The sequence below is a fragment of the Miniopterus natalensis genome, chromosome 2 (assembly GCF_054644295.1).
Source record: "Miniopterus natalensis isolate mMinNat1 chromosome 2, mMinNat1.hap1, whole genome shotgun sequence".
NCBI lineage: Eukaryota > Metazoa > Chordata > Mammalia > Chiroptera > Miniopteridae > Miniopterus > Miniopterus natalensis.
The window spans coordinates 136,389,957-136,525,715 of record NC_142082.1 but is presented as its reverse complement, the minus strand read 5'-3'; the positions used below and the strand labels follow the sequence as shown (position 1 = coordinate 136,525,715).

At 49.9% G+C, this 135,759-nt stretch overlaps 11 protein-coding genes and 2 pseudogenes across 15 annotated transcripts; 5 read left to right on the top strand and 8 right to left on the bottom strand.

Moving 5' to 3' along the window:
- The first annotated feature begins 4,284 nt into the window (after window positions 1-4,284).
- Window positions 4,285-18,006, top strand: OS9 (OS9 endoplasmic reticulum lectin). 2 transcript variants are annotated; one of them, XM_016224549.2, is made up of 15 exons: window positions 4,285-4,466; window positions 4,906-5,082; window positions 6,111-6,174; window positions 6,301-6,377; window positions 6,554-6,652; window positions 12,081-12,291; window positions 12,411-12,506; window positions 12,715-12,815; window positions 13,002-13,053; window positions 13,703-13,791; window positions 14,015-14,290; window positions 14,561-14,750; window positions 16,487-16,651; window positions 16,825-16,937; window positions 17,248-18,006. In XM_016224549.2, the coding sequence occupies exons 1-15, from the start codon at window positions 4,305-4,307 to the stop codon at window positions 17,371-17,373; spliced, it is 1,998 nt and encodes a 665-aa protein (XP_016080035.2). In that variant the 5' UTR covers window positions 4,285-4,304; the 3' UTR covers window positions 17,374-18,006. The 2 variants fall into 2 exon arrangements, with proteins under 2 accessions (XP_016080035.2, XP_016080036.2); XM_016224550.2 differs by lacking the exon at window positions 16,487-16,651.
- LOC107546218 (large ribosomal subunit protein eL32 pseudogene) lies at window positions 9,789-10,193 on the bottom strand (annotated as a pseudogene).
- A 3,653-nt stretch (window positions 18,007-21,659) lies between the features above and the next one.
- On the bottom strand, window positions 21,660-37,337 carry AGAP2 (ArfGAP with GTPase domain, ankyrin repeat and PH domain 2). 2 transcript variants are annotated; one of them, XM_016224575.2, is made up of 18 exons: window positions 37,178-37,337; window positions 30,648-30,706; window positions 29,961-30,048; window positions 29,678-29,763; window positions 29,384-29,531; window positions 28,253-28,387; window positions 27,841-27,950; window positions 27,266-27,424; window positions 27,021-27,107; window positions 26,833-26,937; window positions 26,250-26,412; window positions 25,948-26,067; window positions 25,064-25,192; window positions 23,725-23,873; window positions 23,529-23,619; window positions 23,191-23,413; window positions 22,815-23,070; window positions 21,660-22,637 (listed from the first exon to the last, which is right to left on the bottom strand). In XM_016224575.2, exons 1-18 carry the CDS (start codon window positions 37,335-37,337, stop codon window positions 22,395-22,397), a joined length of 2,511 nt encoding a protein of 836 aa, XP_016080061.2. In that variant the 3' UTR covers window positions 21,660-22,394. The 2 variants fall into 2 exon arrangements, with proteins under 2 accessions (XP_016080061.2, XP_016080060.2); XM_016224574.2 differs by lacking the exon at window positions 37,178-37,337 and adding an exon at window positions 32,392-33,582.
- A 2,360-nt stretch (window positions 37,338-39,697) lies between these two features.
- Window positions 39,698-42,475, top strand: TSPAN31 (tetraspanin 31). Its single transcript, XM_016224558.2, has 6 exons — window positions 39,698-39,846; window positions 40,312-40,479; window positions 40,723-40,803; window positions 41,155-41,286; window positions 41,582-41,695; window positions 41,800-42,475. Exons 1-6 carry the CDS (start codon window positions 39,784-39,786, stop codon window positions 41,872-41,874), a joined length of 633 nt encoding a protein of 210 aa, XP_016080044.1. The 5' UTR covers window positions 39,698-39,783; the 3' UTR covers window positions 41,875-42,475.
- A 2-nt stretch (window positions 42,476-42,477) lies between these two features.
- Window positions 42,478-45,393, bottom strand: CDK4 (cyclin dependent kinase 4). The gene is made up of 8 exons (XM_016224557.2): window positions 45,232-45,393; window positions 44,539-44,775; window positions 44,242-44,377; window positions 43,953-44,120; window positions 43,689-43,798; window positions 43,396-43,446; window positions 43,122-43,257; window positions 42,478-42,901 (listed from the first exon to the last, which is right to left on the bottom strand). The coding sequence occupies exons 2-8, from the start codon at window positions 44,754-44,756 to the stop codon at window positions 42,809-42,811; spliced, it is 912 nt and encodes a 303-aa protein (XP_016080043.1). The 5' UTR covers window positions 44,757-44,775; window positions 45,232-45,393; the 3' UTR covers window positions 42,478-42,808.
- Window positions 45,394-49,506: 4,113 nt separating this feature from the next.
- On the top strand, window positions 49,507-53,206 carry MARCHF9 (membrane associated ring-CH-type finger 9). Its single transcript, XM_087813881.1, has 4 exons — window positions 49,507-49,860; window positions 50,856-51,011; window positions 51,683-51,875; window positions 52,348-53,206. Exons 1-4 carry the CDS (start codon window positions 49,507-49,509, stop codon window positions 52,680-52,682), a joined length of 1,038 nt encoding a protein of 345 aa, XP_087670007.1. The 3' UTR covers window positions 52,683-53,206.
- Window positions 53,207-56,054: 2,848 nt separating this feature from the next.
- CYP27B1 (cytochrome P450 family 27 subfamily B member 1) lies at window positions 56,055-60,645 on the bottom strand. Its single transcript, XM_016224451.2, has 9 exons — window positions 60,449-60,645; window positions 59,668-59,858; window positions 58,974-59,176; window positions 58,670-58,870; window positions 58,412-58,584; window positions 58,041-58,213; window positions 57,763-57,841; window positions 57,283-57,480; window positions 56,055-56,951 (listed from the first exon to the last, which is right to left on the bottom strand). Exons 1-9 carry the CDS (start codon window positions 60,641-60,643, stop codon window positions 56,838-56,840), a joined length of 1,527 nt encoding a protein of 508 aa, XP_016079937.2. The 5' UTR covers window positions 60,644-60,645; the 3' UTR covers window positions 56,055-56,837.
- Window positions 60,646-62,147: 1,502 nt separating this feature from the next.
- On the bottom strand, window positions 62,148-65,070 carry METTL1 (methyltransferase 1, tRNA methylguanosine). Its single transcript, XM_016224450.2, has 6 exons — window positions 64,846-65,070; window positions 64,001-64,164; window positions 62,901-63,085; window positions 62,695-62,808; window positions 62,462-62,563; window positions 62,148-62,315 (listed from the first exon to the last, which is right to left on the bottom strand). Exons 1-6 carry the CDS (start codon window positions 64,932-64,934, stop codon window positions 62,160-62,162), a joined length of 810 nt encoding a protein of 269 aa, XP_016079936.2. The 5' UTR covers window positions 64,935-65,070; the 3' UTR covers window positions 62,148-62,159.
- EEF1AKMT3 (EEF1A lysine methyltransferase 3) lies at window positions 65,046-73,555 on the top strand. 2 transcript variants are annotated; one of them, XM_016224452.2, is made up of 4 exons: window positions 65,046-65,218; window positions 65,491-65,715; window positions 65,832-65,943; window positions 71,709-73,555. In XM_016224452.2, exons 2-4 carry the CDS (start codon window positions 65,539-65,541, stop codon window positions 72,098-72,100), a joined length of 681 nt encoding a protein of 226 aa, XP_016079938.1. In that variant the 5' UTR covers window positions 65,046-65,218; window positions 65,491-65,538; the 3' UTR covers window positions 72,101-73,555. The 2 variants fall into 2 exon arrangements, with proteins under 2 accessions (XP_016079938.1, XP_087670703.1); XM_087814577.1 differs by having other exon boundaries at window positions 65,046-65,715.
- Window positions 73,556-73,775: 220 nt separating this feature from the next.
- Window positions 73,776-84,408, top strand: TSFM (Ts translation elongation factor, mitochondrial). Of its 2 annotated transcripts, none has more exons than XM_016224445.2 (6): window positions 73,776-73,866; window positions 74,070-74,240; window positions 74,841-74,969; window positions 75,737-75,859; window positions 81,488-81,575; window positions 83,829-84,408. In XM_016224445.2, exons 1-6 carry the CDS (start codon window positions 73,810-73,812, stop codon window positions 84,233-84,235), a joined length of 975 nt encoding a protein of 324 aa, XP_016079931.1. In that variant the 5' UTR covers window positions 73,776-73,809; the 3' UTR covers window positions 84,236-84,408. The 2 variants fall into 2 exon arrangements, with proteins under 2 accessions (XP_016079931.1, XP_016079930.1); XM_016224444.2 differs by having other exon boundaries at window positions 73,776-73,908.
- Window positions 84,409-85,033: 625 nt separating this feature from the next.
- On the bottom strand, window positions 85,034-101,820 carry AVIL (advillin). Its single transcript, XM_016224447.2, is given in 19 exon segments — window positions 85,034-85,641; window positions 87,724-87,840; window positions 88,756-88,824; window positions 89,438-89,626; window positions 91,162-91,306; window positions 91,414-91,559; window positions 92,958-93,137; window positions 93,909-94,067; window positions 94,167-94,304; window positions 94,784-94,977; window positions 94,980-95,136; window positions 96,022-96,120; window positions 96,220-96,298; window positions 96,760-96,962; window positions 97,567-97,677; window positions 97,764-97,872; window positions 99,259-99,455; window positions 100,155-100,229; window positions 101,624-101,820. Coding segments are annotated over 19 exon segments (2,547 nt in total). The 5' UTR covers window positions 101,690-101,820; the 3' UTR covers window positions 85,034-85,527.
- A 6,355-nt stretch (window positions 101,821-108,175) lies between these two features.
- Window positions 108,176-127,020, bottom strand: CTDSP2 (CTD small phosphatase 2). The gene is made up of 8 exons (XM_016224446.2): window positions 126,918-127,020; window positions 113,790-113,938; window positions 112,234-112,272; window positions 111,699-111,800; window positions 111,090-111,146; window positions 109,094-109,186; window positions 108,768-108,953; window positions 108,176-108,569 (listed from the first exon to the last, which is right to left on the bottom strand). Exons 1-8 carry the CDS (start codon window positions 126,979-126,981, stop codon window positions 108,444-108,446), a joined length of 816 nt encoding a protein of 271 aa, XP_016079932.1. The 5' UTR covers window positions 126,982-127,020; the 3' UTR covers window positions 108,176-108,443.
- A 4,873-nt stretch (window positions 127,021-131,893) lies between these two features.
- On the bottom strand, window positions 131,894-133,087 carry LOC148093829 (cytochrome c oxidase subunit 5B, mitochondrial-like; annotated as a pseudogene).
- Window positions 133,088-135,759: the final 2,672 nt, after the last annotated feature.

The window sequence follows — 135,759 nt, the reverse complement described above, 5'->3', positions numbered from 1 at the left end:
ATTCATATTTATTAACCCCTTCACCTTTTTTTTTATCCAGCTCCCCAACCCCCTTCCCTCTATCAACCATCAGTATGTTTCAACCTGTCTCTATGACTGTTTCTATTTCGTTTCTTTTGTCCTTTAGATTCCACATATAAGTGAAATCAAATAATATTTGTCTTTCTCTGTCTGGCTTATTTCACTTAGCATAATACCGTCTAGGTAAGTCCATCCTAGTAAGCAACTAGTAAGATTCCATTGTTTTCCTGGCGAGTAATATTCCGTTATATATATGTGCCACCACTTTTTTATCCACTAGTCTATTGATGGGCACTATTGGTGGGTTGCTTCCATATCTTGACTATTGTAAATAATGCTGCAGTGAACACTGGGATGTATATATATCTTTTTTAATTAGTGTTTTGGGTTTCTTCAGTCACATACCCAGAAATGGAATTTCTGGGTTCATAAAAGTCTTTTTATAAATAGTTTGATTCAGGATCCAAACAAGACCTATACATTGTATTTGGGAGATGTGCATCTTAGATCTCTTTTGACCTCTAACAGTTCTCAGCCTCCTTTTTTTCTTGCAATGTATTTGCTGAAGAAACTGGGGCGTTAATCCTATTTTATTCCTGATTACATCAGAATCACATTCTGATGATGTCATTTAACATACTCTATTTCTCATATTTCCTATAAACTGATAGTTATATTTAAAGTCCTGTTTGTTTGTTTTCTTAATCCTTACCTGAGGATATTTTTTCCATTGCTTTTCAGAGACAGTGGAAGGGAGAGAGAGAGAAACATCAATGAGAGAGAGAGAGACACACTGATTGGTTGCCTCCCCCACGCACCCCAACCAGGGCGAGGGATCGAGCCTGCGAAGGAGGTACATGCCCTTGGCTGGAATTGAACCCAGGACCCTTCAGTCTGAGGGTCGACACTCTAACCACAGAGCCAAACCGGCTAGGGCAATTCATGTTACCTTATCTTGTTTTGTGTTAGTCATTTTTATTATGAGCTACTAACTTTCCTTGGAAAGTGATTTGTAGGAGTTCTTTGGTGCCTAGGATGAAGGGACATTTTTCCTGGGTGGATTTGTGTTTGCTTCTGCCAAGTGCCTAGGGCATTATAGTCTCCTGCTGGGAACCACTTAAATCTAAATTTACTGCTTGAATTTTTTTAAATCATCAAATGTTGTGACGTTGGACCACACATTTCTTTAAAAGCTTACTTGTGGTCCCAAATTCACCTGTTCCATTTGGCACCAAGCCAAGCTTCTCTGCAGTTTCCTAGAGATGGAGAGCTGGGGACAGCTTCACTACAGGGAGGATTCTCCCTCAGACTCACCACCTTGAGTGAGCCTTCTGTGGCTTCCTTTAGAAAGTAAAAAAAAAAAGAAGCCTGACAGGGCGTGGCTCAGCGGTTGCGCATTGACCTATAGGATCCAGGAGGTCACGGTTCCATTCCCAGGCGGGGCACATGCCTGGGTTGCGGGCTCCATCCCTGGTCGTGGGCGTGCAGGAGGCAGCCAATCAATGACGACTCTCTCATCACTGGTGTTTCTATTCCTCTCTCTCCTCCCTTCCTCTCTCTAATATCAATAAAGATATATTTAAAAATAAGAAGAAAGTAAAAAAAACAAAAACCACCACAACAAAGCTCAATTCTGAAATGTTGTAAACGTCCTCAAAGCAAAGGAAAGTGCAATGTTTCAAATACCTCTCTAGGTTTCTGACTTCATTTAGATTTAGGCCTGTTAATTCTTTACCATGCTTTACCATGCTTGTAAGCTTTTCCAGCCCAACTTTTTTACTTTCATTGGCATTAGCCTTCTCCCCCTCATGATAAGTATCTAGAAAGCCCCTCAGCTTCCTAGATACTTATCATTAATATAGCCCTAAACTCTCCTCTGGTTTTACAAATCTCTTCTCAATAAGTTCCAATGCATTAGGTATTCTATCAATTTTATTTCTTGAAGAAGTCACTCCTAACTCCTCTGATCTTGATGGATTGATTTCTAGCTCTGCCCTACAACTTGGAATCTCCCTTCACCATTGCCCTTGGGATTCCTTTTGTTTCTCTTTTCTGCTGGATCTTCTGTTTCTTGGATTTCATCTTTCTCTTTTTTTTAATCTTTATTTCAGATAGAGGAAAGGAGAGAGAGAGAGAGAGATAGAAACATCAATGATGAGAGAGTCATTGATCAGCTGCAGCCCGCAACCCGGGCATGTGCCCTGACCGGGAATCGAACCTTGATCGCCTGGATCCTAGGTCGATGCTCAACCCCTGAGCCATGCCCGGCTAGGCCGATTTCATCTTTCTCTTTATTGACTTACTGATTTGTCTTGGTGTAACAAATCCTTTCCTATCTTTCTGAAAAACAATGCCTGGAGTATCAATATTTTGAGACCTTACATATCTGAAATTATCTTTATTCTGGACTTAAAATTAAACCAGTTCAGCCAAGTGTAGAATTTTAGTTTGGAAATAATTTCCTTCTAAATTTTGAAGGCATTTCTTCATTGTATTCTACCTTACAGTGTTGATGAATTGATAAACCTAATGCTGCTCTGATTTTTCACCCTTGTATGCAACTTGTTCTATCTCTTCTGAAACTTTTGGAACTGTTTCTGTGTCCAGTGTTCTGATATTCTATAATGATGTGTCTTGGCGTGGCCATGATTAGTTCTGCTGGATACTTACCATGACCTTTTATTTTTAAATTTTTTTAAAAAATATGTTTTTATTGATTTGAGAGCGAGAGGAAGGAGAGGGATAGAGAGAGAGAAACATTGATGAGAGACATGGTTTGGCTGCCTCCTGCACGCCCCCTACTGGGGATCAAGTCTGCAACCTGGGCGTGTGCCCGGACCGGGAATTGAACAGATAGACCTCTTGGTTCCCGGGTGGACGCTCAACCACTGAGTCACAGCGGCCCGGCATTTACTAGCTTCCCCCCTTTTAATATGTTTTTATTGATTTCAGAAAGAGGAAAGGAGAGGGAGAGATAGAAATATCAATGATGAGATACTATGAGATACCAGTGAGATACTGATTGGCTGCCTCGGGCACTGCACGCCCTCTCCTGGGGATGGAGCCCGCAGCCCCCGCAAGCGCCCTGACCAGGAATCCAACCCCATCTCCGGGGTCGTAGGTAGATGCTCACCCGCTGAGCCACTCCCTGTTCTTATTTTATGGATATATTATCTCTCTGAGGATATTAATGATGGATTTTTTTGTTTGTTTTATTTTTAATTCCTTCCCCCCTTACTATTATTTCTGTTTCTTCTAAATTTCTCTTTTCCTGCTTGCTTGTTTTGCTTCCTGTATTGTATGGTAAAGACTTTCCTCAAATGTCTAATGATCCTTGGCTATCTGCTTCTATTTAAGAGTGAGGACATTAAAAGGCTTATTGGAAAGACTGGGAGGGTTCGTCATGTATGCCAAGGGCTTCATTGTAGGATTCCTTCATCTGTTTCATTCAGAGAGCCCTGATGAAAGTATCTTTGGGCTTTCTCTTTGGGGCTGGTCAGATTCCCCAGAGAAGTTTTCCAAGGATATAATCATGCTCTTGTTTACCTTTGTTTAGGAATCAATTTCTCAGGTTTCCTAAATCAATTACTATTCCTTCATTTCCTTTTTAGCTTCTAAAATGTAGCTGCTGTTGTCTCCTTTCCCTCTCTCTTTGTTTTTATATGGCCTGGAGGATAATTTGCGCATCCCCGCCCCATTAGTCTTTAATGGAAACCGTCATTGTTTATTTATAATTTTATTGGAGGGCAACATAGTATACAGACAGAATTGACACAATTACCAGATGGCCCTAAAGTTGTATATATATGAAAAAAGAAATGCTCTTCTGTAATAGTTTGTTTTGCAACAAATAATCTTTCAGGGACGTTGCATTCACCCACTCATTGACGTCAGTCCTCCGCTTGGCGGGGGCAGGATACAATGCAAGAAAGGACTAAAAAGGTAAAAGAAATGCTAGTGACAGCTGTGCAAGGACAGAATAAAACGGCTTTCAGGGGCCCAGGGCAGAGACCGCGCCTCTCTGGAACTGGGAGAGGGTGGGAGGGAGTCTGATCTCGTCGATGATTGGCTAACGTCTAGGACCAATCACGCGTAGCGAGTGGTTTTGCTAATCTTCGTGATCCACCTCCACGTGGGCTTTAGAGGCGCATCTACAAATGGGACCAGAGTACGTGAGAGGGACAGGACAGCTAGCCAATGAGACTTCGGGATGTTAATAGACGTGGTGAGGCTGCTGCCAGGTTGAGGGCGGAAGGAGTTCTGGCTAAGACGGGGAGCGAAAGATGGCGGCAGAACCGCTGCTGTCCAGGCTGTTGGGGTTGCTGCTTTTGGGACTCTTGTTACCCGCAAGCCTGACTGGCGGTGTCGGGAGCCTGAACCTGGAGGAGCTGAGTGAGATGCGTTATGGGATCGAGATCCTGCCGTTGCCTGTCATGGGAGGGCAGGTGAGGAGGCGTAGAGCGGAAGGGTGTCCTGGGCAAGGGGAAGGGGGGAAAGTAAAGGAAAAGAGCAGCTGTGGAGTCTGCGGCGGGAGCCTAAGGAGAATCGGGAAGAGTAGGCAGGAGTTTTACTATGTCTCCTGAGGATCCAACGGATCTCAGGAGGATCAAGCAGACTGAGCCCCATTCCCTTGGAGCCAGGGACTGGGAGGGTGGGGCTTCCCGCTGTCAGCTTGGGTTCCTCATCGAAACCCCCTCGCACTCCGCCCGCTGGAGAAGGGGTAGTGCTCCCTCCGCACACGAGCCGGACACAGCTGGAGGACTTGTGGCCCATTCTGTTTTAACTGGGCTTTACCCCAGGATCCGAAGAGGGATCTCATTGTTCTTCCTGACCCCAGCCTCTCTTTGCCTCCCTGTCCCCGACTCTCCCTCCCTTTTTTCCCAGAGCCAAGCTTCGGACGTGGTGATTGTTTCCTCTAAGTACAAGCAGCGCTATGAATGTCGCCTGCCAGCTGGAGCCATTCATTTCCAGCGTGAAAGGGAGGAGGAGACACCTGCTTACCAAGGGCCTGGGATCCCCGAGTTGCTGAACCCAATGAAAGATGCTCCTTGCCTGCTGAAGGTGAGGGAGACTGGGATGGACGGAATGAGGGCGAGGGAACTATGCGTCTGAGAACCGGAGTGTCAGTGAGAAAGGTGGAGTGGGGAGGACCTGTCAGAGTTAAGAAGGCCATTGGAGGCGTAGACATGTTGTACAGAGAGGAAAGAAGCAAAGAATCTTGCAACCACTGGTGCTGAATATAGAGAAGGGTTAGGATAATCTCAGAATAAGGGTTAAGCCAACATTGAGGTGCCTAAAGAGGGTCAGTGTGGGCTGAGATGGGCTCTCCCCTAGGGAAGCCTTCCTGGTAAAGTCACCCACTGTCCCTATCACCCTGCCCCAGTATCCTATTTTATTTTCATCATGGTGCTTTTCATGATCTGAAATCATCTTATTAACTGAATCATCAGTTTGTTTATTTTTGGTCTGAGTCCCAACATTAGAATGTATGTCCATGAGGTCAGAGACTTTAGCTGTATCCCCAGTGGCTAGAAGAGCACAAGAAGTGTTATAGACGTCCAATTAATATTTTATGTTTTCCTGGTCTGAGTGCTTCAAGAATACCTTGATTTCTTACCTTTATGGAGAGCAAAGAGGGTTTTTTTAAATCTTTTAAAAGGGAGGTGTAGAAAGCCCACAGGTGGAAAACAGGCTTTTTCTAAAAAAAAGATTTTGAGATTTTTTTATTGATTTTTAGAGAGAGGGAGAGAAACATCAATGTAACGAAGCATCAGTTGGCTGTCTCCTGCATGCCCCTTACTGGGGATGTGCCCTGACCAGGAATCGAACCACAACCTTTCCATTCACAACACCCAACCAACTGAGCCACACTGGCCAGGGTGAAAACAGTTAGGCTTTAGAGGTATCTCCCTGAGTCACAGAGTAAAACAACCCTCCCTCCTCTCTGAGAATCTGGCGAATTGAGTGTGGAAGCAGAGGGAGATGAGAAGTAGATGAGAGGTTATGTGTCTTGGAGCCAGGAGAAATTTTGGTTCCAAGAAGAGACATCTGCACTGCATCTCCATGATTTTTTAAATTTTTATTGTCAGACCAAGGACTGGTGGACATACGAATTCTGTTATGGACGCCACATCCAGCAGTACCACATGGAAGGTGACTCACGCCTACATTTTCCCTAAGCCCTCAGCACCCTGTCATGGAAGGTGACCTGCCTCTCCAATCCCCTTCCCTCCTAGTCCTCAGAAGGGAGTAACTGATTCACTGTGGTTTCTCTTGCAGATTCAGAGATCAAAGGTGAAGTCCTCTATCTCGGCTACTACCAATCGGCCTTCGACTGGGATGATGAAACAGCCAAGGTGGCAGGAGTGTGGGATTGGGAGAGAAAGGGTTGCTGGCTGCAAACTAAAAGCCCTGACAAGAAGGGGAGGGTCAGGATTAGCTGATATGTTTCTTGGAGTGTGGTGGTCATTCTTCCCCCTTGCTCTCTTTCTCATGCCCCATCTCTCTCCTGCCTGATGTTCTTACTCCCCAGGCCTCTAAGCAGCATCGCCTGAAACGCTACCACAGCCAGACCTATGGCAACGGGTCCAAGTGTGACCTCAACGGGAGGCCCCGGGAGGCTGAAGTTCGGGTGAGTCTTGAAAGAGGGAAGTTGATACTTCCTCAGTGACAATTCAGATTCTAATGGAAGAAGGCAAAGTTGCATTTACAATCAAGACGTTCTCTCCCAGGCCCTAAAGCCTAACTTTAAGACTCATATTTCCAGCTACCAGCTGGATGTCACTGCCTGGAGATTCAGAAGCAGTTCTAGTCAACATTTCCCAAATCCTCCCCTCTAAACCCCCAAACACGCTTACTCTTTTGTACTTGTGTCTCCTTTCTGTCACCTAAGCTAGAAATCTGAGTGTTATTATTTGACTCTTTTTTTCTCCTTCTCTGTCTTCCTTTCTTCATTTAATGACTCTTCTGTGAAATCATGCTGGTGTAGGTATTAGGCTCTGCTCTGGGGACACATGGTGGGCAAACATGCAGCCCCTGCCCTCACGAAATGCACAGTCTAGAAAGGAAGACAGTGTTAACAAAAGAATCACAGAAATGAGTCTGAGATTACAAACTGAGGAGTGATATGGAGAAAAGGAATTTAGTTTTCTCAGAGTAAATACCAAAGCCCATTTATTCTATTCTAGATTTCTCTCACAGCTCTCCTCTTCTTTCTTGTGCTTGGTACCTTCATCCCTCACCTGCATAACTGCCAATAGCCTCTCTCTCTCTTTTTTAAGGTTTTTTATTAATTTTTAGAGAGAGAGGAAGGGAGAGGGGGTTATAGAGAAAGAGAGAAACATCAATGTGAGAAAGAAACATCAATCAGCTACCTCTTGTACACCCCCTACCAGAGATCAAGCCACAACCCGGGCATGTGGCCTGACCAGGAATCGAACTGGCAACCTTTTGGTGCATGGGATGACGCCCAACCAATTGAGCCAAACCATCCAGGGCCCAACAGCCGCTCTTAACAAGTGTTCCTGATCTAGTTTCCTTAGTGAGTTCAGGCAGGCAGGCAGATGTATGGTGGGAAAAGTTTCTTAGGTGATTCTATTGTGCATTTACAAATACACCTGTAGAGAGCCACGTGACACAAGAATTATCTTTCTGTAATACTGATTTCCACATGCAGTTGTATGCTGGTAAATGTTGAACAGCCAGATTACCAGGGTATAGGGTAAAGGGGGTGAAGAGAGGATCCCTGATATAATGTTTGCCAATATCCCCACCATGGTTCAATTCATGCTATCACCATGATGTCAACTGTATTACAAAATTCTTGAAAATTTCCCAGTTGGCTCTTGTGAACTAGTGTGAGCTGGACCCAACACAGCACTATAAGCATGTGTCACTCCTCTGCCCAGACCAGAAAACCTTTGATGATTCTGCCTTGTTTAAAGGGTAAGTTCCAAATATTTCAACTCAGACCAAGGTGGTAGCAGCAGAGGTGGTGGAGAACAGTTGGATTCTGAATGTATTTTGAAGGTAGAGCCAATAAGATTTGTTGATAGATTGGATGTGGAGTGGAGTCAAGTATGACTCCAGGGTTTTTAGCTTGAGCAACTGGAAGAATGGAACTGTCATTTAGTAAAGTGGGAAGGAACAGTTTTGGAGGAGAAAACTAAGTTGGTGTTGGGCATATGAAAGTCAAATGCCTATTTAGACATTTCAGTGGTGATATCCAGCTGGTAGTTGGCTCTGATATTTTGGAGTTAGGGATGAGGTCTGGCTTGGAGATAAAAATACTCATTGTGCTTCCGTCCCACTGGCCTTTTTTCTGCCCTTTGAACCAGTGGGCCTCTGCCTAGAGCTATCTTCCCACAGCTATTTGAATGGCTGGATCCATCCTCTCATTCCGATTATATATCCCTGTGACACCACAGGGAGATCTGATGTGTGCACGCTTCGACTCCCATCCTGGTAAACATCTGCAGTGTTTTATAGTCTTCAAAGCATTTATCATTTCTTGAAATTGTCTTCTTTCTTTGAGTTTAATCTCTCTCTCTCCCTGTCTACCCCCACTAGAATAAGCTCCAGGAAGGCAAGGACAATGTCTGTCTAATTTTCTGATATATCCTCAAGTAGGTGCCCAGAAATTATTCACTGAATGAAAGGAATGAATGATAAGCCAGTTCAAATGTCATCTATTTTATGTGACCTTTCTTGACTAACTCAGAAAGTTAGTTGTGTTCCTTCAGATCTTCCTATATATACATCCATGTTTTAGTCTGGGCTGCTATAACAAATACCATAGGCTGGGTAGCTTATAAACAACAGGAACTTATTTCTCACAATTCTGGAAGCTGGAAGTTGGAGATCAGGGTACCAGCATGGTCAGGCGAGGGCTTTCTTCCAGGTCAGAAGGGGGTAGTTAGCTCTGTGGGGGTTCTTATAAGAACACTAATCCCATTCCTGAGGGCTCTATACTCATGACCTAATCACCTCCTAAAGGCCCCACCTCCAGATATCATCACATTGGGCATTTTGGATTTCAACATAGGAATTTTAGGGGGACACAAACATTCAGACCAGAGCAGCTCACAAGCATCCACATATATATAATCTATTACAGCACTTCATTGTATTCTCATTATTTCTTAATTTCTTTGTAACTTCAGTAGGCCAAGAACTGAGGGAGAAGACTGCATTTTCCTCATATCTGTTGAACTTATGCCATTTGCCAAGCACTGTTAATAGAAACTGGGGATAAAAGGATGACTGAGAGACCAAGTCCATTAAGTGAATGGCCACAACAAGCAGGATAGATACTCTGACAGGTGAAGTACATACCATAGGGGAGCACAAAATTAGGGAAATAACCGAGTCTAGGTAAAGGAGAGGCCTTTGGAAAAAAGTGACCTTTGAACTGACGATTGAAGGAGAAGGAGTTGGCCCAGCAGCTGTAGAGGAGAGGGAAAGGGGAGCACTAGTGAGAGGGCTGCGGGGTTGAGAAGGATGCTACTGTGTTGTTTTGTGTTGTAAGATGGCTTTTTTTTTTTTTTTACAGCATAGTGGTTAGACATTTTATAACTTAAGAAGTGATCCTTCTGATAAGTCTAGTACCCACCTGACACCATACATAGTTAATATTATTGACGGTATTCCTTATGCTGTACTTTATTTCCATCCCCAGGACTACTTTGTACCTGTTCATTTGTATTTCCTTTTTTTTTAGCAGAATTTTATGGTTTTATTAACACAAAGATAGTGTTCACACAATTTATCTATTCATTTTCGTCGCTGCACAGCCTGGCATTGGGATTGGTGACTCTGATGGCCAGCTGGGCTGCACTTTCCACAGTGGCTTGTGGGTCTTTGAGGAGACACAGAACAATCTCAGCACAGTAAGATTTGCTGCACATCAGCAGCACTTCAAGCTCCTTGACACTGTGGATCAGGAACTTCTGAGAGCCACTGGACAGCGTGTGCTTTGTTTTCTTGTTGCTTCCATAACCAGTGTTGGGCATTAAGATCTGGCCCTTGAATCTTCTGTGCACCCTGTTGTCAATGCCTCTGGGTTTCTGTCAGTTATACTTAACTTTGACATATCTGTATGACTGGTGCCAGATGAACTTCTTGGTCCTCCTTTTGATAATCTTGGGTTTCACGAGGGATCTGAGAGCAGCCATGGTGCCAAGGAGGAGATGGCTGCCACCTGCCAATTTGTACTTCTTACCCCCTTTCCTATTTCACCTATCCCCCCAAACTCCCTCCCGTCCAGCCACCATCAGTTTGTTCTCTGCATCTATGAAACTGTTTCTATTTTGTGTGTTTTTTAGGTTTTAGATATAAGTGGTATTTGGCTTTCTCTGTCTGACTTAGTTCACTTAGCATAATATCCTCTAGGTCCATCCATGGTGTCAAAGATGGTAAGATTTCATTCTTTTTTATGGCTGAGTAATATTCCACTGTATATATGTACCATGTATTTACCCATTTGTCTATCCATGGGCACTTAGGTTTCTTCTATATCTCGGCTATTGTAAATAACGCTGCAATGAACATAGGGTGCATGTATCTTTTCAAATTAATGTTTTGGATTTATTCGGATATATACCCAGAAGTGGAATTGCTGGGACATCAGATAGTTCTATTTTTAGTTTTTTGAGGAACCTCCATGCTGTTTTCCAGAGTGGCCATTCCAATTTGCAGACAAGATAGGAGCATGTTTAAATGCTGTTGGATGGACCTACTAGAAAGAAGGAGAGACTGAGGTACAAGAGAAAGAAGGAGAATAGAATGTGGGCAGGGCAGGGATGCAGAACACAAAAGAGCAGTTACCTTGAGGAGCGGGGCTCCAGGGTTATAACTAAAATGAAAAGGTGATGTTTTTGCTTGAGAGTCTGGAAGTTTTAGTGACAGAAACTTGAGGACGTTCCTGCCTGGTTGCTTCTCTTTTTTAGTTCTCATATCCTAACAAACCACTCAAGTTCCTAGCCTGTGTGATAGAGTAAATCCCTCACTCCAGGGCGGGAACAGTGAAATTCCATCTTTCCCATGCCTCAGTAGGAGCAGTGTAAATAACAGTAGGGAAAAGTACAGTTTTCATGGGGTTTGGGAACAATGAAATAAAATAGTTAGTCATTTGGAATTAAATAAATTTGGGTCCCTATTTCAGTTCTTATGTAAAAGTTCAGAGAGATCTAGGATTTTTTTCCTTTAAATTTTTAATTATGAAACATTTCAAACATAGAGAAAATAACATCATAGAGACCCATAAATCCACTGCCAAGTTAAATAGATGTTAAATTTCACCATATTTGCTTCAGATCTCTGTTTTGTTTTGTTTTTAATTGATTTTTAGAGAGAGAGAAACATCGATGTGAGAAACAGTGATTGGTTGCCTCCCGTTTGTGCCCTCACCAGGAATCTAACCTGCAACCTTTTGGTGTCCCAGATGATGCTCCAAACAACTGAGCCATCCAGCCAGGACCCTTTTCCCATTTTAAAATTGCATTATTTGTCTTTTTATTATTGAGTTATAAAATTTCTTTATATTCTGGATACAAGTCCCTTATCAAAATATGTGTCTTGTAAGTATTTTCTCCCATACTATGGGTTGTCATTTTACATTCTTGATTGAAGCCTTTGCAGCACAGAAGCTTTAATTTTGGTGAATTCCAATTTATCTATTTTTCTTTTTGTACTGTTGATGTCATATCTAATAAATCATTGCCTTATCTAAGGCCTTGCAGACTTACACCTATGTTTCTCTCTAAGAGTTTTATAGCTTTACATTTAGGTCTCTGATCCATTTGGAGTTAATTTTTGTACAAATGGTATGAGGTAGGAGTTCAACTTCATTCTTTTGTATGTAGATATCCAGTTGTTGAAAAGATTATTCCCATTGAATTATCTTGGTAACCTTGTTGCAGATCAAATGACGATAAAAATGAAGGTTATTTTCTGGACTCTCAATTTTACTTCATTGGTCTATATAACTGGGTAGGAATTCCTAAGAACTAAAGGTAATTATTGGTTGTTACTACTATTTATTTGCCTCTCTGTCCTCACAGTTCCTCTGTGACGAGGGAGCTGGTATTTCTGGGGACTACATTGATCGTGTGGATGAGCCCTTGTCCTGCTCCTATGTGCTGACCATTCGGACTCCTCGGCTCTGCCCCCATCCTCTCCTCCGGCCCCCACCCAGTGCTGCTCCCCAAGCCATTCTCTGCCACCCTGCCCTGCAGCCTGAGGAGTACATGGCCTACATTCAGAGGCAAGCTGGTGAGTAATTGAAAGAGCAAGGAGAGGAAAGAGACATGGGAAGGGACATGCAGAAGGTAAAGTGCTGAAGAGCCCAGAGGAATGCGTCCCTGTCTTGCCTGCATGCTTTTTCTCGGTAGACTCCAAGCAGTATGAAGAGAAAATGATAGAGGAGCTGCAAGACCCTCAAATGTGGAGTGAGACCAGATCTGGGGTGGTACCTACAAAGAGAGCAGGTAGGAACTTGCTTCACCTGTACCATGAAACTTGTTTCCATTTCTTCCATTCCTCAGTCTTACTGTCCTGGACTGACTTTTGGGTGTGGGGTGAAAAAGTACTATGGGCCCTTCCCCCTTGGTAATAGAGGAGGGAATGTCTTCATTCTCTTTGTGCCCTTCCATTTCTCCCCTCCTTTCTGATTCCTCCCTGTTCTCTGTATCCCAGGTGCAAGCCCAACCAAGGATGGCAGTAAGGAATCAGATTTCTGGAAGATGATTCATGAACCAGAGGACCAAGTCCAAGGAAGGGACGAAGCACAGGCTGAGGTGAGAGCCAGCCTCCTAGCCATTTCTCTGATGAGGCTGAACCTGGGCTTTGGGATAGAGGGCCACTCAAGCTGAGATCATTATGAAATGACCTGCATCTGTCTAAGGATGCAAGGATATATCCAGAACCATTGCCTTAAGAGTATAAACATGTTTGCATTCTTGTCTCTGCCGTCTTCTTATCAGGAGCAGGAAACAAACATTGAGCCAGCAGATCCAGCTCCAGGCTCTCCCAGTGGTGAGTGAACCCTCCATGTCTCCTTTACTGCTTGAATGTATTTTCCAGTGGGCAGGGGTGGGGGTAAATGTAGAAATAAACACTAGGAGGGAAGTTGGGCAGCCAGGACAGCAGGGAATTCATTTTTACAGGAGTTAGTACTTTTTCTAGACAACAATTCTCTTCTATGGAGGTAGCAGACTTGGTGGTTCCACTACTTGGTGACTTTGTAATCTTGGACGATTTCACTTAACCTCAGTTTCCTCACCCATAACATGTGGGTAATCACTCCTACTTTAGAGGTGATTATGAGATTAAATGTGAATGTCTGGAACTGAGTAAACAATAAATGGAGAACAGGATCCAGGGAAGAGGAGCACCTGGCTCCAGAATCTCTTCTGGAGTCACCAAAACTGGAGTGATTGCCAGAAGGGCCTCGGCCGTACATGAAAGAGCAGGGGCCTTAGCAACTTGTAGGCATCCTTCTCTCTCTTGCCTGAGTCTACCTTAGGCCAGTGCTTTCTGGAGGGCTATATTGGCCCCTATCTTTCTGACCAGACAGATAGCTCCTGGAGACTGGGACCAATCCTTGGTCTCCTGAGCTCCTCTCCCTAGGAAGTCAAAATAGAGTTTAAGACACAATGGGTTCATTACTATTTTTCCATCTCAGATTTTCAGAACAATGTGCAGGTCAAAGTCATCCGGAGTCCTGCAGACTTGATTCGATTGATAGAGGAGCTGAAAGGTGGAGCCAAAAAGGTATGGGCCCTGCTCAAGGGACGGGTGGGACCTGTCCCCTGGTGGGAGCCTTTGGCGAACCACCCTCACCTGGGCCTGAGCTGGGCCCCATAGAGCTCACTTGCTGCCTTTACTTCCCTTCAGCCCCCCCCACCACCACCCAGCTCCCCTTTGTCTGCCCCCACCATGTGTCCCTACTGAAACCCCAACCATCTACCTTTTTCTTTTGGTCCCATCTACCCAGGGGAAGCCACATGCAGGCCAAGAGCAGCCTGAAGACGATGCTGCAGAAGTCCCTCAAAGGGAACCAGAGGTGAAGGAAAAGGGGGACGCAGAACATCCGAATGAGGTGGAAGAAGAAGAGGAGGAGGAGGATGACGATGAAGATGAGGATGAACGGCAGTTACTGGGGGAATTTGAAAAGGAACTGGAAGGGATACTGCTCCCGTCAGACCGAGAGCGGCTCCGTTCGGAGGTGAAGGCTGGCATGGAGCAGGAGCTGGAGAACATTATCCAGGAGGTGAGCACAGCTGTTCCTCCTTTGCCTCTGTAGCTGTCTGCTCCTGTGGGCAAGGCAGGCTGAGGGGCTGGAAGAAAGCAAAGGTCAGCACCTAGCACGGCATGAGGCCTGGCCAGGCTCTCTGAAATGTTAGTTTACTTAATTAAAAGGGGGGATGGCAGGGAAGGGGAATCAGAGAGAGGGATGGTCTTAGACATGACTCTCCTGTGGAGCATGGACCACTAACCTTCACTGCCCCTTGACTCTCCACTCCCCACTTGGACACTCCAGACAGAGAAGGAGCTGAACCCAGATGGGCTGAAGAAGGAGTCAGAGCGGGATCGGGCTATGCTGGCCCTGACATCCACTCTCAACAAACTCATCAAAAGGCTGGAGGAAAAGCAGAGTCCAGAGCTAGTGAAGAAGCACAAGAGAAGGAAGATTGTCCCCAGAAAGCCTCCCCCCTCCCTCCGACCAGCAGGTGAGAGCTGTCATCCGGGAAGCCAAGTCCCTTGTCTTTATCCCTCAGCAGGAGGGTGACATGTTCTTTCCCTTCTGAGGGGGCTCACTCTCTTCCCTGTTTCTGAAACACTGCTCTCACTCTTGCCTTCTTTCCACCACCTCCGTCCCTTTGCCTGGTTGTCTTCTATTCATCCCTTTGGGAAGCAGCTTCTAGAGCATGTCTATCTTGTTTTCTGACTGGCTTCCATACGCCCAGTGCTTAGCACTTTGACAGACACATAGTGGGTGGTCAGTAGATCTTAAATGAGTTACAGTGAGCCTGTGTGCTGAAGACCACACATCTGTGCAGGATGCAGCCCTTCAACAGTTAGGACTTTGCACCAGGAGAGACCCCAGTGGGCAGGCTGTGAATAGGCAGCCAGCTGCTCATAAAGCAATTGCCTGGACAGATTTGAAGTAATCTCTTCTTCTTGCACCCTCTTGTGTCCATTCCGTGCGTGGGGTTCTATGGATGTGGAGATCAGACATTCCAAATGGAATGTTAGTTTCAAACATTCCATCCTACTTTCTCTATAAACAATTGAAGTGTCTTTTGAGCACCAACATGGGGAGTGCCAAACCACAGCTTTTCAGCCTGCTGCTGCTTTCTTTCTTTTTCAAATTATAAGAGAAAGTTTATTAGGAAGTTACAGAGGTAGTAGAAGTGAGCCAGTTGGGCTGTGTAGGCTCATGAAACAAGTTACAGAAGCAGTCCAGCTGGTGTGGCTCAGCCGTTGAGCGTCAACTATGAACCAGGAGGTCACAGCTCCATTCCTGGTCAGGGCACATGCCCAGGTTTTGAGCTCGATCCCCAGTAGGGGGCATGTAGGAGGCAGTGGATCAATGACTCTCTCTCATTATTGATGTTTCTATCTCTCTCTCTCTCCCTTCCTCTCTCTGAAATCATTTAAAAATGAAAGAAAGAAAGAAAGAAAGAGAGAGAGAGAGAGAGAGAGAGAGAGAGAGAGATGGGGGGAGAGAGAGAGGGAGGGAGGGAGGGAAGGAAGGAAGGAAGGGAAGAAAGGAAGAAAAGAAAAAAAAAGGGAAGAGAGAGAGAGAAAGAAAGAAGAAGAGAGAAAGAGAGAGAGAAAGAGAAAGAAAGAAAGAAAGAAAGAAAGAAAGAAAGAAAGAAAGAAAGAAAGAAAGAAAGAAAGAAAGAAAGAAAGAAAGAAAGAAAGAAAGAAAGAAAGAAAGAAAGAAAGAAAGAAAGAAAGAAAGAAAGAAAGAAAGAAAGAAAGAAAGAAAGAAAGAAAGAAAGAGAAAGAGAAAGAAAGAAAGAGAGAGAGAAAGAAAAGAAGGGCCCTCGGAGCTTAGGAGAGGGAAAGACAAAGGTAATGGGCCTGGGGAAGAAGAGGTGGAGGGAAAGGCATAGGTGTGCTGCTGAGAGGGAGAGTGGGCCCCTGCTTCTTAAAACAAAATTTCTTTGTAGGCCCAGGGTGGCCTAATTTTTGCGTCAGAAAACAGTTGTTTTCCTGTAGGTGATGGGTAGAATTATTGGCTCTGGACAGAAGAAGGGAAGCTGCAGTTGGTGGGGGGAGCTTTATAGGCCGGAATGGAATGGAATGGACTGATTTATTTTGGGCCCTGGCTCATATGCATGTTTGAGGTGCAGTAACTGCCACAACCAATAGATGGCTTAGGGAGAAGTGACCACCACAGCCCCTAACCCAGGAGTCACGGCTCTGCTTTGTGTCTCCCTGTGTCTCCCCCTCTAAGAGGAGGATCCTGAGCACAGAGTCCGGGTCCGGGTCACCAAGCTCCGTCACAGAGGCCCCAATCAGGATCTGACAGTCCTCGAGATGAAACGGGAAAACCCACAGCTGAAACAAATCGAGGGGCTGGTGAAAGAGCTGCTGGAGAGGGAGGGACTCACAGCTGAAGGTGGGCCCTGGGGGGCGGGGCTGGATAAGAGCTGTTGGAAGGGCTTGCTGCTGGAAACGGAGGGGCTGGGTCAAGGTGGACTAGAAACCTCAGCTGGGACCTGGGGGACAGAGGATCTGCACTGAAGCTCCCCTGCTTTGTCTCCTCTCATTGCCCATCCCCCTTCTTTCTAGGGAAAATTGAGATCAAAATTGTCCGACCAGGGGCTGAAGGGACTGAGGAGGATGCACGCTGGCTGACTGATGAGGACACGAAAAACCTTAAGGAGATTTTCTTCAATATCTTGGTGAGAGGAGCCCTACCTCCAAGTCCTGGACCTCCAGCCGGCCCCCTCTAGTGTACCGTGGTGTTGAGAGCCTGGTTAAGTGACACAGGCACATCCCAACCTTGCCACTTTCTAAGCTTCATTTTCCTCATCTATAAGAGTGGCTGGTAGTTCTGGCAGCTGGGTGTTTGGGCCCTTGGCAAGAACCCTGTAAGAAGTGGGTGCCCATCCCTGCCTTCTGCATGCTACTAGTTCCTGGATCCTCCAGTACCCAGTGCTTCCCTGGGCTCACCTGCCAGCACTCCAGCTCACCCCGTTTCCCCCTCACCAGGTACAGGGAGCTGAAGAGGCACAGAAGGAACGGCAGCGACAGAAAGAGCTGGAGAGCAATTACCGCAGGGTGTGGGGCTCTGGAGGTGGGGAGGGCACAGGGGACCTGGATGAGTTTGACTTCTGAGACCACTACTACCATCGGTTGGCCAAGGAGTCCAGAGTCTTCCTAGATTGGCCCCACTGCCTCCCCACTCATCTCCCACCCCCTGGGACCCTGAAGGTAAAACAGTAGAGTAAAGCTGAGCTGTGGACTTCTGGGGCCCCAGCCAGGGGTGTAGAAGGGCCATGGGGTGAGTACTGCTGCTACTGCTGAGAGCTGCCCTGAAGACCACCCTAGCCCTGTGAGTTTTGCTCTCCGAGGCTTCTGCCCACATCCCCTGCCTGTTATGTCCCTTAACTTGTTGGTCCCTTTTCCCTCCCTACCTAGAGATCTTTTGAATGGAGTAGAACAGGGGAACAAAAAGTGTGTGCTGTGTAATAGGCCCTAAGAGACTGGCCCTGACCCTGCCCTGCTGCTATTGGGAGTCACCTACCCCCTTCCCTTGGATTGGCTTGGGATTTCCTGCTCCTTTCCCTTCCCATACTGTTCCCTACAATCTGTGCTTCTGAGTTGAGGTGCCTTCCTCTGTTGCTGAGAAAATGGGAGAAAGTTGCCCACCACCTCTGACACAATCCAGCGAAAAGGGTGGGGTACAGACCCACCCATCATGTTGTTGAACAATCAGGTTTCTAAATAAAGAACTGGACCATCACTCCATTAATGTGTTTTTTTCTTCTGTGGTGGAGGGGGGTGGGTAAGTGGGGTGGGGGCTCAAGTAGGGAAGAGGCTTGGTGCTCCCTTCAGGGTGGAGCACACAGTCTCATCCTGTTCTACAATCCTCTCCTCTCAGGTGGTATCAGTGGGGGCCTGGAGTACAGGAATAGACCAGGACAGATAAGCAAGCCAGACCACTGGCCTGGCAAAGACTGAAACACCTACAGTCCTGTCATCCCTCCTTTTCCTCATCTGTCCATTTCTGTTCATTCTCCTCTCCCCATTTACTTCCCTGAAAGCCAATTGCACACCCATGGTGTTAGCCTGCCACCGGCTCTCCCTTCTGCTGAACTCTCTCCCTGTACCATGCTGCAGATCCTACTTGCCAGCCATATCCCATCCACACCTGGCCACACCACTCAACATCTCCCAGGAAAAAACCTCTTCCTTTAGCCATGCCCAGAGAAAGGGCTGCTGCCCACAAGGCTAGCTTCATAATATGCCAAGGCGCCTCCATTTCTTCCTCATCATTGCCAAGTGCAGGTGTGGATTCACCCAACCCCTCCTTTCGCTTTCTCCCAATCCCTGAGGTGTACAGCATTTCTGCTGAAGATGCTCCACTGACTCACAAGGTAAGAAAATAGCTAGAGGGCATGGAACTGCCAGGTCTCCGAAAGTGGAAAGTGGGATTCGTTATTGTTGAAGGAGGTTGTATGAGACTGACCCTCTTCTTGCTGACTGTGTGCCTACTGAGCATGTTACACTTAAATTGTTTTACTTAGAAATGTAATAGGTAGATGTATAAAATCCTGCTTCCCCAGACCCATTTGTGCATCTTGAAGAGAAGGATGCTGCACTTGTGCAAGATCTGAGACATGGCCTCAAGAGCAGCTGTAGTCGGCATGCTGGGTTCAAATCCTCACCCCTCTTACAGTCAGTGGAGCCTTGAACGAGATAACTTTTCAAGTGCTGTTTCCTCATGGGTAGATCATGGGTAATTATACTGGCCTCGTAGGGATAGTATGTGTCATGCTCTTAGCCCAGTCCCTGGCCCACAGTAAGTGCAGAGGAGTTCTGAAGAGACCAAATGGAGGCAGGAGCCTTAGAAGGAATCCCAGAAGTTGATCAGAAGTTACAATAGGATCTTTTAGAATGTGAAGGTGGGGAGAAGCTGGGACAGGAGGGTTATCTTTGATTTGATGTAGATGGAGTCTCATCAGAAAACAGTTCTGGAATCCTCACTAGATTTAATCATTTTGTACTTCTAATAATAAATTTCTTTTTACTTTCCTTTGGCTTTTGGTGAAAATCCCATGGAGGAGGTTGGTTTGCCCCAGCTGTGCTAAGGCAAACAAGGGGAGTGGAGCAGGGTGTGTGGCAGATAGCAACCAAGTGAGGCGGGGTTGGGGAGGGCAGCTGGTAGCAGGAATCAAGGCAAGGACACCCAGGGCAAGCTGGGAGGGTGGCATGGGTAGCAACTCTCCTTCAGCCCCTCAGGGAGTCCCCTTCTAGAGTCCTATCCTGCCACCACCTGGAGTGTATATTTTGTTACCCATCCACTACCACCTTTTACATCTCCAGCCAGGCCAAAGATGCAGCCCATGAAAAAAGAATCCCGTGGATTACTCAGTGTTGGGATTTGCTATGGGGGTTCCTGACGCCTTGACTACATTTCACTGGCTGGATATGAAAGGACCCTCCCCCGGCCTGTGGTTCCCTGTGGTAATTCCATTCTCTCCATGGGCCCTGTCTCCTCCCCATACTCTGTCTCACTGTTGAGCTTCTGAAGAAGGAAGTAAACTTTTGCCACCAAGAAGGAAAGATGAAGGGGGAGAATCCAGGGTCTCTGAGCTGTAAGGGAGAATGGCCAGGTCTTCTAGTTGTCTTCTTTGCTACTTGCCCCTCTTCCTCTCACTTTGCCTTCCCAAACCACACCTGCATCTGCATCTGTCGCTGCACTGCACCCCTTAATCCACCTTTTCCTCTATCAGGCCACTGTGCTGGGTGGTCACCCAGCCTAGGATCCTGCAGAACCAGGGCCTCCGTGTGAATGGGACCTGGCCCCATTGCTGCAACCACACCTAGTTAGCTCAGTGGCTTACCTGCAGCTGAATGTCCATCGTGGGGCTGAGGGCCAGCACCAACTCTACTGGAAGACACTGGGCCACTGACTGGTCCATCAAGGCGGATGACAGCGCGTGCCCAGCCTGCATTGGCTGCTGGCCCAGTGCCACCCCACCTATCCCTTTCCCAGGGCAAACACTTTTCGCTGTACATGAGGAATGAACAGCAGGACTGGCTGTGCTGAAGCAGGAGATGCTGCAGCTGTTGGAGGCAGCACTGGTCACAGGATGCTATGGCCTCAGTGGTCCTGTAGATGACATGGAAGTGGGCAAATGTCCACTGGGCATGAAGTTCATGGACATCAAGGACCTCTGAGGCTGGGAGATCTTGCACCTCTTCCATCTCGGCCAAGAGAAGAACCCCTATTGTAATCTCTACTTCTGGTACCAGGTGCTCAAGGTGAGCAGGCTAGCCTGGGATAGTCTCCCTGGAGCAGGCCCTGGAGCCCTTACCAGGTGCCCAATATATACCACCCAGGTAACCTAACCAAGGCAACCTGGCTATGAAGTGGAGGGCCTAGTTTCAAAATCAGATCTGACTCCAAAGTTCCTGTTCTTAACCAAAACTGCCCCATCTCACTTCTCCAGGCCGCTCCCACTCCCTTCCTCTCCTTTAAACTCCACACCCTAACTCCTTCCCAGAACTGAGGTCATCTTGGGAGTCAGTGACTTCTCTGCTCCCTGGACCCCCACTGTTGCTCTGACCTGCCTGTCTCCTTCTACTATGTGATCCCAGACCTGTTGTACATGATGGAGTATCTGACCTGCCATCTAGGTGCTCTTGGATATCCTGCCACCAGCCACAGCAGGAGGCACCCTCTGGCAGTCGCCCTCTGCCACCTCCAGTTCCCCACCTTGACCAAGGCCGTTCCCTGACCCGCATCTTCAAGAACAGACCAGCAGCTCACCTCCTAGACAAAATCATTTCCTCTTTAATTTCTGTTGAAGAAGATTCACACCACCTGTCTCAGAGGAGATGGGGGCATTCCCCTCTACCCCCTCCCCTCTCCCCTTCCCAATTACCTGATCTTTTGCAAAATATTTTAGCCAGAAAAAAAAAAAAAGAAAAAAAAAGACCGGAAACCACTGACACAGAGACCCAAGGGCTGGGTTGATTGAGGGAGGTGGGCTGGGCCAGGTAAGTCCACCCTACCACCCCCTTTCTGGAGATAGGGCAGGGGGCCTGGAAACCCTCCCAGCCACCTTACACCCTCTTACCCTGGCTGGGAGGGATCATGGGGTTGAGGGATGGGTCTGGAGAAGCTCCAGTGGGAGGGAGGGGCTGGACAGAAAAAATTGTGGGCGAGGGGTCCCATTGTAGGGGCGCCCCTACCCCAGATCACCACGGGTGCTGCACAGTCACAGGTACGCAGTCACGGTCACAGACACTCACAACCCAAGAGCACCCCCACCCCACCCCACCCTCTTCCCACCCTTGGCTTTCCCTACCCTGAAACACCCTCCCCAAGCCCCTGCCCACCCCTGCCCCCTTGTTGGGGAACAAAGCAATAAATTACAAGGCCCCTCCCCAGTCCTCTTAGCCCGCTCCCCGCTCCATCCCTTCTCCCTCCTAAGATAGTAGTGAGGAGGGACCCAGGCTCTTGGCTCCCCCAGCCCTTTAGCTTCCATCCATGGGTGGGTTTGGGGGGACGTCTTGATTTCCACTCCTCATGGTCCCTTTCACGGAAAGGGTTGGGGACCCCCCTACCCCTCGTGGGCAGCAGGGGTCCTGCCCCTCGCTGCCCTTCCCCCTTCACTGGGCAGTGAGATTAGCACGGAAGGGGTGGGTTCCCCGTATTGGCCCCAAGTCCGGGGGCTAGCCCTCCCACGTATTAAGCCCTCCCTCTGGCGTGGCATCGCCCCAGGAGCCAGCCTGGGTAAGTGCTCCCGGCCCTGCGATTGTCGAGCACAGGCAGGACTGGATCTCTTCCCCGCCCTTAGGGGGCGCGAGTGGGCACAGCTGGCCCAGGAGCAGGTAAGCACGGGCGTTCCTTCCTCAAACACCAACCGGGTAGACCCAGAGCAATCCCAGGGTGGAAACAGTGGAGAGAGGGCGTGTCGAGCTGAGGTCCCCATGCCTCGTTGGGGAGAGGGAGGTGAGTTTATGTCTTCTGGGAGGCGTGGGGGCTCTGCCCTCGTGGGGGGAAGAAGTGCTCCCATGGGACGCGGTGCGGCTTGGAGAGGTGAGTGGGTGCATATGTCCAGCGGTCCACCCGGTGCGATCGCGCCCGGCCATGGGGGAGTGGGGGTGTCTCTCCCTCTGGGCCACTATACCAGCGCGACAGGGGCGTCGGCGCGGCCCATGCTGGCCGCGCTGCTCCGGCGGCGGGGGCTGGGCGTGGCGGTGATGCTGGGAGTGGTGGCCGCGCTGGGGGTGGTGGCCGTGCTGCCGCCCTCTCCGGGGCAGCCGTGCTGGAGAAGGATGTCGGCGCACAGCTGGCTCCCAGCCTGGCGGGCGTAGAACAGCGCGGTGCGGCCCTGCGCGTCGCGGGCGGCCACGTCGGCGCCGTACTGCGGGCAGAAACGGCCGCCTGACGCGCAGCGCCCCACCCGAGGCCACCGCGCGCCGCTCCGCAAGGTTCCCAGGCCCACTTCCAAGAGTCCCTTTGAGGATGCCAGGCTCCCCCTGCTTGGCTGTTCCCGACATGGAGCCCTCAGAGACCCCTTTCCCCACCCCCACTCACGTACCCACACCAGCAGCTGCGTGATGACAACGTGGGCGAGCTCGGCAGCCAGGTGAAGTGGGGAGCGAAGCTGCGGGTCCTCTACACTGGTATCGAGCGGCCCGTGTCGCGCATGGGCCAGGAGCAGGAGAACGGTGGCCACGTCCTGGGCCTGCACGGCGGCCCACAGCTGGCGGCCCAGCGGCTCCTCCGGAGTGCCCAGCGGCGCTAGGAACAGCAGCTGCTCGTACTTCGCACGAATCCATGACTCACGCTCCTCCCTGCAGGGCCAGGTATCAGTGGGAAGGCCTCGCGGGACCCCCACTCAGGACCTTTGCCCTCTACCCAGGGGACCCTCTCTGGAGCCCCCCCCCCGCACCAGTCCGTTCCCTCTCGCATACCGCGAGGAGTCCCGCGTGGGTTTGGCTCGGCCCCGCGTGTCGCTCTCCCACACACGGTTGGCCATATCGTTGCCAATGGCCGTCAGCACCAGGGTCAGCTCCCGCGGCCAATCGTCCAAGTCCAGCGAGCGAACGCGGGACAGGTGTGTGCCCAGGTTGCGGTGAATGCCCGAGCACTCGATGCAGATGAGCGCGCCCAGGTTCAAGCTGGCCCACGTGGGGTCTGGGGACAGAGTGAGAAGTCGGCTCCCGGCAGAGCAAACGTGGGCACCCCCAAATTCGCCAACTCCAGCGAACCACACACCCTCCCAGACCCTCCACTGCCCCCTTGCGCTCACTGGGAGCCCCGCAGTCCACGCAGATAGAGTTGCCCTTGGCGTTCCGGATCGCCTGGATAGCCACCGCTTCGCTTTGGCTGTCTGTGCGCAGCTGCAGAAAAGGCTGTCATTATTGACTCTCCCTCTCTCGGAGCCCTCCTCCGGACTCCTCAGACACTCACCTCTGCTTTCCCCCCAAACCCCTCACCCCCATTACCTTGACCTTGCTGCTCTCACAGCATTGCAGACTGGCTAGGATCTGACTCTCGATTGCCTGGACCCAAGCATCCCGCTCCTCAAAACTGGCTGCCTCAAAGTGCCACGTCTGACCAGTGCTGGACACGATCAAGAACTCGAAGTTTTCCTCTGGGTGAGGGGATGGGGTGGGGTCATGAGGGATAGAGTTCAAACAGGGGCTGCCTTCCCCAAACCTTCCTCCCTGATGTCCATCCCAAGCCCCTGGGAGTGGGGCGGAGGGGCTGGGGAAGCAGAGGGTGGGGGAGAGCAGGAAGCCCGAGCACATGCAGGGGAAGGCAGGGGCACCCCCATCCCTCTGCACCCCAGCTGAGCGCCCCTCCCAGCTCCCCGCTTGTTACCTGCTTTATAAATATTTCTTAAACTACCAAAGGATTTTAGTTTCCACATTTTGCGCTTGGCTGGTTTCCCGAAGCGAAGGAGATAGAGATAGAATAGAGAGAACAGAGAAAGAGACCGAGAAAGGAGAAAAGGAGGCAGATGGAGAGATGGAGAGAGATTGACAGAGAGTGCCAGAGACAAAGCAGGACAGACAGATGGGGAGAGAAAGCAGAACTAAAGTCAGTGGCCCCGGAGCAGAGTAGAGCAGAAGCCAGGAGCCATGAGAGCAGGCAGATCTGGAACCTGGGTCTGAGCACCCAGCAGAGAGCAGGGGCGGTGGGGACCAGTTATCATGATCAATGAGGAGCCGGGTCTCTGGGAGGGGAAGGGATGGTCAAGATCTGAGTAAACATGGGGAAAGGGTACAGAAGGTGGGTCACAAGCCTGGGATGAGGGGGGCTGGGGTTCAGAAGTCTTGAGGGTCTGAGGGCTTCACTAGGTGCAGGAATGGGGGATCACTGGTCAAGAGCTGTCAGGGGAGCTTAGAGATCATAGGAAGTTACTGGGAACAGGGCTGGATGGTCAGGAGCTGAGTCAATGGGGAGCATTAAGGTCGTGGGCTGAGTCCCTGGGGGTTCGTGGGGGCTTCTGGGTGCAGGAGCTGCGGTTGTAAGCAGGGTTGAGGGAAGGAACGAGAAGTAGAGGGTCATTAGGAGAGTAAGCGGGAGCTACAGATTTATGGGCATCATTGAGCAGGGATGCTGGGGACTGCTGGCATAAAAGGCATTGACTGGGCAAAGGGAGGAAGGACAAGGGCAGAGGGGTGTCCATTCATTTTTTCTCTAAATTATGTGCAAACTGGTAGTGATAGTCAAGCACTCCGCTCAGGCACTTTTCCTCCTCCTGCAGGACTAGGCCAGGGATCTGGAGTTGGGGGTGAGGGTCCAGAGTGGGAGTGCAACTGCCCACCAAGGCCTCACCTTCAGCCTGCCCGGCCGAGCCTTCAGTCTTAGACGGTGTTGTCAGTTTTTTCCTCCTCTGCTTCTTCACCATGGGAGAAGGAGGGGGTTCCCGACTCAAGAGGCTCAGGTCTCCAGATGGGGTACAGTCTTAGGAAGGGGGACACAGCTGCCTCAGTTGCTCCCTCCACAGATTTCCTGATTTCACCATAGCCTGTCTCCTCCCCTGATCTAGCTTTGGCATTTTGGGGTCTCCCTTCTCAGTTGTCCCTCTCCAGGAGGTCCCCCCTTGATTATTCCTGAGGAGGTGGGCAGATGAGTGGTTTAGAGTCAGACCTGTACTCAGATCCTGGCTCTGCCACTTACTGGCCTTGAGACCTTGAGCAAGTCACTTAATCTTCTGAGCCTCAGTTTCTTCATCCCTAAAATGGGGATAATAATCTTGACCTGACAAGATTGTTGTGAGGATTACTTGTTACGATGTTACTTGTCATTTTAAATAAATTAAGAAAAATAGACATATATTTCCAAACATTCCAAACACTGAATGCTGACTGTATCCTAGGCAATGCTCTCAGTTTGTTTAAGCCTTAAAGCAACCCTCTCAGGTAGAAACTAGCATCTCCATTTTATAGATAAGGAAACTGAGTCATGGAGAGGTCAAGTAACTTGCCCAAGTGGCAAGCCAGGATTCCAGTTCAGGCAGCTTAGCTCTAGAACCTACTTGTCTTAAACATCATGACGAACATGATAACGCTGAGCTTGGTGCCTGGCACCCAGCAGATGCTTGATGTATCCACTCATGCACTGGGTTCCGCCCTCCAAGCTTCCACCGCAATTTCCTTTCCCACCCGCATCCCACTTGGATCTGGAAGACAGTGGATGGAGGATGGGTCCTCACTGACCAGTGCTGAGGGCTCGGGCCAAATTCCGGTCTGGCTTCAGCAGGTGCTTGGATGTCTGGTCTGGTGGTGGCTGCAGGGAACTGGGGCTGGGGCTTGAGCTTGGGGTGGGAGTTGTGGCTTCTGTGGGAAGGGGAAGAAGATAAAACCTCAGTGAGCCACGCAGTCTCTGGGCCCCATGCCTTAGTGGTGTGTCTTTATCACCCACCTTCTCACTTATCCAGGCCCAAGCCCTACTTCCCTACTACCCCTCCTTCCCCTAGCCTTGGCCCCTCTCCTGCCCCTCTGTTATGAGCCCCACTCACCAGGCCCTTCACCCATCTGGACAGTGCTCATGTCCTTGACCAGCCCATTGATGCTGGCTGAGGGGCCAAAAGCAGAGATGGCCCTTGGGGGCCGCTTGCCGGGGACTTTGACTGTTGTTCGTAGCAAGTCCATCTCCTTGCCATGGGTACTATGGATGTAGTCCTGGAGGGGCACAGGGGTTGAAATATAGGGAAGGTTGAGGTCCTTGGTGGTGCTGGGAAGCAACCAATAGTAGGGAATAGAGAGGGACTGGAGAGGGGGCTTGAGCTTCTAGGGGATAAGCCAAACAGACTTGGCCCAGCATTGCCTCCTCCAGAAAGCATTCCCTGAATGGCAGGCCAGGTGAAGGTCCTTTCTCCATGCTCTCCTACTAGACTGAAAGTTCCTAGGGGGATATATTTGTCTTTTCTTCCCCAGCATGGGCACATGGGACTTACCTAACCTTTAACATACTTGCTAAACTTAAAAGAATGGGACGAGCTTCCCAGAAATGATGTTAGTGTTTGTCCGAGGCACAGACTCATTGAACTGGAAGGGCATCTAAGGCCAGCCAATGTGGCCCAGCCAGTCCCTGCCACTCACGTTAATGCTGGGGTGGTAAAGTAGGAAGCCATTACTGGACAGGGTCACATATTTCTTCTTCCATTCTTTGTTCAAGGAATTGCCACTCCGCTTTAGCAGGAAGCTCTGTAGTATGGGAAAGACATGTGGATGAAAAGCCAGTTAGGACCAGCTGCCCCCAGCCTACCCTCAGCCCCTGGACCACCCACCTGTTTAATGGGGATGGCTCGCCCACTCCCTGTTGTCTCTCCCCGACTGTCCAAGCTCCGCTTCTCAGAGTCACTGCCCCGACGATTCTGGAATGGTTATTGGCATCAGTTAGAGCAGGGATGGAGGGATACACTGGTGGAAGGACAGGGAAGACAGACAAATAAGGACCCAACAGAGGGGTCTAGGGACCAGAGAAGATGGGCAGGAGCAAGGGACAGGGGATAGGGGTCAGCATATCCAATACCGCAAAAAGACTAGTCCTGCGCTTGGCTGCCCGGTGCAGGGACCCTGGGGTGCTCAATCCAGCTACTGCAGCTGCCTCAGCTCGGAGCTCGCGGTGACCAACATTGGGTGAGGATGGGAGGGAAGAAGAGTAGTCGCTAGTGTGGCCCCCGTTACTAGCCTGGAGAAGGCAAAAGAGCTGAGATGCTCCCACCCCACCAAGCTGCAGTTACATCTAGTTATGTGGAATCTGAGAAATTCCTTGATCTCATCACCACTTATTTGTATTAGCATTAATAAAATTCCTCACTAGCATCGTCATAGTGCTTTAGTTTTACAAAGTCGACTTCACAAGTTTTTGCCTTATAATTTTCCTGACAACCTTGGGAGGTTTAGGTGACTTGCTCAAGGACATTGCAAATGATGTTTGAAACCTTGTGGTTTTCCAGTCCAATGCACTTGCTACAAATGGTGTCACTACCATTTCCACCTGCCTTCCCCCACAACCTCCTTGGGTACTCTGTACCTGCCCTTGGATCACCAGCCACTCCTCTGATTCTTACCAGCCCCTCTGTGGACCCTGAAACCCCAACTCACCTGCCCAGCTACAGGAGTGGAAGCAGCTGAGTGGCTTGGGGAGCTGGGCAGGGACTTGCAGGCAGCCAGAAGCTGTTGCTGTTTGCGCAAGGTCACCACCTTCTGGGCCACTGAAGGGAGGGTGGGGAGAGGTGTGAGCATGGCAGGTACCCAAGAACATCCTTTGGTGCCCAGCTTTGAAAAATCCCCAAGAGATAACATAAGCCCCAAGTTCCTTGTCACTGTGGCCTTCATGCCACATGTAACCTTGCCAGCTCCTCCGGCCCAGAAATACCTTGTGGCTATTAAACAAAACTTCTCTGACCTCCCTGATCCCCCCTCCCTCCCACACAGGCCTGGATGCACAACCTTTAAGAATATCCCAGGCCTCTAGCTCCCTGTTTTCCACATATGCTGCGATGACAACACTCACCCTCCTGGAAAACCCGATCCACATTGAGCCCATAGGTTGCACAAGTCTCGTAGTAGCAGCAGCGTTTCATATCCGCGCACAGAGCTCTGGCACGAGCATCACCCACAACCCGAGGGGAGGAAGCACTGATCCTGTCTGAGGGGACAGGAAAGTAGGATCAGGGCCCCTTCCCCATTTTTCCTACTTTCCTTTCCCTTGGGCTCCAATCTAAGACTGGCCCCACTAGGGATAGGGTCTGAGAGAATATCTCTCCTGTGACCCAGTAGAATAAGTACATAAGCCTTTTTTGAGTGCTGGGTCCACTTCACATGCCTAGATGGATTATGAGTAGGCTGGGTGCACTCTGTGTATGTCTTCAAAAAATACTCCAGAGTTGAATGGATCTTCCTGACAAGGTTTAAAATGGCTGAGACTCACAAGTGACCTTGTCCTACAAATCCAATGAACCCTGAACTGAGAGGGAGAACACCTGGCATGTCAACTAGGAAAAGGTTGAATATCCATGTGTAACAGGTGGACTGCTCACTCTGCCACAGGAAATCTGGAGGCAAGCGACAGGTGGAAGCAGGCACCTGCTGGATAGGCATCCAGACAAAAACTCCTGCCAGCTCCACACAGGTGGGTAGTGGAAGAAGCTTTTCTTGGCCCTGGTGGAGAGTCTGAGCACCTCGGAATCACTTCTTTGAGAACTAAAATGTTTTCTGCCCTCTGTGTTTTCTCCATCATTTCATTTGTGTTTTCTCTTTGTTCTTATAAGTTCCTTTGAAAGATGTCAGCCTGACCCAGCTGTAGCAAGAGAGACAGAAAAGGCTATTTATCTGCACTAGGTCCTGAGATTTTGTTTCCCATGGTGGTGGCATCGAGAAATAGCAGTGTAAGAACACAAGGCAGGTGACATCTCAGAAAATGGAGACTGCTACTATAGATGTCCCTTCCTCCCTGGAGAGTCTCCTTTTCTCGGCTCAGGTCTTAGAAAGTTTGTGTTGGTTTAATGGCTCCCTTATCTGGAGACCAGGCTCCTTCCAGAGGTAACCAGAATCCACGTGGCCACTTCCATACCTTACCAAGTTCTCTCATATGCTGGGCAATACCCCAGTAGCCATCAGTAGTGCCTTCCCAGCCCCTCCTTACCTTGTGTCCCCACCAGTGCCAGGGCCAGACCTCCTCGACCCTCCCCCCGAAGGGAGCTCAGCTGCCCATGGAGACGGCTCACGGCCTGGAAACTGTTCTCATCCTCCAGGCTGAAGACCAAGATCACAGCATCTGCCCAGCCTGAGAACTTGCGAGGGGTGAGGGAGCAAATAGAGGGTCAAACAAGTCCACTTCTTCGGGTGCTATTCCCAATTAGACCTAGGAAACCAGACCCCACTCCCTTGGCCACTGCTGACCCCAGCAAGCCTGCCTACCCCATGCTTCACCCCTCACCTTGGCATCAGGTGCCCCAGCTTCCTCTCGGATCAACACCAAATGAGTTTGTCCATCCACCAGCATCTCTTTCTTATGCTGCTCACCTGTGCAGAAGGGTTGAAAGTGGTAGGTCAGAGGTCACAAACCACCAGACCACCCCACGACCCCTCCGCTTTAGCTCTCATGGCCTCATTCCTTCCTCCAGTCTCCATACACACCTAGTCATGGATCGCACTGCCTAGTCATTGATCCTGGATCCCTGACCCCAATCCTTAGTTTACTATGGCTCCTGAGAACTCACTCTCTGTCTTCTCCAGCACCTGGTATGAACCGGTCAGGAATCGATGAATCAGCGATGACTTCCCACTCCTGGCGTCGCCCAGTACACCCTGAGGGCAAGGTTGTAGAGCAGAGGTTGTGGAAATTAAGAGGAGGCAGGATGCTTGAGTCTGGAGAACTTAAGAGACTGACAGTGTTAAATCACCCAAGGAAGGTCCTACGGGGCCTGGATGACAGTCAGGAGAGCATTTGGGAGGATCAGATGAGGAATGTGGCAAGAAATATTCCCAAGCTCAAAGCGGTCCATGAGCTGAAGGATGTCAGCAACTCAGTACCATGTGTGTGTGTGTGTGTGTGTGTGTTGTGCTGTTTAGAAAACATACTAGATGGGGGGGGGGAGTATGTCATAGCCCTAGGCACTGGTCGAAAAGTTTTACTCAATTCTAGGTAACAGAACATGAAGGACTATAGGAGAGATGCCAGGAATTAGGAGAAGCCTGGATAAAGAGGGGGGAAGAGACTAAAGAAGAAAAAGTTCTGAGGATTATCAAGCCTCAGGAAGGCACTATGAAGGTAGAATCTCAAGGAAACTAAGAAACAATACCCAGTTCTCACAGAGAGAGGGAAAGGAAGAGGTGAAGAGGGGTGAGTGGAGAGTGCGGTGAGCAGGAGGCCAGCCTGCCTGCGGACAGGGCGCTGGGTTACCTACCAGGCGCAGTTCAGGAATGGAGCGGCTCAGTGTCCATTCCTGGCTATTGACCACAGCTTCTGTAAGGGGAAAGGAGCCGTAAGGAGGGATGCTCCAGGGCCAGGAGGACTCCCAACCCGCTGCCACCCCCTCCTCCTTTTGCAGCTTTCCTTAGCCCTCAGGACCCTGCCTGGGCAAGGGGGCTGTGTGGAAAGGCTGGGTCTGAGAGTGGTCCCCAGTCCTCCCACCCCAGCCAGCTCTCCGCACAGCTGTTGCTGCCGCTCAGTGGTTGCTTAGCAACGGAGTCAGCAAGACGAAAATACTTCGGTTGGCATCTCCCTTAAAACACATCCCCAAACGTAAGTTCCTGCCCCAGACCTTGAGACCAGGGCTCTGACAGTGGTAGGTTCTTCCCTCTGGAAGAGGAATACAACAGGGTCTCCTACCCAAAGGCCTGATCCCCGCCCCCCCTCCCGCAGACCCTGGGAGGCGGGGCTGGGACATAGAAGGGAGTGGGTCGTCCTCAATCTCCATTTCACAGGAGAGAAACTGAGGTGAGGGATATGCCTTCCCTTCTTCAAGGTCAATGGTGCGAAGGCCCTGACCCCTCCCCACAGCCCGAGGAATGCTGCCTGGATTTCCTATGTCTCCTTCTCCAAAACCCTCCCCACAAGCATCCTCCAAAAGAACTAATGGGGAAGGGCTCCACTCCCAGGCGGAGAGAAGCCACAGGCCCCGAGGAGTGGGGGACGATGGATGCTCCTTCCGCCCGCCGGGGCCAGCCCCCGCGCCTGACACTGGCCGGACGTTCCCGGGGTGCCGCAGCTGCGGCGGGAACTCTGGGATCCGGAGCCATCTGCTCCCACCCGCTCCAGAGCCAAACCCCGGGGCCGCCCCCGCTCCCGGACCTGCCTCCCCTCCGGGAGTGTGAGCTAAACCGTGAGTCCCTCGCCTCTCTTCCAGAAAAAGAAAACGAAAAAAAAGGTAAAGATCACCCTCCCAAAGAAACGTTACCTTCTCCATACTCCCTCCCAATTCTCCAGGGGGTAAGAATTTCCTTGCAGCAGTTCCGCCCCCTTGAGTCACTCTGGTCAGCCCCCTGGGGGTTTCAATTAGGCTCTGGGGCCTGGGTGGGCAGTGGGGGAAGTGAGGCTTCCTATCCGCCCCCTCGCACTTCACACTCAAGTATTCAGCACGATCCAGTCCCCACGCACTCCCTTCCTGCCCAGTCCCCTTTACTGCATGGAAAGAAACTGAGCCCCTTGCTGCCCCACCAGCCTGCCCTCAGCCCAAGGGAAGACCTGTCCCTGGCCAAGAGCTGCCTGCAAGGTCACTCTCATGCCACCTGCCCCAAGTGCTCAGGAGAAACTGAGGTTTCCTAAACTCCTTCCCCTTCAGTGTCCCCTCTGGGCAAGGCAAAGTCCTGTTTCCATGCTCCCAGATTCCAACTGCGGCTGGAAGTGAGGTCTGGGGCTCAGCAATTTCCTACAGTCACTCTGACCAAGGGCATTATTTTCCCAGAAAGCTCTGAAGCTTTCTGAATCCCCCTGAAATCAAGTCATTTCTCACGTAGCACAATGTAGCTCCTCACCCTTGTCAGCACCTCTTACCCTTTACCCCAGTCCCTGGCAGAGAAGTCAGCCTGGTTCCCCTGCCCACCCAAGAGAGAAGCTCCCCTAGTTCAGTCCTGCACGTGGCTCCCCCACCCCAAGCTGAGCATTCCAGGTGCCCTCCCCTCCGGTTCTCAGACTCTGATCCTACTCACTAGGGGAGGTGCGGAGCTCTGTGCCCAGCAGCTCCCTGGACCCGCTGCCAGAAGACAGGCCTGAGGGTCCAGGAGGGGGCCCGGAACCAGGAGGCCCCCCTGTGCTCTTGGTGAAGATGCCGCTGATAAACTTGAGCATCTTGCGATCCCGAGTTGATGCTCGGCCCCCCTCCCTGCCCCGTTTCAGCCCGGGAGCTGGAGGCTCCAGAGTCATTGAAGGTGCAGGCCCAGCCGGCTGCGCGGAGGCGGCGGTGAGAGTAGTGGCTGGAGCCGGGGTTGCTGGGATGGTTAGTGGAGGAGGAGAGCCGGAAGGTGGTCCCGGGTGCAAGTCACTGTTGTCCAAGGTCTTACTCTTGCCTTTCCGAGGGGACAGCTTCCCCCGGGCTCCGGGCCCAGCCACGACCCCACCAGAGGTCGTGGCTGTCGTCATCCCTGCCCCCGCGGCGGCAGGGGCAGAAGCTCCCGTCCCGGCGCTGCTCTTTGACCCCTTGACCCTGGGCTTGCCCTCGCTTTCGGGCCATGACAGGCGGCTACCTGCGCCCTTGCCCGCGCCGGCTTTGGCGCCACTCGTGGTCACGGTCTTGCAAGGCTTGGGAGCTGGCGGGGGAGGCGCCACCTTCAGCCTCCGGCTGCCAGTGCCCGGGTGCGGAGAGGAAGAGCCGGGGACGCCGCCTCCCGCCCGGCCTTCAGGTTCCGGGCCCCCCCAGCTCGGGCTGCTGAGCAGGGGGCGCCGGGAGGAGGTGGGGACAGCCCCGGGCTTGGGGTCGGGGCTCAGCCCTCCAGAAAGCGGGGGGCCCGGAGGGGCGGCCCAGAGGGAGAGGCGGCGGCCGGGAGCGGGAGAGACGGGGCGGGCCGGACTGGCCGGAGTCGGGGACAGGGCGGGGGTCTCGGCGCCCTCGGCGCCCCCCGCGCCCGCGCTGCTCGTGCTGATCCACAGCGCATCCTGCCGGTGGAAGAGACGCTCGTGCCGCTTCTTGCCCGGCTCCTCCGCGCCTCGGGGGCTGCCAGGATCCCCGGTCTCCGCACCTCTGATCCCAGGGGCGCCTGCTGCGGCCGCAGACGGAGAAGGCGGCGGCGGGGGCACGGACTCGAGCTTGACCAGGGTCAGCGAGATGAGGTAGGTCGTTGTCCGGCGCTGAAGCGCGCCCGCGCCCCGGCTCATGAGGCCCCGAGACCCCCGAGCTGGGGAGGGGAGGGGACTCCCCTGGACCGCCTCAGGGGGGCCCGGCCATGGGGCCGCCCTGCTCGCTGCCCCCAGCCCCCGGACCCCGCTGAGCCCCCGGCCCGGCTCCGCTGTCGCCGCCGCCTCCGCCGCCTCCGCTTGCGCCCCCCTCCCATCACACGGGGCGCCCCCTCCCCATGCTCCCCGCCCTGCGCCCCCACCCCGTTGGAGCCCCGGGACCTTGGTGCTGCTCCAGGGAGGCGCGCTGGACCGTGCACCCCGGCCTGGGTGGGGGCGCAGAGATGGGCGGGGGAGGGCGGGGAAGACAGTAGTGGGGGCAAATAGGGGAGAGGGAGGGAAAGGGGCAGAAAAGAGGGACCTGAGGCTTGCAGAGAAGAGGAACCGGTGCGGGGGAGGCAGAGGCGGGGAATGGGTATTCAAGGGACAGGGGCTGCGGAGGAGGGTCGGAGAGGAGGTCTTCAGGAGGGTGGGAAGCTAATGGGGCTGGTCGCGCGGGGGATTCGCAGGGGCGCGGGGAGGATGCTGGGGATGGAGATACAGACGCCGGCGGGGGAGGAGGGAGGGAAGCCGGAGGGGGTGGGAACCCACGGGTGTGGGGTCTGCGAGGGGAGGGGCGTGAGATCCAGGCGAAGGGTCCGGGGGCTCGCCGGGGCTCGGCTCGGTCCGGATGCGCGCTGTGTCCGGGCGCTCCCCTCACAGTGAGGAGGAGGCGGCCCCCACCCCCCCATCTCTCCCCCACCTTCTCTCCACCAGCGCGGCTGTCTGCGAAGGAGGCGCAAAATCCAGGACTGGATTTCCCTCCCAAACCCTGGGCTGGATTTCCTGGAACTTGGACTCACCTACTCCAACTACCGAGCCCCCTCCCCTAACACAGCTCGGTAGGGGAGCGCGCGCGACTGTTGGGTGTGGCATTTAAGGACCAGGGTAAAAATCAGTCCATGAATCAACAGTCCGCCGCGAAAACGGAGCACATCCTGGAGAAGCTGATGTGGGAAAGTGGAGCACCCCGAAATCCCTTTCCCAGGACCCCTTGTCTTCCCCAGGTACTTGCACGGGTTCCTTTCCCCATAACCCAGCCCCCTCGCCCACCTCCACCCCCACTCACGCAATACATCAATGGGGCCACGTTTTAAACACAACTGTCCCAAAGTGAACTTGAAAAGTGTTCCCTGGGGACCGGGACAAACATGGAACTTAGCAGGATAGGAAGGAGGGGAGGGTGCATCGTGCAGGGAAAGATCTGGGGGCTCGGAGGAGCCCAGGCCAAAAAGTGAATCAAAGACTCCAGCTGGAGGTGGAAGGAGAAGGAATATGTCTACAGATAGACACCCCCCCATACCAAAATGCATCCAGTCTCCATAGCAACCGTAGCTCCAAGAGTGCCTCAGAAACAGCGGGGATAAGCAGAGAGGAGGGATCGGTGTGCATGGTGGTGTGTGTATGTGGGGGGGAACTGCCATGGGATTTGGGGTTCATGGAGGCACCACCCTCACATCTGATTACCCACATGTGGGTTATTTAGCGCCCCCGAGTATAAGGAGCCCCTCGATTGCAGTGGGAGCAGGTTTCTTTCGGGTTCCTATTCAGTCTCCTGAGGTTTTCGGGGTGGGGCTCTTTTGGAAGGTTAAAGAGGAGATAGAGAGGATGGAAAACGTCTGCTCTGTATCTCCCACCCCTCTAGGGACCCTGGAGTTCAAGGCTCACTGTCCTCGAGCCCGGTAAGACGGATAAAGGGGTTAGGCCTGCGGGGCACAGAGGTCCACACCCAGCAGGGGTGGTGCGGGAGTTCTCCCGCAGCCTTGGAGACCCCACTCCTGGACTCGGGGAGTCTCAGCGTTCCCCTAGTTTGGCGTCCCATCCTCCTGACGCAGCCGAGACTATAATAGCGCTGTCGTGGGCGGCTCTTGGAGGCAGGAGCCAGCGGCGCGCACGGCCTGGTAGGGGTTGAGGGTGGGGGGCGGTACCAGGACGCTAGGTGCCCTTTGTTCCCCCCTAGACCTGTACCCTGTCCCGGGGGCGGGGGGGGGGTCGGCCCGAGGTCAGCAACCTCTCCTCCCCGTGCTCCACCCCACCCCCGCCCCCGCAGTGCCAGGATGACACCATTCCCAGGACTGGAGACCCTTAAATAGTCTTATCTGAAAGATAGTGAAGGAGATTGGTTGATTCTGGCCTAATATTTTCCCCTTGCATCGGTGGCCTCAGTTTTCCCTTATACTCAAAGGGAACAGAATCCTGACTCTTGGGGAAGAGTGGAACAAATTATTTATGAAGAGTGGAGTCTTCTCAGAGATGTCAGCCTCTACCCCTCCTCACTCCTCCTTACCCAGAGCTAAGCAGAGCTCCTCTACCTGGCCCAAACATCTACCCTCTCCCTGCTTTCTCCTCTACAAGGGTGGGCTTGGAGTGCCTCCCTAGGAGGCCCCATAGGTCACTCCCCCTAGGTCTTCCTTTCCAACAATTAATGCTGTAGGGAAGGCGGCAGCTGTAGTTCTTGGCAAAGGGTGGGGGGCAGGAGGCATTGCCTCAGAAGGGCAATGGGAAGGGTATCATCAGACTGTTCCCTTAGCAACCCAAGCCAAACTGTTCCTTCTGCAAGTTATGCTCTCGTGGCCTTTACCATCAGAGAGACCTGGCAGGAGGTCTTCTCAGCTGCCCCCATCTGCCACCCCCAAGTAGGCAGCTAAGAATGGAGAGGCTGGAAGAGACTGTGATACAATGGAGGACACCTTTCATGAGCAAAGGAGCCTGCTTTTGTTAGCTCTCTGCCACCTCAGGGGTAATGAGATGAGAACAATCCAGAGGGACCTCCAGTTCCATCAGTTCTGGGTGGTGGTGCCTCAGGGATGGATAAGCCGTTGCAGTCAGGGCCCCACCACAGGATTGAAGCTGGGGTGAGCAGGAGGATGTGGCGGATGGTGTTGCCATGGCAGCACTTCCTTCCTGTATTGTCATCACTTGCTCTAATGGCACTAAGGAGGTAGAGCGGAAGGTGTGTGGGGGACAAGACAGAAACAGGGACGTGAGGAAGAGGGGACCGAGAGGTGTCCTGGGGACTTCTCTGCATTTCGGCTGTGCAGAGCATGCTGTGTGAATGTTAGTGTGTGCCTGGGAGCCTGAGATTCTCTCTGTGGTGATTTTAATGTGTGTATGTATTTGTGTGTGTTTCTTTCTTTCTACAGCTGGAGAACAAGAGGTCACTGATCCCTCATGGGTCCTGGGAATGAACACATTATCCAGTCCCAGAACCTCCTGCCCCAGACTGCTTCCTGCCCCAGACTCCCCAGGCAGGGTCCAAGTCTACCAAGGATTTGTCACAGCCTGTCTTCCCCATGCTCACCCACTTCTCCATTTCCAAGAAGGTCAGCTCAGCAGTGACCTGTATTTTGATCCCCTGGGAGAAGGATCAGAGTTGAGGAAAGAGGAAGAATGACACCTCCCATGTCTTTTTCCATCCTTTCAAATGTATTCTTTCCCCAGATCCCAGCTCCATTTTGGGGACTACTAGGAAGTGGCTGATTGGGAAATGATGTATGACCCAGCAAACCCTTCTATGCCCCTTCTGGTCCCCGATACACCCAAGTTGGGAGCTAACCCTTCTCTTACCTCGTAAGCTGTTCAGTGAGGCCTGGATGCTCTCCCGAAGTTCCGAGTCACCCACCCTCTCTGCCAGTTTCCTGAGGCGACTTAGAGCCTGCTTGGCTACCTCATGTCGTTTGACTTCTGCTCTCACTGCAGCTATAGCCAACTGCCTTTGGGCATGCATGTTACCCAGACCAGTCTTGCCAGGCTAACAGCAACCTCTGGCCTTGAAGCCCATGGCCCTGCAACCCCCAAACCCTAGAAGGCCCCTCTGCTGTGCCCCAGAACTCTCCGCCCCTGCCCGCCCTTCCGTCTGTCGGCCTCACTTCCTGACTGGTGAGTTTCAAACCCACAGCCTGGGACAGTACTACCTTCTGCACCTCCCACCCCCTCTAGTGTTGGCCCATCAGCTCTGCCAGCCAGCCTCTGCTAAGATTCTCCTGCTAGGTGTATGGAGAGACCTTAATAAGCATCAAGCATCCTAGGGCCTCCTGTGGGAGGTGACTAATTAAGATGGGTGTTGGTGCTGGGAGAATGTGGCAAGCCAGGTCCCAGGGGCAATCCTAAACTCTTGGTGACCTACAGATTTGTTTTCAGCCTCAAACTTTCACAGGAATCCATACGCACTTGGCCTGTTACTCTTAGAGCCCTGCATTCCAGTTTATAGCTGTAATCACCACCCACTCTACACATCCAAAGAGCTTGCCTCTTTACATCTTGCAATGTAACCCTTCCTCGGTCAGCCACCCTGCAGTGACCACCTCCTGGTTAAAAGGGCCAAGCAGTTATGGGGAGAACAGGTTATGGAGAAGGAGTAACCTATAACCAAGCAAAACCACCACGATCCATGTTCAATTACTTTCCTAATAATTAATTTGTCTATAACACAGCAGTTTACAACATACCTTCATATATATCATCCTCATGACAGGTCCAAGGGGTAGGATTATCATCCCTAGTCTGCAGCAAAGAAGACTGAAGCTTAGACAGGCCAGTAAGAGGTGAAACAAAGATATGGCTCTAGATCTTCTGATTATAAGTCTGGTACCCTTTCACCATACTACCCTACTGGTTGGATGCTTGCCAACCATTCCCCCTTAATCCTAGTGCCATTGTCTTGCCCTTGAGTTAGGACCTGAAAGAGAAGAGAGTGGATGAGGAATTGAAGGACAGAAAGAAGATGCAGGGAAGACGAGCAGGGGAAATGGTGGATGGTTTGATCAATTGCTTTGTTTCAAGACTCCAACCTTTCTGGCCCTGCCAAATGTCTCCTGCATCTATTCTTGATATCAATTTATAAAAGGTAGTGGATTATAACTATGTGTATATTTCTGTAGTTGGAGATAGGGGAACTGAGGTTGAAATTACCCACTGGAACCTGTAAAATAATCTACACATATTAACTCATTCAGTTCTCACAACGACCCAAGAGGTAGGTGTGTTGTTATTTACCCCCATTTTACAGATGAGGACACATACAGAAAGCTTAATTAACTGGCCAAAGGTTACAGAGTTAGTGATTGGCAAAGTTGGAACCCATGCAGTCTGACTAGCAATAAGACTATATACTGCTTAGGCAGTCATTGAATCCAAGTGCACACAAACTTAAGTTGTTCTGTGGGGTTGAAGGGAGGCTTTTCATTTGTGTTCCTACTAAGACTGCTTCTTTCTCTTTTGCCATTTCCAGAAAAATGGCAGTGTGTCCAAGCATTTATTCAATAATAAACATACGTTGATCAACCAACCACTATACCCACCCCAGAGCAAAAACTTGTGGAGACTCCTCCTTACTCCCAAATTTATTCATATTCCAGACCCCTCCCTTTGTCATTTTTTGCAAGCCCTGTACCAGGCATGTGTTCTGAAGACACCTGGCACACCCATGTCTGCACCTGTGGCTTTGTCACATACAGTGCTGAGCTCACCAACGCTGCTGTTTTACACGTTTAATATATAGCATATTCTCACGCATTAGGGGGGATATGGAACAGGACATGTGTACTTGTGGACGTGCTTGCAAACGTGTAAGGATTTGCTGGGTGTTGCTCTGCCCAACACGGGGCCTCTGTGGCTGGGCTAAATAGCTCAACATTTTGCTCCTCTGTGTGTTTCCGAGTGTGATGCAATAACAACAAACAGTGGCGTCATCATGAGGTCACTGCAGGCCCAGGGGAAAGGGCACTCCCTCGAAGGGAGGAGCCTTTTCCGCCCGGCCCGCGCAGTCTTCTCTTCTCTTCAGCGGAGTTTCTCCAGAGCCCTCTCCTCAGGATTAGCCTCTTCCAACGGAGACCAGGGAAAGCCTCACTTTTAATCCCGGGTTTCCAAGTTCAGGCTCTGATCTCTTGGAGAACCTTCGCAAGCCTTGCCCCCGGCTCTAAGTTTCACCCTATAAAGAACCTAAAGGAGGGGCCGGGACGCAATGCAGACTGATTGGCGCGCAGGCTGCCGACGTCGCGTTCCAGCCGCGAGTTTCGCCAATCCGGAGGCAGGGGTGGGACGGTGCAGGCGCAGACGATTGGGTTTGGGTGGACTAGATTTAAAGAGACAGACGCTGTCGGGGTCCAAGACGACTGTCCCTGAGACCCTCTCCCTAAGTCCTTGGGACCACTTGGGTCCCCAAAGCTGGGGAGATGGTTTGTGGAGGCTTTGCCTGCTCCAAGAATGCGCTGTGCGCGCTCAACGTGGTCTATATGGTGAGGTTTTGGAGGTGGGGGAAGCCTCAAGGCGGAAAGGCGAGTGGGGAGACTCCAGGGGACTTCCGGTGGGGAGAGGGGTGTATTGGGTGTTCCAGGAAGATTCCTAGGAACTTCCGGCGAAGAGGGAATTCCTGGGGACTTCCGGTGATAAGAGGGTTTGTTTGGGGGTGGGGGAATGAATTGGGGCTGTGGGCACAAAGGCCCATCCCTCCGTTTTATTAACTTCAGTTTCTCCCAAAATAGAGAAGTGATGGACGAAGCCAGAGGTTCGGTTTTTGTTTATAGATTACTACCCCTGCCGCCCCCGACCCCCACCCCAGCCAGTCTGACCTCCGATGGGAGTGCCCAGTGATGCCCCAGGTCCCCGTAGCACCTCCTCCCTTTCGTCCCGGGTGCTGTGAGGCCTTTGGCTGTGCTGCGCGCTGGAGCTCTGAGGTGTGTCCTGCTTTCTGTTTCCCGTAGCTGGTAGGTTTGTTGCTCATTGGAGTGGCCGCTTGGGGTAAGGGCCTGGGTCTGGTGTCCAGCATCCACATCATCGGAGGAGTCATTGCTGTGGGAGTCTTCCTTCTTCTCATCGCGGTGGCAGGACTGGTGGGTGCTGTCAACCACCACCAAGTACTGCTGTTCTTTGTATCCTGACCTGAAGTGATGGGGCAGTATAGGGCTCTTGGGAGGGCTGAATGGGCTAGGAAGAAATTTAGACCTCAGGGACCTTAGGGACGTGTCTTTACCCTGCTTTATGAAACCAGAGCTGATTTTATTGCTTTCAGCTGACATGGTTGTCTAAGCTCTGTGACTAGATGAGATCATATGGTTGATACAGGTGAAACATAAAGGAATCCAGGACTTTTTCCCCATAACTCTTGCTCTCAGTACATGATCATCCTTGGTTTGGTCTTCATCTTCCAGTTTGGAATCTCTTGGTCATGTCTGGCTATTAACCGAAGCAAACAGGTAAGGGGATGCCCTTTCAAGCACTTGCATTTTTCTGTAACCTCCAACTCCCTCCTTTCCGTCTGGCCCCAAAGATCATTCTTAGGTCTACCACTTCAACTCTTGAGCCATTTGCTTCCTCTAGGATGTCTGGCTAATTTTCCATGATAATCTAAGAGAACTGGAGGTGGATATTTACCACTGGGTCTGTATAATAGTGATATACCTTCTTTATTCCCCCCCCCCCCCCCGCCAGGATAACTCCCTTTGCTGGAGTAGGGAAATTGAGGCACCTGAACTGAGATAAAAATGTAGGGAAGTTCTCAACGTTAGCAGCATCAAATAATTTCCCGCTGTTTGCATATCCTCCAGACAGATGTCATCAATGCTTCTTGGTGGGTCCTGAGCAACAAGACCCGGGATGAACTGGAAAGGAGTTTTGATTGTTGCGGCTTATTCAACCTCACAACCCTGTATCAACAGGACTATGCTTTTTGCACTGCAGTGAGTCAGTGGGGAGAGAGAGGGCTGTGGGTAGCAAAATTGGGTTAGGATAGTGCCCAGATTGGCAGGTTTGAATGTGATTGTCTCTCTCTAGCAGCTCTCTTTGTACTGGGGCTGTGTGCTACTGTGTTAAGAGTAGGGATGGGTAGAGGCTAGGCTAGAGAATTAGCCAAGTGGGATTTCAGTCTGTAAGACGTTGATCAAAAGTAGTGAATAATTTCTAAGGCCATTCACCAAAGGTGTCAGGATAGGGCATCTTAGCAACTCTGTGTCCTCTACATACGTTTTATCCTAGATCTGCAAGAGCCGGAGGCCCACGTGCCAGATGTGTGGAGAAAAGTTTCTTAAGCATTCAGATGAAGCCCTGAAAATCCTGGGGGGCGTTGGACTCTTCTTTAGCTTTACAGAGGTAACATTCTCCAGTTCCCTCATATATACCCTTTTTCTACATCTGTAAGTCTTGGCCCCAGAGATTCAGAATTGGTGCTTATCTCTTTTCCTTTGCTTCTACAGATCCTTGGTGTCTGGCTTGCAATGAGATTTCGGAATCAGAAGGATCCTCGAGCCAACCCCAGTGCTTTTCTATGAGACTTTGGATCCTTCTGACTTCTCTTCTGCTCTCCCTAAGCTTTTTCTTCCTCCCTTAGGGAAAACCCAGGGTCAATAGCCTTTTTTGTTTGAGAAAAAGGAAAGGCCCTTTGCGATCCCCTAAAAGTGACTGAATAGCCAGGCTCTCTGCCTTGACATGTTTTAGTAAGAGCAAGATTATAAGAATAAAGAAAAACTTCCTCTCTCCCTGAGTGGAAATGGGAAGCTCCTGGGAGTGTATGAGATGCTATGGGGGTCAGAGTAATTCCTGGCTGTCTCCCCTCTTCTCCCTTCCACATGCTAGACCACAACACATCCTGACCTAGCTTCAAGGGGAAACCAGGGACAGAGCCAGAGAGAAAACCACCAAGAATTCTTATAATAAGCAGGACCCAGTTTGGGAGGAGTTTGGTGAATATAAAAATAAAAGTCATTTAAACACCATATTCAAAGCAGAAAATTAAATGCCTTGTCTTCTCTTACCAGTTGTGGGGCTCCACTATTTAGGCCCTGTAACCTAAGAAGAATCTTTAAGATTCTGCAGGGAAGTCCAAATGGTTTCTCCAGATACCCAAATGGCAAAGCCAATCAAAGGAAGAAACATTAAAAAAAAAAAAAAGACCATACTTCTTTGTTTTGTTTTTTCCTGTATAAAAAAGGATCCTAATATCAAGATAAGGGGAGAATAAGGGACATACTTGTTGGTGTAAGGAAATAGGAGGGCAGGAGAAAGGTAATCCTCAAAAGGAGGGGAAGGAGGGGAATGTCATTAAGGCAGCCAGCAAGATATTCTCTGTGAGAAGTTGGAGGAAACATCTCCACAGATAAAAAGGGCACAGAGTGCCTTCTCAGTGGAGGGCTCTCCACTCAAGTGTTCAAATGAAGGTAAGTGACCGCTTCTCTTCTCTTGGTTCTGTTGCAGCCACTGCATTGCTCACTCTGGGTTACCTTCTGCCTTTTGTAGATAAGAGTGCTGCAGAGCTCGGAAGGCAGAGATTCGCTTGTGTGGGTTAAAAGTCAGCATTTCCTGAGAGGGGAGGCAAAGGCCAGAAAATTGTGAAAACAAACCCAAAAGGACTTTTGCTCACCCCCAACATGCAGGATGGCCTATTTTCTACATTCCTCTTTGTGGACGGCCAGTCACAGTTGCAAAAACTAGCCCACCCACCGACCATGATGGTTTGGGTCCCTTTTCCATTCTATTTTTCACCCCAATCTCACCCCATTCCCATGCCCAAACCCAGTACCAGCAGCAGCTGTGCTCCAGACTCCTCCATCTCAGGTATCACTGACTGCACTGGGCAGGGCCCTCTGGGAGAAAAGGCTCCTCGGGGTAGAGACACATCTCGGGGCCAGTCATCCTCTGGAGGCAGACCAATCAGGCTATGGGGAACAAGAGAACTCTGGTCAGGGGGGTCTTTCTCCAGCCTCCATCTCCAGGAGCAGAGCCAAATGCTACCAGGGCTCAGCAGTAGAAAAAGGCTCAAAATGGAAATCATTTTCCCCTTGCCAGTCACTTACTCAAAGATTTTGCCTAATTGGTCAGCTTCGGAGTTTCCGCAGAAGAGAGGCCTAAGGTGAGAAGGGACACAACAGTCATTTTCAAAGATATGGTAGCAGAATGGTTATTGCGTAGTGGCTCAGACAGAGTATGGAAACTAAAGGGATAAGTTCCTAACTCCAGGACATTTCAGAGCTTCTGGTTATGGACAAGGTAGTGAGTAGAACTCAAAAGAAAGAATGGGCAGGGGATGGAGGTGGTTTATAAGAGATTTGGGAAATTCAAAATAGTTCAGGATACTTGGGTCCCATACTTTCGACGAAACATTTCTGCAAAGATACAGCCAACACTCCACAAGTCCACAGGTGTTGCATATGTAGATTGCAGAAGAACTTCCGGAGCACGGTACCAGAGTGTAACAACCTAATGGGAATAAGAAGAGGGCGGGCCCTGTGGGTTACCATAAAGCAAAACTGCTTAACTGATGTCACAAAGCACATGATTTCTCGACTGCTATGGGTAATTACTCTTTTACCCCCAACCAAAACCCAATTTTAGCTACCATCTTTCTACTGACCACAGGTGTAAGTGCCATCTGGTAGCTGTAGATTCTGGCCAGGCCAAAGTCGGCCAGCTTGACTGTCCCACTACTTGTCACCAGAATATTCTCTGGCTTCAGGTCTCGGTGAACAATGCAGTTGGCATGAAGGAAATCCAGGCCTCTTAGAAACTGGCGCATCAGATCCTGGTTTGGAAGGGGGGGTACGAAGGAAATGGAAACTAGGCGCCATACCTGAAATCAAATCACAACAGCTTCTACTGCAAAGATCTCAATGTATCTCTCATTGTCTGCCCACCCCACTCACCTTGATGGTCTCCACTGGCAAGCCTGGTGGGGGTGCCTTGTCCAGATATGTCCTTAGGTCTTGGTCCACATGCTCAAACACCAGGGTCACTTTGGTCTCCCGATCAGTTCGGGCTGTGGCACAGACATCCACCAGTCTGGCCAAAACAATGATGGGTCACTCACTGATCAATCCCTTTTGTCCCCAACATGGCCTTCCCCATTTCCTCAGGGTCCTCACTTATTTCCTGACCACCACTCCCAACATATAGGTGTCTTTTCCCATTCACTACCCACTCCCAACCCTCCACCTTCTCACCGGACAACATTGGGATGCTCAAAAGCTTCCAGCCGCCTCAGTAAGGCCACCTCACGAACTGTGCTGATAGGAAGTCCCCCTCCGGCACCACTTCCATTGGGGACTCTCACGCTCTTGAGGGCCACGAAATGGCCACTGTGGGGATCACGGGCCTTGTACACCGTCCCATAGGCACCAACACCAATCTCAGCCACTGGCTCATATCGAGGGGTAGCCATTCTCAGATCAGAGGAGACCCTACAATCACAGAGACTCCTACCACCGAAATTCCCTTCCAGAGTTCGGATGGTATGAGCCTACAGCAACAAAGTAACTCCCGAAAAAAACATAACAAAGACACCACCACCAGCATCCCTTCCCTTCCCTTCCTTCCCCGGTCTTCCCTGAGGCCGGCCCCGCAGGTAACACAATGACTCCAGCCACAGCCCCTGCGGCCACGTGAGGCCCTAGAATAATCAATCTCTCTCCCTTTGGGACCTTTTCGCCCTGCACAAGGAAGATCCCACAAGACACACCCCCTGCACCGAAGACCCTACACCCCACCCCCTAAAACTATACCTCCCTACAGCCACAAAGGACCAGATTACACCCTGCCCCACTTCCCGCCCTCGAGCAACCCTGCGGTGACCAGCCCGCGCGAGGAGCCCCGGCGGGCGAGCAGAGCCTGCGTTCCCGGGAAGGGGCGGCACTTACTTCACCCCTTGCGGGAGCTGCGGGGCAGGCCCGTTATCGGGGCCCGGGAGCCGGTTCCCCAGGCGCCATACACTCGAGCTCTGTCCGGAGCAGCTGGACGGCACGGGCCCGACCACAGACACAGGCCGCAAGCTGGAGTGGACCCCTTACCCCCACCCTCACCATGTGACCAGCTGCCAGAGAGGCGCGCGGAAACCCGGGGGGAGGGGCGGCCGACGGACGTTCAGGGCACGTGACCAGCCACTTCTGCGCAGAGGGGCCGGGAGTGGCTCTGCCAGGTTGGGGGGCGGCGAGGAGAAACGGGGGGGGGGGAGGAGGGATGACGGCAGCCACGTGACCTGTTGCTATCCCACGTGACCTCTGGATATGGCTTTTAGGAGCAGAGGTGTGGTTACCCCACAGAACACGTGACTACCTGCCGCTACCCAGGCGGGGTGGGGTAAAGACGAGAGAGGGTGGAGTCCGAGGCGGTGCCATGGCAACCTGGGCCACCCAGATCCCAACTCCTGGCTGCAGACCTTCTCCAGTCCCGCTCCTAGTCTCTCACTCGATATTGGGGGGCGGGGAACAAGAGGTGGTGCTGTAGCCTTTCTGCTCCACTGCCATCGGAGAACGTATTCTCATTTGTGCCTTTGTTTCATTCACTCATTCATTCAATAAATTTTTACTAAGTGCTTGCTTCCCGTGTGTATGTGGGGTTGTTTTGGGTCTGTTTTTTGGAGTCTCAGTCACTAGCCCTTTGAAGATGTGATAAGGCTATCTGTAAAGACGTAGCCAGCAGTGTGCATATAAAACAGGGAGTAGATGATGCCCATGTGAGGGCAAAACTAGGATTAAAGGATTGATGGAAGGCAGAAAAATACAGTCGTCCAACAGGAAGAGGGGCAAGGTAATGCCCTCCTCTCTTCCCAATTTCCACCCCTCCCTAGGAGTCTTAACGCAGAGACCACCACATGCCTTCTGGCAGAGAAGTTTTCAATGATTGGGAGATAGGAATACTTGACCTTTAACGTTCTTTTCAGCACCAAGATGTTACGATATATGTGTGTATTTGTATGACACGTATGTCATAATAGACAGATGGGTTATTGTAGGGATGAGCATGTGCAGGAAGTTACCACAGCCACTACCCCAAACCATCACATTACATGAGAATGACTTGTGCCCTTCTGCAAACCTTGTGACTCATTATTTGGCGTTACTATGCTTCTTTTACTCCAGTGCTAGTTTTCTTAGCCCTTGCACCTGCCCTGAACACAAACCTTTCCCAAATGGCCTCTGCTCATAGACACACAGAAGTAGACGATGGGCAGGTTTCTCTCTGTCTTCCCTTGTCTTACTGGCTCCAACTTCTTTACTTACCTCCCAACCCTTTGGGGGGATGCAAGTAAGGGAAGGGAGGAATCAGTGCCTGATTTGTGATAACCTGTCTAAAATCTGAAACCAGCCCTGGCCAGTGTGGCGTCCTCTGGTACACTGAAAGTTTGCCCATTGGATTCCTGGTCAGGGCACATGCCTTGATTTTGTGCTTGATCCCCAGTAGGGGGCGTGCCTCAATGTTATGCTCTTACACAGATGTTTCTCTCTTCTCTCTCTAAATATCAATAAACTAGTCATTAAAAAATCTGAAACCATTTTATTACTCTGTCACTCCTTCCATCCTAACTTCTATTCTCTCTCCTTTTTTTTTTTTGGCTAATCCTCACCAGAGGATATTTTTTCCATTGCTTTTCAGAGAGTGGAAGGGAGGGAGGGACCGAAGAGGGAAGGAAGGGGAGAGAGAGAGAGAGAGAGAGAGAGAGAGAGAGAGAAACACCAAATTGATGAAAGACACATCAATTGGTTGTCTCTCTCACACACCCCAACCAGGGGGTGGGGAGGAACCTGCAACCCGGGTACATGCCATTGACCAGAACTGAGACCCTTCAGTGCTCCACTGACGCCCTAACCGCTTAGCCACACCGGCTAGGGCAGTTCTGTTCTCTTTAATCATCTGGCTAAGGATGTAAGAATTCAAGCTTTAGATGAACATAAAGCATGCTCCCGGGCAAAACGGAAGACATGCCAGTAGAGATTCTCCCTCTGTATTCTGATAGTAAGAAAAACCTCAAGCCCTGGCAGGGTAGTTCAGTTGGTTAGAGCATTGTCCCAATACACCAAGGTTGCAGGTTCGATCCCTGGTCAGGGCACATACAAGAATCAACCAATAAATGTATAAATAAGTGGAACAAAAAAAATCAATGTCTCTCTCTGTGTCTCTCATCAATCAATAAATTTTTTTAAAAAAGAAAAACCTTAAGGTCTGAACTGGCTATTGGGCTTGTGAGGTGAATGTTTCATTGGCTATCTTGTTAGAACTGATTGGTTTGCAAAACTTCTGGAAAGGTAAGTGTCTCTGAGTATGTCAAACTTTCTACACCAGCAGAGTCCATCTCAGCCTCACCTTCCACATAAGTCCACCTCAGCTCACTGTCTTCAGAAGTCATCCTCTAAGAAGGTGAAGGGATTAGGCAAAAAATTCCCACAAAATCCAACACCATATATATGTGTGTCTGTGTATATACATATATATGCATATATATAAAACACATAGACAACAGAGTGGTGATAGCCAGAAGGAAAGGGGGGTGGGGGTAAGTGGAGGTGGTGAAGGATAAATGGGGACTGAAGAGACTTTGCTTTGGGTGATGGGCGCATGATGCATGATGCAGTGTGCAGATGATGTTTTGTTGAGTTATACACTTGAAACCTGTATGGTTTTTTGAACCAATGTCACCCCAATAAATTCAATTTTAAAAAGTCATCCTCTATGTTGGCCTAGGTTCCTGCCTCTTTCTCTGATCCATCCATCCATCCATCCATCCATCCATCCATCCATCCATCCATCCATCCAATGCATTTAAATGCTTCATAAGAGCATTACTCTCCTTAATCACTTTCTCTTGAGGAGCCCTAGTTTGGCAGTCTGTCCCTGGTTCCATACCCTGCCTTCGGTTAATTACTCTTTTACTAATTAATTTTTTCCCCAGTGTGTTTGACCCAATGGGCTCCCCTGGAATCCCTTTTCCCTCCGTGTTGTAAAAGAGGAGAGGAAGGTTTTAAGTGTAAAGCAGAAACAGCAAAGGGGTAGAGCTCAGTGTGTGTGTGTGTGTGTGTGTGTGTGTGTGTGCGCGCGCGCGCTCGCGCCAGGACGCGCGCGCCTGGGGGTATTTACTTCTGTGTAGTGGTGGTGAGGGTAGGAGACGGGCAGAAAAGACACCCTCCTCTCATCCCTTTAGCACTCCCGTCTCCCTCGCTCACTCACCTTCCTCACACATTACAGTCACACATTTCGTTTCTCATGCGATGTGATTCCATCCCTTACACCCTCACCTCTCCCACAGTCCCACGCCATGCACACTTTTCAGTCCTTTGTGTAAAAGTGTTTATTGCTCGAGTCTACCTCTTGCTCACCTCCCTCACACCGTAGCCCCTTGCATAGCTTTTTCTGTGCACACTCCCATTTTGCACAAGCCTCTCCCTTTTCCGGTGCACCTGCGTCTTTGGGCACCCACTCACCTTCCACCCTAAGGCGTTCACACACCTATTCTCCTACCAGCGTGCGCGCGCCCCTTTCCTGGACACTCCCCTCCCTCCATCCGCCTCGGGGCTCCCACACTCGCCCCCGCCCCCAGGGACACCTGCTCCTGCGGGGCGGGGCGCGGATGCGCAGCCGCGGCCACTACTCCTCCTCTCCCCCTCCCCGCCCCGCCCCTCCCTTCATCCCTCACCGGCTCCCGGCTCCCGCCCCGCCCGCCCCTCCCGCCCGCCGCTCCGGGGGGGTCTCCGCCGCCGCCGCCGCCGGAAGGAGCCGCCATTTGCTACCGCCGAGCGCACGGGCCGAGCGGAGCCGGAGCCGGGAGCCGGAGCGGGACTGGGGCCAGCAGGACGGCGATGGGGGGCGGCCCCGCCGCAGGAGGATCCGGGCGCGTAATCCCGGGGGCCCGGCCCGCTCCGGACCCAGACCCGCGGGGCGCGGCACCCTGAGCCCCCCTCCCCGCCCCACTGCCCGGGCCATGGCTGTCCGCCCTGCCGCCCCCGGGCCGCCAGCCCTCCAGGCCCCGCCAGCCCCGAAGCCCCGGCGGCGGCAGCAGTGAACGGCGCTCACAGGCCCGCGAAGACCCCGGCGGGGCTCGGCTCTCCAGTGCGCGCCCCCTTTCCGGCCTTGTCCTCTCCCTTCCCCCGCCGCCCGAGAGCCCCCGTGCACGCCGCCCCCCGCCCCCCGGCGCCCGGACGATGCTCAAGTCCCGGCTCCGCATGTTCCTGAACGAGCTGAAGCTGCTGGTGCTGACGGGCGGGGGGCGGCCCCGGGCCGAGCCGCAGCCCCGGGGGGGCGGGGGAGGCGGCTGCGGCTGGGCGCCCTTCGCCGGCTGCTCGGCCCGGGACGGCGACGGCGACGAGGAGGAGTACTACGGGTCGGAACCGCGGGCCCGGGGCCTGGCCGGCGACAAGGAGCCGCGGGCCGGACCCCCGCCGCCGCCCGCGCCGCCGCCGCCCCCGGGCGCGCTGGACGCCCTGTCGCTCAGCAGCAGCCTGGACAGCGGACTCCGAACCCCCCAGTGCAGGATCTGCTTCCAGGGCCCCGAGCAGGTCAGGCCCGTGCTCTCCGCGGGGCGGGGCGGGGCGGGGCGGGGGCGCTCACCTGGGGCGCCCCGGAGACCGCGGACGGGGGCGGGGCCTGAGCCGGCTGGGCGGGACCCAGGACCCGAGTGGGAACTGGGTGAGGTTGGGGGCTTGGCTGGAGACTCCCAGAGCGAATGTCTGAGGTGGAGGGGGGTCAGGAGTCCTCGGGAAGGGGCTTTCTTCTCCTGGCAGGGCTCAAAATCCCTCTCACCCATTAAGGGGTACCGCCTTTCGCCCCCACTTCTCTCACCCCAGGGTCTTTGTGGACTGAGGTGGTGGGCAGAGGAGAGGGCTTCTGCTCCCACCTTGAAGGGAGGGGCCCAGCCGGCGCCCTCGCCTCATTCATTTCCCTCCGTGGGGCACTTTTCTTCACTTCCCATCCTGCCACTTTCCGCCTCGTTCCAAAGAGTACTCTTTGTTTAAATGTTATGGACAAAGTTGTCTCGGCATAGTGCTGGGGATGTCTCTATGTCGTGAGAAATTATTCCTTGATTAAAAGGGAACACCCTCTACTCCCATCCCCAGGATTTCTCCCCACTTTTGATACTTGGGAACCCATTCCCAGTCTGCACCCATCTGTGAAATACTTTACAATAATGGAGCGGGGGAGGAGGGCATGGCTCTGAAGCTCTAACCCTAACCCTCCAGATCCTAAGGGGTAGCCTCCCATTTGGGACGCCTTAAAGACCACCCTCTCCAAATTCTAGAAGACGCAGTTCCTCACCCCCACCCCAGTCCCTTTTCATCCCTCATCTACTTGGTCAGGGAAGTTCGACTTGAGCTCTAGCTTTTGTCTTTTACGCTGCAGCCTTAGCCTCTTGCCCTGTTTTGGGTGAAAGGCCTGAGCTTTTTTAAGGTGGGAGAATGACTGACCTGGGGAGGAGGTTTTCCTCTCCCAGAGCGGAGAGGAGTGGGGTCCGGGTGGTGATAGCTGACGGGGACCCTCGTCACTCTTCCTCCAGGGGGAGCTCCTGAGCCCCTGCCGCTGCGACGGCTCCGTGCGCTGCACGCACCAGCCCTGCCTCATCCGCTGGATCAGCGAGAGGGGCTCCTGGAGCTGTGAGCTCTGCTACTTCAAGTATCAGGTCCTGGCGATCAGCACCAAGAACCCACTGCAGGTGAGGACTCTCGGATTGGAGCAAGGGCCTTTCAGCAGTCAGAATCAGGAACCCTCCAGGGAGCCTATTTCACCCATTTACTTACCCCTCCCCACCAGTGACCACAATTTCCTGTCTTTCTATAAGTCCTCCCTTCCTTCGTTTATTTACAAAGACATTATCGGGTGCCACCTGTATTCCAGATACTGTTCTAGGCACTGGAACAACAAAAAAGAAAAAGATGATGATAATGTCAACGATAATGATAGCAAACGTAGTGTTTTCTTTGTGTCAGGCTCTTGGTGTGTATTAACTCTTTTAACCTTCATAATGATTCTATTAGTTATATACCATTATTAACCCCATTTTAAAGATTGATACACAAAAAGAGATTTGAAAACTTGCCCAAGGTTACTCAGCCAGGAAGTGATGGAGTTAGAATTTGGAATTCAAACCTACATGGTCTGGCTTCAGAGCACTTGCCTGATCCTGCCTTTCTAAACTCAGACAGACAAATAGTCTCAAACAACGGGAGCAGCGCCACAGTCTAGGTCTGATCATGGCACAGTGGAGACGGATGTTAATCCTGCCGGAGGGTTGCAGGAAAGTTCCTGGAACACCCTCCTCTTCAGGGCCACCCGTCCCCTGGCCCTCCATCTCTGTGACTTTTTGGAACCCTTTCTCCCATACAGTGGCAGGCCATCTCCCTGACGGTCATTGAGAAGGTCCAGATTGCGGCCATAGTTCTGGGCTCTCTCTTCCTCGTCGCCAGCATCTCCTGGCTCATCTGGTCCTCACTCAGCCCTTCAGCCAAGTGGCAACGACAGGATCTGCTGTTTCAGATCTGCTACGGCATGTATGGCTTCATGGATGTCGTCTGCATAGGTGAGAGCACCTCTCTCCCTTTTACCTGATGAGCAACTTCCTCCAACTCATACACTTAACTTTCTCTTCCCATTCCCTCAGCTTTATGGCCACATTTTCTTTCTTTTTTTTTTTAAATATACCTTTATTGATTTCAGAGAGAGGAAAGGAGAGGGAGAGAGAGAGAGATAGAAACATCAATGATGAGAGAGGCATTGATCGAGCCCACAACCGGGGCATGTGCCCTGACCGGGAATCAAACCCCGATCGCCTGGATCCCAGGTCGACGCTCAACCGCTGAGCCACGCCCGGCCGGGCTATGGCCACGTTTTCTACCATTGAGAGCCTTTTGGGTTATCTTGGTGCCCCTTCTTTCCCAGCTTCCCCAGGCCCCTTGCAACCCTATTTTCTCCCTCTGGAAAATCTTGCTTAAGCACCTGTAGCCTACGTCTGGGCAGCAGTTGACCCTGGATATCTTATCCCTCTTGTCCAGGACTCATTGTCCACGAAGGCTCCTCTGTCTACCGCATCTTCAAGCGCTGGCAGGCAGTGAACCAGCAGTGGAAGGTCCTGAATTATGACAAGACGAAGGACATAGGAGGAGATGCAGGGGGAGGGACGGCAGGGAAGCCAGGCCCCAGGACCTCACGGACGGGCCCCCCCTCTGGGGCCACCAGCCGCCCCCCTGCTGCCCAGCGCATGCGGACGCTCTTGCCTCAGCGCTGTGGTTACACAATCCTGCACCTCCTTGGACAGCTGCGGCCACCAGATGCGCGTTCCAGTTCCCATTCTGGCCGAGAGGTTGTCATGAGAGTCACCACAGTCTGAACCGAACTCCAGGAGTGGGGATCTTGAGTCAATACATCGGCCAGAGATGAGCTGTCATGGCTGCTGGAGTTACCACCTGGACCAGATGTTTGGGGCACACTGCCCCCACCACTGAGGATCTCTGTGGACAGCCTCAAGCTGGAGACATTGTCTGGCTTCTACTGTCCACTGGGTAGAGACACTTGGATGACATTCCAGCCCTCACTGACGGCTCCCCACACTCATCCTGGGGCAGCCAGTGGGCAAGTGGGGAAAGCAGCTTTTCTTCCCCAGAGAACCGTCTTTACCTCAGCTCCTAGGGCCTCCAGCCCCTCAGCTCTACCACAGTGACTTGATGATGGGGGAACCAATGCCAGAAGAAAGGGGCTGTAGACCCCCCCCATTCCCCACCCCATGGCCACAGGGCAGCTGGCAATAAGACTAGTATACATTGACCTCCCGTTCCCTGCATGAGGGCGGGGGGTACTTCCCCTGCCCTGCCCCCCATTGCATGGGGGGAGGGCATAAAGAATCATTTATATGCACGTGGAGACTCCTTTCTCATCTGGGGCTTTTCTGGAGGGTTGGGAGGTGTGGGGAGGTTTCTCGGCAGAGGTTACAAATCCCAAACGCAACAGTGGGTTCTGAGTTGGAGGTGTAACTCCCACTTGCTGGTGAATAATTCATGGTGGCTGCTAGATGGCAGTGTTCAGAGGTATCTAAAGGGTGGACCTACCACCTCCAAGTTGTGTGTTTAGAAAAAAAAAATCCACTGTGGCTTTCCCATCTACCTCATGGGGTTGGAATGAGGATAAGGAAGGGACAGGCTGAACGCCACTGCAGAGGAAGTCAGTGATGGCATGAAAAGGTTTCTATGCTCGATGATGGTCCTTTTATTTCAAACAGTAGCAAATTTCAAAATGTGTTTTTCACCTAAAGTTGCGCAGAGCCTTGGAAATGTGTGTTGAGTGTCATAATAGATATGTAAATATGAGGGAAAATAGACATTGCAAGTGTGAAGGATGGCGGTTATTTGTAAGAATGAGAGCTCCTCTAACCACCTAAACAGGGGGGCAGGGGGAGGCTGGAGCTCTCCTTCTTGCTCTGGGGGTCGTTTGGATTCTTCTAGTCCTCAGGTAATGTGCTCACCTGGAGAAGGGACGTGAAGTGAACTTATTTGGAGATGGAAAGAATCCTTCCATGATATAAGTGTCCAGCTCTGGTTTAAGTTCCTTCTATGGTAGTTTAGGGCCATAGGCCTGATCCTGATGTGCCCCAGCTAGTGGTATTAACTGGAAGGTATTGTGCTTGGAGGCAGCAGCAGAGAGGGCAGTTGTCTATAGAGAAGAGGTTTGGGAAGGACTGGTTAAAATGTGGGTCAGCCTGAAGCCTTATCCCTTTCTCCTGAGGCCTTGGAGCTGTGTATTATATGAATGATTGGTGTCTTTTAGGTGAACTACTCATCAGCAATTAAATTAATTACTTCACACTTGGCTAAAGTCAGATCCAGAGGCCTTTCCTATTATTAGTCCTCTCAGGGAAGGTTCTGCTCTACCTTTTCCCTGGGGATGTTTTGAGGAAAATGCTTATCTACTAAAGATCACATATCCTTGCCTGGGTATTGGTTATCTTCTACTCCTTTCCAAAAGAGGGGGGGTGGGGAGGTGGGGGTCTTGGCTGCTCTCCATGGTGCTAGCACCCAGACTCTCCTGGGAGTGTAGATACCAGAGTTGGATTCAGATTTGAGTCACCTGGAAGTGTGGAAGTGTATTATTTCCAGGGGTCAAAGTGGAGAGGGAACTGAGGCTGAGCCCCCCCCCCCCCCCCCCCCGGATTTTCCAGTGGAAAATTGTTTCCCCAGAGAAATAGCACTCCACATTCCCTACTTGGGCAGACAGAAGAGCCAGACTTTACTGATTTGCTATTCACAGGATAGCTGGTAGGGAGCAGATGGGAGCAAATCAGAGTGACTACTAGCGCCTATCCTGGCAAACAGGGTTCAGGTAGGTATGACACAGTTGGGTTTCCTATACCAAGCCTAGGCTATCCCCCATGATGGCCCCACATGGAAGTTTAAACAATCCCAAGAACATGGGCACATAAACACACTGGGTCCATTTCCACTCTGGGTCTTAAAACCAGGCCAAGTAAGACAGTATGTTCCTCTTCCTTTCAGCACCACTGGATGCCTTGGGATGGGGGTTGGGACCAACAATAAGTACCATCCCCTATCCTTCCCTTTTCTTAGAGATTCTTGTCCAGCAAAGGGGTCATAGAAATTGTTGCCCTCAAGTGAGCAGTCCAACTTGCCCAATGAGGAGTGTGGGTGTGCAGAATTCTCATCACGGAGTCCAGGGGAAAGAGTCTGAGAGGAGGTGGGACTTTATTCTCTCAAAGCTCAAATCTGCTAAAAATCGGGTCACTTAGGTTTGGGTTGAGTTTAGTGATAGGGGGACAGGGTTAGAGACTGAGTATAGTACAGAAGGAGTTGAGAGAAGGGACAGTAAAGGCACACAAACTTTGGTCTTTGCATTGAGCCTTGGGTACAACCTACCCTCTGTAGGTCCTACATAAATAGACACTCTCCAGAAGGTGTGGTGGCTAATGGAGTTTCTGTGGTTAGGGAGCCATGTCTAGGGTAAGGGGCTGAGGTGGTGGGGAGGAGGAAGTGTGAAGTGAAATCTCCATCTAGCTAATTGGAATGGAGTATGGAGGGAGCAGGAGGAAGGCGGACAAGTCCTGACATGGGGAGGGTAATCTGGGCTACAGAGGGAGCTGTGGGGAGTGTGCTGAGAGATTTATTTGTATGGAAGATGAGTTAATCTGTAAACATCACAAGGGAGGGCTGTGCCCAACTTCTGGGGGGCCAGAGAGTGCTGACTCAGGGAAACAGAGGCTCCCTCTGCCCAGCCCCCTTCCGCTTTGGTGCCCCAGGGCTTCTGGCCACCCCCACACTGAGCTTTTATCCTGTCTTACTTCACTTCTCTGCCTGTATCCCTATCTTTCTCAAAGGAAAAAACCTTGGAGCAACTTTTCCAGATGGCCACTCTAGGATGTCCTTCAGTCCAGGTTCTAAAAACACTTCTACCAAAGAGTCAGCCACCTCTGGACATCTCTGCAAATCCCTAGCTCCCAACCCATTTTTACAGCCTAGCCCTTGTGGTTACTTTTCACCACCACCCCTTTAATTTCTTCCAGGGAGCCAGACTTGGCTGTTCCCACTCCAGACAAAAACTTGTCTGGGCTTGTGATGCAAACCCCTCTTCCAGGTGTCTAGACCTCCCACATTATGGGGTCACTCCCAGGGCCTGATAAACAAAGGTCGGGATTTGAGTGAGGGTCTCGCCTCCAGGTCTTGTAGGAAGTGGGAGAGAAGTCAAAAGTCAAGGAGGGGACATTTAATTTTTTTATTTCAAAACTATGACTATTTAAAATATTCAATATATAAAAGGAAGGCATACACAGGGACAGGTCCAGAGATGTCTCTGCCTGGGAACTAAGTCAAGCCAACTTAATAGTGACCAGAGAGGCAAAGATAGTTTTTTAAAAATCATAAACCAGGCAAGGGCAAACTCACCTTCCTAGAGGCAAGGTGAGGAAGGAGCAGGGCAGATAGAGCCTGGTAAGCTGCTCCCCCTTCTGCCACATGGTCTAGATTCAATCTGAGAATCTGTGTGGTGTCACCTAGGGATGGTTCGTGGCAGAAGATACAAAAACTGAGTAAGGCCTCATCCTTCCTCTCAAAGAGCTCACACGCAGGAGAGAGGGAGCCAGGTGCAGACCAGATGCACAATTACTTAGCTCATGTCGTGCTAAGAGCTTAGCCAGCAGCATCGATGAACACTGTGCAAGCCCCAGAAGGACAGTGGTGGAATTCTTCCCCAGGTCACCCAGCATTATTAGTTAAAACCTGAGTTGGCCCTTGAAGAACGCATATGATATAACCAGGAGAAGGGCTGAGCAGGCAGAGGGACTATGGTTTTCTCCAGGCCTGCTGGGTCAGGCCAAATGCATACTTCACACCTTGGTTAGGGCTGCCTCAAACACTTTGCTATGGTCATTCTGACCAGTGTGATCAGATAGACAGGCCTCAGGGGAAAATACACATCTCTTGGTGCTGTGCCTAATAAACCCCTATGATGAGAGAAAGGGTGATAACAGCCTCCTTCCACAAGACTATCTGTCCACAAATTGTAAGTTGATGCTCCTCTCAGGTACCAGGACAGTCCGGGTCATGGGTCTGATTGGGGCAGCACCTGGCTCAGGATGTATCTCAAAGTGGGTCAAGATCTGAAAAGGAAGGAAGCAAGCTATCACTATGGGAGGGGTCTACAATGGTGGGCTTTTTCGGTCATGGGCATTATTAGTGTTAGGAGGGTCAAGGTTGGAATGGCACCTGTGGCTGGTAGTGGACTTCTTGGTTAATCAGGATAAGGGATTATGGTAGGGAAAAGACAGTCCAAATACCCTAACTTTCCAGGCCTATAATGGGACTGACATATTTCAGAGGATTAGGTCTACCAAGTCTTAAATGTTTTCCTATGCTTATCAGAAGAGCTCACAGCTTTAGAGGGTTAGGGTCTCTCTTGTCTGGAGAAGGTAGAAGGTCTAGATCACTTACCTGGGCCAAAGCCATTTGCAGCTCAAGCTCTGCCAGGCGTCTCCCCATGCAGCTGCGCTTGCCAAAGCCAAAGGGAAGAGATGCAAATGGGTGGGGGGCTGGACCTTCCCCCAGCCAGCGGGCTGGAAGAAAAGTATTTGGCTCTGGGAACTGGGCAGGGTCCCTTGAAGTGGCATAGTGACACAGAGTGACCAGCGTCTGGTGAGGAAGGAACACAAACTTGTTAATTTTGGCCCAGGAATGCAGGGAGGGACATGGAGAGGAGGCTATATGGACTGGGATGAAGGCAGGCTCTGGTGGGCGATGAGGAAATTTTCTGGGGCTGCTTTTGGAATGATTTCTCCACTGCTCCCATTTTATCCCAGAGAGAAGCATTCAGGCCCGGAGAAGGTTTGAAGGGCTTATGGAGAGTTGAGAACAGGACCAGGGCCAAGATAGTGAGGGATGGCTTAGCAAAATGGACCCATAGGCTCTACTCACATTTTTTGGGATAATGTAATCGCCTACACGAATGTCTTTGTCTGGAACACGGGAATTTCCAGGTACTACAGGGTACAGTCTGGGTTGTAGAGCACAAGGAGAGACAGAAAGGTGAGGCTGGGGGCCACTAGCCTCCCTCTCATCCCAGCAACTTCCAAACACATTCTTGGCGGAGTAAAGTACCATTTTTCTCTGCTCTCTCCCTGCTCCCACCTACTATCTGCTCTCCCAGCCCTTCCCCAGCATTTTCTCTAGCTCCTCCTCTCCTTCCCCCTCACCTTAGCACTTCCTTGAGGACTGCCTTCAGCAGGGGCAGCTGGGACAGAGCAGTGGCTGAGGTGTGGGTATCGGACCCCTGGCCCAAGGCAGCTGTGATCTCAGAGTGGAGAGCTGTCTGGACTTCAGGGTGGCGAGAGAGTTCGTATAAAGCCCAGGTGAGCGTGTTGGACACCTGAAAGGACAGGTGAGAGCATCAAAGGCATTAGGAGTGGGGAACCAACATAGGGAGCAGAATATAAAGCTGTCTGGGGCGCAGGAGATGCTAACCCTAGCTGGTCTAGAGGGCCAAAGTTAGTCCTCTGCAGCAGGACTAAGACTGGGGAGGCTAAGCTCTGAAAGTGGGGCTCACAACATGGGGGGAGAACTTTACTGTGTCCACTCCGGCCAGTAGCAGCTCCGTCACATTCCCCAGGATGGATGGGGCAGGCAACTCTTTCTGGAACAGGAAGCAGGTCAGGTGCGCCCCAGATCCCAAATCCTCCTCAGGCGTTCCCTGGCTCCTCATGGCAACCTCGGCCTCTCGCCGCTCCACGTGCTGCTGGGCTGCTTGGGGAAAAGGTGCAGGGGAGCCTCGCCATACCTGAACAGCTTTATGTTCCCTTATCCCCACTTCTTTTCTGTGCCTTACCAAATGCAAACATCTGGTCCCAGTCTTGGCAGAGGCGGCCCCATGGTCCCGGCATGAGGCGGTGCAGCCATTTGGGCATCGCCATGGTCAGCAGTGTGGACACAAACACAGATCCCACTGCGCGGATGAAGGTCTCTGTGTCTGGAGGCACTTCGGCCTCCAGGCAGCCCAGGCGCGAACCCAGCAGCACAGCGGCTATGCCTGGCCGGGAGGGGGCGCTGTCAGGGCACCCGGAGACCCCACCTCCACCCACCAAACCCCGGCGGTGCCTCCTAAGCTTGCCCCGAACTGTCTTGGGACTCACCTTCTAGTCCAAACTTGTAAAACTCTCCGGCTACATCACGAACCAGGGTGGGTGGCCCAGCACCATGTCCCCGTTGGCGCCGCAGTCGCCGCACAAGGTCAAGGACCACGTTGTCCAGGGTCCTGGCGTAGCGGGCAGCCGCTTGAGGCCGCAGGAGGAGTGGGGCGAGGAGGCTGCGGAGCCTCTGCCATTCTTCGCCTTCCCTGCAGGGTGCAGAGAGGGGGCGCATCAGGGCAGATGGGGCTGTAGGCTGTTCAGCGTCTCTGCAGTGGAGGAGCGCGCACGGCCCGCGTGGCTAGGAGTGGGGCTGCATCTGCTCCCCGGGCACAGAAACCTGCCCCTCCTCGGCCCGCTTTTCACCCCCTTTCCTCGTTACTCACTTCCTGTCCCAGAGGGGCCTGGGTTCCTGGGCAACCCGAGTCACAGAACCTTACATTACATCTGGATCTTGGTCCCCTAGCCCCTTGGCCGGTACACAGGATTCTGGCCTCAAAAGGTAAGGACCGGGAGGAGGGGAGTGTGGGATGAGGGCCGGGCTCTACCTGAGCTTTCGAAACAGACAGGGGTGCAAATCCCTATTTGCTGGAGTCTGGGGGAAACGGCCGCCCTTCCTCCACATCCCCAGATGTCTCCAGGCCCGCCAAGGGAGAGGGACACAGCAGGGCTTCGGGGCTTGGGGCGGGAGAGGACTCACGCCGTGAGCAGTCCGCAAGCCCGCTGGCGCTGGCGACGGTGCTCAGCCCACGGTGAGAAGCTGCAGCGCTCGGGCCTAGGCCCCTCCTGTCGCAGCAGCTGCTCAACGAGGGCAGGGGCCGCCAGGTACACCGTGCGCACCTTCCCGAAGCTGGCCAACCACACAGGACCGAAGCGCGCGGAGCCCTGCACCTATGAGAATGGGCGCGGCGGACGCTGGAGACACTAGAAGGGGACTCCCAGCGAGCTCCCAGCTAGTACAGGGACCTAATGCTACAAACTCCCCCTCCTCTTTCCCCCACTTCCCATCCCTAGGAAGTCCGAGTGTGACAGGCAAAACGGAAGAATTTTGCTTAGACATTCAGGACCTCTCATTCAGACACCAGAGGTGACCAAAGAGAGGTCCTGAATGTCTAAGCAAAATCCCAAAAGGTTTACACGTGGACTGTCCATTTCAGGACGAGACCCCACTGAATGCACAGGAGCACAGGTAGCTTTAAGCCCAAAACGCAGAATGCGCGGGGAAGACACTCTGCGTTTCCGCACCCCCACCCCCTTGCCCTGGACCTACCGGGTTTCCAGACTTCTGTACCCAGAGGCTCTTTTTGAGTGCACTCCTCTGCTGCGTGTCGGGATGGCCTCTATGCCTCTCGAGCTAAATCCCCAAATACCAACTTGCCTTTTCTGTAACTCATGGGCATCTGTTCTCACTGGTCTTCCCTGCTACGTTCTGCACTAGTCTGTTTGCCCAGCATTTAGTACCAGGAAGAGTCCCAATATACCTGCAGCTCGTGTAGCCGTGACAGCCCCCCCTTGCAGAAAAGTTCGGCAAGGAAACCCGGCGTGGAGGGGCCTGGGATGTCTGCCAAGCTCCGGAGTGCTGAGTCGGAGCCTCTGGAGCCCCGTGAGGCTCCCAGCTCAGAAGCACAGCGGCTGCGATGCAACACTCTGGAGGCGAGCTTGAGGGTCTGGGTCATGGTCTGATTCGAGGAAATACAGCACTTCCCAGCATCTTGCCTGTGACCCTATTTAACCCTTGGGCAAGGTAGTGGCGACGCCCCCTCTCCAAGCTACTCAGCCAATCCTCTTTGGAGTGGTCCGTGCAGGGATTAGCACCTAGGAACAGTAGGAGGGGCTGAGGCTGCCTGCACAGCTCCCTTGGGTCTCACGTTGCAATCACCCTCTTGGCATGGGAGGCCTGCCTCAGTTTCTCCTCCTGGGCTGGTGCCCTAAGTCCAGCAGCCTGAAGATCTCTTCCTGGGAAAGACTATTTAGTGAAACTTAGGTGACCAAGATAGAGTCATTCCTTGATATTTCCACCACTTCCTCAGGGAGTCAGGCCCCTTAGCCCATTCTTAGGAATTCCCCATTCTCCAGCTCCTCCGGGAAGGGAAGCAAGCAGAGAAGAGGCACAGCCATAGCTGTCCCCCTATTCTTGGCTCATCAGGCTGCACCTTCTCTGGATGTGAGAATTTTCTTGTACTAACACATCTCCCCCATCCCCTGTACCTGACAGTGGGAAGATGGCAGGTGAGTTAATGGGGTACAATGGCTCCTGGAGCCTTTAACTTTGTTCCTTGGGGAGGGGTGTCCTTTTAGGTCAACAAGCCCTGTCCTAGCCATGGGAATTTGGGGCTTGAGCAGAAATGAAGGAACTTTTGCAGATTAGAAAAGTTCAGAACTTCTCTGGGCTACTGGACAGAGCAAGGGCTAAATAAGTGTTCTGAATCTCCAGCTGACTCTGTCCCTTTTGGGGGGCTTTCCAGTCAGCAGCCCCTTTGCACTTTTTAGTCTCAGAGTCTTCCACAGTTTAGTTCTCTGCTCCTTATTCCCCCATCCCACCCCCATCAAGCTGTGTGTCAGCCAGTCAGCCCTGAAGTTCTGGAATGGAAAGTCAACATGAAAAAAGAGAGGGTCTCCAACTCCACACCCTCCCTGGAACTCTTCAGAGACAGCCACAATAAAGGGAGCACACATTCCCCAGGTCAAGTCTCAGGCAGGGAGAGGATGGGAGGAGGCACCTGATATACACTCTCACCCTCCCGAAAAATACCAGCATGGACATGTGCCCACGTATATGTTATCCCCAGGACTGCAAAGCACACACAAGTGGACAGGTGATTTGAACCTAGCAGGCTGTTTAGATGGACAGTGGAGAATTGTATTCCTCACTCCAGCTGAGGAGAGATCCGAGAGGGAGAAGGAAGTGCTAAGGGGGAGCAAGACCCCACACCCTCCCAAACATCCCTTCTGGTCCAAGGTCTTCTGACTTTCCCAGTTAGCTTCTTCTGCTTTCTGCTGGCAATGGAGGGGCAGGAAGGTGAGAGGAGGCAAGGGTAGTTGTGAAAACCAGGGTTCTGCCCTGGGCAGTCCCCCAACTATTTTGAGAGACTATTGCCTATAAGCCCCAGCAGTCTCAGCTGGGAAGGTCCAGGGGTTTGTTCTTCTTTCTAGTTCCTGGAAGATGGAGTCCAGATGAAGATAGATAAGCAGTCAGTGAGCAGGAGGGGTAGGATTGGGGGTCACCTCCTGGAGGGTGGGATCCTGTATTCTTCGGAAGATGGCAGGGAAATTCTTTCCTCCATTGCGTAGAACTTTCTTTCCCTCCTCAGTTGAGGTTCCCAAATGTCCCACAATGGGGTCTTCACTCTGGGAGAAGGATCCAATAAGTCCTTGACCACCCCTGGCCTGAGATTCCCATCCCATCCTCTTGGCACTGAGCTGGGTTCAAAGAATATAAAACCAGTCTGGAAAGGGCCTGTATCTTCACAATTTCCCTTCAGCCCCCAACTTACCAGCTCCTCCAGAGGCACACGCTTAAATAAGGGGTGCCCTTCAAAATGGGTACACATCCATTCGTGAAGCTCCAGCACATCAGTTATAGTATATACCAGCCCCTGCACAGGCAAAATCAGGGGGACTGCATGTGATTGAGCAGTGAGATGATGGGCTGCATTTCCACTGAATTCTTAGAGGAAGGTCCCTGAATAGGCCACTCATTCCACCCTTTCTCCCACTCCCGACTCACCCCAACTCTCAGCACGTAGGCATATTCTGCCAGCAGTGTGGGACTGATGATTCGCCACTTGTGCTTCGTCCGCTTGAAATGTGGGTCAGGGAAGAGGAAGAACATCTTTGTCAGCTGTGAGACAGACATGCACCAACTGGGTTGTGAGAGCCTGGCCTCCATGTCCCACCTTCCTACCAGCCTAACCCACCAGGGCCTCTCCCCACCTGGCCCTTGCAGAAGAAGTTAGGAAGGTGTTTCATGGCATTGCTACGGAGACAGGCAATGTTCTGGAAGCCACCTCCAGGAGCTGCTCGTAGGGCTCGAATCCGGTCCTGTACATAGTCTGAGACCTTTACCCGTATCTCCAGACCCAGAATCAGTGTGTCTGGGAACAGCGGTGACAGTTCCACTGGATACAGAAATAGGAAACGAATCATCAACCTCATACCACAGGAACTTCTTCAAAGAAGTCAATACAGGAAAGGAAACCTCAGTCTGCAACTACCAAAATCAGGAATGGCAAATGTGGACAGAGAGGTCTATATGGATGGTTCTATGCTGGAGAAGAGGGCTGGGGTAGATTGGAAAATTGTCACTAGGACTGGAGGTGGGAGGGCCTGGGAATACATATATATTTGCAAGTGCTTTAGTGTTTCCACACATTCTCTCATTTAATCCTCTTAGAACCCTGGTAAATTGTGAATATGAGGAAACTGAGATCAGAAATGTCCAAGGTCATAGAGCTAAGAAGAGACAGAACTGGAACTTGAACCAAAGTTTTCTGCCACCAAGTAGCATGCTCTTCCTCTCTGTCAGTCCATTATCTCTATGGGAAGATCTAAAAATAGAGAAGGGGCTTAGCAAGCATGTCTGGGGCAATACCGATAATACTAGAGGAACTCAAAAACAGGAGAGTGGAGCAAAAGGAATGAGCTCTGGTGAGGAAGGGGGGAGTGGTGGAATCCCTGAGAAAGACAGTTCAGGATCACTGGTCACAGTGGCTAATCTCTGACGCTTGTGCTGACCAGCTCACTGACCCGGCACTTGGTAGGTGAAATGGCTCACGTAGTGACTGGGGCCAGGGGCCAGGCCAGATGGGACAACCCAAGTTTTAAGAGGCACTTGAGGCAGTCTCCTCCCTTCTCCAGGGCAAAGGCCACAAACCCAGAGTGGAGGGAAGGTGGAGACTCTCCACACTGATGTCACAGCACCAATGTCTGGTCCGAAGGGGAAAGGCCAACTATGGCCCCACCAAACCTGCTGAGGTGGCAGAACCTAGGTGTTGCCTCTGCTTGCCCAGAGAAAGGGCCAGATAGAGTATTACCTAACAGGCCACCATAGCCACAGCCTATGTCTGCAAACTCCACTTGGGCCTGAGCTCTCTTTTCTTTCTTATCCTTTGGGTCATCGTGGCTCTGATTTTGAGTCAGTGGAGCGAAGAACTCTGGATATAGCTCAGACCAATCCATCTCCTCTGGCTTCACAGGGCTATTGGAGAGAAGACGTGAGAAGCATGAGAAGGCTGGTCACACCATTGCAGAAGTGGTACTACATGTGCGTGGGTGGATGGGTAAGGGCGGGAAGTAGACGAGAGAGTTTCTAAAAAATTCTGTAACAATGGGTCCTGTGGCCTCCGGCAGACACAGTGGAAACCACCCTGTGAATCAGAGGCCCGTGATTGCTGACCCGCCCATCTCCGTATCTAGGGGCTGATGTGACTCTGGCTGGGCACTCCTGGGCCACACGTTCCCCTTCTCCCGGAGACGGGCTTCCTAAAGGCGCTGGGATCTTTGTTTACGTGCTCTGTGTGAAGAGGATGGAGTAAGGTGTGGGCAGGATTGGGTGTTTGTCTTTTTTATTAAATCCGACAAAGGAAACCTTAAGATGTAAAAGGTATTCTGCCGCCATCACTCGAGTCTCAGAAACAATTCCTTTGTCCTGCCAGACTTGCCCCACTACCCCGACTTGGCCAGAAGGCCACGCCCCCTCCGCCCGCCAACCCCGCCCGCCGCCAAATCTACCCCCCCAAACTGACGTCACCCAGCGGCTCCTCCCGGGTGGGTCCTGAACCCTCCCTGCCGTCCACGCACAGTCCTCTCCGGGTGCTTGGGGCCATTCTGCGTAGCCCGCCCTCCTTCCTGCCCCCTGCCCCCTGCCCTGCTCACTCACTAGCGCAGCGTATGGTCCGCCATGGGGTTGGAGTGAGCACGCTGCCGATAGTAACGCTTCTGCGGCTGCGGGGCCTCGGCTCCCGCCATGATCCCAGCTGGGAGTTTCTTTACCGAATCCACGTGGAGCCTGAGGCCCGCGGCGCACGCTAATGACGCATCAACACGTTGTGAGCAGGCCCCGCCCCTTAAAGACCCAGGAGAAGATTCGACTGCGCTGGGCGGGGCGGACCCGAGGGCGGCGAGGCGCCTCTGCTCCGTGTGTCTGCAAAGGGTGCAGGCATGGCCCGGACCCGCGCCGGACCGCTTTCCTTAGCTTGCGTCGGCCTGGTCTGGGTTACTATTCTGATTTCAGGAAACCGTGCACCCCGTAGGTAAAAGGGGTTTGGGAACCCCACTTCCTACGGTAGAATTAATCCTCGCTCCGCTCCCCTCTCTCCGGGTCTCGAGCCAGACTGCCAGGTCTGACCTGCGTGGTCTGGAGTGAGTCCCGTCGGGTGGGCTGGGACCGGAGTGGGAGGGGCGGCTCCCCATCCCACCTCCAGGAAGCCAAGCTGGAGGGAGGAGGGCAATTGCAGGGGGGCGGGGCTCGGTGCCACCGGGCAGCCAGAGGGCCCGAGGCCCCCCACCCCCGACCCTGCTCCAGATCCCGGATCCCAGGACTGCTGGCGGCGTCCCGAACTCTCTGGACCAGATGGCGGACCTTCGTCCAGATTCTGCATCCGAGCCCGAGTCGGTGTTCCCGCGGGAGGTCGGACTCTTCGCCGACTCTTACTCGGAGAGGAGCCGGTTCTGTTTCTGTGGGCACGTGCTGAGCATCACGCAGAACTTCGGGTCCCGCCTCGGGGTGGCAGCGCGCGTGTGGGACGCGGTGAGGAGTGGGTGGCTCCGGGCGAGGGTCCACGGGAGGTCCACACCCCGGACTCTCCCTTTGCCATATGGAGCTATCCCCTCGACATTCAGGAGCTCTCTCTCTCTCTCTCATAGGCTGTGAGTCTGTGCAACTATTTCGAAAATCAAAATGTGGATTTCCGAGACAAGAAGGTGATCGAACTGGGTGCGGGGACCGGCATCGTGGGAATCTTGGCAGCGCTGCAGGGTGCGTGAGCTTTGGGGTTCAGAGAGGGTTGGGGGGACGGGGACGGGGATGTGGAGAAATGGTCCCTTCCTGGATTCTTGGGAGAGGGGAATGATTTGGGACCAGCCTAGTCCCCCTCCCCCCCTTTTTAAACGCCTGCTTTTGTGTGTCAGGCAGTGCTTACTGGTTGTCAGAGCTCCCAAGGTGGTTGATTTAGGGGCAGAATATAAAAACCCCGCAGGCCTTAATAGAAAGAATTTTTTCTACCTTTTTCCTTTTTGTGATTTCATGGACAATACTGTCACTTAAAAGCGCCTTTGCTTTGGACATGGTCTTCTGGCAAGATGCCTATTTGGGGGTACCTTGTAGGGGAAGTAACCTGTGGGTATTAAACCTCCTAAGTGCTTTATAACTTTATTATGAGTATATTTTATTTATTTATTTATTATTAATTAATTAATTAATTTATTTAAATATATCTTTAGTGATTTCAGAGAGAGGAAGGGAGAGGGAGAGAGAGAGAGAAAAACATCAATGATGAGAGAGTCATTGATCAACTGCCTCCTGCACGCCCCTGACTGGGGTTCGAGCCTGCAACCCGGGTATGTGCCCTGACTGGGAATCGAACCGTGATCGCCTGGATCCTAGGTCGACGCTCAACTGCTGAGCCACGTCCGGCCGGGCAAGATTTTTAAGGTTTTGATTGCTTGGGAGAAAGCTTGAGAGTTTCTAAGGGTTAGGGTGTGTTTTATGGGAAGCTGGGTAGGAATTAGGCACCACAGACCTGGAAAAGGAAAAGGTAAGGAAAACTTTGCTTCACTTTTGTCAAGAACCAAAAACTACAAAGGAAACAGTTTTTAAATTTGTAATCTGATAGGCAAAACCTCAGACCGAAAACACTTAAGATGTCATCTCCCTAGAAATGCAAATTAACATATCCTTGTTTGGAGGGAGGGACACAACTGGGTTACATTCAGGGAAGTCTTGCCAGAGGCAGGCACTCATTCTTCTGTTCATTCAGCCAACATGTATTTGGGGGTCTCTATGTGCCAAAGTCATGCTAGGTACTAGAATACAAGTAAGATTTCCTCTCCCCAAGGAGCTCATGGTCTAGTGGGGAAGACAGGGAAGATGTTACAGTACAATAACTCTGGTGAGGCATGCACAGAGCCAGCAGACATAGTCTGGCCATGCTCCCTTGACTCCCTGGAATCCAAAAAGAAGCTCTGTTAGAAGGGAAAGAGGTGAACAGTGTGAACACAGCAGGCTCAGAAAGAATGGAATGAGTGGCAACAGTAGTTTTCCATGAGGAAGGGTAAATGAGATGTGGGCAGTTATGCTAAAATTGGAGAAAAGCCTGTAGCCTGGTTGAGAACACCTACTTTCCCTTACTCTTAGGCTGGTTTCTCCTCCTTTGACCCCTATCCAGCTGCCAAGTCAAATCTGACTGTCACCTTGTCCCTTACCTTCTTCCCTCACATCCTGACAATCAGCCAACCCTATGTCCTTAATGCTTCCCCAGTTGTCTGCTCTTCCCACCATCTCTAGTTCAGGCCACTGCCATCTCCTCCCTGGATTTTCATTAGAGTTTTCCGATGGGGAAGATTGGCATGCCCAAATTTGATCTTTTGATCTTTCTCCCACTAACCCTGCTTCTTCCTCAGACTTCCCAGTCTCAATGAAGGAAACCACCACCTGCCCAGTGGGAAACCTAGACATCACCTTTGACACATCTCTTTTTCTCACCCTCATACCCGTTATTCAAGTCCTATTGATTTGATCTCCTAAAAATCTCTTAAAACTCTTATTTATTTATTTATTGGGCTGACTTTGGTGAATAGGATCTTAAATGTCATGTTTTTCCATGGACACTGACAGCTCTCCCATTCATGCCACCACCATTACTTGCCTAGACTGCCACAATTAGTCAAACTGGTCTTCCTGCTTCAACTCCTTGCCACCGCCTAGACTTCTGACCACTCCACCCAGCAGTCAGAGTGATCTTTTCAAAATGTAACTGTAATTACCCCCTACTTCCATTTTTCAGTAGCTTCTTGTTGCTTTCAGATTAGAACCAACATGTTTTTAGCATAGCCTCCAAGGCCCTGCCTGCCTCTCTAGCCTCTTTCTGTGCCTCTCCCTCCCCTTCCTTTGTGCCTTGTGCTATCTATTACCCTCTGTCAGTTCCTCAGGTCTACCTTTTTTTAAAATTGATTTTATTGTTTTTTGTGTTTTTTTTAAGATTTTTTGATTTTTCAGAGAAAAGGGAGAGAGAGAGAAACATTGATATAAGAGCAAAACATTGATCAGCTGCCTCCTGCAGACCCCCCGTTAGGGATCCAGCCTGAACCCAGGCATGTGCCCTGACCAGGAAAAAACCAGCAACCTTTCAGTGCATGGGACAATGCCCAAACAACTGAGCCACAGTGGTCAGGGCTTTTTATAACTGATTTTAGAGAGAAAGAAAGGAAGGGAGAGAGAAACATCGATTTGTTGTTTCACCCATTTATGCATTCACAGTTGATTCTTGTATGTGTCCTGACTGGGGATTGAACCCACAACCTTGGAGTATCAGGATGATGCTCTAACCAATAAGTTACTGGGCCAGGGACTCATCTTGATGCTCCCTTCCTTGGAGCCTTCACAGAGGCTGTACTCTGTGTCTGAAATCCTCATACCAGTTGGTTAGTGCATATGCATCTTTTAGTACTCAGCTCAAACATCTCTTCCAAGGGAGGGCCTCCTTGACACTGCCACCCCAGGCTAGATCAGGCCCTCCTAGTATATACACAACTGTGCTGACTGGTTTCATTTTAAATTTGTTACTAACCTCAGGTGCATCCTTAAGTGCTATCCAGCTAGCCTATTACCCCTCCCTTGTCCACTTAGTCTCCTCTCCTAAACACCTGATTGTTACCTTCTTGCCCTTCAAACCTCCAAATGCTTCCTCCCCTATCTGAAGACTTTGTTTCCTATCTCTTTTGATTGCTTCTATTTTTTCATAGAAAAAGTCCACATGTTCTACTCTACTGCATCTGGGTCTGTGTGTGCTGCCTTCTCTCCTGTTGTGTGTGTACCATGAATGAATGAGAGCTATGCTCCTAGCTAAGGTCAAGCCCCCCACTTGTCAGGAGACACCAGACCTTCTCATCTACTCCAAGGCATTGTTCCAGTAAACACCTCTCCTCCCACATCACTCATGCTTTATCAGGTTTTCCTTCACTCTGGTTCATTCTGTGTGTGTATGTATATGTATAACATACATAAGTACACTGTAGTTTCTTCTATTTCATAAAAACTCTAGATCCTACATATCCTTCCTGGTACCATGCCATTTCTCTTCTATGACAAAAATTCCTCAAGAGTTAATATTCACTGTCTGTAGTTCCCCTCTTCCTATTCTTTCCTCAGTCCATTTCAAGGAGAGCCCCCTCATGCCCCATCCATTCCAGTTTCTCTAGTCAAAGCTGTGAGCTTCATTCCCAACTGTATGTGGTTAAACACAGGAGTCAGTTATGAGCCCACTTTTCTTAACTTTGCAGCATTTCACATTCCTTCCTCCTTGAAGCACTTCCCTTGGTTTCCAGGGCGCCGCTCTTTTAGTTTCTGTCTACCTCACTGGCATTCTTTTCCATTCTCCTTTGTTGGTTACTTTTCATCTGAGTGCTCCAGGGCTCAGGAGAAGTGCTGTGAGCCCTTCCCTGTTCTGTCTGCACTCAGTCCCAAGCAATCCTTTCGTGTTATGGCTTTAAATGCCCTTTCTATGCTGATAACTCTCTGACTGGCCTATGTCTCCCTCCAGACTTGTTTGTGTAACCTCAGCTACTGGGATATGGTGTGCTTGTCTGATGGATGTCTCAAATTTAATGTGTCCAGAAACAAACTCATGATCTTCCTGTCCAATCCTGCTCCTCCTGCAGTCTTCTTCATCTAAATGAATGGTAGTTCGGTCTTCTAGTTGGTCAGGCCAAACATCTTGGTGCCAGGCTCAATTTCCTTCTTTCTCTAGTATTTTATATCTAACCTGTCAGCAAATTCTGTTGACTACCTTCAAAATATATCCAGGATCCGACCACTTGTAAGACGTTGCTACTGCCCTGGTTCAAACCACCATCATGTAACTGGGGTCATTGCTTCTGAACTTGCCCCGCTGCCGTCTTTTCTCATCCCAGCAGCCAGAGTAATCCTTTAAAAGCATAACTCAGTGTATGTCCTTCTTCCATTTAAAATTATCTAGTAGCTTCCTATCTCACCCAGACTAAAAGCCCAATTTCTCAGCCTCCTGAAAAGGCCCTGGTTAGGATCTGTCCCCCACTTTTATCCCCTCACTCTACTCCAGCAACAGGCCTTCCTGCTGCTCCTCAGGCCTGCCAGGCACACTCCTGCCTCAAGGTCTTTGAGCTTTGTGGTCCCTCATTTGGTACATTTTAGCCTGAGAGACCCAAGTGGTTTTTTTCCATCGCTTTCATCTTTCTTTGCCCAAAGGTACCTCCTCAGTAAGGCTTTCCCTAACCATCCCATTTAAAATTACATTTCCTGTCTGTCCCTTAAGCAGCTCTTCTTTTTTTAATCCTTACCTGAGGATATTTTCCATTGCTTTTCAGAGATAGTGGGAGAGGGAGAGAAACATCTCTGTGAATTGATTGGTTGCCTCCCACACGCCCCCAACCAGCCAGGGACTGAGCCTGCAACCTAGGTATGTGCCCTTGGCTGGAATTGAACCCGGGGCCCTTCAGTCCACAGGCTGATGCTCTAACCACTGAGCAAAACTGGTCAGGGCCCTCAAATAGTTCTTATTCTTCCCTGCTTGGTGCTTCCTTCACCAGAGCACTTATTACCATCTCATGTGCAGTGTATTTTATGTGTTTTGTTCATCTTCCATTTTTGCCACTAGACTGTAAGCTCCATGAGCAGAGGAATCCTTGTCTCGATTGGCTTACTGCTCTATTCTCAGTACCTGGCATATAGGCACATAATAAATGTGAATTAATGAATGAGTGAATTCTTAACACTTGCTGTTTCTATAATGGTCATCATGGTAATGATGAAAGAGTTTTGCAGTACTTAGTGTGTCTCTACCTCTAGGATAAAACTCAAGGGAGGATGAGGTTTTGTCTTGCTCACCACTGTATCCCCAAAACTTAGATGTTCAATACATATATTTATTGCATGAATGAAGCTTTCTGAGATGGCTAATCTAATTATCTTTACCCCCTACTTCTACATTTAAAACCTGTTGTCCTCAGCATCAAGCCTGAATCTCCGTCATAATCATTGTTCTCTTTATGCTCATGATTTGACACTTTTCTCCTCCCTCCCACATTGTCTAAGATCCAGCCTTCCTCGAATACTCCATGCCCTCTCACCACCAGGCCTTTATACTCCCTGTTATCTGCTTGGAAAGCTCCGCCTGACTAACTCCTACTTGTCCTTTAAGGCTCACTGAGGTCATGTCTTCTGGGAAGCTTTCCAGGCCCCTGAGGGCTGGTCTGTGTCTGTGTCAGTAGGGGGTGGGTGCAGAGCCCATCTCCAGCTTAGTGCTGCCCAGGCTTCTGCTGACATGTGATTGTTGTGTTTTGAGCAGAGAGGTTGAAGATTAGCTTCGAGGGAATGTTGATGTTGTGGAATGTAGAGTAATGAGAGTGGCAACTAAAAGCCAAAGCGTGGACTTCGGCTGTCAAGACATTGTCCTCTAGATCCCTGAGGCCTCTGGATCTTCTGGGCAGGAGCCGAGACCCCTTTGTCGGTCCCTCTGACTTGCATTTCTCTTCCTTCCTCTCTCTCAGGGGGGGATGTTACCATCACTGACCTGCCCCTGGCCCTAGAACAGATCCAGGGGAACGTCCAGGCCAATGTGCCAGCTGGAGGCCGGGCCCGGGTCCGCGCTTTGTCCTGGGGGATTGACCAGCATGTCTTCCCTGGCGATTATGACCTCGTGTTGGGGGCTGATATCGTGTATCTGGAGCCCACCTTCCCACTGCTGCTGGGGACCCTCCAACACCTGTGCGGGCCCCATGGCACCATCTATCTGGCCTCCAAGATGAGAGAGGAGCATGGGACAGAGAGCTTCTTTCAGCACCTCCTGCCCCAGCATTTCCAACTGGAGCTGGCCCAGCGGTATGAGGATGAAAATGTCAACATCTATAGGGCCTGGCATAGGGATCCAAAGCCTGCTTGATGTCACCCTCCTGCTTCTCGGAATCCCTTGTCCTAATGAAGGAACTGCCATATCTCCAAAGTCAGAAACATAAGGACCTAAAAGGATGGATTTCCCTTGCCTCTCTCTTTCCTCCTTTCCTCTGTTCCCTCGGGTACCCTTGGGCAGGTGCAGGGACGTGACTGCTTGTTAAGAATCCTAGAGCCCTAGCAGCACTGGGTTAGAGCATAAAGGAAGTTCCTAGCTCTTGTTCTCAGCAAAGGATGATGATGGGAGGGTATCCAGGGTTTTTAGGGGAAGGGGGGATAAATGAAATGTGAGAGCAGTGGCTGCAGAGAGACGGCCACTGATCACTTCCAGTCCTGCTGTTGTCTTTTTATAATTTTTTTTAAAGGAAAAGAAACATGAGCACTAAAGATCTCTTCTACATCCAAAGAACTCAAGCTTTTGTTGGGGGGCTGGGAAGTAAGAAGCCTCAGACCACGCATTTGCTTCCAGAGATAGCCTGGTGGGACCATGACTCTAACTGGGTCAACTCCCAGGCCTGAAGCTGGGGGTAGGCAGCAGAGCTGTCCTTTGGTCTATAACTTCATCCTTTTTGGAGCTGGGGCCCTAATCACTAAGTTCTTGGTTCTTCTGTTTATTTTTCTTTAGGTTTCCAAGCCCTGTTGGTCCTTTCTTCCCTGGTGATCTTTCCTTCCTTCACCTCTTTTCTCTTCCCACTGTAGTAACTCTGGTTGGGGCTATCCTTACTTGTTGAGCCACATATCACTTCCTCTGGACTCCTGGTCTCCAACTCATGGTCTTCCAAAATCATCTCTGATTAGCTTCTGCTGCCTACAGAAGCAAGAATAAGCTCCTCTGCTTGGTACTCAGTCTATCTCGTGTAATCCCAAATTTCCGTCTACTTCATTTCCCACTGGTTTCCAAAATGTATTGCAACCTCAGACCAAATTACAAAAGGTCTACTCTTTGTTCCTTAAACACACACCAAGATTCCCTGACTTCTTTCTTCATTCTCTGATGATTCCCTACCTGGAAGGGCTATTTCTATCTGTCAAAATCTTCATTACTCTTAGCCTGAAAAGAGCTTTTCCTGAGCCTTCTGTTTGGATGTGTTTTCTTTCTCTTTTGACACCCTTTAACTTCACCTAATGAGATTTGTCTTGTGTGGTCATGTGTCTGCTCCCTATTTTCTCACTATTAGATTACTTTGGAGGGTAGGGCTGTAATTTATTATCTGTAATTCCCTGAAGCCTCCTAGCATAGTTCCTGGCACACCGTAGTGTTCAACAAATATTTTGCTCATTTAACAAATATTTATTGGGTTTGTTGACGGGATTAGGCCCCTATCTCCCTTGGCGACCTCTGGCAAATTTCTGAACCCACCCACCTATCTCATAATTTTCTCTTGACTCATAAATGGATAATGGATATGAAAGAGCCTTGGAAATAAAGAAACAAAGTATTACCACATGTCTTGTGTTGTTATTTTGTGACGACTTGGTCTCGAGGTTTCCTATTTCACCTGCGGGTAGCATCCATCCTGAAATAATGTTTTAATAAGCCAAGGGCGGGGAGGGGGGGAGGCGAGCGTGCTCCCTCCGGCCGGCAGGGGGCGGCGTCGCCGTTCGGCGCTTTCCGGTGGAGAGGTTTGGCGCTGCCGCCACGCCGTAGGCCGGTGGCCTCCCCAGTGCGCCGGACCCCGGCGGCGTTCGGCGGCCGGAGAGATGTCGCTGCTGCGGTCCCTGCGCCTCTGCCCGATCGCGCGGACCCGGAGCTGCCCGGTGAGGGGTTTTCGCCCCTGCACCGACCTGCTTTCTTTGCAGGTCTCCCGTGCGCCCCTACCCCCGACCCCGTTTCGGACCCCGTCCCACCCTATCGCCTCTTTGCGGTCGGGCTCGGCTCACGGCCTCGCCCCCGGGGCCCAGTCCCTCCGGAGTCGCCTCGCCGCGTTCTGCTTCTCATCCCTTTCTTCTTACCCCTCCAGGCAGGGCCCCTCCCGCGCCGGTGGCCTCAGCCACGCCACACTTTCCACGCTGGGCCCCTGCTGGCCTCGGCCTCCAGCAAGGAGCTCCTCATGAAGCTGCGGCGAAAAACGGGCTATTCCTTCGTCAACTGCAGGAAAGCTCTGGAGACTTGTGGCGGGGACCTCAAACAGGTGCGCGGAGGCCGGGCCGGGGGCGGGGCGGGTCCCGGAGCCCGAGCTCAGCGCCTGCGGAGGTCGCGCCGGGAGCGTGGAAGTCAGACTTGCTGCCCAGTGACACCTGACGGCCGACCCCCGATAAGATTCTGACTTAAATGACAACCTCAGCGGTTGACTCAGGATCCCGGGGTTAACAAAGGTCATTACATCTTGCAAACTGCCGTGCTGTTTCCTGCTGCTTGGAGCTGAAAGGGCTTGTGTGAGCTTTGGAGTCAGAGGGACCAGGACTACAATCCTGGTGCCCTCACACTAACCCTGTGACCTTGGACACCTCACTTCATCTTTCAGAGTTGCATTGTCCTTGTGTATGTCATGGAAGTATTACTGTCTGCCCCATAGGTTTTTGTGACGACTGGCTTTATCCAAAGCACCAGGCACAATGCAGAGTATTGGGCATGTGGCGGTAGGCTGCCAGTAAACGATAGGTTACTTCAGTTTCTATTATGGGATTGAGAGGAAGCATAAAGGGACAGGGGACCTGAACATATTTTAGAGCCCCGTTCAATACTAAATTCTGTGACTTTGTCACCTGCCCTTTTTCTTTTCAATTTATAGGCAGAGAGCTGGCTCCATGAGCAGGCCCAGAAGGAGGGCTGGAGCAAAGCAGCCAAGCTCCATGGGAGGAAGACTAAAGAAGGCCTGATTGGGCTGCTGCAGGAAGGAAACTCTACTGTGTTAGTTGAGGTGAGTTGTCAAAATTCCAGAGACGAGGCACAGCTGCCCCTTCAGCGTACGGCTTTGTGGTAGACTCTGCATTCTTGAAGAAGAGGTGTTTGAGAGCCATAAAGGGTAGCTGAATTAAACCCATGAGACCACAGTTATTAGCTGTAGATTCATTTAAGTGTAGAAATGCACAGGTGTGTTGATAAGAAAAGTCCTAGTAGTCTATATTACTCCTAAATGTGAGTCTTGTAGCCTTACACCTTGTCACTGATTGTTTCCTGGAACAGTTTTATTTTAAAGCTAGGAATGATATTAATTAGTTGATGGATAGAGTGTAGTTGATTTAGAGGTTTGGGGGCCACAATTGATGAAGAATCAGATTCCGATTGGAGTGAGATTAGGGTGGATTAGAGTTTAGAGTGAGAGGAGATAAATAAGATGATAACAAAACTGGGTTGTAGTTGGGGGAGGCTGGAGAATGCGTTGATTCTGGCATGCAGCTATAAGCAAGTGGAGAACTTGTGGTGAGTCTTTTGGGGACATTATGGAACCATCTTCTGAATGTGCAGGTCATTTGCTAACTAAAGGACACAGTGGGAATCACTTCATTCAGTTTTTGACCTCAAACTAGGAGAGGAACTGCAGATTTAAAATTCGGGGTCATTTACTTCTGGTTTGTTGAGACTACAGCTTATTCTGTCAATACCTTGGTTTACTCTCCAACCTTAAGGCACTTTTGGAAACTGTCAGTAAATAGCTGATACAGCAACATAATTTCATTCCTACAGGTAAATTGTGAGACCGATTTTGTTGCAAGAAACCTAAAATTTCAACAGTTGGTCCAGCAAGTAGCCCTTGGAACCATGTTGCATTGTCAGAGCCTAAAGGATCAACTCTCCACATACAGTAAAGTGAGTTTTGGGGTCTCCAACATATTGTCTCCAACATGGTGGATTTGTTCCACCCTTCCCCCTGCCCCCCTTAGGGACTTTGTTGTTTCTTTTTTTTCAGATATTCTCATATTTTCCTTACTTCATGTCTCTGCTTAAATGTTACCTTTTTGGAGAGGTATACCCTTCCTCCTATGGCTCTGACCCCTTGATTTACTTCATTAAAAAATGTTTGTGTCGCCCGGCCGGGCGTGGCTCAGCGGTTGAGCGTCGACCTAGGATCCAGGCAATCAGGGTTTGATTCCCGGTCAAGGCACATGCCCCGTTGCGGGCTGCAGTTGATCAATGACTCTCTCATCATTGATGTTTCTATCTCTCTCTCTCCCTCTCCCTTCCTCTCTCTGAAATCAATAAAGATATATTTAAAGAAAAAAAAAAAAAGTTTGTGTCCAGCGGGGCATGGCTCAGCGGTGCGCATTGACCTAGGATTCAGGTGATCGGGTTTCGATTCCTGGTCAGGGCACATGCCCGGGTTGTGGGCTCGATCAATGACTCTTTTTTTTTTTTAAATATATATTTTTTATTGATTTTAGAGATAGGAAAGGAGAGGGAGAGAGAGACACAGAAACATCAATGATGAGAGAGTCATTGATCCAGCCTGCAACCCGGGCATGTGCCCTGACCAGGAATCGAACCCTGATCGCCTGGATCCCAGGTCGATGCTCAACTGCTGAGCCATGCCCGGCCGGGCACGATCAATGACTCTTATCATTGATGTTTCTATCTCTCTTTCTCCCTCTCCTTTCCTGTCTCTGAAATCAATAAAGATACATTTAAAAAAAAAAAAAAAGAAAATGTTTGTTATAGTAATTATATGTTATTATTTTTTATTTATTTGTATGTTGTCTGTCTTCCCCAGTAGAACTCAAACTTCATGAGGCAGGGAATTTGTCTTTTCACTGCTATATCTCTGGTGAAAGAGAAGTGGGCCCAGCACTTGGTTGAGGCTCAGTAAATCTGTGTTGAATGAATAAATGCCATTGGGTTGGAGTCAGTCAAATCAGGTGCAGATTTGTATTCAGAAATCTAGAATGATCTGAGGAAAGAATTCTTTTTTAAAAAAATATGTTTTTATTGATTTTGGAGAGAGAGGAAAGGAGGGGGATAGCATGTGCCCTGACCAGGAATCCAACCAGAGACCTCCTGATTCATGGGTTGATGCTCAACCACTGATCCACACCAGCTGGGCTCTTATTTTTAAATTTATTTATGGATTTGAGAGAGAGAGAAGGAAACATTGATTTGTTGTTCCACTTATCTATGTATTCATTGGTTGATTCTTGCATGTGCCGTGATGGGGGATTGAAGGTTTTGGAGTATCGGTATGATGCTCTCACCAACTGAGCTACCTGACCAGGGTGGAAAGGATTCTTAAATAAAGATATTGGAGAAGGCATAATTTAGGAGAATAAGTTTATTTTTGTCCATAGAAGGATCAAGGAAGGAATGATATGTTTGCCTTTGATTCAGCCTTATTGTCAAGGCAAAAATAAACCAACTACTTACATAATTCTTTTGTTTAGTACTACCATTACCACCATTTTTCTCTTCCTTTTGTTGAGATTTCATGGTGAATGCTAATTGTAAATGTCATTAAATAGTCACATTATATGAAAATTGTGTTGAGATTATTTTTTAGAATTGTATTGAATAGATGAATCACTTGAACTATAAATTCTATCCTTGACTTTGCCATTAACTCTGTTTGTAACCCTGAGCCATTCATTTACTTTACTGTGTTTCTGTTTCTTTATCTGTAATAGGGGACTTTGGTTCCTTTAGCTTTATTTTTTTCTACTTATGGTCTTTAGTTTAATTTCTTAAACTTTCATTTTGAAAAAAATTCAAACTTACAGAAAAGTTGCCAGTGTTCTAGAGTAAACTACAGTGGGCTTTCATCCAGAGTCATCATTTGTTAACATTTTGCCTCATTTGCTTTATCAGTTTTTATATACATATTATTATCATCATAACTTTTAGTAGTCATGTCTATTTAGTTTCCTTTCTTTGTCTTTCATTACACGGACATTTTTGAAGAGTACGGGACGATTTTGTAGAATGTCCTTCAATTTGGGTTTGTCTGATGTTTCTCCATATTTAGACTCAGAATATGGGTTTTTGTAGGAACAGTAAACAAATCATCCTGTATTTTTCTGAGAACATCACGTCAGGAGGTACGTAATAACTGTTGGTCCCATTATTGATGCTAATTTTGATCTCTTGGTTAAGGTGGCTTCTGTCAGGTTTCTCCACTGTAAAGTTACCATGTTTTTCTTTGTAATTAACAGCTTATCTTTTTGGGAGACTCTTTGAGACTGTGTAAACATCCAGTTTCCAAAAAACTTTTGCCTAATAGTTTTAGCATCCATTGATGATTCTTGGCAGATCAGTTATTACTATGATAGTTGCATAAGGGTTATTTTTATAACTCTTATAATTTTTTTTTATAATATGTTTTTTTATTGATTTCAGAGAGAGGAAGAGAGAGGGAGAAAAAGATAGAAACATCAGTGATGAGAGAGTGTCATTGATTGGCTGCCTCCTGCACTCCCCCCACTGGGGATCGAGCATGTGTCCCGACTGGGAATCGAATCGTGATCTCCTGGTTCGTAGGTTGATGCTCAACCATGAGTCACGCCAGCCTAGCCATGGATTCTTACTCTATACAGTGGGCTACAATTCATTGTTTGTTTGATTGTTTATTTATTTTTGGTGGCTTCCCCGCGCCTGCTAACACATTTCAGACATCTGAGTGGTTCTACTGTAAGGAAATCTGTTTAATCCAGCATTTCCCAAGCATCTTTGGTCATAGCAATTACTGTTAACATCCAATCAAATACAAAAATCTATAATTAGAAAAATATCATCCTGCTGTTATGGTTCTATCCCTTTGCTTAGATATTTGCTCAGTGTTATTTAGTTCTCACACACACACAAAAAAAGGAAAAGAATAAGAAAATGTTCCTGCTTTGTTTAGACTTTGGAAAAGAAAGTTTACATAGCATTATAAATATGCATGGTGGTTAAAATGTTTGAAAGGTTAAAAATATTCTCAACAGAATTTGGGGTCTCAGCATTTGATAAGAGTGGGGAGTAAGAAATGTATTTATTCTGATGCTCACATTATCCCTGGATTTGGCCGTGCAAGGCAGACCTCTGCAGGCTGGCCCATCGTCCTTTTGATATCTCATTATTTTATGAGTGTTTCTTTGCTTTTTGGCATACAAGATATTCTGGGCTTATTTCATACTTTTCTTGCCCTAAACATGGAATTGTTTACTTCAGTAAGGAATCCTGATCCCTTTTATTGGGGGAGTGGTTTTTAGAAACCAAGATTTGGGCATTAAGTATGCTTATTTCTACTGAGACGTTGTTGCCACTCTGTTCTTTTAGTAGACCGTGTGCGCCCGCGTGCGCGCGCTTGAATTCTAGTCCTGCACACAGGGGTCTTCCTTTTCTTCCCCTATTCCGCCTTTTTATCTCCTCTCTCTCAAGTGAGTACAATGACTCCTAGCAACTTTGGTAAGTTTGCTTATTTACTCATTGTTAAAATACATGCCCGGCCGGGCGTGGCTCAGCGGTTGAGTGTTGACCTAGGATCCAGGCGACTGGGGTTCGATTCCCGGTCAGGGAACATGCCCGGGTTTTGGGCTCGATCCCCAGTGGGGGGCGTGCAGGAGGCAGCTGATCAATGACTGTCTCATCATTGATGTTTCTCTCTCTCTCCCTCTCCTTTCCTCTCTCTGAAATCAGTAAAGATGTATTAAGAAAAAAACCACACAACAAATTGCATCGACTTAAAGCTTTCTTTTCTGTGATTTCCTTTTGGGTGTATTTTGCTAAGTGAAGTTTGTTAAAAAAATTTTTTTGTTAACGAAACTTTTTTCTTAAAATAAAGACTTCCACAATGAAAGAAACAACAACAATAATACATACCAAATTGTTCCAGAGTTACTATACCTGACCACTGCAAGTAACAAACTTGCTAAGGAGTTCAAGATTTCTTTTTGTTCTTTTTGTCTTTACATTGGAATTATGTGGTCAGAGGACTATATTCAGAGTTATTTGGATTAGTCTCCCCCCTGCCTGTGAGGTTATATTTTTCATTCTAGTACAGTTAGAGTCTTATGTTTGTTTAGTCAATTTTTGTTTTTACCCCAAACCCTTGTTAGCTTAGTGTTTGAATGTGTAACATATTAACAAGGCTCTGAAAGTTAAAATTATGATACACACAGATACACACACGCACATATACACACAGTCACTCACACACAGACTCCTTACTCCCTCTTCTCTCACTTCTACCCCATTTCCTATCCACTCCATAGATAACCAACTTCATTGGTTTCTGGTTATCCTTTATGTCTTTTCACAAAAATAAGCATATTTATACAAATATCTCATACACAAATGCTGGTATAATTTGTATATACTCTTTTAATTTGCTTTTTCTCACTTAATATAGCCTGGAAATACTTCATAGCAGGTCACGGAGCTCTCCTTTTTTCATTTTCAGCTGCATAGTTTACCATTGTATGGCTGTGCTGTGGTTTATTCAACCAGTCTTCTCTTATGTTTAGGCATTTAGGCTATTTCCAATATTTTACTATTAGAAATAATTGCTCAGCCCTAGCTGGTTTGCTTCAGTGGTTAGAGCATCAGCCCATGGACTGAAGGGTCCCAGGTTTGATTCCAGCCAAGGGCACGTGCCTTGGTTGCAGGCTGGATCCCCGGCCATGGTTGGGGCATGTGTGGAAGGGAACCAGTCAGTGTGTCTCTCTCACATCAATTTTTCTCTCCCTTTCTCCCTCCCTTCCACTTTCTCAGAAAAGCAATGGGTGAGGAGTTTTGAAAAAAGAAATAATTGCTCAACGAATACATACACTCATATTGTGGGAAGTGTATTGTTGGTAAATTCTTAGAAATAGTATTGCAGGGTCAAAGGATAAAGGTATATGCAGTTTTGTGAGCTGTTGTCCAATTTTCCTCCTTTGAGTACTACTATGCATTCCAACAATCTTCAAACCTTTTTAGCCTTAAAATTTTATGACTGATATGAAAATATTATTCCTGATATCTAGGAAACTACATTTTTGGAAGTCAGGCCAGCCTGGCCAGTGTGGCTTAATTGGTTGGGTATTGACTCGTGCACCAAAAGGTTGCTGATTCAATTCCTGGTCAGGGCACATGCCTGGGTTTTGAGCTCAGTCCTGGGTAGGGGTTGTGCAGGAGGCAGCTGATTGATGTTGCTCTCTCACATCGATGTTTCTCTTTCTTTCTTCCTCTCTGTTCCTCTTTCTCTCTTAAAAAAAACCCAAAAAAACAATGAAAATACGTAAAAAAAGAAGAAAAAAAAAGAAGTTAGGCCAGAAGATAGTGGAATGGAATTGGGGGTGGTGTAGTGATAGAGTAAAATATTTATAAAAGTGGAACTGTTACCAATATTTTATGTCCTTGGCTTAATGTAAATATCTGTTTTTAGTTGTCTTAAATAAATTTCTGAGAAATAGGCTATATTTGCGTAGTGTTTTGATAATTTGAGTAGCAGAAACCTGATTCATGTATATTTTTGTGTGTGTGTGCACTTAGGGCTTCCTGAATTCCTCTGAACTTGCTGAACTTCCCGCTGGGCCTGAGCGGGAAGGCTCTCTCAAGGATCAGCTGGCCTTAGCAATTGGTGAGTATTTGTAAGGATTCTGGAAACTAGAAATTAAGAATTGGATCTCTTGGTGTCTTTCGTATTCCTCCAAATCTAGATCAAGAATTGCAAGCTCATGTGCCTAAAAGGTTAGATAATATGAATGTGCTCAGTGGGTTGTATGTTAGGTATTAGGGAGCAATAGGACCCTGAAAAGCTCACACTCTGCTGAAGGGGAACCATTACCAAGCCCTAGTCAGTTGTTACCCTGGGGGAAATGGGGTTCTAGTGTCATCAGAATTTTAAAGTGTCTTTAAAAGAATTTAGATTTGTGTACAAAATTCTCAGTTTTTAGCTGTTTGTAACTAATTAAAATTATTTCAACATTTGCATGTATCACTATGCTGACCAAACAAAGCATATCTTTAGGCAGAGATGTCCTGGTGATTTCTAGTTGACTACTTCTCTGTACACTATAGGGGAAATAGCACATCAAAAGTCATTTCACCTTTTTTAGAAAGGGATCCAGGAAAATTTAGGGGCCTTAGTTTTAGGAATTTGGTCTCTCTTGTAAAAACATCTTATCCTGAACTTGTGAAGGTACAGCCTTTCAGAACCTGCTGGCTATAGAAACCATGCTTGGATCATTGTGGTGGGACTAGTGGGGATTTTGCCTTCTTCCTAGGTGTCCTTGATGGAGGGAGGAAAGTAAGGCTGGGGTTTGAGCTTGCTGCTGGGAATTTATTGCTCATCTCAAATTTCCAGTCAAGGCATCAATTTTTATCAAGTCGTCTTGAAGTATGTATAATGTTTCAGTGAGTCATAGATGAGAAACCAGGCAGACAGCCTTGTATGGGGCTTATTAAGAAATTCTGGAAGAACTGGGTTTTTCAGCCTCTCATCAATTTCTGGGAATTAACTATTGGGTAGATGTTTGAGCTGTTGTAAGAGCCTTTCTGGTTTCTGAATTCTCCCCTTTTGTGATTTTTTTAAGATATAGCTTATGGCTAATTCAAGAATATTTATCTAGATCTCCCTTTGTTTATTCTCCTACCCCTTCTGACCTTTTGGCTTATTTGGACTTCTCATCTCCTAGAGGGTAGAGCATCCTGAGAGAAGGGAAAACTGAAATCCATTTTTGGTTCTCATAAGGACCTCTTAAAATGTGATTTAAAAAAAATTTTTTTTTTTGATGAGAGGAAGTTGAAACTATGAGATGACAGACGGTTTTGGGTTTTCTGGGGCTTTTAGTTGTGGACTTTTCCCTGGTACAATGAATGATCAGGAGTTGTCTGTGTCAGTTATGGTGGCATTTGGGAGGGATGGTAATTTGGTGGGAAAAATCAATTAATTGCTTTGGAGTCAGACCTGAGTTTTAATTTGTCTGCCATGTCTGAGCTATGTGACCTTCTGCCAGTAGATTACTTAAGCTATCTAAGCCCAAGTTTAAAACAATAGCCAGCATTTGAGTGCTCAGTATGTGCTAAATACTGTAATAAGTGCTTTTATATATATTATTTATTTCTCCCAATAGCCCTGCTTTCAGGTTATTTTAAGTGGTATCATTTCCATTTACAGATGAAGCTACTAAGACTTGATAAATTAGTAAATGGAGTTATATCATTAAGTCACTTGCCTAAGGTCATATAGCTATATAGCTGGTAAGAAGCAGAACTGAGATCTGAGTCCAGGGTCTGTGTGACACCATAGCCTATGTTTTTATTTTATTTTATTTTATTTAAATTTTTATTTTTTTTGTTAATCCTTACCTGAGGATATTTTTTCCATTCATTTTTAGGGAGAGTGGAAGGGAGGGAGGGAGAGATGGAGGGGGAGGGAGAGATGGAGGGGGAAGGAGGGAGAGAGAAAGAGAGAGAAACATGTATATGAGAGACCCCATTGATTGGTTACCTCCCGCACACGGCCCAACCAGGGCTGGGGATCAAACCTGCAGCCCAGGTACGTGCCCTTAACTGGAATTCAACCCGAGATCCTTGGGCATGCGGGCCGACGCTCTAACCATTGAGCTTCTTCAGCTAGGGCATAGCCTGTTTTTAAATGTAGCGTGCTTGGCACATAGTTGGTGCTCCATAAAGGTACTTTCCTTTTCCCCACCTCCTTCCGGCACATACCTTTTCCTCTTTAAACTGAAAATGGTAGCTCCATCTTACAGCATATCCACAGTGTAAATGCAGAGGACTGTCTCTGAAACTTGGCCACCTCTGTGTATATTTAGTACTACCACAGACATCATATTCTGGAAGCGTGTCTTTTACTTTTGCTTTTTTATAGGGAAACTGGGAGAAAACATGACTCTTAAACGAGCTGCATGGGTGAAGGTGCCAACTGGGTTCTATGTTGGCTCTTATGTCCATGGAGCAATGCACAGTCCCTCACTCCACAACCTGGTGCTGGGGAAGTACGGGGCCCTGGTCATCTGCGAGACATCTGAGTGGAAAGCAAACCTTGAAGACCTTGGCCGCCGCCTTGGGCAGCATGTGGTAGGCATGGCCCCTCTCTCTGTTGGCTCCCTGGATGATGAGCCTGGGGGAGAGACAGAAACCAAGATGCTGTCCCAGCCATACTTGCTGGATCCCTCTATCACGTTGGGACAGTATGTGCAGCCCCAGGGAGTGTCTGTAGTAGACTTTGTGCGCTTTGAATGTGGAGAATGCGAAGAGGCAGCAGAGGCTGAATAGGCTCCAGAGACTTTTGGCCCAAGAGGAAATGTTTCTTCTTAGTTTTGAGCATTATTACAAAAAGAAGTTATTTCCTAAGGCTCTTTCAAACCCAGGATTTGTTTTTCACTTGAGTTTATAATGAAATTATACTTCATGGGTAAAGTTATTAAATAAAATTGTTATATAATAAAGAGAGTAGAATCTTTTCCTTGTTTGCATAATGTTGGGTTTAGCTTTTCTGTGTCTTAGAAAACAACAGGTGGGCCTTATTGAAGTGACTGACAGATTCTGGGGAAAAAGGCATCAACGTGCTCCCTTCAACATAGATTTATCACAGTGTCCTAAAATTCTAACTCATTCTGTCTTACTTCTGTGACTTGGAACTCTCTTGTGATGCTTTGGACTATGCGTCTATCCTGGAACTTCCCAGTTACATTACTCCTTCCACATGGCTTCTTTTGGAATTGTTGACTCAAACTTAGAGTTGTTTGGAAAATGTGGTTCATTTGTTGATGTCTGTAGTGTGCTTTGAAGGCCCTCTGCAGTGGTATTCACACTGGTTCTGGCCTCATTACTGAAATTAATAACACATGACCCTAGTTTTCTTTTGGATAATGGAGTATGGGTGGGTGGGGACTAAGGTTTCCCAGACAGCTGTAAGGCAGATTTTGGCATTCTTGTGCCAAAAATGGGAATTACAGTGGTCCAGTTATCCAGAGCTCACCCAGTAGTGCCTCTTTACTTCCCTAGTACTGAAACAATTCTCCCAGCAATACATCAGATAATTACTATAATGGGCAAACCCATAATACTGAATAGAACTCCCATTTTCTCATATAGGTATCTTTATTTGAAAAGTTAAAAGCTCTGGCACATACAGATTTGGACATTTGGCTTTGGGGTATACATGTGATTAACTTCAATGATTTGTGGGTTAAATAGATTTTGGATGTACTGATCTTAAAATTGAAAACAAACTTAGGTTTTTGCCCTAATATTAAACACTTTAAACTTAGTTTTTTTGTTGTCTTACTTTTGAATTTTCCAGATTCATGTAGTTTTAGTGTTTTCTGCTGAGGCTTTAGCCAGAAGGCCACAAAATCAAAAAGTGGGTAGTTAACATTTTAGGTATATAACAACTAAGGAATGCAGAGATAAGAAAAATGGAGAACATGCTGTGATTTGCAGACCCTATTTTATCTAAATTAAGTAGCTGAGTGTTAGGCAACAATTGGTAGATAAATTCTTTCCTGATATTGGCACTATCTACTCTCTTTTGTGGTCTTGCAGTAGGTGTATGCTTTCTTGCCTTAGAAAAGCCCCTTTTCTTTCTTCATTTGGAGCTGTTTCCAGCCAGGCAGAGCAACAAATTGCCCTCTTGTGATGCCAAACACAGAAACAAAGTCGTGTTCAGAGAGGTAATTCTAAAAGAGAAGACAAAGTTTCCAGTTAGAAGGAAGACATGGCACCTATTAGTGCCAGTAGAGTTTGGGAAAGTGGGGGCTAAGAGGGGTAGGTCCTTGAAGGGGGAAGTAGAACGAATTTTCAGAAAGTCTGTAATAGACTTATATTATTCATTGGAGAGCTCTTCAGGTTGTGGAGTCCCATCTTGGCCTGTGGAAGAACTGACTGGATTCACTGCTCTTACGGTTTCACCTGGCATCAGTTTCTTGCCAGAAGGACAAGAAATGGCTTACATATTTTGTGTGACTTCTACACATTAGGTTTTGGCTAAATGGAGAACTAAGTTGAGTGATGATTTTCCTTACTTTATGCCCATATCTATTTTTATCCAACTTTATTTTTTATTTTTAAATTTTTTAAAAAATATATCTTTATTGATTTCAGAGAGAGGAAACGAGAGGGAGAGAGAGAGACAGAAACATCAATGATGAGAGAATCATCGATCAAGCCCACAACCGGGCATGTGCCCTGACTGGGAGTCGAACCCTGATCGTCTGGATCCCAGGTCGACGCTCAACCGCTGAGCCACTCCCGGCCGGGCTTTATCCAACTTTAAAAAAAATTTGATTTTAGAGAGGAAGGGTGCGGGAAGAGAGGGAGAGGGAGAGAGGGAAGGAAGGGAGGGAGAGAAAGGAAAGATTGATTTGTTGCTCCACTTATTTATGCATTCATTGGTTGATTCTTGTATGTGCCCTGATGGGGATCAAACCCACGACGTTGGCGTATGGGGATGATGCTCTAACCAAATGAGCTACCTGGCCAGGGCCCAGGCATTTTCAAATACAAGATCAGGTGGATCTTGTTGAGAGCATAAATTTCTCCTCACATTTATTTATTGATGTTCAATGAGTATTTTCTATCCAAGTAAAATTACTAATACATGACCTCTGTTTTTAAGAAAGTTGTAGTCTAGTACTCAGGAGTTGGTTAGATAAGACATTGTGGAGCCCAGCCGGGCGTGGCTCAGCGGTTGAGCATCGACCTAGGATCCAGGAGATTGGGGTTTGATTCCCGGTCAGGGAATATGCCCGGGTTGCGGGCTGCAGCGATCAATGACTCTCATCACTGATGTTTCTATCTCTCTCTCTGAAATCAATAAAGATATATTTAAAAAAAAAAAAAGACATTGTGGAAAGTCTAGAGACCCTTCCCAAATCAGATCTTTCCAGGGGAGAATAAATTACTTCATTCAACATGAGTATGTTAATTCATTTAACCGAAACTTCAGCAGTGCCTCCTATCTGCCAGGTACTCTTTTAGGTGGTGAAAAGCTGGGAATATGATGGTGAATAAGTCAGATAAGGTCCTTGCTGCTAAGGGTACTACTGGAGGAGACTGACAATGAGCAAGGATAAAGGGACTGGAGGGATGACGGAAGCAGTGTTAGGTAGGTAGGGAAGGCCTTCCTGGGGATGTTATTGGAGCTGAGACCTAAATAATGTGAAGGAGTTGGCTTTGTTATGTTTTTTCTGGCAGGAGCACTAGCAAATGTAAAGGCTCAAAGGCTGGAATGAGCATATTAGAAGAAAAGCAGCCACTGGCTGAAGGGGTCTAAGTGAAGAGGGTAGTGGTGTGTGAGATGAAATCAGAGGGGGAGCAGGGGTCAGATTGGACCAGGTCCTGGAGGCCATGGAAAGGACTTTGGATTCTTCTCTATATGCAGTGAAAAGGCCATTCAAGGTCTTTAAAATAGAGCAGTGTCATCTGCTCTGTTTAAAAGCCCATTGGTTGTTAGGTGGGGAACAGATTGTAGGGTGGTATAGAAACCAGTTGGGGAACTATTGCAGTAGGCCACGATGGCTGGACCAGACTGGTAGCAGAGAGATGGAGAGGAATGGACAGAGGGCTAGCTGATGGATTGATGTGAGAGGTGAGAAGAAAGTATCAGGAAGGAGCCCTGGGTTTTTGGCTTGAGCTGGGTCGTTCAAATGTCTTTTGAGTGCTTACAGTGTTCCAGAACTGTCCTAGGCCATATATTGAGACAGGTACTTTACTCATAGAGAGCTCCACTTGCATCAGACATAGTTCCTTCACCTACTCACCTCCTTTTTGGCAGGGTCCACATCCTCAGGCAATTCTTGATTCTGATTTTTCAGTAGAACTTCTATAGGGTAATATTTTATCTCAGAATTCAGGGAGAGGGTTGCATTCCTCATGTCCTAGGTAAGATAAGATAAAAAAGTAGACACAGGATAAAAACTCATCAGGTCCGTGCAAAGTTCTGTGTGTATAAAATTAAAATTTTGGTTCATACCACTTCGCCCTTTGTAATTATCTTTTAGAACAGTTGTCCCCAAACCTGGCTGTGTGTCAGAATAATCTGGGAATCTAAAATATTCAGACTTTGAGGTCCTTGGGAAAGCTGGGTAAGTCTGAGGTAAATCCTGTATAGCCAGTTTGGCATCAATGCTGTGCTTAAATCTCATTTAAATATTGTGATCACATCCCTTCTCTTGGCACTTAGGTTCTACATTTCCAGCCTTTAAATGACTTCAACTGAAATCATACTTTTCTTAAATACATTTTAAAGATGCTACATCACCATTAGCTTTGGAATCTTGAGTTTGTAGAGTACAAAGGACATAATTGCCAGTTGGTTTGGACAGCTGGTGCCATGCACTCATCCTGATGTTAAATTGCTGTTGAATTCCTGGCCAGAGGCTCCATTTCTTTTAGCCATTAAAATAGGGGTAATGACCTGAATTTCTGTGGACTCCACTGTCAGAAACTGATAAGCATGTCATTTGGGTTAGAAACTTACTACTTCTGAAAAATGCTGTCAGTAAATTTAATCTATCCTGAATGACAGAGAGAGTTGAATAATAAAATTAGTTTTTCTTATTTTTTTTCTTAAAAAACAGCAAATCTGTTCTAAATTCTGGAAGGCAGTAAAATAAGGAACCTGGCTCTGACACCTGCTTTTTTACTGATTAAAACAATCTTCATATCAGAACAGACCACTAGAGCGATACTATGAAGGACATCATAGGGTTTCACCCATGTGGCCTCTGTAGCACTTGCTGCTTCTCTTTGGCTCTGGTTGCCTTTGTGACTTGCTCCTCCAAGAAACTCACAGCAGTGATTCTCGTGATAGCAGCAGCGTCTCCCAGCTCTTCTTTTAACTGTTCATATGATTTTCCCACCTGTAAAGGATAGAAAACATAGGATGAGGTGCTGGGTGTAAGGAGGGCCATCTCAGGCCTAGTCTGTACCCTTGAGGAAAGCAAAAATGCCAGGGAATCAGAAGACATTTCAGGCATGAGCAAAAATGCAAGTCCCTTCTGGGCCCATATAAGATTGGAAGGTACATAAACATAATATACATTCTCTGCTGGTAGTCCCTCAGTCCTCCATACAGGACTTAAGACAGCAGATGACTAGGAGTCAGAAAGCCTGGTTAATTGTGACTTTAGACAAATAACTTCTCTAAGCTTCCTAATCTGTAACATGGAAAACCATGTTTACCCTAGCTGTCAGGATAGCTGTAAAGCTAAAAACAATGTGTGTGGATATACTTTCTAAACATTATTACTTCTGCACGCTGCTTATTCCTGAAACAAGCTATGAATTCTCTAACTGGACTTAGTGCTGTGGAGGGTGGGAAAGAGAAGAAAAGTAAAAAGCAGGGAGGTGTCTGGGAGTAAGGGAAATGTGGATTTGGATTTACCCAGCCCGTGAGTATCCCACCTTCCCACTGAGCTATTAATGCCGAGCTCCCTGACAGTAAGAACGCCTCCCCATTCTCTCTGTTCTTACGCTCCAAAGGTGAGAGTCCCAGGCCAAGAACCAGCCTGTGAAGAGGGGAGGCTCAAACCCCTGTTTAATGATCAGGATCGGTGTGTCAGTGTCTCGGCCACTAGGGTGAGTGTGCAGGTACTCCTGGGCTGTAGCAAGGGCTCTCTCCTTCTCTATGGCATTGGCCTCAGCACCAATCCACAAGAACACCTGTTGTAGTAGAGATTGAATATCTATTAATGCGTTCATAACAAGGACTATGTACTAGATCATAAACACTCTCTTTCCCCCTCAGCAATTCACAGCCCCAGAGGACAAAGCTTTTCTCAGAATCATCTTGATTTGTGATTTATTTTATTTTATTTTATTTTTTATTTTTATTGATTTGTGATTTTAATCCATGTGCATCTCTCATGGCATCTACATCTGTAGTCCTGAGCTCTTTCTCTGAACTTCAACTTCCTGAGTCTAACTTGTTGCAACCTCCTCTTGTCTGTCTTCAAGCGCCTCAAATATAACACCTCAAAATGTAGCTCTTCCTTTCTAAACTTGTCTTTGTCTCTGTTCTTGGTGAATGGCATCCACCCCGTCATTTAGAAGGCAGCAACCTGGGATTCACCCTAGATACCCCCCATATCCAGTACGTTACCAAGGCCAGCCATTTTACCTCCTATGCATTTGTGAAATCTGTCACCATCCCTGCATCTCTACTCCTTTGCTCCTGTGCAGGCCTGTGGCAGCTCTTGCTGTTCTATAACAGTAGTCTACTGACTGGACTCCCGGCATAGTCTTCTTTTATTATCCCCCCATCCCTCCTCTCCTACACTTGCCAGAATGCTCGATCTAAAGCACAGTCTGACCTTGTCACTCACCTGCTTAAACTTCAGTAGCTTTCCAGGGTAAATCTCAGACTTTTTCACGTGGTAGATAAGGTCCATACCTACTTCTTCATCTCTGTTCTCTAGGGTGCTCTTTAAGTCTTATCTTACGCTCTGATGATATTTTTTTCTAGTTCCCTGTATACTAGACTATTTCATGCCTTGCTTTTACTTGTGCTGTTTCCTTTGCCTGGAATGCCCCCTTTACCTGATTAATGCCTATTTATCATTTGAGATTCAGCCTGGGAGCCATCTCCTCCAGGAAGTCAGCTCTGAGCCACTAAACTATGTGAGAGCCCCTAATTTGTGCTCCTGTGGCACCTCCATCATAATAAAATGATGTTTCTATGTCCACCCCCTGCCCCCAGCCCCCATCAGCCTGTGAAGTCTCAAAACAGAGCAAAATGGCACTTTTCACCTTGGTGATACCACACCTTGCCGTGACTAGAACAGAGGAGGCGCTGAGTGTGTTTGCTGAGCTGAACTGAAGAAAATGGGATGTCAGGAAGGGGTTGCCTTGAAGATACCCCTTTCTTACCCCTTTGTTCCTAAAAGGCCCGTTTCTCTGGGTGTGGAGCCTGCTGCTATTGGTCTTGAGAGAAAGAAGTGCCTGATGATAGGGTGGCCTGATTTTTCCCAGAGCAAGGTGGGAAAATTCCCAGGATGGTGAATTTTAAACAACATTCTGTTCTTTCCAACCCTGGTAAAAAGCAGGCTCTTTCATTGGTCACCACTGACAGTTGTTTGATTGACTTGGGGATGGTCCAGGGTTACTCTGGGTTTATCCTGGCAGGAGTTGCTATATAAAAATAGCCCAAACTGTAAGGATCTTTGTCACTTGTTCCAAACACTTTGGCTGTGTCTTACCTGGTCCCAGGTATCCAGGAGCATCACATCACCTGGGTTCAGGTCATCCTGGGTGAAGTCTGTGATCTCAGTGACAATGAACCGGCCAGTCTTATTGGAACATTCAAAGAGACGGGGCTGGACATCTAGGATTTCCTGCTGTAATCTGCAATACAGTCCATTTGGAGGAACTGAGCTGCTTAGAAATCATGTGCAGTTCACAAGCCTGGGAGGCAGAGGGAGCCAAGAGGAGGTGATGCTGTGGGCCCATACCTTTTGTGACTGGCATAGGGAGTTTTCCCTCCCAGCAGTTCCCAGAACTCAGGGGGCTCCTGGCCCTCTGCCACAGTGTCCTCAGTGCCATCACAGAGAAGCGTGGCCAGTTCCTTAGCCATTGCCCGCTCATCCCCACTAGACCCCTGGGAATGGGGTGAGGAGAACAAAGATGTTAGTCGCACATAAGCACGCTGATGTAGAAAAATGCTTCTGAGACTAATAACTTAGTGTAGCTAGGATCAGCTACCAAGCCACAGTACTTTGGGACAGGGAATAGGTTTGTTCTAGTGCTGGGGAGGGGTTGGAGTAGGGGGAGGAAAATGAGTGTTGTGGCAAAGAACAGAGCTAGACTCTGAAACCCACATGAATGTTGACAAGAGTCACCTTTGTTTTGGTTTCAGTCGGAATTTTAGCACCTACTTTTGATTTTCTTAAACTTATTTTTAAAATTACATACAAGAAAATTCACTTTTTTTGGTGTACAGTTCTGAGTCTTGACAAATGCATAGAATCATGCTACCATAACAAAGAATCAAAAACAGTTGCCTCATCCCTACAAAAAGTTCATCCAGGCTACCCCTTTGTATCATACCCTTTTAAATCAACCTCTGGCAACCATGACTCTTTCCTCCATCACGATAGTTTTGCCATTTCCAGAAGGTCATAAATGGAATCATACACTATGTAGACTTTGAGTCTGGCTTCTTCCACTTAGCATCACCCTTGTGGTTGTGGGTACCAACACTTTTCCTTTGTGTTGCTGAGTGGTGTTCCCTTGTATGGATGTAATACTGTTTATCCATTCTCCAGTGGAGTAGCTTCCAGTTTTTGGTGATTTTGAATAAAGGTGCTATGTGCTAAAAATACTTGTGTATGGGTTTTTGTGTAAAGACAGTGTTTTCTTTCACACGGGTAAATGCCCTGGAGTGGGATTGTTGGAACATATGGTAAGTGTATGTTTCATAAGAAACTATCAAATTGTTTTTCAAAGGCCGTGTTTGCATTCCCACCAGCAATGTGTGAGGGTTCCTGTTGCTCTGCATTCTCACCTACACTTGATATTGTCAATCTTTTTTTAGCCATTCTAATACGTGTGTAGAGGTATCTCATTGGGTTTTCACTTGCATTTCCCTAATGACTAATGATGTTGAGCATCTTTTCCTGTTGAATTCTCTTTTGGAAACAACTTAGTACTCTTTAGTGCAGATGCAGTCTGAATTGACAGAATCACATTTTAGTGTTATTGTTCAGTGTAATGCCTATTCTATTGTAATCCACCAAATTGGTGTGGAAAGATTGACTTATTCAGCCCCTGTCCAGTTAGAAGTTTATGGTGTGTCTCCTGGGTATGAGTAGGACTGTCATTGACTTTTTAGTTGGAGGCCTAATTGTGGGGAATGTTAATAGTTCCCTTTGAAGATGCTTTAGGAAAAAGGCTCCTCTTTTTGTGGACTGTTCCAGCCTGCTCTTTAATTCCTTTGCCCTTGCTTACAGGAGGGTGGGTCCAGGGCTGGTGTGACCACTGGGACCAGCCATCCTACCTTGCCATACCACAGGTAGTGCTCTGCCTGGGTCCGCAGCAGAAAGACGTCATTGGAGTTTAGGGCAGAGGCAAAGGCTGGCACCTCCACTGCTTTGGTGTTAGATTTGTCATTTCCTTGAATCTGAAAGAGTCTTACTGGAGGATCAGGCTCAGCGTTTCCCTTCCTGGAAGTCCCACCCTAGAGACGAGAAAAGCAGAGTCTGGACTTGAGGTGCACCATGTGAGCAGAGCTCTGGGCTAGCTGTTGAGGAGAACATGGATGTATTTGACACTGTCTTTGCCCTTGAGGAGCTGGTGGGCTAATGGAAAGGTGGGGGTGACCTGGAGTTATGGTACCAATAATGTTAACTTGTTTCATTCTGAGACCACTGTTATATGCCAGGCTTTGTGGCTGGTGCCTTACCTATATCATTTCATTGAACCTCCAAATAATTCTGTGAAGGTATTATCCCATATTACAGATGGGGAAACTGAGGCTTAGAAAGCTGGCTAATAAATGACCACGGAGTTGTGTATATCAAGCCTGTGACATTGTACATTTTTGGTAGTGCTTCAGCCAGGGCTTCGTGGAAGAAGTAGAACTTGAATCTGAAAGGGTACATTCAGTGGGGGAGGTGGACAGGGAGGGATGTGGCACATGTGTGGTCTAGTGAGGAGACCCACCTGTCTGCAGTGGAGCGTGGAGGTAAGGGAGCTGAGGGGTAACACACCGACACAGGCAATATGGGTCAGATTGTGAAAGACCTTGAACATGAATTAGGCAGTGTTTTGGACTTGAAGTCCTAGGCAGTTGGGATTCACTTTAGTGTTTTAGAGAGATTAACCCCTTCTTATCCATGGCTACCTCAAGGCCGGCTCCCCACCCCTCCCCTCCTCCACCATAGCCCCTGCAGGCTTGTTAGTTCTGAGCATTCTGGCTCATGGTGCAACTTTATCTGAGGGTTCTCACCTCAAAGATAACCAGCTTTCCTTTGAAGATGGCCATGAAGTGGCGTGGCTCCTTCCCCATGGTAACCCGAACCTGCACAGGGGCCCCATCAAACTTCCTATCCACCTCCACCGCCTGGTATGCGGAGGCTGCCAGCTCGTCCTGTGAGGCGTGGCGGCCCTGCAGAGGTGACGGGAGGAAGGGCCGCTGCTATCCCTGCCCCAGCTCAGTGGCCAGAGGAGGCACCATCTCTGAAAGCAGAGCCTACCCCAGGCCTACCTGCCAGATGTACAAGATGTAATGCGGCTTCCCATAAACCTCATATGTATAGAGAACCAGATAGCAGTCTCCCCCATAGAAGAAGCCATACCACTGATGCTCCACGGGTACCAGCTCCAGGTTTTCAATTCTCCAGACCTGGGCACAGAAGGAGACAATTCCTCAGAGATGGGGTCCTATTTGAAGAGAGCTGCCTGAAGGGAACGGGGTCATGCTTAGCAGAGAATCCCCATGTAAGGCACTAACTTCTGTCCACTCAGAGTCCCCCTGCCTCCTCTGGTGCTGCTTTCTCAGTGGTGAGGGCTTATCACATTTGCATGATTTGAATCTGGAGGAGAACTGGATTGTCCCTGGTCAGGCACCTCCCCAGCACGCCTCAGAGATTATTTGAATAGATCTTCCAGGTGCGTTATTGATAGCTCATTGGAGTATCTGCCTTTCACTTCCCTGAAGAATTGTGGGAAACTGCAGACCCAGACACCTCTTAGAGGATCCTCCGAAGGCACCGGAGATGAAAAGGAAAGCAAAGCAGGCGCAGACCCAGTTGCCCCTCCTCTTAAGCAGAGTAGCTGGAGGGCCCGTGCTGCCTGTACTGAGACGGGAACCAATAGGCTCACCTCAGTCTTTCCACTGCCGTCATCGACCATTCTTTCCTGGGCAGCGACCTCTGGTTTGGTGTGCAGCAGGGTCACATCAAATGTATCCTGGAAAACTTTAGCTGCAGAGAAGGGGTTGGGAGAAGCCAAGCGAGTGAACAGCATCCGTGCCTGCCATTCTTCAGTCCCAGCAGTAAGAAGACAGTCTGGGCAGTCTTACCGATTTTGCCAATGCCGAATGTTTTCCCCAGGCCCACGGTCTGCTCCTTCACTGACCACTTCTGGAACAGCTGCTTGAACATGGCTGACTCTGCACCATCGTTGACGGTCTCCACATTGGTGCTGCTAGGGTAGCCCTTCATCTTGATGAAGTTCTGTAGATACACCCGCCCCCAGACAGGCAGGTCAGTCAGGGAATGCACTGAGTTCTTTGCTTGGCTAGTGATTCACCCCTTTGAAGCCAGTTGGTAGGATTGCTCCCTTGCTCCCTTCTGGGAGTCAGAGTCAAATTCTAACTCACTTCCATCTAGGGACACTTACCTGACTCAAGGAAAGGACTGAGTGGGACAGTTTGTCATCTCTTTTTTGACCTGTCATGAGTATTACTCTTTTATTAAAATATGTTTCTAAAATTGATTTTCGAGAGAGAGGAAGGGAGAGGGAAAGAGAAACATCGATCAGCTACCTCCTGCACATACCCCACTGGGGATCGAGCCCACAACCCAGGCATGTGGCCTGACCAAGAACTGAACCAATGTACTTTTGGTGCATGGGAAGACACTCAACCAGCTGCGCCACACTGGACAGAGCAACTCTTTTTTTTTTTCCCCCCACACTGCTCTATACTCTTTTCTTTCAACTCTCATGTATTCTACTGACTTTGTATCACACTCATTTGCCCATTTATTGCTTTGTAAGTGCATCCTACTTGGTTCACCTGCATGGCTCTGCACAATATCATAAGCTTCTTGAGGACAGGGCCGTTAACCTTGATAAGTGATATCTGTCCCTTTTAGTAATAACAGCCACCTTTTACTGAGCCAGTGTGTGTGCCAGGTACTGTTCTGAATGCTTTACAAATGTTATTTAATCCTCACAACAACTCCAGGAGATGGCATTGAACCTAGATTTGAATCTCAGTTTGCCTGACTTCAAAGTCCATCTATATAACTGCAATGTTATGTGCTCAAGTGCCTAGTGTGGCTCTCTGAGCCCATCTGAAGTGTTGGTGACAATTTTTTGGACAATATTGCTCCTACCAGGGCCTTAGACATGGCCAGCTGTTTCTCCGCCTTTGTGGCTCCCCTTCCTTTCCACACGTAGATCTTGGTCCCGCTTTGGTCCAGGATGTAGCAGTCCTGAAGCAGTCAGGGATAAAGTGGTTGCATCTTCCCCAGGGCCTGCCTCTGAGGCCAGGTCTGGTCACCCCACGCCAAGCCCACCCAAGCCCTACTTACATCATGGTTCAGTAAGTCCTGGACCAGAGGCCTCGTTGCCACCTCTCTGACCACCAGCTGCCCAGCTGAGTCTGAGACACTAGAGAAAGGGAGAGGTTAGCCTGTGCCTTTTCTTCTACAAAGCATCTTATAGTTGTTTGATAATTTCCTGGCTCTGTTTTAATATGGAGTTTCTGGGTAGAGTCTGACTTCCTATGACAGGTGTAGCTTGAGTGCAGATAGGAATGTGAGGGACTCTGTTCTCTAGAGGAGACTTTTGTGCATCTCTCTCCAAACATCCCATCCACATCCCTGTCCATGTATAGATCCAAGTAAAGGAACAGTTTCCTCAAGAGACCAGGGAGAGTTGCTGACAGGGAGAGATGGTGGCTGCCTCCTTGAATTGGAACACCAAGCTCTTTGTAGAAACTGCATTTGAAAAAGACTAAAAGAAAGCCAGACTCCTGCACCCCAAATGAGGAGCCAAGCAGAAGTGCCTAGTCTTCTAGGGGGCAACTTCCCCCCATCCCAGCTTCCAACCAGCCAGATTTAGCTACTCACTGATATAACATGATACTTGATTTCTGCTGCTGATCTATGATCTCATCTGGGACCACAGGCTTGATAACAGAACGTTGGCCGAGGGTGTTCTGGAGGACCTTCATCAGTTCTGGGCTGGCTGCCTCCTTGTCTCCCTCGATCACTCCTATTTCAGCACGGCCCCCTCGCTCCCTGTCCCGAATATCCTTTGCCAGAAGCATAGCCTGTCAAAGAAACCCATGAAAGCACTCAGCTTCTCTACGCATCTACCCTTCCTGCCTGGCGGCTTTCGGAGGAGCAGCCTAGATCCCAGACAGGAGTTATTCTGATGCTGAGGAGCCTAGGGGTGAGTGACAGACTCACACACTTGACCTCTTTCTAAAACAGATTCCACCCTAGCTGGTTTGGCTCAGTGGTTAGAGTGTCGGCCCATAGACTGAAGGGTCCTGGGTTTGATTCTGGCCAAAGGCAAGTTGGTTGCAGGCTCGATCCCCGGCGCCGGTTGGGGTGATTGTGGGAGGCAACCAATCAATATCTCTCTCTCTCTCACATCGATGCCTCTCTCTCTCTCTCTCTCTCTTTCTCTCTGTCTCTCCTCTCCCCTTCCACTCTCTAAAAAACCAATGGAAAAAATATCCTTGGGTGAAGATTAAATAAATAAGTAAATAAGTAAGTAAATAAAACAGATTCTACTCCAAGGCAAGGGTTCACCTTGAATCTCAGGGAAGAGCCAGTGAAGAAGGAAGAAGGAAAAGGCACCCGAGAGAGCCAAGCCCTGTGACAGGCCTGAGGGAGAAGAGAAAGCAGGAAGACTGGAAAGAGCGGTACCTTCAGGCGCTCCCCACTGTTGCTCTCTGGACCGTTCCATTGGATGATAACCTTCCCAAGGTCCAGCAAGAAGACATCACCTCGGTTAAAACTGTCCCAGCTCATTTCCACCTGGAGTTAGAAATTATTCAGGGGGAATTCTTAGGTACCAGGCAGAGAGGCCCTGGGCCCAGAACAGAGAGTGGGCAGGACTTTACCTCAGTGGCCCTAATGTTCCTCTTCCCCTTCACATGTAACAGCCGTTTCACGTCATAGGTGTTGGTCTCCACATGCTTCATCCCAGAGGCCACACCGCCCTTCTTGTAGCTAAGGGAACATCCATTCAGTTATTTTTTGAGCCCCTGCTATGTGCCAGGGACAGGGGAGACGGTGGTGAATTACACAGATGCAGTTTCTGATGGACTTTTTGACAGTGGTCAGGGCAGTCTTCTCAGAAGGAGTAACATTCCAGCTGAGATAGTAAAGGAACAGGAACCAACAAGGAACTAGTGCTCAAGACAGAAGGAGCATCGATGATACAGAACCCACTGCATGAAAGAGCTCGTTTTGCTCTAGGGACTATGTGAGTATCAGCGTGTGGCAGGGGGAGGGGCACAAGCCGGGCAGCGGCAACAGCAGCAGCATGGGTGACACCATGGCTTTAGGACCAGCTCACTCCTCGAATTAGTTCTCCTGCCCCTGGCACTCAGCCAGCCCGGCCTCCATCCCAGGTGTCCCGCACGGGAAGGGCATGCAGAAAGCCATCGTGGAGCGGAGGGTGGGGATGTCTTTGGTTCCCTAATAACACATTGTGATGCTCTGGGCCCAGCAGGTCCTCAGTGGGAACTGCCAATATGCAGGAAGCTGGCTTTGGACCAGCCTCAGGATTCTCCAGCTCATTGAAATTTCTCTTTTTGTTTCATTCTCAAGTGCAGAGTTCTGAGTTAATCAAACTCATTAGTTCATGGAGCAGCATTGTTATTGGCCTTTATCAGACTCCTCTCTTGTTTTAGGTATTTATGTATTCTCTTCTATCTGCATACCCTACTCCCAGTCCTCACCCTGCCATAGGCAACCACTCTAACAGTTTAACACTGATTTATTTTTATTCTGGTGAAATGTGGCCTGTTATCTTGTGTGCACGTATTTTTTTAAAACAGAAAGTGGCATTCTGTTACACATCTCAAGGCTGTTTCTTACTGTGTTCACTGAGCACCATGATTTTAAGTTGTGTCCACATGGTAGGTGTGTATCTAAAGGTTGCTTCCAGCTCCTGCATAGTACTCTTTGGTGTCATGGAGTATTCTTCCTGTCCAAACTCCCAGCGATCGGCTTCTATATTGCCTGCAGCTTCTACCACCACTAATGATACTGCTGTGAACATTCTGGTTCATGTGCCTTTATGGAGCTGGGTACGTGAGAGTTCCTTTGAGTTATACCCTCAGAAGTGGGATTTGCCTCAGGGACAGCTTACTCTTTGGAATGCTGTGCCAGTCTCCCTCCCACCAGCAAGTTGTGAGGGCTCCTTCACCCCAACCTCGCCAACACTTGGCATCACCCAGCTCTCAGATGCGTGCTACTCTAGTAGGTGGAAATGAGAGCTTTGTTCTGATTTACATTTCTCTGATTACTTTCTTCATATACTTATTGGCTCCTTGAATTTCCTTTTTGGTAAACTGCCATTTTTGTCCTTGCTCATGCATAACTACTCACATGATGCCCTGCTTGAAGTAGCCACGGAAGGTTTCGGACTCATGGTGCTGGACCTCTCGGTGCTGCACGGGGCTGCCCCCCAGGTAGTCATCCAGCTGTGTGGCATAGATGGCTGCACAGCTCTGCTCCTCCTGGGAGGAGTCCTTCCCGATCCAGAAGTGGATGTCCTGGGAGAGGAGACTGCCCACTCTCCGGGTCTGGGATGCAGCCAGAGAGATCAGATCAGGGACCAGCTCACCTGCCCGTTGCTGCTGGCCCCGCTGGTGCGGGAAGAATGCAGCATACAGTGGCTCTGTCTTTGGGAGGCTCCAGACCTCTCTCCCTCCCTGCAGACCTGCTGTGTGGCTCAAGTTCTGGCAGCTCCAATTCCTCCCCACATTTGGGGAAAATTTACACATTATTGTTCTCAAAATAAATGGAGAGCAATGGGGACCTTTTCCAACTTGGACCGCAGACTTACCTTGCTGCGCCCCTGCACTTACACAGCTGGCACAGTGCTGATCTGTCCGTCTTGCGGCTTTGTCATCACTGCTCATGTGTGATATTGTTTCCTCAACTACAATGAGCACTTTGAGACCAGACACGGCCTGCATTTATCTGGCCTTCCTCCACACCGCTGTAAACTGGGGTCTGCCCCCTCCCCAGGGAGATGTGCTATTTGTGAGCTACTTATCCAGGTTCAGACTGAGGGCCCCACCCCCACCCTCTGGTGCAAAATTAAAAAAACCCTGCCTAAGAATGGCCTTTAATGGTTCAACCGGAGGCCTGTCCTGTACAACGCTGAGGAGGAATCAAGGGGACACCAGGCCTGATTAGCATCATTGGCTGGTCTCTCCATGGAGCCTGATTCTCAGGAGAAGCTTGTGGAACTGGGCAGGGGAGTGGGTGTTGCTCACCGAGAGGATGACGTAGCAGTCCCCCTCATAGAAGCTGCCATGAGCACTCAGGGGCACCAGGGCCAGTTCCATTTTCTGGAAGGACAGGGATGTGCACAGGCTGCATTCCCTCCTTCCTCTCCCTTCCCAAGCCACCCTTTCCTCCCCCGCACAGGTGGCAGGGGAGAGGTAGGGGAGGTGTTCCCATTGATCATACAGGGTTTGGCAGAGAGCTACAGGATTATCATGGCCACCTGGCTTCTGAGCTTGGCCTGGATAGCCACAGTCTGAATCTGGGTGCCTGTCCTCACCCCATCCTCCCTCCCACCACCTGCCCTGCCCTGTCCTGTCTTGCTGCACTACGAGGACCTCCAGCCTATTGCAGGGAAAAGAGTTAGAAATAAGCTATCAAATAAAACCCCGGCTCTGAGCAGCTACACCACTGCCTCTGACACTGCTCTCCAACTCCGACCACCAGTGCTGGCCAAGGTCTGCAAGAACAGAATGCTGAAATTCTGTGGGGCTTTGTGGGGTGAATGCCAGCAGTGTATGGGGCTCCAAGCCCATCGTCCCATATTTGGAGTCTGGGTTGGGGCCCTGATTTGCCACCTGCATGTCTGTCTTGTCCCAGGAGGACTATTCCCATGGCCTCACATGTAGGTTTTCATCACTACCTTCAAGTGAGGTAAATCTGCAGTCATACTTGTGTGTATTCTATATAAAGCATGTGGTAGATGTAAAAATGTTAAATATCGCATAATATTTGTACTTTTTTAGTACTTATTGGAAGTGTCCTGGGCCTCTCACGAGCTCTGAGCTGCTTGCTAGAGGCTGTGACTCCCCTTCCACATGGATAGTGGAGTGAGGCATCATCTCTAGGTTTTATTCAGCAGCCACTCACTGGGCCCAGAGCAGGGAAATGGGGGTGGGTGGGGGTCCTCACATCTGGCAGGTGGGGCTGCCCAGGCCAGGGTGATTCCCATCTATAGATTGTTGGAGCTCAAGGTCAGCCGTAGGGGCTCAAGTCCAGGTGTGAGAAGGGATGAACCGGGCCCCGATCTGTGCAGTGCCCCCAAGCCTCCCCTACTACTTTGTGGGAGCCTGAGTACTCTGAGGAAAACCTGTTCCATCTTTCCCACAGAGCAGCCAGGAGTAGCAGTCTCCTGGGTGGGCCCTGGCCCCACCCATCTCTCCAGGGCATTTACTGGAAGTGCAGACTGCAAGGAGCAGATGGCTGAATAAAGGGCAAGCTTATTTTTGCTCGGAGCTCTATTCTCCAAGGTTAAGAACATTTCCTACACCTGCCACCCACCTGCTTTGTGCACCCAGAAGGGGTCAAGGGTAGGAAAATGAGCACTTTGATGCTTCCCCTCACTGTTTCTGAAGCATAGGCCAGAGACTAAGGAGGACTGTCCTGTAGCAGACCTGACTGACTGGAGTCTGCCCCAGATTCAGGATGAGGAGGAAGTTGTGCCTCCAGCCGCTCTCACCTCTATTCTCCAGGTGATGATCCCGGGGTCGTTGCCCACAGCCCTGAAGGCGCTGCTCAGAGACATGGCTCTTGTCTTCCTGGGACTGAAACATCATAGAACAAGTGGGGAGATGAGGCCTGTCCCAGCAGGCATTCATCCAGCTTTCTTCCTAATTCACTTCCGAATCTCGTCAGCCATCCTGCCATGTCCTGTGGTGCATCCCTGTGCTATTCCACAGTGATGGGGGAAATGACCTGTCCAAGGTCACGTCGTTAGCTGGGCTGGTCCTGGGGTCTCCACCTGGAAGTTCTGCTTCCCACTTGACGCTTCCCTTGTTAACAGCTCTAGTAACAGCCATGGTTACTTATGGAAGAGTGATAAATATGCTAAGCCCTGTGTTGATTCACTGTATGTTATCTCACTTAATTCTCATAAGCTGAGTATATTTTCTTTATCTTACGTTGTAGGAAAACGGGTTCAGAGAGGTTAAATAATTTGCCCAGGATCACACACTAGAATGAAATCCATATCTGATCCTAAAACCTGTGCTTTTAGTCATTTTGATGTACTGTAGCCCTTCCTAAACTTATCTAAATTCAGTGGTTTACGGGGAGAAAAGCTGATGTCAGAATAAATATTTCTAAATTGGGCTGCCTTCCCTCATTCTCATCCCCTCTAACTCTTTCCAGCTCCTCTCCGCAATCAACTCTTTGACCTTCTCTTTGGGCTTTTACTTTCCAGACTTTTTTTCTTTTAAGTAAACTATCCCAAAACTCAGACAACCCACCCTGCTTATGTCTTATGATTAATATATTCCCTGAACCTCACAGAAGAAAAGGGAAAGTAAAATGGCAGGGCTGGGCCTGGGACAGAGTGCGTGTGCCAACAGGGGAGGGTGGGCGTGGCCTGTTCTGCCAGTGAGCTGCTGCCCTCCTCTCCCCTCCCACACAGACCCCCTCCCACAGACCCACGCAGACCCTAAGGAGCCAGTGGTGCTGTGTCTGACCTTGGGCTGGGGGAGGAAGGAAGCGATAAAGAAAGGTGTGTGTGGGTGGTACACTATCTCTAAGGTGTATCCAGGGTTATCAAGCACCTACACACATCCATGGTCACACAGGGGCTTTATATAATTAAAAGGCAGCCTGGTTCTTGCTCACAAGAAGCTTACAATCTGATAAGACGCATGACTGATGAATACTCCCAAGAGGCAAAGGAACAGGACAGGCTTGGTGGATCTACGGAGGATGAAAGCCCATCCACAAAGGGCTGTGTGGAGCTTTGCTTTCTGGAGGCACATTTTGCTTGTTAAGAGGAGCATGTCTGGCCATTCTTTCCTTGAACTGTGGTGGATGAAGCCGGGTTTGAAGAGTATGTTTGGAGAGTACGCACTGCTATTTAGTACGGACTTTGGAAAAAACACAAAAGCAAACTCCCTTTGTCTACTGCTATGGCAGGACTAAAGCAGAGCAGTGATGCGGAGCAGCCACTGTTTGAGGATTTAATTTGATAACTTGCATCGCCCCACCCTATGCTGCTCAGAACTGCCAGGAATATTTGTTCAGGTTCTCTTCAGACCCTAGACTTTAGTCATTAAAGGCAAATGCTGTTAGCCAACTAGGGGAAGGGGACAGGGGCCAATGAATTCACTCCTTGAAGATAGAGAAGCATCAACCTGGTAAAAGCCAAACCAACTGGCATTAATTAGGGCCTTGAGTCTTAGAGGCCAAAAGCAGTCCCATTTGCCAGCAGGGATTTAGCTATTGGGAAGGATCATATGGGTCCTGGGTCCCCCAAATGCAGGAGAGGACATGCTCAAAGGGATTCCTGCCACACTGGAACACCCAGAAAATGTGACTCCATCTGTGACATCAAATTTCCCCAAAACTTGGTCAGTCATTCCCTCCCTCCTTCCCAAGTCCTTGTTAACTCAGCACCCTTTAAGATCACTGCAGAAACCCTGGGGTGGGGTGCAGTTTTGAAATCCCGGGTTAAACACCAGTGGCCCTTAATTCTTACAGAGATATCAGTATGAATGGACCCCAAACAGAGGCTGCAGGTTTTAACTTCTGCCTGGCCCCATACCGTCTGAGGGGTCTTCTTCATCCCCAGCTTTTAAAAATGTGCCTTATCTGTTCAGTGGTCTTTAAAAAGGGCCTTGGTTTTTTAGAAGTTTGCAAAACTGGTCACAAACTCCTGGTTCAACCCTTCAAAAGCCTCATCCAAGAAGACAAAGCCAGGGAAATCGCCATCTCCTCTTCCTTTCGTTCCTTCCTTGTTCAGTAGGATAGCTCGACTGACATGCACCCATAAACCCAACAGACCTTACCTTGCCTTCTCTCCCACCGGCTTCCCAGTTTGCTGGCGAGTAAGCAGCAGTGCTTGTGAAGCACCACCCCAAAGCAGGAGTCTCCAGGTCTGCTGCCTGAGCTTATAATGGCCGCACAGACACTGGGTTATATTTGCTTGGGTTTGCATCTTAACCACATTTTCCTAGTCAGTCCGGGCCAATCACAGCCGACCTAGCCCTGGGCTTGACTTATTCAAACCAGAGGGAAAGCTTTATCTGTTCCTATTCAAAACAGCGAAAAACAAGAGCAGACTTCTAAAGGCTTTTTTTTTTTTTAACTCCAGCTCCACGCCCTGATCTAATTGATTTTTAAAAAGTGCATAGCCCATCAATAATGCAGGAAAGAGGGTGGGAGGATATGAAATTTGCCATATTGTAGATATGGATGCATTATGCTGACAGGAGGCAAGGGCTAGAGCTGCCCACCGGGGCCTGGGATGTTCAGGCTGGCAAGCACCTCCCTGAGAAGCTTCTGGGCATTTTGCAGAGGGAGAGGAAGTCTAGGAGAGGGGCCAGGAGTGTGTTATTACCTCATCCTGGTTTGCTCCTTGGGGTCATGCATCAGTCCAATCAATATTTGAGTGCCTACTATGTGCCAGGAACCATCCTGGTTTGGGAACATCAGTAAGGGGCACAGAAAAATGAAGACTCCAAGTCACCTGGGGCTGCTGGTTCATCCCCAGAAGTCAATAGGACACCAAGCATATGCTTATTAAGCACCCGGATGGCGATGAGGTTGGTTCCATTGGGGGTCAGGGGAGAGCTAATGTAGCCCGACCTCTGTGACCTTGAGAAGCCTATGCCAAGTCCACAGTGGTCTCCCAGCCACGGGACTCCAGCTTTGTCATGACAGGGGGTTGCGAGGGGTGAAGGGTGTGCCCGGCAAGTGCCCAAATGAACAGCAGGGTCAGGAGGCAGCGCCCATTCCTGGGTGGGTTTTTTAAACCCGCTTTTATTAATTGTAAGTAATACAAATATTCCAAAAATATAAACAGACACTTAATGGCGTCCTACATTTCAAGTTTTTGAATACAAATTTATCAAACCATGAATCTGTAAGCAAGGTAGTCAGAATCCCACAGCCCAGTCACAGTAGGAAGCAGATCCCCCACCCTCCAAATGGCATCTTGAAGGGGGAAAGTGGCACTGACGTGGAACGTGTCAAACTGGGGGTAGCTACAACTGAGTAAGCTCATGAGGCCCTGGAGGAGGGTCTGGTCCAGGGGCAGCAGGCCAGACCTCTGCCTTCCCTCTCCTGCTTGAATGCAAATATTTGCTGTTAAAGGGGTGGAGGGGACCTAAAACCCATTTTACAAAGTGATTGAGGGGCAAAAATTGTAAAGTAACCAACTGAAGACATAAAGGGGAAAATAGGCTTACCTTCCTCAGACACTAGGCCTGGCTCTGACAGCATTACAAGGGGGCTGCCCTACTGAATGAGGCCTTGGGAACAGGGCAGGGGTAGCAGAACAGAGGCATCCATGCCCCAGGGGATGGGTGCCTTTAGATTTCCCATGCTTTTTTTTTTTTTAGCACAAAGCTTCTTGGCCACTGTTAACAGAGGAGTTTGTACATTTACAAAATGATCAAAATCTTTGGGAGGCAGGAAGGAACTAAACAGAAGGTCCCAGGTTAACTGAAGGCAAATTTACTCAACGTCTCTATATAGTAAGGGACCTGTGGGCCTACAGAGTGTCCCCTCTACAATGTGCAGAGTGAAAACTCTTACCTGACCCTTTCCAAACTGGTCCTGTGTCCAAAGCTCCCCCTATGAGAGGGACACGAACATCAGGCTTTTGATTTAGAAGCCCAATCAGAGAGACACACTGTGTCCTTGAAGAGGCACATTAAAGAACTGAACCTGGCAGGTGGGCACATTCCTAGCATGGCTTGAATTGGTGCTGACCAGGCATGGCAGCCAATTGCCTTCCAAAGACCAGCCTCAAACAGGAAGGGCTGGTGGAACCCCTAGCACAGATCCTGAGGTGGACCGGCTCCCTCCCAATCTTTCCCTCCAAAACTGGGTCTGGGCTGATTCCTCTCAGGAGCAATCTTCACTTGCCCCTAACACACTGTGAAAATGGAAACCAGACAGAAAATGAGGCTGGCTCTGGTCCACACGGATGGACCCTGTTTAGATTTATTTGGCCTCCTTGCTTCTCTGGGGAAGTGGAAATGGCTTATCTGTTGAGAGGATCTGCAGGTGGGCAGGGCAGAGTTCTGATGGGAGCAGGGGCCTCATGCAGAAGACCTGAGGACACTCCCAAGCTATCCTGCGCGCTCTGGTCAGAGTTACACTAGAGCACTTGGACAAGCCTAACAGGAAAGGGGCTGACACAGGCTCTTCACCTGGAGGAACATGAAGGGTCCTAGGAACTGGATCAGCTTAGAGCCTCTTATTGCTTAGTCAGAAAATCTTGGCTGGGCCCAGATGGTAGATTTGACTGAAGGGCTAAACTAACCCTTAGGGTGGGCCTTGAGAAATGCCCTTCCCACAACATTAGGATAGAGATCTAACCCTGACCCTTAGAATCAGAAGCCCCCATTTTCCTTCAGGAGCTGAAGGGCACCAGAGCCCTCTTCCCCCACCTGCAGGAAGGCCCGTGGGAACCAGGGAATGATGCTGGGGAAATGGCCACATGGCTTTGGGGGCTCTGTTCTATGTCTGTGACACCAGGGAAACACAAGGCCTTACAACCTTGGACAAAGAAGGGAGATGCACCATAAAGCTAGAGAAAGATGCTAGTCAGCCAGCTACTACCTAGACCACCAAGCTGCTGCCCCCACCTTGCTTTCTCAAAACAGTTAGTTCCTTAGGCTGGACCTAGCGTGTGAAGATTGAAGAGGGTAATGGGGAGAGTCCCGAGGGGAAGGCGTCCTCACGCCTGAGACAATGTACAAATGCTTTGTAATGCCTCCCTCCAGGGAAAACAGGAGAGGAGAGGAGAGGAACTCCCTTCTGCCTCGGAAGGAATGAAGAGAGGGGAAAACCCCACCCAGCCCTGGAGAGGCCACGATTAAGGCAGTGATGCTGAAATGGGGCCTCCTTGGGGGGGGGGGGGTATGCTCCCAATTACAGCAGCACTTCTTGTTTTCCATCCTGGGGAAACTGCCACTCTGTGACTCCTTTTTAAAGCATTCACTATTAAGAAACTTTGAAAGCAAGAGACACACAAAGGGCAGGTGTGTGAAGGGCTCATCATACCTGTTACCAGAGGCTGGAGGCATGTATGTTAGGCTGGCAAAGTAATGACAGGAACACCCACTCCCTCTCAAGCCCAGGAGTGCCTCTGAGGCCCTAGAGAGAAAAAGCTGACAGCTAGGAAGGATGAAGATGGAGCAGAGCTTGGCACAGGCCAGACCCCCCAGGGGAAGACAGCAGGAAAGAGCCCTGCCCAAGAAAAGGAAGGGCAGGTAGGAAGCGCCCTTCCTGGACTTTGGGACAAAAGTCCTTGCACCAGCACCAGCAGAGAATCCCTGAAGACAGACTTACAGACAGTCCCAAGCTCAGCTGATCTACATACAAGCTAAGGGGACACACACATTCAGGCTTTTGGGATTTTCCTCTTCCCTGCACCCCCAGCACCACCCACCTTATGCCCAGGACTGCAGCTTTGTCAGAAACAAAACAGGCCCAATACTCCATGCTTAGAAAGAGAATTTTAAAACAGAGTCAAAAGAACGGAAATCAGTTATCTGCCCTCTTCCACGGCAAGGAGAAGACCTCCTTCCCCATGAGTTTGAGACTTATGGCTAGGTAGTGGGGAAGGCAGGCCCAGGGCCCAAGCCTTGGGGAGACAGAGGGCCCATGACAGGCACTCGGCTGGAGGCAAGTGCAGCCCTTGAACTGCAGGACTTGATGGCCACTGAGGCGACCAGTTCTGGAAATAAGCTTTCATCTTCCAGAATTGTCTATCTGCAGCAGCTGGCTGGAGAAAGATTTCAAAAAGGAGTGTGCCTGGGGCACCTGAAGGCAGCCTCTGACCCCTCCTTCCTCCTCAGCACAAGCCTTACAACACTGAGGAAAGGCCATGGGTTTGGCAATGGAGCCCTGAATAGTCTTCATCCCTATAGAGCTCAAGGTGGACTGGAGAGACGAGCTTGGGGAGATTCTTGATCTTTCAGCTTCTTCCCCAACCTGAAACACTTATATCCTTGAACACAGTTCGAGGCAACACACACACACACACACACACACACTCTCTCTCACACTCACACTCACACTCTCACTCACTCACTCACTCACTCACACTCTCTCTCTCTCTCTCACATATCTCAGGAACCCAACTCAGGGATTAGGCAGGTTGGGGTATCATTGGTCTGACATTTGCATACTCGGCATCTAACCTGTCCTAAAGTTCTTTCCCATCACTTCTATTTCCAGGCCCCATTTGGTGAGATGCTCCAGCTTCTGCTCTGTCAGGCTGGTCATAAAGGCACAGTGTAGGAAAGTCCCCTACTGGGATGGCCATTGCTTGGAACCAAGGAAGGCTAAGGGGCCCGCAGCTGCCCAAGGCTGGTGTAGACATCTTCTGCTCCGCTCAGCTCCTCAAAGATTGGGATCAGGTTCAGTAATTCAGTGTCTGCCATGTCATCAAACCAAGACTGCACGGGCACCTGGGGCAGGAAAAAGGCAGCATAAACCTCCCAGATGCCAGTTCTTCCCTCCCTTGCTCCAGAGCCCCTGGAGGCTGGCTGTGTCCACCTGGGATGGCATGCTCTTCTGGTAAAGTGCAAGGGTCCCCCGCCCACTTCCCCTCCCACCTAGGGCAAGGACTCTCCCAACCCGTGTGTGGGCGTATCTGGACCACTCACTGCATTCTCTGGATGGAAGATGTAAGAAGCAGGCGAGTTGTCTAGAATAAGGGTTTTCCTCAGGTCCCTTCCCAGGCGGCTGAGGTCCTTGACATAGCAGCCCTGGTGGAACACACAGGACTCACGGAACAGGCGGGCCCGGAACACCCCACACCTGTCCAGCAGATCTGTCACAGGGTCAGCATACTGAGAAAAGACAAGACACTTTTGTTTGGATGTGGTCCTGGTTCCCCAGTGGCAATCTGGGGACCAGCAAGGGGCTGCTGGACCACCCCTGTAGCTCCCACACTGCTCCCAGTTGTTTTCTCCCCTCCTGCCCCAGGTACCTTGGCCAGGCTGGCAGTGAAGAGAACACATTCAAAGAGTTCCCCCATCCGTCTCAGGAACTCATCCACATAAGGCCTCTTGAGCACGTACACCTGAGGAAAAGCACAGAGGCTTGTCAAAGGCATTCCTGTGAGGGTGAAGCTTCACAGCATCAGCCTCTGTCACCACTTCTAAAAAAAGCAGCAAGTGGTTTCAGACCTTACTCTGTCCAGGCTCCTGCACCTCAGCCTCTGGGACCTCCTGGCTGGAAGCCTTCTGCCTCTCAGGCCAGTGTATAGCATCACCTCCTCACCAGGCTTCTGCTGGCTCAGCGGTCCCAGCCTTGACCCAGCTCAGGAAGAAATGCGTGCACCTGTCCTGGGAGCCAACTCTGTCCAGCGGCGAACCATCAGCTGCCTCCAGAAACAAGTAATCAAGAATAGGCCTCACAGATGGAAATAGCCTATCCTGGATTACTTGAATCCAGCCACAGCCTCTGTGGGAGCTTCCTGTCCTTGGCTCTGGCAGGACAGTCTGTCCAGGTCACCATCAGGCAAGGTTGCAGAGACTTCCTGGAACCTCAGGCCCTCACACGTCTTTGAAATGCATCAGGAAGAAGTGACTTCCCCTCTCAACGACTGCAGACCAAAAGCTCTTGCTCTAATGCCCCCACCCATTTTGTACTGCTCCTGCCAGACACCCCTAACACTCGTGTCCACCTTTCATGATATCACAGATTTTGGCCTAACAGATCCATTGGCTACACATCCCTCAACAGTATTCATGCTGCTTTCCTGCTTCCAGGCTCTTGCCCTCTCACCCAGCTGACAAAGGTGCTACTAGACCCTCTCCTTCAAAGCTCCTCTTATCTGTGTTACTCCCTGCTCAGAGTATGGACCTGCCATGACACCCCCTCCTGGAGCTGGCCTGAACTGGCCACCAACTCCCTCTTAGATCTGCAGCAGGAATCCACAACTTGGCTCCTATCATTTGCCATTTCTTCAACCTTCCACAAGTTCCCCTTCTTCTTGGCTCTCCATCAGGTTCAGCATCCCCTCACCACTCTGCTGAAATCCTGCCTTCTGCAGGTAGTCACCCTCACTGTCATTCCTGCCCCGCCTAGAAATACACAGTATATATTTGCCCGCCTGAAAACATGCCTTCATCTTTTCCCTGTGGGTTCTGTACATCTCTACACCCTCAACTAGACTGTGTAGGGCTGCTGGACTGAGGCCGGGCAGTCCATAGGCTAAGCCTAGTTCTGAGCAGGGGCTGGTACACCTCAGTTGGGAGGTGGCTGGTGCTGGTGAAGAAAGCCTTTGATGGATGCAGGATAGTGATGACAATGCACGGAAGCCTCAAACCCCATTCTTCTATAAGTAACTCTACTATTTGACCAGGCCATGCAAGCAAGTGTCAGGGCTACCAGGGCACTGTTCCTGATGGTCCCTGACTCTCAGGCCAGCTGTCAGGCCTTCTGGGTAAGCATTTTCAGTAAATGGTTCCCCGCTATCAATACCACATAGCCCTTAACCCCGGGCGGAGCAAGTTATGCAGGGCCAGAGCCTGATCTTATTTAGATTCAAGTGCTCTTTACTTTGACAGATGTGTACTGAGCACTTAATGGGGAAGAATCCAGTTTAGGGATCCAAGGGGAGGGGAGTAGGAGAAAGTGTCACAGAGGAGACGCCTCACTGAGGAGGAAGAAATTCCCTAGCTAGATGAAGAAGCTGGGCACGGGGAAGAAAGAAAAACAGCTAGCACTGGCTTCCTTGCCTGGAACAGGCAGAGAACCAACTATTCAGGATTAGAGAAAATGTAATACAACAGTAGTCGGGGATGAGGAGCTAATTTTTTTTTTCTTTTTTAAAGATGAGAAAGCCTTGAGTGCAAAAGTTACCAATAAAAAGGAGAATGAAGTTACTGAAGGGGATCAACTGATGGAACACAAGCCCTGAGAAGAAAAGAGGACCCCGAGCCCTTTGGGCTGGATGTGGCCTGGCAGGCACAGCTCACCTGGTGAGTGGTCCCCTCAATCTCTACAGGCACTATGAAGTCGGCGTTGTTGATTGGCTGGAAAGGAGAAAAGTTAATGAGGTTGGTGTAGTGGGAAGGAGACAAGAAGCCTCTGCCACAGCCACTGCACTATCACCTGGGAGGAGTGGGAACAGATCTTAGAGGCTCCAGGAAGCTCCTCCTGCCAGCCCACTAAGTTTTCACCCCAGCACAAGCTGCAATGTCTTTTCTGGTTTTCCCCCTAATTCTACCTGAGCTGAGAGTTTCAGGGCCTTCTTGAGTTAACAAACTTTTGACAAAACAGAGAAGAGCAAGGTCCAAGGCTGATTCAAGCCCTCTTTTAGGCCTGCCCTGTACACAACCCTGGCGGAACTCTGTGCTGTGTGATGAGGCAGTGGAGGCCTGCTGGCAGTGACTAGGGGGGAGCAGGGGTTCCTACTCAACATTCTTTGGTGTAGTCTCCAGATATCTGTGATGCCAGTGTGGCCGAAATGCTAGAGGCCCGGCAAGTCCCATCCTGATCACTCTTCTATCATCTTTAGGCCACCTTAGCCAGGGACATGAGACAGCCCAAGATGTGTGTAGGAGGGGTTCCAGATGTCAATTTACCTTAAAAGAGCTATGCACAAGGGTTTCATCCAGGTCAATGACCACGCAGATCCTTCCTTGATCTTCCTCTGTCACCTCTGGGAGCAGGCAGGTCCCCGGGATCTAAAACCAGAACCAGGCTGCTGAGATCTACCACCAAGAAAGCCCAGCTGTTCCCCTCAGCAGAACTCTGGGAAGAGCCAGGCTTGAGAAGAAGAAAGCCCCCAAGTTCAACCCAGGAGAGATGCCTCTTGAAGGCCAAGAGATTGAAAAAGAAGAGATAAAGCTGGCTCCTTGGCCTCAGCTTCCCACTGGACTATGATGTGACCTGGACATTGGAGATGGAGGCCAAGCTGGTGTGGGATGGACACCAGCTGTCCCCCCAAAATCTACTTCCCTGCACATGATGGGCTCTCAGCAAATATCTGGAACAAATAGCTTCACAGGCTGGGGAGGTGGCCAGCCAGCCATGGAGGAGTAAGGGCATTACTCATGGCGTTAGCAGGGATCATGGGATCTTGGAGTTCTGAGCACATACCCAGTTAGATTCACTTACCTGATAAAACTGGTACTGGAGACACTGGAGCAAATCAGACTGCAGGAGAAAAGGAGCCGGTCAGTGCCAACACCAATGCCTCCCCCAACCCGTCTAAAGCCCGCTGCTTCTGCCTCAGGCCAGGAGGGTAATTATCTCCCCCAAACCCCAGCCCCCTAAAAGGTACTAACATGTCAAAATTGACTTTTCTTAAGATCTGGGCAGGGAAGGCCAGAACTTTCTTTCCACATTAAGCCTGATGAAGGGTGGAGAAGACAGCGTCCCTGCTCTTCGCTGCCACTGCCTCTCAGTTGAACAAAGTGAGGAACAGGGAACTGAAGTGAGTGGTGCAGGGACACAGAATCAGAGCCAGAACCAAAATGGGAATTCCTCACTGCGGTGGTTTAGCCACTTGCTTAGTCCTGGAATGCAGGCTTCTCCTTGAGAACATGTATTTTCTATGCCCTCCTTGGAGGAGACAATTGGGGGAGGTAACTGAACCTCTAAAAAACAGAAGCCAATGAAAATCCACACTATGGGTCCCAAAATGGACGGGGAGGTGGAGTGCGAGAGATCAGAATGGCTTTCCTACCTTTTGCTAATAACAAAAATGTCATTATGGTTGTAAAAAGTAGTGTGTTCTTAATGAAAACCTTGAAGAAAAATTCAAATCTCAGTATTTAAAAAACTTAATTTGGCATTTTAGTGTACTTCTTTCAAGTTTGTTTTAATAGTCTTTCTCCCCTTTACTCTATAATGCATTCTGCTTTTTCACTTAATGTTGCAACCCAATCCTTTTCCATGTTATTATGAACTCTTTGTAAAAATCAATCGCTCAATACTACTGTCACGTTGTACTACTGGATAATGAAGTGATTTTTCACTGATGCACATGTCATTAGGCCGGTTTTGAGAGACAGGAAGGACAGCTAGACCTTGGTGTTTCGGAAAGTACCAATGACATTGGGGGCAGTTTGGTCAGGGCTGTGCCTACCCTTGAAATGCCAGACATATTTACTGGTCACTGTGAGGATCAAAGACACCCACACATTCCCAAATCTCTCTCACAGGTATAGGTGAGAATGCTGGAAGGGGTTATTAAGAATGTGGAAGAATTTAAATTCCTTCGTTCCCTGAAAGTCAAGTAACTTGGAAGGTAGTTTTGCATAGTAAAAAACAAACAACAGACACAGGATTGGCAGCCAGAATTATCTGAGTTGGAAGCCTGACACTACCATTTATTAACCATTAACTCTTTAGGGGCTACATACACCCTCTGGGTCTGTTTCCACATCTGTACATAGGACTCTGTGAATCTCCTTACAAGTTCCTGGAACCTGGAAGGACCTGGACTGCAGGGGCCCTCAGAAATGACAGGGACATCAGATGGCCCATACCACAAATGGGAAGCAAGAGGAAGATGATGAACCAACTATGGGTCCATCAGAGGAAGGGCCTCTTCTGAGCCAGAGATCTTCGTGACCTCAGGCAGGGCTGCTTGTCTACTTGCTGTGGACGCATGGACCTCCACTAGCAGCTCCCTCCTTCATGGCATCACACCACCCCAATCCAGCTACCTTAGCAATGGTGTTGGCTTCCTCCTTGTATGCGGAGAGCTCAGTGGAGGAGTTTGACTGGCCAACATGCTGGGCGCGAAAACAGCAGAAAAGGGCCTTGAAGATGTTACGTCCGCGAGGCTTTTTAGGAGAGGACTTGGAGACCAGGCCTAGAGCAAAAGGAATGATGAAACATTAACTAAAGAGCATCCCTGTCCACAGGTACCTCCCCTAACCCTGGTGCCGTACCCCCTTCTTGTCTGTAAGCTCCACCAGTGTCCACAGTATGTGCTTGGCCAACAACCAAATATAGTCAGCAGTGAAATGTATGTTTATTCCAACATCTTTTCTCTAGAGCAAAACCAGCAGGAATCTCTACTTTCTGGTTTGGGAAATGGGCCATAGAAAATTTGCTCTTCATTTTATTGGGGGGGGGGGGCAGTCAAAGATGGCACCAGGTATAGACTAGGTATCCTCCTGCTCTGGTAGCAGCATACTGAGGGGGCCTTCAAAATTAATTCACAAAGATTCCAATCCTCCCTGACCAAACCTGTTCCCACAAAACTACCCCTTCTAGACAAGACAGTAACCTAGACCCCTTCCCTTCAAGTTAGTGGAGCTGTAGTCCTGGTCAGGCTCAGCTTCCCTAGCTGCTGGATCAGTGGCAGCAGAACTGAGCCCAGACTAGGTACAGCAGACTAGAGAACAGAAGAGCCGCAGCCCCAAGGAAAAAGCTAATACTTTGTTCATACTCTTGCCTTCTCCCACACTCCAGCCACTTTCCTTAATATTCCTTTCTCCTAATCTTAACCTAGAGGCAGATTAACCCCTTGGGACACACACATCCAGTGTCTGGTTCTAGTCTGATGTCCCTGCTTCCAGACTGCAGCTGCTTATCCTGCCTTGATAATTCAGGCTTTGGAAATACAAAGCCATTTTAATAGAAGGCTTGGCAAACAGCCCCAGAAAGGCCAAGTTGATACAAAAAGCTATGGGCATTAAAGGATGAACCAGAAATGACTTCAGAATACAGCGTCTTTTTCAAGTTTCTTTTGGTTTTCAGATGAACTGTTCTGGCAACTGTTGAGCAAGAGTTGGAAGACACCATGGGTGCTGTGGCCAGGAGGTGGCGCCACACAACCACTCCCCAGTCTCCTTTCCCCAGGCCTGTGTGGGAGATTAAACCTAACCCATTCCACTTTAAAGCACACCGTAAACTACTGTGCAGGAAAATAAACGCTGGAAATGCCAATGTCTCTGTGGAGGAAGAAAAGACAAACGGAATGTGGCAATGAAGACAACTTGCTGTGTTGTTCCTTGTAAGAAGGGGGAAGGCAATGTGGTGGGGGCCCCCCAGGAACTCCCCCACAAGTCCTCACAGCATGCACCGCACCACCACAGTGGCCCTTGCAGAGGTGATAGAAGAACCATTTAACACCCAGGTATTGGGCAGCCTGTGCCCCTGGAGAGGAGAAAACCAAAATCTATTCCCTAGGACCATGGGTAAGGAAATGACCGCCAAAGAGTCAATCAAGTGGCAGTCAGCGCGGCCCCAGGACCACTGACTTAGCTCTGACTCAACAGAAAGGTGGAAGGGTGCCTGCAGTGCAGGGAGGGTATCCGTGGGTTGGTCAATGGGTCCCCCAAAGCTCACTCTCTCCCCCGCCTCCCTGTGTTAGGTCAGATCCCTTGAAACTGGTATGACCATTAGAAACTTTTTAAAAAATGATCAGGCCTCTCCAGCAACTACCCTAAAAACCTGGATATTGCTGTCGAGCTCCTGGCCCCAGTGGAACCAAGATTTCCAGGGACTGGGGATTTTGTCGGGAAGGAAGAAAGTACATTGGGGACCTCTGCCCAAGGCCGCTATATCAAGGAGAAAAATGTTAGAGCACAGCCCAGCACTTAGACAAGCAGGATGAGAGGCTCCTTTGAATTTTCCTATTCACAATAATCTGTGCAGAAACTAGAGGGAAAAGACAGCCTCTCCACCTGTATAACCCACATTCAATTCCAAGCCCAGGGACTCAAGCAGATGCTGATGCAAAGCTCCAAGACCAAAGCTGAACCTTCACTTTTCCTTTTTGGTTTATGGTTTCTTCACGCAGAACCACAATCAGAGGCTTAACCCGGGCACTGAGGCTTTCTTAAAAGGCCACGCAGCCCAAGCCTTTCCTGAAGAGAGGCCATCAAGAACGCACTCAGCATCTTAGTGACAGATGCTGTGAAGGCTGAGTAATCCTGAGAGGCAAGGAGGTGAAAGGGGCAGCTGGCTGGGGCCACAGAGAGGCCTCGCTGATGTCTACAGCGGGAGGCCCAACAGGCAGAAGTGTTTCAGTCTTAGGGAGCTTGGTGAGGTGGGGCTGGGGGCTCAGCTTGGTTTGGGCTCTGAGGGGAAGAGGATCTTCTCAAAAACACAATGTGACCAGGCAGACCCTGGGCCTCAGAGCCACAAATGCCTTGGCCTTGGGGGCAGGCACTCCAAACAGAGCACAGAGCTCTGGAGCCTGTGGAGGGCACCCCAGACCCATAACAGCAAGGTCAATACTCCATACTCCCTACCCTTTTTCCCTGTTGGAGCCCCACTTCCTTCTGTCCTTCTCCAGGTTGTCTGTCCTCCTTACCTTTATAAGTGCTGCCACTGAGAATCCATCAGGGCTTCCTCAGCCTCCCCCCAACATGGCTGTCTCCTGACATGGCCTGCAGTGGCCTCAGCCAGGTACATTCACCAGCCTCCAGCTCTCTATGTAGCAGGTGCTCAATAACTTTTACTGGCTGTGTTAACTGACTCCAGGGGCCTCCAGGGCCTGTCCATTCTACAGAGCCAGGACCTGTGGAAGTATTCGCTGGTTTGCAACAGTCCAGAAGAGTTAGACGCAGAAAAGGTACCAGTGTGTGAGAAGAGGAAGGTGGGCTCTGAAGGAGCTGAGCACCAGAGGCAAACCACTTAAGTCTTTCTGGGCCTCAGTCATGTTTACTGAGCACCAAAACACTTGACATCATTACCTCATTTAATCCTCACTAAAAATCCATCTGTAGGCACTAATCCCTCATTTCCCAGAAGGGGAACAAGCACAGAGAAGTTAAGTAACCTGCTCAAGGCTACACAGGTAGCAGGATAGCAGAGCCAGGATTTGAACCCAGGTCTCCTTGAACCTAGGGCCCCCAGCAGCTCAGGGGCATCCTGTGTGTGCACTCCTGCAACAACTGGGAGGTTGTGGGGCACTCTCAAGGTCTCTTAGGGTGTTTGCTCTATTCCTCTCTAGGCTGGGCCAGTAAAGCATCAGTCTAGCCCCTCCTCCTTGCTGTTCTCTTGGGTGGGCATTGAAAGGTGCAAGGGGTAAAACAGTACAAGGCTCTGGAATTCCATTCCAGGGCTCGCCTCACCCACACCCCAGCCCTGTACCTGCTCTCCCTGGCAGTTACCTCTGGGAGATCAAGACAATGGAGGATGGGAAGGGGGAGGAGCTGGAGCCAGAAGCTTGGGTCCAAGGCCTGCTTTGCTTGCCCCGCTGGACATGGCTCAGCGGTTGAGCATCGACCTAGGATCCAGGAGATCGAGGTTCGATTCCCTGTCAGGGCACATGCCCAGGCTGTGGGCTCGATCCCCAATGACTCTCTCATATTTATGTTTCTGTCTGTCTCTCTCCCCCTCTCCTTTCCTCTCTCTGAAATCAATAAAGATATATTCAAAAAAAAGACCTGCTTTGCTCAGTGGAGAACACACACCAGAGTGGGATCTGAAACTTGGGTCACAGAGCCTTTCAAAGGGCTCCTTTCAGCCAGCACTCAGCATTGTGTCCCTGACAGCCAGGTGCAGGCCAGCCCCCACCCCTCTGTGTGTGATGGGGAGGGGCACTGGCCCCCTCCCCAGGAGTGCACAAGATTTACAAGCCTGTGAGGATTTCACTGCACATGATTTCCCTGAGGGAAGACAGGATTCCAGTGCGTGCCATGTAGCCCCATAGCCAGCTGCTCTCTCTCCTTCATCCTATTGCTATCTGCTTTGCGGACACCCAGCCCTCCTCTTCTGCCCAGCTGCCGATGTGCATCTGCTCTCCCTGCTCCAAACATCTGGCTTAGGGCTGGATGTCGGAGAGGACCAGCACAGAGCTAATGTGGGGAGCTCTGGCTTAAGAAGAAAGTGTGAAAGTGACTGAGAACAGGGAAGCCAGTTCACTACTGCAAGACTTCCTACTGAGGCAGGATGTGGGTCCAGGCTCTGAGGGTCACCTGTGATGGGGTCCAGGCTCTGCTAGTAACTGACTCAGCCACACAGCTTCTTTGAACCTTAGTTTCCTCATCCATTAGTTGGGATAACAGCAATACCTCACTCCTAACTGAAATAATAAACAAAACTTACTGTCTACACAGTAACATACTGTGCAAACTAAAGCTAAATGTTGTGCTCATTTTAATTATCTAAGGAGAGATGACCACTACCTGACAACACTGCACGCCTCATTCCAGGAGGCCAGATCTCCTTTAGGAGATCAAGATCCCTCCTACCTCCAGCATGTAGTTAAAGCTCAAGAAAGATGATGAAAGGTGACAGAGGAGCTCTGATCATGAGCAGGTTTCAAAAAGTTCAAACAACCCCTATTCCTTCTCCCAAATCCACTACAAAAGTTGTTTTCCAGCTTGCAACTCCTGGGCTGATATTCTGCAAATAACAGGAAAGCAGGTGAGAAGCTGTTTCACTTGAGATCTGCCACCACAGCCTCCGAGAAACACCAGATGGGGACATTTATTTGCCTCTGCCTCTTAAGAAGCCTGAGCATGTACATGCATGCGCGCACACACACACAGATGAAGACTGGCTTTGCCAAGACAATACTATTTTTAACCTTCTTCTGAAGGTCAGGTTCAGATATCACTGTTGCCAACAACACAGCTTTGTGTCCCAGCAAAGGAACTCCTTACACAGCCACCCGGGATTCAGCAGAAGGCAAGCTCTCAGGCTACCGGATTTTAGTAAGCCCACTCATGTAGAAGGATGCTTTTTTGGTTCATCCCTCAGAAGTACTTTCTTCTCCACCATCTCCCATACCCCCAAAGGATTTAGTCTGGCTATCACTATAAAATGGCCTCTCTGAGGGGGCCTCCCTCCCCTTAGCTGTTGGAGGAAGGAGAGTATTTGGAGCATTTCCGGCCCTTCTTGGCCAGCTGCCTGGACCCTGCAGCCAAGACACATCTGATTTGGGGCTTCCCGTGGAGAGGATTCCTCCCAGGTCCTCAGCAAGGGGCATCTGTGCCTTGGCTAAGGACAGGCCCTAAAATGCCAGGTGGACGGAAGGGCTCTTAGACCAGCAGGTGAGTCAGCAGGGAGCAAGAGAGTGAGATGCCTAGACATCCCACACAGAGAAAAGCCTGGAAATAATGGGGAGGGAGTACCAGTTTCCACAGTGTCCAAAATGCTGAGTGTTCTTTTTGGATAACAAGGCAGGCAGGGCCTCACCCAGCTTAGCAACAGTTCCCAAAGTTCCAAAGAGTAGCTGTGAATCTGATGGCATGGCCTCCCCCCGCCCCCAAAGGATGTATTTGGGAAAAAGAAAGGATTGCATTCCAGTACATGCAGCCATGGTAAGCCACATGCACAGAGAGAGCAAGAATGGCATGGACTTCGTGTCTCCATTAGTTCTCCTTCCCGGGGCAGAAGGGTTCCCTGTATTGCGCTCTCTCTCTCTCTCTCTCTCCCTCTCTCTCTCTTTTCTGACAAAGGATAACTTCTTTCCATCCTGGGTCCTTAATGCCACCTGTGGGGTAAGAGTGGGGGTCACGGGTCATTGGCTACCTTGCCTTCTGTCTTTTCCCTGCCCTTTAACAATCTAGTCACTGACCTCAACATAGGGCCTCAATTTTAAGGACTTACCCTCAAGAAGGACTCAGTTTTGGGAGCGGAGGATTCCTGACAACTTTTAAAACATGATTAAGATACTCTTATCAATTTCAGAAACAGCCAAAACACCCTCCTGGGCCGCTCTCATATACTTTAGAAACACGCTGGATGGGGGTGAGGTTCCCAGAAGAAACAACAGGTCCTGGACCAGAGATGGAGAAGCCCCCAGTTCCACATTAATGTAATTTAATGGCCCACATCAGCAGCAGGAGGTTTTGCCCCATGCAGAGCCAGCTAGGGCAGAGGTGTCATCATGGAGGACTGGAAGCCATCTTTGCCCACCCTGAGCCTCTCTCTCCCCACTTAAGGAGGTGCTGAGCAGGCCCTGTGGGAGGCTAATAGAAACCTGCCAAGCAGGACACAAACACCCTCTGGATGGCCGATTCAGCCCCCGCCTTGGCTCTCTGCCCTATTTCTGAAATGCTTGGATCAGGTGAAAAACTGAAGAATCCAGTGCCTCTTTCCCTTCCAGTTATAGAAGCTTGATTAAGGTGACACATGTATGAGAAAGAAGAGCGAAGAAGGCACAAGACAAAGCAAGGGACTCTCAACCATCTCTCCTCTGACCAGTGAACAATAGCGTGAATACACAAGTTACCACAGACTTCGCATTAAAATCCCCTGGCTCTGTCAAGTATAAGCTGTGTGGCCTTGGGCCTCAGTTTTTTCATCTGTAAAATGGGAAGACTAACATTACCTATTTCACAGAGCTGTGAGAATTACAAACTGTGTGTCCTGGCCCTAGTAAATGCTCAGTAAGTGTCGATGCTAGTCATTAAATACAAAGTACTTTCATATTCTTATCTCAATCTCTATCTCAAAATGTGCACATTGAAAGAGACCATAGAGACTTTTTCTCATTCCAGAGGTTACACAGAGGTAGCGGCAGGGCCAACCCTGGGAAATGGCCTTTCCGGGACCCCACCAAAACCAATCACAGCTTCTCTTTCACATACACATACACACACAAACTCACTGGGGCTAGCCAACCAGTTCCTTCCTTCCTTCCTTCCTTCCTCTCCTGGCTGGCCTCTGCAGGAGGACTGGAAGGAGTCAGCCAGGAAGGACTGTCAGGGAGTCTGTCTCACCTCTAGGGACACTGACCTGCTCCTCCCACAGCACCTCAGCTTCATCACATGGGACCAATCAACCAGCATAGGTGTACCCACCTAGAGAGCACTGAGCAAGAAGCTGGGACACCAGGATCCTGCCCCACTTCAGCCTCTTAGCTCTGTGGTCTTGCCTAGGGCACCACCTTTCTTCAGTTCAGTTTCCTCACAGGTCAATCAGGAAAGGTCTGCATTGCAAGGTTCCTTAGCAGGTGGCTTTGACTTACCTGAAGCTTGAACTCAAAGGCATTTAATGCTAGGAACAGTGCCTGGCCCGTGGTAAGTGTTCTATAAATACTGCCTGTGATCATTATTGGGTAAGCAAGGATCGTTACTCTGTCCATGCTTTCTGAGAAAACTTTACAACTTCCCTTTAGAAGCCACAGGATCTTTAACAAACAGCAAAACTGGATCTCTCCAGGGACTCTTCCTGCTCAGGGCTAAATAGGCAGTTGGGGCCACTGCTGTGCTTAGCTGGCTCTTCTCCAGGGACACCTGTCAGAATCACAGGGAGCATTTGGAACATGAGCACGCCCAGCCCACCTGCTTATGCTCTGATTCAGTAGCACCCAGGTGGGGTCAGTATTTTTAGTAAGTGTCACAGGAGCATCTGATGTGTGTCCCTGACTCAGACGTCATGTCTAAAGGTTGCCAGTGGTCCTTGACTAACCCTTCCAGGACCAGAAAGTGATTCAGTCAGAGTCCTCTTGGCCCCTTCCCCCACCATATCCCACTGGCTCAGTCTTTGCAGGTCTCAGAGGACTTGTGCCCTCAGGCTTGGTTTTCCTTTCTAGGGCCACTTGCTCTATACTATCAAAATAAAACCTAAGCCTGCTGTCTCTTCCTAGGGTCACTGTTCCTGTGAAGGAAGGGCCCTTGCCTCATTCTACTATGGAAACACAAGAGCTGAGATCCACCATTTTGGGAAGGGGATTTGCAGGCCTGTGTTATTCAATTTGAGCTTTCTCATGAATCTGGTTGGCTCTCACTGGGGTTAGGGCCACATTTGTTTCCTGAGAACAATGCAGAAAATAAAAGAAGGTACAGAATAAAAAGAGAGTAAGAAGAGCAAAGTCTGATGTGGGGACAAGAAGTAGTCAACTAGGAGTACCTGGGAAGGGAAAGGAAATGTCAGGAGGTCCACACAGAGATCAGGACATTTGCACCTCCTGCCCAGAGGGAGGTCTGCATACTTGCTGGAGAGTTCCCACTCTTTGTAGGCATAGGCCACTAAGACCTGAAGGTCTGGGCACTTTGCTGGTGGCATGGACTCTGTGCTAGTTGGCCTCTGGTCCAGAGAGGTTTCCAGTTCTAAGTCAACTAACTTTTCCACTTTGATTTCTACTAGTTCCTTCCTAAGTTTTGCATGTTAATGAGCTCATCTGCATCCCAGTTGGGAACTATTCCTCCATTTCAGACAGGGAGAGAATCATGTCAGGGCCACACCCAATCCCATGTCCCCAAAACAAGTGAATTAATTCTGTGCTTCCTGAGCTGGCCAGCCTGAGAAAGGATGAAAAGCAGTTTTATGCTGCTTTTTGTGCTTTCTCATTGTTGTATCCCAAAACCACAGCAGCAGAGACATAGCTTAAGAACATCTATTTCTCTTCAAAACCCATTTATTTTTCTCTCGTTACTAGAATTCCCTACAAGAAATCTGAATCTCGCTGGGTTCATTAATTCTCAAAGCAAATGCAAACAGTAAGAGAATGTAGCACACAGTTGTCTCAAATCTTCATTATGTTCACTTCTGAGAGGCCAAGCAACTGCTCAGAAGGTTTAGACTTCAGAGACTCTTCACAGGAGGTGCATGGCCTCCTGGCGTCCTCCCATCTCCAGATGCCCAGGCGCCAGGCAGAACTGCAAAAGCCCCTAGGCACATACTACTGGCATTAGTGCAGATAAAATCCCACCCCAAGTCACACTGGCACAAAGAAGGGGTCTGTGTAGCAAGGTCGTGAGCTTGATCCTTCCAGAAGGCCCAAGCCCCCACATCAGTGTCCCCTCTGACCCTTGGCCACCTGTCTTTAACAATAAAACCCACATGACTGTGTGCTGAGTGCTGTGTGTCCTGGGGGAATGGAGGAGGTACTGAGTAGCAGTGGTCTAGCTGTGTAAAAAAAGGATGTTAACATTACAAATCACCTAAGTCCCAGGCATTATAGACATGTAGATATCAATATTCCTATTTTACAGATAAGTTACTCAAAACACTAAAGTGATCTGTCAAGTCTCATTGTAAACAGTGAAAGCAGGGATTTGCACCCAGGCCTGAAGCAACCAATTTTGCTCCTGGAAGAATTCTTTGAAGTAACAATGAACACTTTAACTGCTGCCCCTGCCTCACATCCCCACCACCACCTATTCCAAAATGGAAATAGACAATACCCTCAAATTACCCAAAAGCTAGCAGGAAGAAAATTGAGGAGGAAGAGAAAGGAACATATTTGTATATAAGTATGATATATACATATTATCTCTCCCATACTTAGTTAGGAACACTTCTAACACAGCATTTACCAGTTTAACAAAGTCCATGATCATAAGGGATTCAGAAGGGGACTGACCTCTCTGTCACCCAGTTTCTTTAAGACCCTAGAGTTGAGAAGGAAGGAGACAGGAACACCATCCTCTCTTGCCATCTTAGGGTTTTTCACAGCAATTCCTAAGTCCTGCTCAGTTGATAGCTGTTAAGTCATATTCGGCAGCAGAACTGCAAACTCCCCGCCTCAGGATGTTAGGCATTTCAAACTTCATTGCTGAGTTAGCAGTACTCCCTTGAGCAAACAGAAGCTCAAGTCACCCCACAGGCCACTACCCACTCCAAGAAAGGGGGAGGGGGAACTCTAAAGGAGGCACAGGAGCAGCCACAAAGAGGCCAACACTGAAGACTGCGCAAGGAGGGAGAGGAACCAGAGGGCAAGAGGAGCCAGCTACAAACAAGCACCGTGGACCCACAAGAGCAAGCTAAGGAAGAAAGCCCCAAAAAGACTGAGCCTAAGCTTTTCAAGTTAAGGGCCTAGCTACAACTACAGTGAAAGGTGTTTGAGCTTTTTCATGAGCGAATAAGGCAGAAATTCTCCCTCATGGGGAGGAGAAAGCAAGAGCTAGAAAAACCTGCCACAGTCCTGATTCTTAGGGATGGTGAGCTACTGGAACCTGTTCAGTTGCACATTTGAGAAGACAACTCAAGGCATTATCCTCCTCTCCCTGAAAGGAACATCCATCTCCCGAAAAACCAAAAAGGTCCAAAGGTTCCGAATCCCCAAAGGGCCTATGAGTCACTTTGTGCTCTCGAAGAGGCTGTCTCCACCCTCTCATCTCACACTGGGAGGTTACAGGGGTGGCCTGTTTCCTTGGCTTTCCCCACTCAACCCCAAAGCCCATGGCCCAACCTCTCGGCAATGGGGCGATACCCTCATATGGGGATTCAATAAATGGCCATTCTCTGGCCAAACTGGTAACTTTTCTTTTCTACTTTGGATATTACACACAACCCTGTCCTTGCTGTACCAGGAAGCCATTTCACCCATCTGTCTGGGAAGATGATCCAATTTTGGCTCTTTTGTCACCAATGCTTTCAGCAACTTTCTTCTACTTCCCCTACTGTAATTACTTTTGAATCATCAACACACCCAGCCAGTGCTAAAGCTCTGAGAAGAGAATGCCAAAAAAGAAAAACACACAAAAAAACAGCCCTGCAATGGCAACAACTTCACCATAAAGAAAAACCACAACCACTTAAGCTAGGAGCAACTTTTTTCTAGAAACTAATTTATTAATAAATTGCCTCACACTCCTTCCCCTTTCTCCAAAGGGAGGAGGGCCCAGAGATGAGGTGCTATGGGAGGGGGGTGCAAGGAGCTCCTAAAGGACCCAATTAAACGTTTGCTCCCTACCTCCACTTTTTCCTTGTTTGTAAATGAGGGACTCAGAAAGTTGGCTTGCTGGTTGCCCAAGCAGCCCGAGAAGAAAGTATGCCTTGTCTGGAATGCAATCAAATTACACAGAGGGGAGAGAGAGAGAGACCCATGGCTGCTCGCTTAAGAATTCAGATTCCTCCAGGGATAAATCTGAAGGAAAAGCCACACAAAGGAAATGAAGACGTACCTTCAACCAGCATCAACTAAACACTGTCAAGAAGCCAGCTGCTTTGCCTTCTACTGTCATCTATTCTATTCCCTGCCATTGGCTCTGAGGGACGAACTGTCCAGCTCAGAACTCTAAGATATCCCTTCAGCAATCCAGCTTTCCCTCATTCCTGGTGCGGTGCCCTCACCAGGAAAGCACCCTTGTAAGCCCCTACAGGAAGAGGGGACCTGAGGCGGGAAGCACAGGGTTTTCTTCCCCTTTCCCATCAACTGCCACCTCTGGAATCCTTCCACACTCATATTTCTTCAGCTCTGGCTAGCTCTTGGAGTCCTTTCCTGGGGTGAGGTAGGACAGAGTGAGAGTCAGGAGTGAAGTGATCAACACGGAAAGCCTCCCCTCTTCTGCCCACAGCGCAGCTGAGCAGCCAGCGGAGGGGTGAAGTTGCAGCCTGGGTCACAGAGCCTGGTTAGTGATGCAGCTAGGGGGGCAGGGAGTCTGGGGCTTTGGAGGGGCTGGGCTCTGAGTAGCGAAGGTTCTCCCCCTCCTCAGAACAGCCTTATTTAAATAAGAACCAGTGATAGGGAAGCATACAGTGCCCCCCACGGGGGAATTTGGGGAAGGCTGACACCACCAGCCGAGCTTCTATGCCCCTAGGCAGGCTGGGGGAGCTCCTTGTTACCGAACAGGGAGATCTGGGGCAACACGGAGACCCCGCTGCTGGCCCCCCACCAGGCTCTAGGCCTCAATGAGTTCCACTGCAGCACTAGCCCTTTAAGCCCCGTTCTGGGGTGGGATCCAGGAAAGGGCAATAATTCCGAATTTGGTCCCAAGAGCGTGCTCTTCCCAAACTCATGGCCAGGTGGCCCCAGTCAGAGAAGTTCTCCAGAAAAAAAAAAAAAAGAAAAAAAAAAAAAAGATGCTAGTCCTTACTCCACGCAGATATTCTGTCTGCTCTTTTAGACACATTCCTCAAGGCCCGAAGAGGAACGCAGGGGAGGGGGCAAGAGTTTCGGGCCTCCACCATGGCCAAACTCGAGAGAGATCCCACCCTCGGGTCCCAATCTTTCCCCGCCCCGGAAAAGGCCGAGGCCTCATCCCGCTCGGGTCCCCAAGCCCACCCCTGAGGGCCCGCCCGCTAGCCCCCTCGCAGCAGCTCCACCTGGCCCTCAGGAAGGCGGGGGCCGCGAGCCGCTGCCCACAGAGAACTCGCACTTTTTCGCTCTGCGATTCAGAAACACGCCGGGTCTGATGCCATCCGGCGAATTATGTAACCAGGGACACCGCTCCCAGGCTAAACAAACGCGGCTCTGTGTGCAGAGGCGGCCCCGGGGAAGCGCACCCGGGCAGGGAGGGGCTCAGGCCGGGCCTCAGGGTCGGCGGGTTTGCTCGGCGAACGCGGCGGGAGGCGACGGTGAGAGAGCCCCGCGCGGCCGAGGTCCCGGGCCCAGCGCAGGCCCGCGGGCGGGCCAGGTCGGGTCCTCCAGGGCTCGGCCCCTCCCCCCCGCGGCCGCCCCCGCCTCCGGGCTGTGAACTTGGTCCCAAGTCCCGCTGGACTACGTCAACGCCCGCTGCCTGGGCGACCGAGGGCTTGGAGGGGGGGACCTGGAAGTCCCGGCTCCATTCCAGCTCAGGACCCCTCGTCCCCCTCCCCACCCCTCTCCCCTTGGTCCTAGGGCAGCGGGCGTAGTAGTGCGGGAAAGTGACGACCACCCCCCAACTCTGAGGGGACGGACGCGGGTGGACTCGTGCTTCCAGCGCTACCCCTCAGTCTCTCTTCCCGGGGGGGAGGGGGTACAGGACCGAGTGACAGCTGCGCAGATGACGCCCCTCCCCCTCGGGAGCCCGGAGCCCGGGGCCCGTACAATCCCCCACGGGGGTCTGAGTGAGGACCTGGACGCGTGGGCGAAAGGACTGGGGGTTCCAGTCGGAATCGCCCGTTCTGAGCCTCGGGAGGTCGGGGTCCAGGACTCGGTTTCGGGGCTGTGTTAGCTGCTAACCCCCTCTCCGATCGGGGGCGACGCAAAGTTTTGGGAAGTTGCTTGCCCCTACCTTGCTTGGTGAGCACCAGGGCGTCTTCCCTCCGCGCCTGGGTGATGATGGAGCCGTGTTCCATCTAACAATCCCGCGGGCCCGGGCTGGCTGGGCGGGAGGACCGGCGGGCGCGCGGGCTGGGCTGGGCTGGGCTGGGGGGCCTGGGCGGGGGCCCGCTCCGGCTCCTGCTCGCGAGACTCGGACTCCCACAGCTGTTCACATCCCTGCTCTCATTCCCTCCCTGGGCCGGGAAGGGAGGCGGCCTGTACGGAGAGCTGGCGGCCCGGGCAGCAGCTCCCCCGGGTGCCCCCGGCCCCGATCCCCCGGCGGCAGCTCCGGGCTCCTCAGTTTGGGTCCAACATGGAGAATCCGGAGCGAAAACAAGAGGAGGAAATGGGACACGGGGCGGTTTCCAGGCTCCCCCCTCCCCTCCGTACTCCAGATAAACAACCCGCGGCTGCAGAGCCCACCCCCGCGCGCCTCCCAGCTCTCGACTCGGCCTCTCCACGGCCCACCGGCGCTTCACGGTGCAGAGCACTGTCCTAGGCCCCAGGACCCTCTGTCAGTGAGCAGCAGGGGCTGCGGAACATCCGGAGCTTTGCTATTTTGTTACCGAAAAAGCAAATCCCCGAGGGGGGTGGGGTGGAGGGCGGGGAGGCTAGCAGGGGAGACTTGAAACCGCTCCGGCGCTCCTATTGGCCCTCTCCGAGAAAAGGGGCGTGCCCCCTCCTTACTATGCGGTGCGAGGACCCAACAACATTCCAGTCGCTCCGGCCACGCCCCCGGGCCACTCCCCTTTCGCTCAGCAGCTGCCTCCCAGTCTCCTCGGCCACACCTCCTTTCCAACAACTTAAAAGGACACTCCAAAGCTCACGTTTCCCAACTCGGTGCTGGGGTGTTCCGGTTTGTGCGTCTTTTTTCGGGTAACCAGGGCAAGCTGCGAAGCCTAGCCCAGGTCTGGCCATGGTGGGAGGATTCAGGGCAGTTCTTTTACTTCCTGATTGGCCCTCGAATCGTGGACCCACTGTTTCACATAAAAGAGGACAACTATCGAATCCCGAAAGACGGACGCTGGACTCCAGAGTATCAGCGCTGGAACTGACCTCGTGATGTCAGACCCCCACACTTCAAGTGAGACTTGAGGTGCAGGGATGTGCGCAAAGCCACTTATTTGCATTTAGGGTTTCTGCCTTTCTCCCCTCCTCCTCACCCACCCCTGCCCCCTTCAGTCCCCTCTTCCCCTAAGTACCAGCCTCAGTTTAGATGGATGGAGGTCTCTAAGGGAAGAGCTTCAGGTCTGTGGACTTGTTGGCCTCCCTCCTTGCTCTTAGGCCCCAGGCACCCTCTGCTGGCTATGGCTCCTGGACTCTTGTGGGTCAAAGTGAGGGATATACATTTGTCCCCAAGAAATAGGAGCTTCAGCAAGGCAAGTTGCGGCTCTATATCAGGTGTTTTCCAGTGAACTACATCTGACCACAGGTGACATGGAGTGCTTTCCAAGGAAGGGAACAGTTAAAGTCAAGGCTGGCAAGAGTGATGTAGAGTGAGGTTGCACTTGGTGACTTCTGAGCTACTTCCAACCCTAACAGTCTATGATTCAATGGAACTCACCCTGCCAACGAAGGAGCTTCTAAGAAGGTCAGGACTTTTCTGGTCCCTGGGGAGTGGAGGCAGCTGATGGCCTTTCCTGCTGCAGTTCCCATTGCCCAGCAGCATACGCTAGGTTTCACTGGGGGTGGGAAGACAAGTAAGTCACATCTTAACTAGCCAGGTACTGTCAAATACCTGCTCCCCTCCGGTGTATGTTTTTGTGTGCCTTAACAGTACTCATGTGTGCTTGTTCCTACACATACATACACAAAAACCTTTTTACATAACACCATTTTAATGGAAATGCTGTTTTCCCAAAATCAAAGCTGTTACAGAGGATCTGAATGATGCTTATGTAACTTTAAAAGCTGAGTTTGGGTACATCCCAATTCATTAACAGAAGTGGAAAGGGGGTAATTCTCACATATTAATTTACCTCCCATCATTATTAAAACAATAGACTTCTTAAGGTAAATCTTCAATAGGTTGCTAAGGGGCCTTTTTGGGTCCTGCCCCCACCCTCTTGAAAGGTAGCTCAGTTGCAGTGGGAGGCAGAGGAGTGAAGGCAAGAGCAGGGTTTTGAGGGAGATGTGCTACCCAGAGCTATATAGTGTTAGGCAGGACACTTCACCTCTCTACATTTCCATTTCCTCATCCACAGAAGCAATCCCTCCCTATTTTGTAGTTTACAAAATACTTTCACATACATTATCTGTCTCATATGATCTCTTCTTTAGGGTTAAGAGAGGAAATGCCCATTTTGTAGATGAGGGAACAGGGTCTGGAAAGTTTAATGGACTCACCTAAGGTCTCACAGCTTGTTAAGAAGAAAAGGCAGAACTAGAAGTTGTCTTTAGACTTGAAGACTAGAACTCTTGACATTTGACCATACTTCCTTTCCTATCTATAGGATGGAGGAGATCCTAGTTACTGTCTTTTCTTACTAACTCTGACTGCATCACCTCCTCTGGGAAGCTCTCTTAGATACCCACTCTCACATCCCGGCTTTATAGCTCCCCACATACTCTCTCAAAGCACTAAGCATCAGGTCTTGCAACTGTTAGCTTGCTTATTGGCCTCCCAACCAGAAAATGGATTGAGACTAGAGATTGTATTATTCATTATTGGGTCTCCTGTGCCTAGCATAGTGCCTGACACAGAGCAGGCTGCCTTTATGTACTTATTGTATGAGTCTTGATTCTATGTTTTAACCAGTGTTTTTTTGTCCAGTGATCCACAGCAAGAAACCCATTTTATATTGTGAAGTACTTGAAATAAGTTTCATGGGGACAATATTTATCCTTGCAATATGGACACACCCTGATATTTTCTATTGTATTTATTGTAATCTATTTCATTTTTTTAAGGTGCTGGCCGTAACCCTCTAAATTGATTTCATGATCCACTTCCAGGTTGTGATCTACAGTTGGAACAACACTGCTTTCATCTCCTGTTTGCTGTGGATACCGTATGGGGAGCTCTAGCTGTTCCTGAAAGGTGCAGAGGAGATGGCCCTCAAGTACCTCTTGCTTTGAGGTCAAAGAAAGGTTTATGTATAAGAAAGCAGACAGAAACTCTTCTAAGACCTTAGGCACAGGCTGTGAATAGAACCCAGGGTGGGGGTGGAGGGTGGGGGGTATTAGATGAGGGAAGGTCTGAGAGGCCTGGTGTCGACCTCTGTACCTCCAGAAACTATAAAGGCAGTGACAGCTTTACTGGAGCCTGGAACCCCAAAACCCAGATAGGTAGGGGCTCTTGATGGCATGTGCATCTCACTGCCCTGTCCCCAGATTATGGGTCTCCATGACAGAAAGCTGTTTGGGGTCATGATGGGCCTCTTTCTTATAGTTAAGAGGATGAGGGAGGTGGGAGGCAAGTGGACATTCTAACTTCTGCCTAAAACAGTCTTTAAAATAACCTCCTGCCTCCAGGCCCTGGGGCAGTTGCTGGCTGTGTGACTTTGGGTAGGCTGGTTAGTTAGGTTCAAGGGTGATAGCTGAAGCCAGGGCTCTCTAGGCCTAACAGCTCTCCTAAGAGAAAGCTATGGACCCTCTCTGGTCACCTATCTGTTGCATTCCTTTACCTCACCTTTTCCTCAACTGCTGAGAGGCAATTTGGAAACAGTACCCTTCCCCCACCTCAGTGCAAAAAGTGGGGTGGTGAGGGTGGGGCTCAAAGGAGTGGCAGTCCCTGTCTGTCACCCATGTATACTCCAGTTGGACTGGGTGTTCCTGAGCCAAGGTTTGGGAAAGGGAAGCAGAGCTGGAGAAACTTCCTCTGTGAATTGCATGTTTACTCTAAAACACTGTCAGCGTTGAGCTGATGGAGACCTTTCATAACCTTATGGTGCTGTTGAAATGTTCCATTAAAATTAAAAGAATTTTTGTTACAAATGGAAAACATCCATTTTCTTGGTTTCTCTGATTGTTCCTGCAGTCTCACTTCTGTTTTGTATTGTAATTGGGAAGGTGGGGTCTCAGCTCCATCGTCTGGAGCCCTGTGCCTTCCTGTCATGAGGCTTGTGTGGTTCCTTGGTTCCATCCTGGCTGCACAGGGCAAGATGCAGGGGGTGAGGTGGGATGGGTTGAGGGAAGGAGACCAGGTGACAGTGACTGAAGAGCTATGGGGGTACCAGATGCTGGGGCTAGGGAGGAAGGGAGAAGCCTGTGGAAATAGGTAGAAGCTTCTCTGTAGAGTAGCCTGGGAAATCTCACTAGGGCTCAGATTTGGGATACTGCATTCTGCAAGGTGCAGGCCTGCTCATCCATCGCATCCCTACTACTTAGTTACTTAACCTCTTGATTTAGTTTCCTCATATTAAAATGTGGATAATAGTAGTACCTACTTCATAGGTTATTGTGAGGATTCAAGGAGATAATATATCTCATTTAATGAGCGAGCGCCTGAAACACTGGAAGTGTTTAATAAATATCACATCATCAGCCTTTCCTCCAAACCTGGTCCTTCTGCATCCATCATCTGCCCAGTTCCCCAAGCCAAAACCCTGAGGCCACTCAAGACTCTTCCTGCCTGCTCATAACCATCCCCCAATCTGCCCTGAAGACCAGTGGCTCTTTCCCTCACAAGTATTTGTGTAGCCTTTTCACTCTTTCCATTTCCACTGCTACTATCTGAGGGGAGGCTGGCCACAGGCTCCTAATCAACCTCTGCTTCTCTAGGTCCCAAATCCAAATCCATCCCCAGCCCTCCTAGGAGATGCAAATCTGGCCCTGTCTGTAAGGAATGATTCAGCAGTTCCCCCAAGACTTTCAGGACCAAGCTCAGATGCCAGCTCTGGCTCCTGTTGGCTTACCCACCCCATGTCCCACCCCTTCCCCACACTTTTTTTTGGGGGGGGGGAGCCAAAGCAATGGCTAGTGTTTTGAATGAGTTAGTGCAGGGGCTCAGTGGGGCAACTGGTGGAGCACCAGCTTATAATGGGTTCCACAGTTAGGGCATTGCTAGGTTTCGCCTTTGTGAAGCCAGAAACAGATGACAGCACTGTTATCTTCTTCACACATGCAGCCCGCTACTGATTTGTTGGTGCTGAAAGATGCTATATAGGTAGTTAGGCAGACAATAGCAGAGCAAGGACGTTGGGCCAGGTACAGAAGCTCATCAGTGCAGAAAGCCCTGGTTGCCCACCAAGGGGCAAAACTGGGAAAACAAGAGCCTCACCACCAGGATGGCCTTTGCTCCCCTAGCATATTGCTGGTCACGTGGTTTTAGACCCCTTGACCTATTCCTCCCTAAAGATAACATCTAGGCCTCAGTTGTATTTCAGCTCCAGGCCCAGAAAAGCAGCAAAACCAGACAAGCCAGGCAGTGGCTGCCTCAGGACCAGCTGCATTGACTAATAACACCCTGCTTTGCCACAGACCAATCAGTGGAGACCATGACCCTGGAAGAGCACACCTGGAAAGTGGATGAATATTCCATTGATATACTCGCCTGAGACCTCCCCTAAGGGTTCCACCTGCAAGAGAAAAATAGGCTCAGGACAAAGGACCCCTCATGCTCTCCCCACTAGGGGAGCAAGCCAGTGCTGCCACCTTCCCTCTTCTTTCCTCCGAAGGGACCCCATGCGACTTACAGCCAGGGGAGCAATGGGCAACGGCAGCTTCTCCCAGGCTTACCCCCTGAACCTGTCCCCAAGGCCCCCTTGTCTCTCTGACTGCCCAGTGAGCCAGGGCAGCCCAGCCTAGGCTCTCCTCTTACTTCTTCTATGCCCTTCCTTGTCTCACCGTCCTAAGTATATTTATGCTGCAGTCAATAAATTCTTGCTTTCTTTTCTACACTGTCTCTTGATTGAAATATTTTCCTCAAGAAGGCAAGAACTAAGGTCTCCTCACCATCTCTCCAGTAACAGAGGGGACTGAATTCGGGTCTGTCTTGGTGCCCAAAGCTGCCTTTGGGGCTAGCACATTACATAGGTCCAGTATCTTCCATGCAGCCATCATAGCCTCCCACTCCAGCCCAGTCTCCTGGCCATCAGTAGGAACACCACCTCTAGAAGCAGCGGCCACCCCTTTGGGACCGTGGGCCCCCAGGGCCTGCACAACCAGCGCTCCAGCTCCACAAAGTAACCTTGAAGCCATCTACAACAGCAGCACTTCCAGGACAGGCTCCAGAGGCAGGCGGCCTCTTCCCTAAACTTAAAACTTTCTTTCTAGAAGTACTAAGCACCAGGGACTCTTTGATGCCCTGTGCCTCCACATTTTTGCACAGGCAATTCTCTCTGCTGGGATGCCCTTCCCCCTCGTGTGATGACTCCTCACCCTTTAATATATGATTCAAGTGCCAGGTCCCAGCCTGACTTAGGTGCTCCTCTGTGCTCCCCTATTTTCTTTCTGGTTTCCTTGACTGTTCCCCCCACTCCTCTGTCAGCTCCTTGAGGGCAGGGACTGTCTTCCCCCCCACACACCTCTCTCATGCCTTTGACAGGGCCTGGCATACAGTAGGCTCTGTTGGAAGGCAGTCCCAGCAGGCACCTTCCTCTCTGGGCATTGCTGATCTCCTGGGCCACTGAGGCAGGGAGTCTGGGAGGTGCAATGCCAGCCTCCTAAGCACTTTCTCCACCACCCAGGACGGGGGAGTTCCAGACCCGGGGCTGAGCCTCGCGGCCTGGCCACCACCACAGGTACGGGAGCCCCGTCCTATCTAACCAGGGCTTTGTGAAAACGACCGACAGACCTCACCCAGGGGTTCAGAAAGGGCGCGTGGGGTGCACGCACTCGCAGCAGGGCACACCTTCGACCTCCCATCCCACGGACAATGCGCCAGGCTGTAAGATAGGGACGAGTGGAACTATTTGGGGCGGGAGCCAGCGGGCCTGTCTGGGGTTCCCTCCTCCCTGGATCCTGGTTCCACAGGAGCACAGCCTCCCCCTCCCCCACCGAGTCGTGGGCAGTCACGTGACCTGCGCCCCTAGCAGCCACTAATCGTTTGGCTCCGGCCCTTCTCCTAAATAGGGAAGCTACAGCAGCGGATCGAGTTTCTCGGCCCGTACTTACAGGTTCCCTGGACGAAGCCAAACCTCCCCTTCCCTCGCTACCCCTGCTGGCGCGGTGGGGAAAGGAGAGAAGGGCCCTCCTTGCCCCACCCCCACCCTCCAGGGCCCCCGCCGGGTGCGGCCGCTCCCTCTCCCCCCGCAGCTCAGCGGCAGCTCCGGGGCGCAGCTTAGGTCGCCGCATTCCAAACCCCGGCGGCTCTTTGAGGTCACGTGGCGAGGTGGGGGTGGGGCGACAGGAAGCCCCTGACCCCGGCCGGCGACTCGGAGGCTTTTCCAGCGATGCAAACTCTGGTCACTTCTGCCCAGGCCTCCAGGAGACCAGATTCGTGTTGGCCTCTAGAGCTGTGGGAGTGACGCACGGTGGGTTTTTACCCTCCAGCGCCTACTGTGTGTCTGGCCCTTGCCTACCGCTCAGGCTTCTTGCCTCCAGTCCTCCCCGCACCCCAGGCAAGGGCTGCATACCTTTCCAGTGGAAGACACCGGCCTGGAGTCACCAAGGCCTGCCAGCTCCAAGGGATAGAATCTCAGCTGTTGGCCTGCAACGTGGACAGGGAGGTGAGAAAGCTGAGTAGAGCCAGTCGCTCAGTTTAGGCCAAAATTTAACGTTGTTGGGCAGGCCAAAGCCAGAGCGAACCGTGTCCCCTCCATTTAGCTTGGGTCCCAAACCTCTCAGAGCTGTACTTTGGGTCTGCTAAGGGAAACTAAAAGGGTATTGATTTTCTTCCCAGCTGGGCAGACAGTCCCTAACCTGCTTACGCCATTCTAGTGCAAACACAGATGGACAGTCTCTACTGGAGCTGCCCCTGATCATATGAAGGGGCCTTGGCTTCTTTATAGAGCGAGGCAGGAGTGAGTACATAGACTGCAGTTGAGGCCATAGCCAACTTGTCTGAAAAGTATGACCTTGTAGGACAGAATGGAGATGGCAGAAGGGAGTAGACAGAATGGAGATGGCAGAAGGGAGGCAGGTTTTGGATGGAGACAGAGGCCTGAATTTTTTTTGAATCATTAATTCACTCATTCTAATATTTATTAAGCCCTGTGTTTAGCCATTTGCATGATCATTGACTATTTCACCATGTTCCAGGCCTTGTCCTGAGGCTAAATTGAATAAGACAGGCTCCTGCCCTCATAGAGCTTATAGTCTAGCAGGAAAGCTGAACAAGTGAGGGGCATTTCATACGATGGGAAGCACAGCTGTATGAAAGCACAGGGGAGGTGCATTTTTGTCCTGATCAGGTTGGGAAGGAGGATGGCTATGGAGGAAGTGTTATCTAAGGTAAGGCCTAAAGTATAAACCATCATTAATCTGTTGGGGTGAGAGTAGAGTTGGAAAGAGTAACCTTCCAGGTAGAGGACACAGTGCGTACAAACTTCCAAAGACATGACCTGGAAACTGACAGTTAAGTAGAGCTGGAGTATAGACATCCTGTCCACAGCTGATGGAACAGGAGGAGGTGGAGAGATTGCATCTGGGAGGAAGTGGGCTGAGCTGATGAGTAATGCCCACCCGGGAGGGGAGGAGAATGGAGAACCCCCCTGCTCCTTTGAGTTCACACAGAGTACCATAGGCATACTGTGGTGGACGATGTAACACTTCCTTTGATAGCTGCTTTATAAAATTAATATTTATTTTTATGATGATAATACACATAGCTTAAAAATCAAGTAGTTCTAAAGGGCTTGTAACAAACACAGAAGTCCCGCTGGCCTTTCTCCCAGTCTTATCCTATTCCCCAGGGGTGACCACTTCCAACT

Excerpts from the sequence above, each read along its gene's own strand:
- METTL1 (XM_016224450.2), bottom strand. The coding sequence starts at position 64,934 with ATGGCGGGAGCCGAGGCCCCGCAGCCGCAGAAGCGTTACTATCGGCAG. Across the intron at positions 64,165-64,845 it reads GCGGACCATACGCTGCGCTA|CCCTGTGAAGCCAGAGGAGA; the intron begins GTGAGTGAGCAG and ends TCTCTCCAATAG. Across the intron at positions 62,316-62,461 it reads GTGTGCCTCTGGAGGAGCTG|AGTGAAGACCCCATTGTGGG; the intron begins GTAAGTTGGGGG and ends TCCTTCTCCCAG.
- TSFM (XM_016224444.2), top strand. The coding sequence starts at position 73,810 with ATGTCGCTGCTGCGGTCCCTGCGCCTCTGCCCGATCGCGCGGACCCGG. Across the intron at positions 73,909-74,069 it reads CCGACCTGCTTTCTTTGCAG|GCAGGGCCCCTCCCGCGCCG; the intron begins GTCTCCCGTGCG and ends TTACCCCTCCAG. Across the intron at positions 75,860-81,487 it reads AACTCTCCACATACAGTAAA|GGCTTCCTGAATTCCTCTGA; the intron begins GTGAGTTTTGGG and ends GTGTGCACTTAG.
- EEF1AKMT3 (XM_016224452.2), top strand. The coding sequence starts at position 65,539 with ATGGCGGACCTTCGTCCAGATTCTGCATCCGAGCCCGAGTCGGTGTTC. Across the intron at positions 65,716-65,831 it reads CAGCGCGCGTGTGGGACGCG|GCTGTGAGTCTGTGCAACTA; the intron begins GTGAGGAGTGGG and ends TCTCTCTCATAG. Across the intron at positions 65,944-71,708 it reads AATCTTGGCAGCGCTGCAGG|GGGGGGATGTTACCATCACT; the intron begins GTGCGTGAGCTT and ends CCTCTCTCTCAG.
- CTDSP2 (XM_016224446.2), bottom strand. The coding sequence starts at position 126,981 with ATGGAACACGGCTCCATCATCACCCAGGCGCGGAGGGAAGACGCCCTG. Across the intron at positions 113,939-126,917 it reads CCTGGTGCTCACCAAGCAAG|GCCTGGTCTCCAAGTCCTCT; the intron begins GTAGGGGCAAGC and ends CTTTTGCTCTAG. Across the intron at positions 112,273-113,789 it reads AAGCCAACACCATTGCTAAG|TCTGATTTGCTCCAGTGTCT; the intron begins GTAGCTGGATTG and ends TTTCTCCTGCAG.
- AGAP2 (XM_016224574.2), bottom strand. The coding sequence starts at position 33,553 with ATGAGCCGGGGCGCGGGCGCGCTTCAGCGCCGGACAACGACCTACCTC. Across the intron at positions 29,764-29,960 it reads GGTGCTGGAGAAGACAGAGA|GTGAGCAGCATAAGAAAGAG; the intron begins GTGAGTTCTCAG and ends CCTTCTGCACAG. Across the intron at positions 26,068-26,249 it reads CCAGATGGGTGAAGGGCCTG|AAGCCACAACTCCCACCCCA; the intron begins GTGAGTGGGGCT and ends CCCTTCCCACAG.
- CDK4 (XM_016224557.2), bottom strand. The coding sequence starts at position 44,756 with ATGGCTACCCCTCGATATGAGCCAGTGGCTGAGATTGGTGTTGGTGCC. Across the intron at positions 44,378-44,538 it reads GAGCATCCCAATGTTGTCCG|ACTGGTGGATGTCTGTGCCA; the intron begins GTGAGAAGGTGG and ends TGTTTTGGCCAG. Across the intron at positions 44,121-44,241 it reads TGCCAGTGGAGACCATCAAG|GATCTGATGCGCCAGTTTCT; the intron begins GTGAGTGGGGTG and ends CTTCCAAACCAG.
- OS9 (XM_016224549.2), top strand. The coding sequence starts at position 4,305 with ATGGCGGCAGAACCGCTGCTGTCCAGGCTGTTGGGGTTGCTGCTTTTG. Across the intron at positions 12,507-12,714 it reads GGTACCTACAAAGAGAGCAG|GTGCAAGCCCAACCAAGGAT; the intron begins GTAGGAACTTGC and ends TCTGTATCCCAG. Across the intron at positions 12,816-13,001 it reads GGGACGAAGCACAGGCTGAG|GAGCAGGAAACAAACATTGA; the intron begins GTGAGAGCCAGC and ends TCTTCTTATCAG.
- TSPAN31 (XM_016224558.2), top strand. The coding sequence starts at position 39,784 with ATGGTTTGTGGAGGCTTTGCCTGCTCCAAGAATGCGCTGTGCGCGCTC. Across the intron at positions 39,847-40,311 it reads CGCTCAACGTGGTCTATATG|CTGGTAGGTTTGTTGCTCAT; the intron begins GTGAGGTTTTGG and ends TGTTTCCCGTAG. Across the intron at positions 41,287-41,581 it reads ACTATGCTTTTTGCACTGCA|ATCTGCAAGAGCCGGAGGCC; the intron begins GTGAGTCAGTGG and ends GTTTTATCCTAG.
- CYP27B1 (XM_016224451.2), bottom strand. The coding sequence starts at position 60,643 with ATGACCCAGACCCTCAAGCTCGCCTCCAGAGTGTTGCATCGCAGCCGC. Across the intron at positions 59,177-59,667 it reads GCTTGCGGACTGCTCACGGC|GGAAGGCGAAGAATGGCAGA; the intron begins GTGAGTCCTCTC and ends TGCACCCTGCAG. Across the intron at positions 58,214-58,411 it reads TACTGGCCGGAGTGGACACA|GTGTCCAACACGCTCACCTG; the intron begins GTAAAGTTCTCC and ends CTGTCCTTTCAG.
- MARCHF9 (XM_087813881.1), top strand. The coding sequence starts at position 49,507 with ATGCTCAAGTCCCGGCTCCGCATGTTCCTGAACGAGCTGAAGCTGCTG. Across the intron at positions 49,861-50,855 it reads GCTTCCAGGGCCCCGAGCAG|GGGGAGCTCCTGAGCCCCTG; the intron begins GTCAGGCCCGTG and ends CTCTTCCTCCAG. Across the intron at positions 51,012-51,682 it reads GCACCAAGAACCCACTGCAG|TGGCAGGCCATCTCCCTGAC; the intron begins GTGAGGACTCTC and ends TCTCCCATACAG.